General features: G+C 38.5%; 8 protein-coding genes, 1 long non-coding RNA gene and 1 pseudogene across 10 annotated transcripts in view; 2 read left to right on the top strand and 8 right to left on the bottom strand.

Annotated features, from left to right (window-relative positions):
• Nucleotides 1–8,919: 8,919 nt before the first annotated feature.
• Nucleotides 8,920–13,812, bottom strand: LOC148911682 (uncharacterized). Its single transcript, XR_016119575.1, has 3 exons — nucleotides 13,586–13,812; nucleotides 13,037–13,136; nucleotides 8,920–8,953 (listed from the first exon to the last, which is right to left on the bottom strand). It is a non-coding gene; the product is annotated as an uncharacterized LOC148911682 (long non-coding RNA).
• Nucleotides 10,507–12,481, top strand: LOC148911683 (uncharacterized). Its single transcript, XM_089029040.1, has one exon. It carries the CDS (start codon nucleotides 10,651–10,653, stop codon nucleotides 12,448–12,450), a length of 1,800 nt encoding a protein of 599 aa, XP_088885166.1. The 5' UTR covers nucleotides 10,507–10,650; the 3' UTR covers nucleotides 12,451–12,481.
• A 27,336-nt stretch (nucleotides 13,813–41,148) lies between the features above and the next one.
• LOC148911681 (uncharacterized) lies at nucleotides 41,149–44,478 on the bottom strand (annotated as a pseudogene).
• A 1,492-nt stretch (nucleotides 44,479–45,970) lies between these two features.
• On the bottom strand, nucleotides 45,971–57,766 carry LOC148911680 (uncharacterized). The gene is made up of 15 exons (XM_089028727.1): nucleotides 57,750–57,766; nucleotides 57,317–57,665; nucleotides 56,766–56,930; nucleotides 56,615–56,644; nucleotides 55,338–55,496; nucleotides 54,739–54,835; nucleotides 54,442–54,660; nucleotides 53,981–54,360; nucleotides 53,497–53,664; nucleotides 53,061–53,171; nucleotides 52,819–52,935; nucleotides 50,717–50,771; nucleotides 50,101–50,478; nucleotides 47,939–48,058; nucleotides 45,971–46,209 (listed from the first exon to the last, which is right to left on the bottom strand). The coding sequence occupies exons 1-15, from the start codon at nucleotides 57,764–57,766 to the stop codon at nucleotides 45,971–45,973; spliced, it is 2,604 nt and encodes an 867-aa protein (XP_088884853.1).
• Nucleotides 57,767–60,820: 3,054 nt separating this feature from the next.
• Nucleotides 60,821–81,800, top strand: LOC116293127 (uncharacterized). The gene is made up of 16 exons (XM_031700523.2): nucleotides 60,821–60,887; nucleotides 61,587–61,936; nucleotides 62,079–62,243; nucleotides 62,364–62,477; nucleotides 64,927–65,052; nucleotides 65,316–65,412; nucleotides 67,217–67,435; nucleotides 69,430–69,809; nucleotides 70,161–70,328; nucleotides 70,884–70,994; nucleotides 71,097–71,219; nucleotides 71,627–71,717; nucleotides 74,074–74,451; nucleotides 76,653–76,772; nucleotides 77,030–77,380; nucleotides 80,973–81,800. The coding sequence occupies exons 1-16, from the start codon at nucleotides 60,833–60,835 to the stop codon at nucleotides 81,608–81,610; spliced, it is 3,486 nt and encodes a 1,161-aa protein (XP_031556383.2). The 5' UTR covers nucleotides 60,821–60,832; the 3' UTR covers nucleotides 81,611–81,800.
• A 2,276-nt stretch (nucleotides 81,801–84,076) lies between these two features.
• On the bottom strand, nucleotides 84,077–106,491 carry LOC116293136 (uncharacterized). The gene is made up of 15 exons (XM_089028802.1): nucleotides 106,406–106,491; nucleotides 105,656–106,005; nucleotides 104,744–104,908; nucleotides 104,560–104,673; nucleotides 104,319–104,444; nucleotides 103,600–103,696; nucleotides 103,303–103,521; nucleotides 102,843–103,222; nucleotides 102,363–102,530; nucleotides 101,928–102,038; nucleotides 101,686–101,802; nucleotides 101,220–101,310; nucleotides 89,357–89,734; nucleotides 85,439–85,981; nucleotides 84,077–85,070 (listed from the first exon to the last, which is right to left on the bottom strand). Exons 1-15 carry the CDS (start codon nucleotides 106,470–106,472, stop codon nucleotides 84,724–84,726), a joined length of 3,273 nt encoding a protein of 1,090 aa, XP_088884928.1. The 5' UTR covers nucleotides 106,473–106,491; the 3' UTR covers nucleotides 84,077–84,723.
• A 720-nt stretch (nucleotides 106,492–107,211) lies between these two features.
• On the bottom strand, nucleotides 107,212–118,722 carry LOC148911679 (contactin-5-like). The gene is made up of 10 exons (XM_089028803.1): nucleotides 117,882–118,722; nucleotides 117,618–117,666; nucleotides 117,308–117,391; nucleotides 116,740–116,934; nucleotides 116,500–116,661; nucleotides 114,679–114,942; nucleotides 114,335–114,601; nucleotides 110,703–110,978; nucleotides 110,092–110,370; nucleotides 107,212–109,046 (listed from the first exon to the last, which is right to left on the bottom strand). Exons 1-10 carry the CDS (start codon nucleotides 118,713–118,715, stop codon nucleotides 108,694–108,696), a joined length of 2,763 nt encoding a protein of 920 aa, XP_088884929.1. The 5' UTR covers nucleotides 118,716–118,722; the 3' UTR covers nucleotides 107,212–108,693.
• A 1,260-nt stretch (nucleotides 118,723–119,982) lies between these two features.
• Nucleotides 119,983–125,066, bottom strand: LOC116293135 (roundabout homolog 1). Of its 2 annotated transcripts, none has more exons than XM_031700530.2 (10): nucleotides 124,322–125,066; nucleotides 124,058–124,106; nucleotides 123,778–123,864; nucleotides 123,205–123,399; nucleotides 122,967–123,128; nucleotides 122,568–122,831; nucleotides 122,227–122,493; nucleotides 121,141–121,416; nucleotides 120,603–120,860; nucleotides 119,983–120,321 (listed from the first exon to the last, which is right to left on the bottom strand). In XM_031700530.2, the coding sequence occupies exons 1-10, from the start codon at nucleotides 125,033–125,035 to the stop codon at nucleotides 120,011–120,013; spliced, it is 2,583 nt and encodes an 860-aa protein (XP_031556390.2). In that variant the 5' UTR covers nucleotides 125,036–125,066; the 3' UTR covers nucleotides 119,983–120,010. The 2 variants fall into 2 exon arrangements, with proteins under 2 accessions (XP_031556390.2, XP_088884932.1); XM_089028806.1 differs by having other exon boundaries at nucleotides 123,778–123,861.
• A 2,015-nt stretch (nucleotides 125,067–127,081) lies between these two features.
• On the bottom strand, nucleotides 127,082–133,087 carry LOC148911678 (roundabout homolog 1-like). Its single transcript, XM_089028726.1, has 10 exons — nucleotides 132,673–133,087; nucleotides 131,421–131,513; nucleotides 130,836–131,030; nucleotides 130,542–130,703; nucleotides 130,011–130,274; nucleotides 129,412–129,678; nucleotides 128,989–129,264; nucleotides 128,288–128,554; nucleotides 127,758–128,123; nucleotides 127,082–127,244 (listed from the first exon to the last, which is right to left on the bottom strand). The coding sequence occupies exons 1-10, from the start codon at nucleotides 133,085–133,087 to the stop codon at nucleotides 127,234–127,236; spliced, it is 2,316 nt and encodes a 771-aa protein (XP_088884852.1). The 3' UTR covers nucleotides 127,082–127,233.
• Nucleotides 133,088–135,061: 1,974 nt separating this feature from the next.
• LOC116293134 (uncharacterized) overlaps nucleotides 135,062–144,179 on the bottom strand; it is a 40,838-nt gene continuing 31,720 nt past the window's right edge. The window contains exons 14-15 of the mRNA XM_089028725.1: nucleotides 135,688–135,878; nucleotides 135,062–135,108 (exon numbers count right to left, since the gene is read on the bottom strand). Of these exons, the coding sequence (XP_088884851.1) occupies nucleotides 135,062–135,108; nucleotides 135,688–135,878 (238 nt within the window). The remainder of the gene's footprint in view (nucleotides 135,109–135,687; nucleotides 135,879–144,179) is intronic.

Genomic DNA, 144,179 nt, shown 5'->3' with positions numbered 1-144,179 from the left:
TGAACATGCGCAGAGGAGGGTACTTGGTTCATACTGAATATGCCGCAGATGAGGTAACTTTGTTCATTACTGAACATGCGCAGATGAGATACTACTTGGTTAACCTGAACATGCGTCAGATGAGGTCTTGGTTCGCAGAGGTTATCCAGACTCCAGGATGATAAATGAATGGTGCTGTCATGCTCTTCTTTACGAAATACCTTAAAAAATGCATATGGGAACGATTGTCTAAAGTGCACAATGGAAAACAGAGAGCGAAGTCTAGTGAAAGAAACGGTATAAAGGGAAAGCATTGCATGGAATCACTGGCAAAGAAAACGTAACCAACAGTCAGGTGATCTAGCGATACATTTGTGACAGAAAAGATTAAAGTATGAAATATACAGCATACCATGCACGTCCCCTTCCGCTATCAATGTCAAAGATGTCTATGTTAACCAGCAGCAGTTAGGGGGACTCGCGACAGGGGTACCGTATGAGTCGGGTATTACCCCTCCCCCCCCCCCCCCCCCGCCAAGTACCACCCGTCCCCCGCGGGTATTCCTCGCATTACCACTAACTGCTGCTGTGTTTGTATCGCAAACGAGGGTTAAGATATTTGTTATATATAGATGGACAACATCTCGAGCATTCGAAACAAGACGGTACGCAAATTACGAACGCAGGTCCTAGATAGGCTTGACGCTGACTTCGCCTTCACGACATTTACAGAAGGGAACGTGGAAGAAATAATGGATGAGGAGAGAGCAGAAAGAATGATAAGACTGATGCCAGAAGGCGATTACCGCTTAGAATTGACGTTCATAAAGTACTTTGACGGCGAATGGACAATAGAAAGGGGGCGTAACACAATTCGGGCGTCTGATAAGCCAAGCGTATTCGTCCTAAACAAGAATACCAGACCTGGAGCGCTGGTAGGAATTGATATGTTGTTTTACGAAGTTGCTTAACCTGTTACTGTGGTAATCTATGGAGCGTATGAGATTAAGAAACCAGACGTCAAGAAGCTTAGACTAATGCGACACCCCGGCAACTGCGTTGGTAAGTTGGTAAGAGAGTTCTTTGAAGATTCCTCCCGTGGCGGCAAGTTAACTCCAAAAAGGAGAGAAGCCATCAGGAAATGGGAGCATGCTACTCGCAAAGCTGGAGCTACCATAGAAAACGTCAAAAAGTTGGAGACCGCCTTAGAAAGGCGTAGACAGGTAAAAGATATAACACATGGTTTCATTTATCCAGGAACACATAAATATGGTGGCAGAGGTGCTCCTATTGTCATTTATCAACACAATGCGCATGCTTGGAGAGAACTAAGATTTCCTAAAAAGAAAGAGACAAAGGTCTACGAGAGTTCTCCATTGGCGGAGTTAATCCACGAGAATTCTATTTGGTTAATGGATCCGGAAGGAAGCCAGTTTATGACCCAAGATGGTACTCTATATCGTCCAGAGATAGAACATCAACGCATTCAAAGTGCCTGCGAGACTTTAGGAGAAGACTTTTCAGAAGAAGTTCTAAGCAGTCGCAGTTTGGACTTCTTAGCCGCAAAAAGAAGGAATGGGTGGAAACCGACCCCATGGAATTCAAAGAGATCTCCAAAGCATGCGTAGAACATGGACATGGCGGTTTATGGAATTTGCGTCATTCAAAGGCCTTGGAGACTGTAAAGAATATTACGCACACTACGGTCACCCGGATTCCCAGTTCTTTCGTGTTTCGTTCAACGGCCACTACGATGCGCCGGCTACAGGATTTGTTAGACTGACCTCTTGGAAGATAGCAAAGGGCTTACAACCCATAATTTACGCTTTGTATGGCAAGCATCTGCAGGAGAAAGAATGGATACCCGTACCATTCTTAAAGTTCCTTGAAGAACGCCAATTGCTAAAATGAACCGCGCACGAAGCCATACTTTGCCGCAGTAGCTTCACGAAGTGGTTACCGGAGCACAACCCAACCGCAAGAATCGTCATAGGAAAGTTCACGCAGGGTGCTAAGGAGGGTGAGAAACATATGCAAAGACGCCTAATAACGGACGAAGGCGAACTAAGCTTCCTTATCAAGCGCGCCCATGAAAAAGGAACAATGGTGTATGTGGAGAAATGGGACTATTTAGTAGGAGACCAACTGCATAAATGGAATGCTTTGTGTTACTACCAGGACCATCGACCACAGTATTACCATCTGCGCGCCAGTATGCTCGCATATGCGCATATCAATCTCTTAGCAATACTCCTACGATTTGACAAAGAGGACGTTCAGCGCGTAGCTACGGATTCCTTGTACGTGAAACCGCACGTCTTAGAGAAGATGAAAGAATTCTACACAGAAGACGAAATAGCCGATAGCGGGAAGTGGCGATCAAAGACGAGGAAATCAAAGGTGTTAACTCCAACACACCGCTTGGAAAGAGAACTCTGCGAAATGGGCCACGACGCACAAACCTACCACAGTTTCTTCCGTTGGAATGGTCAAAAGTGGGTACCTGAAGCCATCCACGACATACCACCATAAATACTTTGGGACGAAATCTGTACCGTTCCTTTGGAAATCGTACAAGAATTCGTAGACTTCCTCCGCGGAAAGAGTCAAGTCGTATTTGCTTGAGATCCATGCCAGACACCTCCTATAGCAGACATGATGCCGCACGAATGGTTAAAAGATCTAGTAGATCTACTCCGAAGAAATTAACACCCACTACCGCAGCAAAGATCAAATACGTAACTTAAAAGCAGAACTGCGGGGCCTTAGTGACCCCGAACAATGCAAGACACTGCGCAAACGCGTGCGAGCGAAGAAGTGCTAAGCAGTAAGCGCGCGGCACAGTCTCGCATACAGAAAGACCTCTTCAAGATACACCAAGAGCGCTTCCCTACGCATCCCGTACCCGTTTGCTACAATCCCCATGACACCCGCATGCAGCGCAGAGACGTCTACATACCCGGTACCAACATCCAACTGCAGAATGCGGTAACGCACGATAAAGCCTGGGTACCCATAGAAAAGGTGGAAAAAATAACCTCCCAACCGAACTGGCGCTTGAGCTATTGCAAGACAGTCCACAGCGCGCAAGGGCTTACCATAAAAGAAACCTTATGGATCATAGACCAGCGGCTGTGTTGGAGCAACCTTATCTACACCGCCGTAAGCCGTGTAGAGTACGCTAAGCAGCTAAAAAGAGCTTGGGGTCCGCAGCTACGCTACGATAAGACGCCAGAGGACGTAGCCAAAGAGAACATTGCCAAAAAAACTCCTTCGCTACAAGCGCCACGACGAAGAAAAAAGTAAGGTAGTAATTCTTAAACTGAGGTTTATTAATTTTGAAGTCGGGGTGTGTTTGCGTATAGAGCTTAAAGGCATAGACTGTATTTTCAAAGTTCTTGTCGGCCTATATCTTATCCGCGTAGTTCTTGTCCAGCCAACCCCTGTAGGCTTGCCTTTTTTCATTCCAAGCTGCCACGTCCCTTTGATACTTTTCCAGCGCTAAGTCATGTCTTTTCCTTTCAGCAGCGCCACTATGATCACCCCTGACTAATCTATCCAAATACTGACCGCCATAATTAGCCCCCGTAAACGCTAAAGCTGAAATAATTCCGCCTGCGACCAAACTAACCATGCTTATATGTTAGGAATGTACTTTTCCTTCTGTAAGTAATCCTTTAGCATTTATAGCCCCACCTACGGCAGCTATCATTTTAGCAAAACCAGCGAAGCTTTTGCTTGGATCTTAAGTAAACTCTTCTCTAAGCACTTTCGTACCTACCCAACCAATACCCGCAACGATGGAAGTAATAATAGCAGCCTCTTCAAAAGTTTTCAATAACGCGGTGGACATTATATTACAGCGTTAGAAGGTTTGTCTGTCGTGTCGAGTTCCTTGCTTAAGTAGTCCGCCAACGTCATAGCAACGCCAACGGAAACAGTCATTTTTACGAAGTTAGCAAAGCTTTTACTAGGGCCGTTTGCAAGGTCCTCGCCTATGACTTTCCTACCTATCCAACCGATAATAGCTTCTCTTAGGAGGTGTCACATGCACGGGTTCCGCCCTTGGTTTCGCGGCCTTCCATTGCAAGTAGAGGCTGCCCGCAGCTATGACGACTCCTAATGCGCCAATAACGTATCCTGGATTAATAAAGGATTCCTCCTCCACCTTTTCTTCCTTTTTCGCTTTGTTTTTCCTGTTCATCTCTGCGAGCTTCTTTCCTGCAGCAACTCTGCCTGGAGATTTAGCCTTGGTGATCTTTTGCTCCTCTTGGGGCTGCTCCTCCGTCTTTGACTCTTGTTCACTCATTTATACTAAGGACTTGAAGGACTTGATAAGTACGTAAGACGACTTGGGAAGGACTTGATAAGTACTTAAGACGACTTGGGAATGACTTGATAAGTAACTTAGGGATGACTTAACTAGGTACTTGGGGTAACCTAAGCAAGTACTTAAGAAGGACTTGAGACGACTTGATCAGGTACCTCGGCAAGTGCTGCGGTAAATATCCTTTCGACTTCTCTGTCCTTCTTGACGTCCTTCCAAGACATCGTAAGTTCTTTCAAGTCGACATGCTGAGCTACGTGAAGTGCCGCAGAGGCGACTGCCATTAACTTGCCGCACTTCAAAAACAACCAACCACAGGTTACCTTAAGTTCTTGAGCGATGACATAGTCCTCTCTTATGTCCTTCTGTAGTTGCTCCACGTCGTCTATGGGCAGTGCAAGTCCAAGCAATTTAGTTGCCAACTTAATAGCGGAGTCTGCTACGGCGTCCGTGGTCTTACTTGCAAGGGCAGCCTCCTACCTCTTATGGAACGTCTCAACTTCCTCTTCCGACAACTTATTAACCTGCTCATGGGTAGGTTCCTTGCCTATCATTTCTTTGCACTTCCCAGAAGACACCAGGATGTTAAGTTGTTCCTTAAGGTTACTTTCGTCTATTTGTGTGGGGACTTCATCTATGAGCTGCTCAATCTCCATATATGTTAGGAATCAAAGATCGGAGATCTTTACTAAATACGGAAACCTCAAGGAGAAGATCATCTTGAAATGTTGGTGCGTTTTTAGATGCCGCAGGTATTCATGCAGCTTTTCCTTGCTTATCTCGCCGCCGTAGTCGCTTAAAATGGTTTCCAGATCGCTTTTACTGGGCGTGTAGAAGACAACCAGGGAGCCTATGTTTTCCCTTAAAGGCTTAGAGACAAGCTGCGAGAGCAACCAAACGCTAATATTGTCGTGCCTACCGCTGAAAGCAAGCTTTACTAACTCGGAAGTGCGTCTTTTTAAGTCGTCCCAACAGGCAATGTCATCCAGTATGAGGAGTGTCTGAGTATCCTTAGGGAATTGTCTATGTCAAAACTTAAGATGTCCAGATAACTCATTGGGGTCTAAGATATCCACGAAGAAGTCGTCATCTTTTACTCCTATACCCGTCCAGGTTTTGTTGTTCACGTAGGTGGGACAAAGCAGCACTACGTAGTCAAATCGGTATCTAAAGGGTCCTAGTAGCTGCTCTACAACAAACTGGGTCTTTCGGCAGCCGGTAGGTCCTACTATCAGCGCATTACAGGGTATATGTTCGGGGTTCATTATATTTATTCGTATATATGGAGCCCGCGGAGTCCGTTAGAAGCATGGTGGATATGTTCAGGAAAAAGTCAGAGCTGGTAGATGAGCAAAGGGAGGAGATTGACCGTTTGAGGGAGCAAGTAAAAGACCTAAGTGATAAAATGCACAGTTTGAAGAGCGCAGAGAGGGTTGGTGCGTTAATGACAATGGCTATGTGGGCCAAGGAGTCCATGACGGACTTTATGAAATATCCGTTGTGATTCTAATGAGGCTTATTAAATTTTTGTTATATATGGAGTGCAACGAATGCGGTAGGGAGTTCAGCAGCAGCCAAAGATTAAATTACCACGTTAGAAAGGCGGTGTGCAAGAAACCCCGAGTGTATGCATGTGAACATTGCTCGCGACGCTTTAGCAGTAAGCAGATGTTAAAGTACCACGAGCAAAATAGGGTTTGCTTGAAGAATGTCTGCATTCACTACGAGGAGGACAAAGAAGACGATTGGCACTGGGAAAGGTGTATTAGCAAGTATGATTTGCAGGATGTTGTTTGCTACCAGCATGGGGATCTTGCGGAGCGCTGTTGTCCGCAGGAGACCAAAAAGAGGTTAATACAGCGTAAAAAGAAGATAGATATGCGCTTCGCACTGTTTGACAAGGCTGAAGGAGTGCGGTGGGAGAATAGGGAATACTGGGAGGTGGAGTGTGACCGCTGCGGCTGTGTCAGAGATGGCCAACATATTTGGCAGTGCTTCATAAGCGTCGGCCCAAAGTCGTTCAAAGAATAAATGGAGCAAGTAATCGAGTGGTGTAGCAGCCATTAGGAAACCTGGAAACTTAGGAAACTCCTTATTCTTATTAAGGATTTGTTAAGGCCCCGGAAACTATTTTGAGAATATCCTTATTATTCTTAAAAAATTGTTAAATCCTAAAAACTATTTTGAAAATATCTTATTTATTATTGTTATTTTGTTAAGGAACAGATATTAATAATCAATATTTTTTGAACTTTTTTGTGGTAATTAACAAATAATAAATAAGAATAAGAATACTTCTGAAATAGTTTCCGACTCCTTAGCAAATCCTTAATAAGAATAAGGATATTTTCAAAATAGTTTCAAATATATGGTAGCCTATGTAGTAGCGTTCTTTGGGGGTTTCCTAATAGGCGCCTGTGGTTACCTTAAATATATGGACTGTATTACGTGCGATCCCCCAGCGGACTGCATTAAACCACTTGAACGTAAAAAAAGATATGACTGTTCACATTGCGGCAGTACTTTCAAAGACCACCGGTGCTTAGCCGACCCAAAGGCGCACAGAACTATGGCAGACGCCTCTAACTATGCAGAGGAGACTCCGGCTCATACCTAAGCAGCAGTAAGGGGGACTCGCGGTCACCCCTCGGAATTACACGGATATTCCCCGTGCTCACGTAACAGCGTCCGAGTCGGGTATTACCCGCGCGCTGATTCCCTTACTCAGGTGTATTAAGGCCTGACTTTAGCATGGAAACGAGGCTAAAAATTTAAAAAAAAATTTCCTATCCCCTAAATAATTTTTTCTTCACCGAACTTACATATATTATTAATCATATCAAAATGAAGTCTTTTTTTTTATATTTTCGTTGCTATGGCAACCCTTGTCTGTAAAATTTCTTGAAAAATACTACATTAAAAACTCGGTGAAAAGGATTGTAAAATGGGGAAAATTTAAAGACTTTTAACTTTGCCTTATCCGGCCCTTATGTACTCATATGTAATTGAATAATTCAAATACGCTTTTTAAGGTTGACTACAATGTAGATAAATGAAGCAAAATTCCAAAGTCACGAGTAAATTGACTATTTTGAGCATCTTTTCCTTTTACTGTTTGGAAACGAAGCTTTCTGGACTAAGTTGAAAGGCGTCTTTATAAAGAACAACCATGCTACTTTTCAGAAAAATATAAATTTACATGATTTTATATGATTAAATGTTCCCCATTTTAGAAAAACTATTACTTTTTCTAACCATTTCTTGGAGCCGCCATTTTGGTTTGCATACAGAGCGGGGAATGGGCCCGAAATAGTCAAATTCCCCATCCAGGGGAGAGAGGGGATATAAAACCCCATTGGTTTTGAAGCTTTTAAAATCTTCGTCTTACCTCCCCAAGGGAAAAAATGGCACAATTTCAAAATGGCGGACGAAAACCTTCGATTCCCTCTATGTTTGATTTCAAATTGCTCATAAAATACAGATAATATTGATGATTCTACGAGCATGGTTCAATCATTTGATACCTCTTCTATTATAAAATGAGCAAAGATATTCCTTTTTGGAAGTTTTAGACAGGTAATTTTGATTTGAAAAAGGTTATGCACACCACAATGTTTGAGTGATCGTTTACTATCAAATAAAAGTTCTGCTCTATTAAAATGTTAAATATTCTTCAATATCTTCATGTTTATTTGAGTTTTAGGCGGGAAAACCTTGCAACGCTCGTCAATTTGCAAACAGAGCCTCAAATTTCTCTTCAATTCAATCGGTTTAGTCGAGGCAAAGGGATCTCCTACGAGACAGTCTGTTGAAGTCATACCCTTATTACAAGTAATTACTTGTGTTTAAACAGCTTCCGTAGAAGCTATATCAATTCTTTTCAAACTTATTTTTGTTTGAGGGGGATTAATTTAGTTGAAGACCTAAGTTTAGTTTGCATACAGCTTCTTTAGAAGCTATATGGTTTATGCACTTTACTTTTCTTCAAGGATAATTAATTCACTTGAACAATATTTAAGTTCAATATGTCTGTAAAAGTAGAATGTGCCTGGGCTAGAGTGTGCATTCGAGAAACCAAGAGCCTGTGTTCTATAAAAAAGGCCTTTAATGAGGGAAAGGCAAAGTTTGGGGCAAGGGTTTTGCATGAAAGGTATCAACTTTACAGTGAACATTTCAGTGGCCATGCAAAATTTAACCTAACGCAGTACGAATTTAACCGTGTTGCGAGGAAAATAGATGAGCAAATTGCTAACTGGAGAAACAAAAAAGACAAGGAGCTGTATTTGTCTCAATTTTCGATGACAAACTGGTCTGATCAGGGAAAGAGGATGACCAGCGAAACACGAAAAGCACACTCGATAACAAATTGCAAGGCTTGCCAACTCTATAACTCACAGTATCAAGCAGCGTATCCTTTGAAAAAAATGTCCATGTTAGGTAAAAGGGGCCCGCTTACCAGTATTGCCACAGATTCTAAAAAACATACACTGCTTTCTGAAGGGTTAAAGGCAACAAAAAAACAGCTGAAGTCTGTTGGACAAACCATTTATTCAACATACAATGAAAAATGTAAAGAAAACTTTGGAAAGACACTAAGGGAAATACTAGTTCTTGTCCCGGATGCTGGTCTTCAGAGAAAACTTTCCCCTGTGGAAAAGAAAAAAGAAAAAAGGAATAAGCTTCGACAGACCAAGAGAGATGTTGAAAACAGGGTTTTAATGGAGAATGACACTGGTGTGCACCTAAATTTAAGGGAATCCTACAATGCAAGACAACAACGCCGATTAGCACAGTCATTTGAAACACCAGAACAGGCACAAGAAAGGGCAAGTACAACACCCCCTAAAATAAAAGAGAGGTCCCACATTCCTGCATTAGAAAACATTACAGGTGATATCGATCAGCTTTTGATAGACATCAACTCATGGCCGCATGAACAAGTAAACTGGTCTGAAAAGGCTAGGGTGTACAAGATACGGTACAAAGGGCAAGACTCCACTCCTCCAAATGGTGGTCAAATATTGAAGACCTTACTGCAGAAAACTCAAGGTGTTAACCTGGCAAATTTTGATAAGCCTGAAAATAAGGATGGTCCAAAAGGTATTTAAAATCTATATATCATTGATTTTGAATTGTCATCAATGTAGTTGGGATGCCTGCGGTAAATATATTTAAGTACCGGTAAGCTCCAGTACAATAAGTTTGTTCTATTAGGGAATGGGAAATTCAAACGTTGATGAGGGAATGGATAAAACGAATATGAACTTTGTTTTTCTATCATTGCATGTGTAGTTTTTTTTTACTATCTTAAACAATAATAATGTGTGCTTAGTTATATGATGTACTGTGAGTTGAAATATAGTAATTTCTTTTATATGTGGCTTACAGAATTTCGAGTAAGACGAGCACTGAAGAAGCAGGCAGGAGGTGAGATATCAGTTCCAGTTTCTCGCACCAATGAGAAGATCCGGGCATCCATCAAGCAACTAATTGAGGATGGGACATATGATGTTGGAGTCCCAGTGGTACAAACCGAAATAGTTAAGTTAGCTATTAGTAATGAGGGTGAAGTTATCCAAAAAAAGACTAATGTCTCTGCAAGAAAAATCCCCCTACAGCAAATTAGATCTGAAGCACTCGTTAGAAACAAGGATCTACTCAGAATCAAAGATGACAGTTCATATGACAAATTAACCAGAGAAGAAATAATGAGTGAGCTGAAAAGAATTAACGAAACAACTGGAGATGACACTGAAGAAATGAGAAGTCGCTTAAAGAAATTGCAGCGCCAAAGACATTGGCTAACATGGCATGACCACTCAACAGTGGCAAATCATGGGCATATGCTGTTCTGCGTAAGAGAACTGTATGACAATGCAATTCATTTAAGCACAGAAGAGTTTGCTACTAAGACAGGCCGAAGTATAGACATCCAAGCCACAATTGAAGAGCCACAGCTGTATATACTGGGTCCCAGTAGATCAACAGTAGAGGACCAAATGCAGTTTGTGCCTACAAGACAGGAAGACTTAAAGAAATTGAAAGACAATATCACAACTGAATCTGGAATAGGAATAAAGGATGTCATGAGATTCATGAATGGGGACAATCCAGCAGCAGAAATGGAAGATGGAACTCAACATGGGGGCCACTATGGATGTCCAGGTTGCGATGGTGATATTAATTCTAGCTGTGATATGGAATACTCCTTCCAGAGGAAATATAAAACGTTAGAAGAGAAAAAGAATTTGATTACTGCTGGTCCTGCTGGGAGAAAGAATTCACTGCATCCATTCAAGGATTTGAAAGTCAATGAACTCAAAGCTGAGCTTAGAGCTAGGGGTATGTCTGATGAAGGGAAAAAGAATGAGCTACAGAAAGAGCTAGCAGAAGTACTAGGTGGAACAACTAGACTGCCTGCATTGCTACACCATAATGCCTCAGTTCAAGATCTCAATCTGGAAATGTATGAAGTGCTGTGCTTTGAACCATTACATTGTTTGATGAACCACATCAAAAACATCTTGCAAGAACTGCCTCATCACATAACAGACATTGACACATTGATCAAGCTTAAGGAAATCCTTTCTGTACAGCTAGGCAAAGAGAAACTTAGAGGTGTGGACTACAGAAAGACACTTCTTTATGTGACAATTGCCCTTTACCCACTGGCCAACCGGGAAGTTAAACTTCTACTTGTAACTTTGTGTGAAATGGCTGAGATCTATTATAGCCAGGATGAGAAGAGATGCCCCAAGATGATCCTACGCCTCCACAACCTTTGTTGGAGGCATGCTATTCAATGCCGAAGAGTACTGACTCCTCCAAAGTCCCTGAGCTACAGAAAACGTTTTGGATTGTACTTCCACAGCTGCATCACACACTCCTCACAGCTTCTTAGAATAACATCCCACAGGTCCATTAATGCTGAAATGTTTGAAAGATTTTTTGAGAAGATATCAGATATCACTTCCAAGACTTGGAGCAGGAGAATACAAGATCTGCCAAAGAATGCCATTCTTCATGTCAAACAAGATCCATCCAAACCTGGTCTAAACTATGTTCTCAAAGAAGAAAGGGAGATCAGCAAACTAGCTAAGTCTCTTCCAAGGATGGGAAACACCTTTGTGCCCACAACTGATCTGATGAAATATGCAGGGGACTGGGAGGCACACCTGAAGCTCATTGCAGACTATTTGGAGCCAGGAGAAGGAGTATGGTGGAAAGAAGTTGTTGGTGGAATAGAATTCCTTGATGGTCATGATGAAACAAGCTTCAGAGAAGAGGGACCACAGCTTCATCATTTTCGATCAAGTACAATAAAGAAGGAGCAACAACATCTAGACACTTCCTGGAACAAATGCCTAGAGAGCAAGGTCAAGATTCCAGCAACAAAGCTGAGAGATGCCAAGGATAAGTGGCATGTCCCTGAAACATGCTATTGCTCTGGAACTGTGCCTGATGATGAGGATGACAATGCCATTTCTACAGAGCAAATGATTCAGCTAATAACAGAAGACAGTGATGTTGGTAATGCCTTGGCTGATGATGAGGACAACATGGATGGAGAAGCCTTTACAACTACATGTGACATAGAATCAGAAGAAGAACAAATGGCTGCACATCAAGAGATGACTGAAGAAATGCATGGAAGTGTCTTGGGTGATGACAAGACCAGAGGGACAGAGAATGTATTGACTGCTGTAAATAAAACACCAACAACTGCTGAAGAAGGAAACAAACTACATGGTAAAAGGCCATACTCATTTCCTGAGGTCAATGAATGTACACCAGAAACCAAAAAGAAAAAGAATTCAGATGAAACAAACAATCAACAACTCAACTCCAAGACAGCAAAAGCCTTATGTACAGTGCTAGGCCCCTGTGAGGAAGTTTTGAAGTATGACAAACTAAGAGAGAATTTAAGACATAATTCCAAATCAAGGTTTCACATTGAAAGATATGAAACTCACCTTGTGAAAATCCAAATTGCAGTTCTCAAAGCTTTCAAACATCTGAGCTCATTCCCTGACGATGCTGAAGAGCCTGTAGTACAAGTAGATGAGTTCAAAACAAAGAAAGTACAATTAAAAACAGCTTCAGAACTTCTTAAATTATGGAAAATAACTGTACACCTCCAATAGGTAGTATGATGTTTACATGTCTCAAGAAATATAAAAGGGCCATTATATGTATACATCATGTATATCAAATTAATAATTTTTTTGTATGAGATTAATAAGATAGTATTTCTAGATAAAGCTGCTGTTAGAACTATTCACACCAATGACTAAATACAGATGTTAAGAAGCATTCACAAACACAACTACCTACTGCAGTGAATATGTTTGAAAACAACTTTGTATATAGAGAAAGCATCCATTACTGCTATTTTTGTATTTAATTGTATAAATATTTAAATAACTTTGTATATAGATGAAGCATGTATTGTTATTTTTGCATTCGAGTGTATAATATTTTAAATAACTTTGTATATAGATGAAACATGATTTGCTATTTTCACATTTTTAAACGATTTTGTATATACATCAAGCATGTATTATTAATTTTTTACATACTTTTGAGGGCACAAACAATTTCTAAATAAATTATTTATTTATAAAGTTAGAATCATCATGTTATGGGTTGTATATAGGGAATAATCCAGCTATAGATTGGGACATCAAACTAAAACAAAGATCAATTAAATTGATAATGTATGAAACTTACCATGAGAAACGACAACTTTTGTCCACCAATTATGATGACAAGCTAATGTATTATAAGCCTATCAAATAGCTTATAAATACACCCAGCAATATTACATTGTCTAGAAGCAAATACAAAATTAGTGTTGTAGCAAATTTCTGGAGTCAATCACTGATAAAAATACAACGCAACAACAATTCCTAGGTTAGAAGAACTCGGTATTGTGACCTGTTTCATCCGCAAAACATATAAGATTAAGATTTATGAGTTCAACTTGTAAACAAGCAGCAAAACAAACCCGGGCAAAAAAAAAAAAAACAAATTAAAAAAACAATGGAAAATTTGAAAAACATTCTTACAAAGCTTGGTAATAAGATTTGCATCGCTTTGGATAAGCCTTATTGTGTTTAACCTTCAACGGCTCTAATGTTTCTCAATTCGACTCGTAGCAGAGTCAAACAAAAATGCAAACTTCGTGATAATACGGTTTTATTACCGTTGCGTTCGAATCTTTAAAATTTTAATTGACCTTAAAAGGTCACGTTAAAACAACAACTTGGTATCACTCACCTTCATTCATCATATCTCATGAACTTCTGTTGTTCCAATCTTCAAACATACAAACTCAGCTTTGTACAACCAAGAAAGAAAAATACCTTTCATAGCAAACAACGCTTCCAATCTCATTTTGAATCTTCGGCGGCGTGTATCCCTAAGCATCCGCCATCTTGGATTTGCAAGCAAAGGAAAAAGCTTCGCGGGGGATATTTTGAAACTATTTACCAGGCCTTAATACACCTGAGTACTGCTGATGGGTACCGTAAATGGAGGTTAAGATATCCTTTACATATAGATGGACGCCATCACGAGCATTAGAAATAAAACTGTGCGCAAACTGAGAACTCAGGTGTTGGATCGCCTGGATGCTGACTTTGCCTTTACAACGTTTATGGAGGGCGATACGGACGAGACAATGACATATGAAAGAGCAGAAAGGATAATCAATTTGATGCCTGAAGGTGAATACCGTTTGGAGTTAACATTTATAAAGTATTTAGACGGTGAGTGGATGATAGAGAAGGGGCGCAATCCAATACGGGCGTCAGGTAAGCAAAACCTGTTTGTGCTGAATAAAGACACCAGGCCCGGAGCACTTGAAGGAATAGACATACTGTTCTACGAGGTCGCATACCCGGTTACTGTAGTAATTTACGGCGCGTACGAGATTAAGAAACCAGACGTTAAGAAGCTTAAACCAATGCGACATCCCGGCAACTGCGTAGGGAAGTTAGTAAGAGAGTTCTTCGAAGATTCCTCTCGGGGCGGTAAACTTACCCTAAAAAGAAGAGAAGCCATCCAGAGATGGGAAGATGCTACTCGTAGGGCTGGAGCAACTATTGACAACATCAAGAAGTTAGAAACTGCGTTAGAAAGGCGCATACACGTGAAAGACATTACCGACGGCTTTATTTACCCAGGAACGCACAAATACGGAGGCAGAGGTGCTCCTATAGTCATTTATCAGCACAACGCACACGCATGGAGAGAGTTAAGGTTTCCTAAAAAGAAGGAGACAAAGGTCTATAAGAAGTCACCATTGACAGAATTAGTTCATGAGAATTCCATATGGTTAATGGACGCGGAGGGAAGTCAGTTTATGACCCAAGATGGTACTTTATACCGACCGGAAATGGAACACCTGCGCATACAAAGTGCATGTGAATCCCTTGGTGAGGACTTCTCAGACGAGGTCCTCAGCTCTCGTAGTTTGGACTTCTTGGCGGCCAAGAAGAGGAATGGGTGGAAACCTACCCCAAAAGAGTTCGGAGACATAGCCAAAGCCTGTGTAGAGCATGGTCACGGTGGTCTTTGGAACATGGAGTTCGACGAAGACGAGTACGTGTCTCTGGATATGAAACACTGTTACCCTGCAAGTTTTAAAGGTCTAGGGGATTGTAAGGAATATTACGACCGTTACGGACATCCAGACTCCCAATTCTTCCGCGTTTCGTTAGACGGTCACTACGACGCCCCAGCAACTGGATTCGTACGATTAACGTCTTGGAAGTTGGCTAAAGACTTACATCCCATAATTTACGCGTGGTACGGGAAGCATCTACAAGAGAAAGAATGGATACCCATACCCCTATTGAAGTTCTTTGAAGAGCGCAAGCTTTTAAAATACACAGCGCATGAAGCCATACTTTGTCACAGCGCCTTTACCAAATGGTTACCAGAGCATAACCCTACGGCCCGAATTGTCATAGGTAAATTCACCCAGGGCGCTAAGGAGGGAGAAAAACACATGCAACGGCGCTTAATAACAGACGAAGGTGAGTTGAGTTTCCTCATAAAACGTGCCCATGACCAAGGAACCATGGTGTCCGTGGAGAAGTGGGACTATTTCATAGAAGCCGAGCAAAAAGAACGCAAATGGAATGCTTTGTGTTACTACCAGGACCATCGACCGCAGTATTACCATCTGCGTGCCAGCATGTTAGCCTACGCGCACATTAACCTTCTCGCGATGCTGCTGCGGTTCGACAAAGAAGACATTCCGCGTGTAGCCACGGATTCTTTGTACGTGAAACCGCACGTCTTAGAAAAGATGAAAGAATTCTACACAGAAGACGAGTTAGCGGAAAGTGGCCAATGGCGCGTCAAAGACGAAGAGATCAAAGCTTGGAGAGGCCGCGTAGAATATCACGGCGAGCACACCCAGGGTTCCGTAACGCCTACCAAAGAGCCTCTACCTTCAGTTGCCGACCCTATTTCCTACCAACGCTTCTCTTACCTCTACGGTACGGGAGGTAGCGGTAAGACGAAGCGCGTGTTAGAACTCTTTCCTAAGATAAAGGTGCTAACGCCAACGCACCGTTTGGAACGAGAACTCTGCGAAATGGGTCACGACGCGCAGACCTACCACAGCTTCTTCCGTTGGAATGGACAAAAATGGGTACCAGAGGCCATCCATGACATACCTCCGGTGATACTTTGGGATGAAATTTGCACCGTACCTTTGGAAATCATGCAGGAGTTCGTAGAGTTCCTTCGCGGGAAATGTCAAGTAATATTCGCCGGAGATCCCTGCCAGCCTCCTCCAATATCCGGAGAAATGCCCCACGAATGGCTAAAGGGGTTCGTAGACTACTCTGAAGAAATTAACACCGACTACCGCAGCAAGGATCAAGTAAGGAACCTGAAAGCGGAATGAAGGGGCCTTAGTGACGCCGAGCAATGCAAGACACTGCGCAAACGCGTACGAGCGAAGAAATACGAGGACTTCCTTTACACATGGCATCCAAAGGATCTGGTGCTGAGCAGCAAACGCGCAGCACAGTCTCGCATACAAAAGGATTTCCTAAATATACACCGAGAGCGCTTCCCTACGCATCCCGTACCTGTTTGCTACAAACCCCACGACACCCGCATGCAAAAAAGAGACGTCTGGGTACCTGGTACCGACATCCAACTGCAGAACGCAGTTACCCACGATAAAGCCTGGGTACCCATAGAAAAGGTGGAAAGAATTACCTCCCATCCAGACTGGCGCTTGGGTTATTGCATGACAGTCCATAGTGCGCAGGGGCTTACCATAAAAGAAACCTTATGGATCATAGACCAGCGGCTGTGTTGGAGCAACCTTATCTACACCGCCGTAAGCCGCGTAGAATATGCCAAGCAGTTGAAAAGAGCCTGGGGGCCGCAACTGCGCTACGATAAGACGCCAGAGGACGTAGCCAAAGAAAACATTGCTAAGAAACTCCTTCGCTACAAGCGGCACGACGAAGAAAAAGATATGACGTTCGACCTATGCGTGGACGACGTCTATAAGAAAGGGGCGCGGTGTGCCAAATGTAACATACCTCTACTATGGAGGTTTGACCCAAATGACGATCAGCAGTTCTCCGTGGATCGCATAAATAATAAACGCGGGCATTGCAGAGGCAACGTAAGACTGACATGCCTAGAGTGTAATCGGGCGCGCGGAGCAGCACTACTCTGAGTCTTTGGGGACTATGAGCAGCTCTTCCTTGACGAATCCGCGACTTGGGCCATTTAGGTAATACAACACGGGTTGCCCTTCCTTGGTGACGGACTTCGAAATCTCATACGTTTCCAGGGACCAGTTAAGATCCGTGGCTCTCTTACTGCCACCTTCGAGTTCCCCCGGCTGATAGAGGTATCTGACCACTATGTTGCGGGGGAGCTTTTTTTCCTTCAGTCCGACCGCCCTCGAACTTCTGACGTAGGACTTGTGTTCCACGTGTTTCTTTTTTATGGCATCCTTGGGTTTCATTCCCGTAGCCCTGGCCGCCTCGTTGTTCAAAGCCGCGACGACCTGGGGGAGCCTCTGAGTCCATTCCCTGTTGCGTTTGGAGGGATCTTCCACCTCTTTCCAATACTGGTACCCAAAGAGGCGCTCAGCCAGGGTCTTATTGAATCTTTCGACGATGCTCTGACCCCTGTGGTACTCTGCTTCGGCTCTCCTAATCTTAGTGTCGTGGTCTTTCAGGGTCTTGGCAACCACGCCCATGAACTCTGTCCCCGCATCCACTTGCAGCAGCTTGGGCCATTTCAAAACGCGCTTATAAATCCTACCTAGGGCTTCTGCTACTTCCCCAGAATCCTTGCTGGTTATGGGTTCGGCGTCCTTGTATCTGCTTGCGATATCAACTACGGTCAAAGCGTACCTATAGGTCTTTTTTCTCACCTTGTCATGTGGTAAGAAAAGCAAATCTGACTGATGAACTTCATTGGGGGCATTTACGGTGAAGCTGGGCCTGGGAATGTACTTAGGCACGGGAAGATAAACCTGCCAGAGGGTTTGTTTTCTTAGCCAGTTCGTAACCGTTTCTTCTGATGCCCTTGCCGCGGTCGCGAGTTTCTTGATGGCCGACGCTCCTTTCCAATAGCCTTCAGGCCCATAGTAAATCCTTTTAAGTTTGTCCTGTACGCGGCCCATTATATGAATTCCAAAACAAGATTGATCTTTCGCCCGTTGAAATCCACCGTCTTTTCGTCCACCTTAATGGTGATGTTTATGCTTTCTACCAAATTGGACAAGTCATAGCTCAAAAAAATGGGGGTGTATTCTACCAGGTCAAATGGATTACCTTTGGGCAGAAACTTGGACATAAGAGAAGACTTTTCTCCATTGTTGTAACTATGGACCAAGTCGCAATAGACTTCGTAAGAGGATGCGACTTTCCATTTCACGGGTATGGCCGCGTCGGTAATTGTCTTGCCTGAGGCACATAATAATGACCCCAATGGGTCAGACTTTCCAAAAGTTACTGAATAGTTTGGCATATTATGTTTGAGGGTCATTTCGTGCGGCAATCCCGTGGTGAGAGTATAACCGCGCTTGGCGAGCTCCTTAGCAAGGGTGATTGGTGTGTAATGTCCATCGGGCAGCATTACGCCTTGATAATTGCCGCCGCCTTTATGCTCAGTGACCAAGGCATTGACTAAATTATACCAAGAATTGTACAAAGAGCAACTAACCAGCCTAACCTTAAGGGCTTTAATGGGGGATTCAAATAAGTGGTAAAGTTATTTTTATCGCTTTCCAAAAAGACGATCATATATTTCAGGAAACACAGTTTCCTTCGTTAGAGCAGATACGCCAAAGCTACGCCTCCTGCCAGCCCTGCGACTCATACGAAGACCAACTCGCTATCTTTTTGTTTCTTAGAAGGCTGGTAGTAATCCTTAAACTGGGGCTTTCTCAATCCCATCGATGCCGCGGGGTGTGTTTGCGCATAGAGCTTAAAGGCGTAGTCCGTGTTTTCGAAGTTCTTATCCGCCTGCATCTTGTCTTGGTAGTTCTTGTCCAACCAATCCCTGTAAGCTTGTCTTTTTTCATTCCAAGCCGCCACGTCTCGCTGATATTTCTCCAGCGCTAAGTCGTATCTCTTCCTTTCGGCGGCCAAATCTCCGCTGCGATCACCTCTAACTAATCTATCCAAATATTGACCACCATAATTAGCTCCAGTGAATGCTAAAGCTGCAATAACTCCACCTGCGACCACGCTAGCCATTATATATTAGAAAATCACAGGGAGTTTCACGAGTTACGTCGTAGGTAGGTACTTTTCCTTCCGTAGGTAATCCTTTACCATGATAGCCCCGCCTACGGCAGCGGTCATCTTAGCAAAGTTAGCGAAGCTCTTGCTTGGGTCTTCAGTAAAGTCTTCTTTGAGCACTTTCTTACCTACCCAACCAATACCCGCAACGATGGAAGTAATGATAGCTGCTTCTTCAACAGTTTTCAATAACGCGGTTGACATTATATTACAAAGCGAGAAGGTTATTACTCCATTTCAGGGATCTTACTTTTTCTAACAGCCGGCTCCACAGGTGCGTGCACGGGCGCGTGATATGTTGGTGGTTCTACCTTTTTCGTTGCCCGCCATTGTAAGTAAAGGCTGCCTGCAGCTATGATGACTCCTAACGCGCCGATGACGTACCCAGGATTAATAAAGGATTCCTCTTCTTTTTCCTCCACCTTTTCTTCTTTCTTTGCTTTGTTCTTCCTGTTCATCTCCGCTAGCTTCTTACCGGCAGCGACTCTGCCTGGAGATTTAACCTTGGTAATCCTTTGCTCCTCTTGGGGCTGCTCTACCTTCGACTCTGGTTCCATTTATATCTAAGGACTTGAAGGACTTGATAAGTACTTGACTAAATACTTAAGGACGACTTGGAAATAACCTGGGCGCGACCTGACCAAGTACTTAAGGACGACTTGACTAAGTACTTGAGGCGACTTGATCAGGTACCTCAGCAAGTGCTGCCTGGAAGACCTTTTCGACTTCTCTGTCCTTCTTGAAGTCCTTCCAAGACACCAGTACCTCCTTCAAGTCGACGTGCTGAGCTACGTGCAAAGCCGCAGAGGCGACTGCCATTAACTTACCACACTTCAACGACAACCACCCGCAGGTTATCTTAAGTTCTTGGGCGATGACATAGTCCTCGCTTATGTCCTTCCGCAGTTGCTCCACGTCGTCTATGGGCAGCGCAAGTCCGAGAAGCTTGGTGGCCAGCTTAATGGCTGAGTCTGCTACGGCGTCCGTGGTCTTACTTGCAAGGGCGGCCTCGTACCTCTTATGGAACTTCTTAACTTCCTCTTCTGACAACTTATTAACCTGCTCATGGGTAAGTTCCTTGCCTATCATTTCGTTACACTTCCCAGATGACACAAGGATGTTGAGTTGTTCCTTAAGGTTACTTTCGTGTAACTGCGCGGGGACTTCATCTAAGAGCTGCTCAATGTCCATATACATTAGGAATCAAAGACTTTAAAGATCGCAGATCTTTATGGAATACGGAAACCTCAAAGAGAAGATCATCTTGGAATGTTGGTGCGTTTTTAGGTGCCGCATGTATTCGTGTAACTGTTCCTTGGATATCTCACCGCCGTAGTCGCTTAAGATGGTTTCCAGGTCAGACTTACTTGGAGTATAAAATACTACGAGAGAGCCTATGTTTTCCCTGAAGGGCTTAGAGACGCTGGTAAGCTGCTGCGAGAGCAACCAAACGCTAATATTGTCGTGTCTGCCGCTGAAAGCAAGCTTCACCAACTCGGAGGTGCGTCTTTTTACGTCGTCCCCGCAGGCGATGTCATCCAATATGAGGAGGGCTTGCGCATCCTTGGGGAATTGCTTGTGCCAGAACTTCAAATGGCTGGATAACTCGTTAGGGGCTAAGATATCCACAAAGAAGTCGTCATCTTTCACTCCTATGCCCGTCCAGGTGCGGTTATTCACGTAGGTGTGGCAAAGCAGCACGATGTAGTCGAAACGGTATCTAAAGGGTCCTAATAGCTGCTCTACCACGAACTGGGTCTTTCCGCAGCCGGTGGGTCCTACTATCAGAGCGTTACAAGGCATGTGATCTGGGTTCATATATAGATGGAGCCAGTGGAAGCAGTGCAAAGAATTGTCGCCGACGCAAAAGATAAAAGAGACACCATAGAAATGCAAAGGGAGGAGATAGACCGGTTAAAAGAGCGCGTGCAGGAGTTGTACGATGAAATGTGCGGTCTGAAGCGTGCAGAACGGTTTGGCGCGCTGATAACGATGGCAACGTGGGCTAAGGAGTCCGTTAAGGACTTCATGCGATATCCCCTGTAGAATGTTGACGTTTAGGTTAAATCTTTGTTAAGGATGCCTGGAAACTATTTCAAAGAGTGTCTCAGAATGTTGACGTTTAGGTTAAATCTTTGTTAAGGATGTTAAATGGAGGCTAAGATATTGTTAAATATATATGGACTGCTTGTTGTGTAAGAAGGTGTTCAGCACCAAACAAAGACTTCAATACCACGTTCGTCGCGGCGTTTGTACAAAGAAACCCCTTAGCCGCGCTTGTAAGGATTGCGGTAAGGAATTCAGCACCGTTCAAAAGATGCAACAACATCAGGATAAACGCATTTGTGGGCTTTGTAAGGACTGTAATAAGGAATTCCACAACCCCTTCGAAATGCAGCAGCATCTGAAAAGGGGCGTCTGTAATCGAACCAGGCAGTGTAATTTCTGTGATAAGATACTTAGTAGTCGTCAACGTTTACAGACGCACCGGAGAACGCATGAAGTGAATTATAGGTTTCTTTCCCGCGCCTACGACTTGGAAGGCGTGGATTGCTACCAATGTGCGGATTTGATGTGTCGCTGCCCGCATAAAGAGGATTACTTAAGGAATCGCATAGATTACCATGAGAAGATAGTTCGTACTTTCCCCTCTTTTGAACGCGCCGAAGGCGTTCCGTGGACTAAAAGGGAGTATTGGAGGCAGGAGTGCGATCGTTGTGGTTGTGTTAGAGAAGAGGAACATATCTTCAACTGTCTTAACAAAGATTTAACCTAAACGTCAACATTCTGAGACACTCTTTGAAATAGTTTCCAGGCATCCTTAACAAAGATTTAACCTAAACGTCAACATTCTGAGACACTTTTGAAATAGTTTCCGGGGTGTCTTAACAAAGATTTAACCTAAACGTCAACATTCTGAGACACTTTTGAAATAGTTTCCGGGGGCCTTTAATAGTAAAGCAGGGTTTGCGCAAAGAGTCTCAAATCCTAATCTTATTTTTCTTGTTGTTTGTTAAGTATCATCAACATTTAACTAAAAAACAAGAATAATAGGAACCCCTTTTAAGGAAGGTTGTAGGATATATGCTAGCCTACGCGGCTGCCTTTCTGGGAGGCATTCTAATTACCCTTTCAATATATGGACTGTATTACTTGCGAACTACCTGCCGACTGCATTACCCCTCGTAAGCCACCGATACCCAAACCGCGTAAAAAATACACCTGCCTTCATTGCGACAGGGTATTCTCCGAAGGATCCTTTCTGGGGCATTGGTGCTCCGCGGATCCTAAAGCGCAGCGGACTTTAGCAGACGCGCTTAACTACAAAGAGGAGATGGAGTGACTGTTCTTTCAATGTCAAACTTCCATCGGCCATTTACCTTACCATAGCTGCGTAAGTGGGTGAATTCCTCGCCCTGAATTACGTACCGCACGCAATCCGGCGCACAAAGGGAATATTCCTTGCCTTCTAAGTCTTTGAGGACTAACCGTAAACGGTCGATGTCTTCGAAGACGACGTAATTTTTTATTTCGTATGCTTTACCGCAAATCAGGTCACGCCAGTGTATTTGGTTGACGATCATTATATCTATGAAATATTCTTAAATGCGTTGCCCTTGTCTCCGTAGTCTTGAAGCGTTTGCAGCACCACCGACAGGGAATACGGATGCCTTCCGCGTAGTTGCTAAGGGCACGACAGATGACGTCATAATCGTTGCTAACCATGGTCAGGTAACCATTCGCGTCATACTGCGAAATTATCTTGCGTTGGTCTGCGGAGAGTATGCCATTTCCTTTCGGCGTCTTTAATTCGATGCAAAGCCCTTCATACCTTAAATGCGCGTTCAGTATTAAGAGGTCGGGTTGACCCCTTTGATAACCCTTCTGCCAGCATTTTATGCGTTTGCTGTCAGAATCCTGCAATTCCCCTAAGCCGGGCGCTATGAGCATCTGTGGGTAGAAGCGGCGTATGTAGTCCACGACTTTCTTATGCAGGTCAAACTCATTTTCCATTTTGAAGACTAAATTGTTAGGACTATCGAACCGCCTTTCTATTTCATACTTACCTGTCTTTCTCAATGCGGGAAGAACGTCCTCGAGGACCCAATCCTGGAATGTCTCTGCCGTTGGCATCTTAGAGCTAAATATTAGTTGATACAACCCAGATTCGGTTACGTACAGGGAATTAGGCTGTGAATACGAGGGGAGGCGATTCACCTCCACTCTAAGTTCGCTAACCTTTACCTTATACTTTTCATGAACATGCACCTTAATTGCATCTTTTGGGCGTTCGTAACCCAACGCCAGCGCCACTTCCTTTGCTTTGAAGTATAGTTTATCGCCTTGCACTATGCATTGCAGTTTGGTTTCGTTGTTTTCGAATACGCGAAGCATTATATACCAACGATATTTTTTATCAAAAGGATGAGCGAGTGGATCAATAGGCAACGCTCTTTAGCTGATTCATTTCTACGCTCAGTTGCGCGTCAGACACGACGAAGACGTAGCAGTTTATCTTATCGCCGTCGCCCGCACTGGCGTTTTTGGTGCGTTTGATATCCAATGTTATGCCATCCTGCGTATTTACTAGACGTAAACCCTGACCATGTAGGTCTTCGTCGTTAATGGTGCGCATGTCAATCCACAGCGCATACTTATCCTTAAAGAATTCCTCGGGGCTAATTTGGTCGCCAAACTTGCGCATGGCCTCTCTGTACACGTCTGCGGGCTTTCTCCCCTGGGAGTAGACCTTGTTTGGAACGCCGTTTATGTTGACCCCTACGTTAGTAATGTTGGGGTTGTGAAAGTCTTCGGAGTCGCGCTTGCCGGCCTCGTAGGGTTTGGCAAACACCAACATCAACCCCGTAAGACTTCTTCGGGGGAGGTTAATGCTTTGGTTGATAACCTTATCCGTCTTATCCAAGAAGCTAAACGTCTTATACATTACTACGTGGTCGTATAAGAATGCCTTCCCGGAGCTGTATTCCATGCCAGCGCTACGGGGCAGCTCTTCGCTGTACACCGTTTCGTACTGTAGCTCTAAGTTGGTAATAGAGTATGGGGTTGTTGTGGTAAGTGCAGTGCTTAGCCCACCAATGATGTTATTAGCATCTGCTAAAGTTACTTCAAACTGTAGCTCGGATAACTGTCTTGGGTAATACACACCGTGATTCGTAATCACTTCAAAGTCTAATGGTATGACATACTTGCTACCATAGGCGGTCTTTATTCGCTTTGCGTCTGCCACTGCGGTTTCTCCGCTGCCGTCAGTAGGTTGCGTTTTCGTAGGTGTGCGAACCTTACGTAGAATGACACTACCAATTCCTTGTTCTATCCTTTGCGCGCGGTCAAAGGCTGTCAACCATAAGTCTTTGTACGTGGTATACAGATCGTACCTATTTAAGTCCAGCAAGGATTCCCCGGCGAACTTTACGCGCATCTTAGAAACAGTGTTGCGACCCACGTTGTTAACGATAATCCTTTCATCTGTGGGGCTTGACTGTACCGCTAGGTCAAACCTCAAAGCCAAGGTGCCAGGAACTAAGACTAGGTTATCCGTTAGGCGGGGCACGCCTACGTACAGGGTTTCCCCTGGCTTAGCGCTGCTGGGGGTAAAGGTGACCCGGTGAAAAGTGCGTTCTGCTTTCAGTCCGCCAACCTGCTTAGGTAATACGTTGGGGTTTAACTTTGAGCTTATCATATATAATGGAAGTAGAAGGAACGGATTTTGATCCCCTTACCGAAGAAGGTCAAGTTGACATTAACGACGACGAATTCGACGCATGGACTAAAGGCGCGGAAACCGACCCCCTAGTTTACGACGCAGCCTTAGAAAACAAGTATGGTAGCAGATGGGAACGCGCCAAAGCCACCTTAAGAGACATGTGGTCATCTAAAAAGCCTAACGAACCCATCCCCGAGTACTTGGAGCTTCAAAACGTGGAGCAGCCAGAGGCAACCGCGCGGGAAACCGTAGAGTGGGCAACGCAAGAGCTAAGGCAACGTTATTCCCACTTTGATGCTGACGACGTAAAACTCACAGAACGCGGAAACAAAGTTCTCATAAGCGTTCAAGACCTGAGATTTCCTGACAAAGACCGCTGGACGAAACCACAACCCCTCTTTGATGAGAATGGTGACGTTAGGGGCGACGTCTTAAGATTAAAAGGCTTTCAACAGGCTACTAGAAGCATGCTAGAAAGGTTGAGAGCCCTAACCGAAAGGGTCGAAATTGAAAAGCGTGCCGAGGAGCTGCAAAGGGAGTTAGAAAAAAGAGACGCAGAGTACGCAAAGCAAGGTCAACTACTCGCTGATGCTGAGAAGAAGTCCGCCCATCAAGATGAAAGAATGAAAGAAATGAGAAACCAGTTGGATAAAACCCTGCGCGAAAGAGATAAAGCACAAAGGGACTTAGAAGAAGCTCAAAGCTCTGGCACCTCAACGGAAGCGCTGCGGGAAACGCTGGAAGAAAGGGAGGAAGAATACATGAAGCAAAACCAGCGGCTCGCCGAGGCACACAAAAGGGAGGTCGAATTCAAAGATCAAGAAATAAGGGAGTTGGTAGACCAAAGAACCAAAATTCGTCGCGAAAGAAACCAAACCCAAAGGGCTCTTAACCTTGCCCTGCAGGAGTTGGACTTACCACGAGACGACGCTAAGGACCTACAAACCACCATAGCTGGCTCTTTGGTGGAAAGGCGGCGGTTAATGGCTGAAATCAATACTAAGGAGGAGCAAATCCGGCAAAGAGATCAGGCCATCGAAGACCTGGAGGGGCAAATAGAGCGGCAGCAAGAAGTAATCGAGGACCAAACTCGTACCGAAGAGGAAAGGGAAGCAGCTCAAAAGGAAACGGAAAATCTAGAGGTACGCCTTGCGGAATTGCGGGCTCAAAAGGAAAACCTGGAAAAAGAGCTGGGGCTTACCACCAAGGAAAAGGTAAAAAGAGCCCTTTTGAAGTATGGCGTTCCGCTGGCATTTGCGGTTGCTATTAGCACCGTAGTAGGAGTTATCCTATCCGCGCTTAAGGCTACGGGCGCAGGCGTAAGCAAGTTAGGTAAGGGACTAACGGACTTGGGAAAAAAGATGGCAGCCGGTCTTCCTGGGCTGCTGGGTTCGGTTGTTTCCTTGGCACTTAGGGCCGGCGGAGAACTGCTGAAGTTCGTGGGGAATAACATTTGGATCTTGGTTGTCGCTATTGGGGTGGTCTTCCTGAAGAAGATGAGGGGTTGATCTTATCCTCGTGTATTACTGGGGGCTTATCGTCGTCGGGTACCCGAGGTGTTCTCGACTGGGGATAAGTAAAGATAGTATTCGCGCCGCCTTGGTAATTTGGCACCAGGGATAGGGCAGTCATAGTAGAAATGGGTTTATGGCACCAGGCAGCATTAGGGGAACTAGGACCAAAGCCATTTATTCGAAGGTAGGCAACGTCATTGGGAAGAACCTGAAGCTTCGCATACTGGCAATTAGCTATCATATGAAAAGTTATCGACGTTATGTCCTCTGAGCTTTGCGGTGGGGGCTCCGACGAGAAATGGACTGGTTTCCTATTGTTATCTTTTTTTCTGTAAGGCAGTAATGGATGGTTATTCTCATCAACGATCCTAAACCCAGCATTGCACGAATACCCCGTGTTAATGCTAATAGTACACACGATCAATCCCAGGCCCCCAACCTTCGCCCACAATCCCGTGTCATACCAATGCTGTTCTAAGTATTCCTTCTCCTCCAAATAATGAAGAAACCAATCTTCCTTTGCGTGTGGATTCATATATTTAAAGACTAATCACCGTAAGAGTGCTAATGGTCTTATGATTATAAATAGTATCCCTTTGATTTTCTATGCTATTTACCGTAACGTTTCCCGTATCGTCTACTCTTATTTGCAACTTTATCTTCCCATGGCAATCGGCCACCATGTGGAAAGTCCAAACGGAATGATTTTCGGCACTGCTGGGGTTGGGCTCTACGGAGAAATGCGTAGGCTCCCTGTTATTCGTTTTCGTACGCATAGGCTGCAGTACGCCATTCTCATCTAGGAACCTAAAGCCGACGTTGGCATGGCTGCTTGTGCCAATGCAAATACTACAAAGAATCAATTTCTTTCCTGAGTAATTCAAATTCACGGACATGCCCGTGACATCAACCCAAGATGCCTTGTTGTATTTTTTCTCGCCTGTGTAAGTTGTATAGACACAATCTACTCCAGCTACGTAGGGGTTGTTCATCGCCATATATAATAGCTCAGACCAATGCTTGCAGCTGCTAGGCCGGCTTTTAAGAAGTCATGGTCACATTCCTCACGTATCGCAGGCAGGACCTTCTTCGATGGTTTCGTAACTACGGGTAGCTTCGTTTCATGCGACTTTTTTGGCTTCTCCACGAAGTGAGGAATGTTCCTAAGAGTGTCAGAGTTCACGTCGTTCACCCCAAACTTCATATCCTTAGTAGCTCGTTGAAGTTTGTTGTTGTATCCTACTACAGAACCAGTATTTATAGATAAATTACTAGGCATTAACCAACAACCCGGGGCTACTGCATAGTCCAACCTCGCCTTAGAATTTTGTATAGCCAGTTGGTAACGCTGTACGCCCTTGCTAATGTCGCCCTCCAAGATCGAACTTTCGAATAAGATCAAGGCTTCGGCTCGCGTCTCTTCTGCGGCGCCAGTATTTCCAATTATACTTGATCGGGTATTTACCTGAGCTCCAAGGATAGAATACACGTAAGCTTCTATGCTGCGGTTCAAACGGGCAAGGCCGGCTTTGGTTAGTCCTTTACCTTCTGGGGGTATGAAATTAAAGTATTGCTTCGTTTGCTCGTCGTTGGTAATCTTGATAATCAGCGGGTTAGCCCCGGCATACTTACCACCCTCGTCTTTGAACAAAGGTCCGTCTCTAACTTCCTTAGTGGTCTTAGCATTTGGTTCAAAGAAGGTGCTACTGTCGTGAGTTTCTTTATGATACCCAGTGTTCCACCGTAGCCGCAATGCATGAACTTCCTTATCACTTAGCTCGTGTCCACCAATCCCCCAATAAGCCCAAATATGCCCCAAGCCATTGTTAGCACCGACAGTGCATCTAAAATCCTTCCCTACAACACCGAACGCCTTACAAAGCCTGTTATAGGCTGGAACGTTGTATTTATTATCTCTTGGATAAAACGTGGCATCTCCCGGTAATGCAGTAACGCTCATCTCATGCAGTATTCTTCTAACCGTGAAGTGAAAATGAAACATAAATATTGAATTCTTCATTAAGTTTGCACTTACACCACAGCCGCTAGTGGCACACCAAACCGCAAAGTTTAGTTGCTGCGGCCAATAACGCATGTTAGGACCACTTAACCATTCATGAGATTCCTTAGCGGTGGTATGAACAATGGGAACTTCTTTGAAGATATCTCGCACCTTTAACGGAAAGGAATGGTTGTTAGAGATACGCATGTTCAACGTTAGGTCCAAGCTTGGATGTTCATTAAACGTAACTGCGGGTATCGGATAAGTACTGGTACCAAGCAATAATTCCTTTGACCAACCTTGCACGGGTTTAGGCTTAGGATGCTTCAGCTGAGAGTCTATCTGATCGACCAGCGTAGGTTTCAAATCCTCCTTGCTGTACATCCTAGAGCCGTTATAGTAAATCCCATCGGGTCTTCTTTCGAACTTACTAGGGTCTGCATGCGGAAACATCTTCCTAAAGGCCCTCCAGTTCCAGTAATCCCGGTTGTCGTGATGTGGCTGCTCCTCAATATCATTCCCAAAAGCGTCGTACATTAGTATATATAATGGATGTTATACCATCAGCACCTCAGTTGTACCCAGATGTTCCCAATTATCACACTACGGCACCAATAACGGAACCTAACGAAATGAATACCGAAAACTTCAGGCTCAATAAAGCAAATTTAATCCTGGCTTACTTGGAAGGGCAGGCAAAACACTACGAAAAAGTTAGGAAGAAATACGTCAGAGCCCGGAGTACGCTACAAAAGATTGCGATAACTTCAGGGTCCATATCTGTTGTGTTAACGGGCTCCGGCGTTGCTGCTTCGCTTACTGGGCCGGGAATAATCGTTGGAGTTCCTTTGGCCAACGTTGGGGCAGCCTGTGGTATTATTTCGGCTGTTGCTACGGGCATTATGAAACAGTTGTCAAGCAAAATATCCAAGCATGACACGACAATAGCTCTGTCAAGGGCTAAAGTAAATACAATTACCGATCTTGTCTCAAAGGCTTTGCGTGACAGAAAGATAGACGACGTAGAATTCTCGCTTATTCTGGCCGAAGAAGACAAATACGAGAAATTAAAGACGGACATAAGGAATAAAAAAACAGTCGTAAAAGATCTTTCCGAGGAATCTCGCAAAAAGATCTACCAGGAGGCAAAAGAAGAGCTTCAAAGAAAGCTTGCTCAGTAAATATCGTGACAGGATTCTATTTACATATCGAACGTCAGTCTAGAAATTATGCAAATTAAATATAATAATTTTCACATACATAAGCGTCCAGATGTGTCTGGCGTTCGCTCGTGATCGTGGACTTTGGAGCTGGGGAGGCCTAAAGTCCCGAGTTCGAGCCTCGCTGTAGACGCATTTGGACCGGTTGCTGTGAGTGAAAAAAAAGCCTCCCCCACTCACAGCAACCGTGGGGGGAGGGGTAGAAAGTGCGATTCAACCCCGCGATGGGGGGTTTCGCGATTGGAAAAGTCAGGGGGTGTCTCGGGACGCTGTCCGGAGTTCACCCTCTGGTGGAAAGAAAGATATATGTGTATGTACTAGAGGGCCTCTGGCGCGGGATGAAATAAGCCCCGTAAGCCCAAAATGCAAAAAACCCCACTGGGGATAGCTTGGTGTTCTGCGCGATGCATTCCCCAGTGGGGTTTCTGGCAAAATAAACGCCAGTTTTGCATTTTTATTTTCTCGGAATCCATCCTAAGAGGGGGTGGTTGGGGTCTATTTTGTAAAATATTTCGTAAATTACGTCAGGGTAATAAGGAATATCCTTATTCAGCCGACAAAACATCCACTCGGCTCTGCTCATATCAGGAACCTCAGGAATAGACTTACCGGTAATTTCAGACAAAAGATAAGGAATAGCTTTGTAATATTTCCCTAGCTTTAATTTTTTCAGCGTTTTCCGTAGACTTTGTGGGGTTGGCTCTTCTAAATGGTCTATGATTTTCTTCCTTACTTCGTTGTTTAAATATACCGGTCGATAACCTTGGATATGACTTATCCAGTCCCTAAAGTATTTTATTCTTTTGTATGGGGTCTTCTTACGACCTCCATTGGCATAATACTGCTCTCTGGTAGCATTTGGTACGGCATTACGAATATTCTTACCACACTCGTAACACTGTGCTGACGTGTCGTCTTCTATTTGCATTTTCTTACCACAACACCAGAAACCCCTGGGCTTGGGTATGTTAACTTTGGATCTTAGGCAAATTATACAGAAGTCATTGGTGAACTTTTTACATTCATGCATCGTATATCCAACAAAATATCTTAACCTCCATTTACGGTACCCAGCAGCAGTAAGGGAATCAGCGCGCGGGTAATACTCGGACGCTGTTACGTGAGCACGGGGAATATCCGTGTAATTCCGAGGGGTGACCGCGAGTCCCCCTTACTGCTGCTTGCCTAGCTACGTCGAAAGCGCGCCTACCGTCCTTTTTACCATGGCTCATAACATGGGTAACATCCTGCCCTTCAATGGCGTACCTTATCCTATCAGGAGCCCAAAGGGTGTATGGCCTTTTTTTATTTTTTAACACCAAACGCAGACGGTCGATGTCTTCACAGACCACGTAATTCTTTATCTCGTAGATTTCCCCTACCGTCAGCTCCCTCCAGTGCGTTTGTATGAACAATTTGTCCTTATCCATTATATATTCTATGGAATCTTTTATGGTGTACGTCCAAAGTGTCTGCGGACTTAAACTCCTTGCAACAGTAACGGCAAGGCAGACTAATCCCTTGGGAATACTCGCGATGCTTCTACAGATATCATCGTAATCGTTACTGATGAGCACCTTGTAACCATTTTGCTCATAGCTGTTCAACAGGCGACGTTGATCCTCAGATAATACCCCGATGCCTTTGGGAGTCTTCAGCTCGACGCAGAAACCACGGTATCGCGTGTGTGCATAAAGGAATAATAAGTCGGGTTGGCCGCGTTGATATCCTTTCTGCCAGCACTTTATGCGTTTACCGTCGGAGTCCTGCAGTTCACCTAGAACAGGGGTCACGAGCATTTGGGGGTAATACTTACGGATGTAGTCTACGAATTCATTTTCAATTTTAAACACCAACTTGTTTGGACCATTGAAACGTTTAACTTTGAGCTTATCATATATAATGGAAGTAGAAGGAACGGGTTTTGACCCCACCACGGAAGAAGGAGCTGACTTTGACCCCCTTACCGAAGAAGGTCAAGTAGACATTAACGATGAAGAATTAGACGCATGGACCCAAGGCGCGGAAACCGACCCCCTAATCTACGACGTGGCCCTAGAAAACAAGTATGGCAGTAGGTGGAAAAGCTTCAAGGCTGCCCTAAAACGCAAGTGGCAATCAAGAAACCGCGGCAGGCCCGTCCCTGAGTATTTGGAACTTCGAAATATGGATGAGCAGGAAGCCCCCACACGGGAAACCGTAGAACGCGAAAACAAAGTTCTCATAAGCGTCAGAGACATGAGGCATGCTGGGGCCGACCGTTGGACCAAACCACAAGTCCTCTTCGATGAAAATGGCGCTGTCAAGGTTAACGTGGTAAGATTAAGGGGCTTCCAAGAGGCTACCAGAAGTGCGTTAGAAAGGTTGGAAACCTTGAACGAAAGGGTTGCGTTAGAAAGACATGTCGAGGGGCTACAAGAAACGTTGGAAGAAAGGGAAACAGATTACATGAGACAAAACCGACTACTTGTCGATGCTCAAAAGAGAGAACTTGACCATAAGGATGTGCGATTAATAGAAATGAGAAATCAAATGGACAAAGCCCTACGCGAAAGAGACCAAACCCAAAAAGCCTTCGATCTTGCCCTGCAAGACCTGAACATGAGTAAGGAAGAAGCAAAAAACTTACAGGTTACCATAGCTAACTCTTTGGAGGAACGGCTGCATTTGGTTGCCGAAATCAACGCCAAAGAAGAGCAATTCAAACAAAGGGAACAGGCTATAGAAGACTTGGAAAGACAAGTAGGGCAACAACAGGAAATAATTACCGACCAAACTCGCCCCGAAGAGGGAAAGGGGGCTGCCCAAAGGGAAGTAGAAACCCTTCAGGTGGACGTTGCGACATTACAGGCGCAAAAGGACAACCTGGAGCGGGAGCTGGGGCTTACCACCAAGGAAAAGATAAAAAAAAGCCTTGGTAAAGTATGGCGTTCCCCTTGCATTTGCGGTTGCTGTTTCAAGCGTAGTAGGAGTTATCCTATCCGAGCTTAAAGCTACGGGCGCAGGCGTAAGTAAGTTAGGCAAAGGATTGACCTTCTCGCCTGTGTACGTCGTATAGACACAATCTACTCCAGCCACGTAGGGGTTGTTCATCGCCATATATAATAGCTCAGACCCATACTTGCGGCGGCTAAACTGGCCTTTAGTAAGTCATGGTCATATTCCTCAGGCATGGTTAGTAACGTGGGAACATGCTTCGGCTTGGACACAGGCTTGTCAACATGTTCTTTTTTCGGCGGGGATGCAAAGCGTGGAGTCCCTTCAAAAGTGTCAGAGTTCACGTCATTCACCCCAAACTTCATATCCTTAGTAGCTCGTTGAAGCTTGTTGTTGTATCCTACTACAGAGCCGGCATTCATAGATAAATTACTTGGCATTAACCAACACCCTGGGGCTACTGCATAGTCCAACCTTGCCTTAGAATTTTGTATAGCTAGTTGGTAACGCTGTACGCCCTTGCTAATGTCACCCTCCAAGATCGAACTTTCGAATAAGATCAAGGCTTCGGCTCGAGTCTCTTCTGCGGCGCCAGCATTTCCAATTATGTTAGATCGGGTATTTACCTGAGCTCCAAGAACACAATACACGTAAGCTTCTATGCTGCGATTCAACCTAGCTAGACCAGCTCTAGTTAGTCCTTTACCTACTTTCAAGTATAAAATTAAGATATTCCTTTGTTTGCTCGTCGTTGGTAATCTTAATAACCAATGGATTAGCTCCAGCATACTTACCCCCTTCATCCTTCAGCAAAGGCCCCTTCCTAACTACCTGATATCCCGTGTCCCATTTTAAATTTAACGCGTGTACTTCCTTATCAGTCCGCTCGTGTCCACCAATCCCCCAATAAGCCCAAACATGTCCCAAGCCATTGTTAGCACCTGCAGTACATCTAAAGTCTTTTCCCACAACACCAAACTCCTTGCAAAGCCTGTCGTAGGCAGCAACATCGTATCTGTTATCTCTAGGATAAAACGCAGCATCTCCTGGCAATGCAGTAACGCCCATCTCATGTAGTATTCTTCTAACCGTGAAGTGAAAATGAAACATGAATATCGAATTCTTCATCAAGTTCGCACTCACACCGCAGACGCTAGTGGCACACCAAACCGCAAAGTTTAGTTGCTGTGGCCAGTATCGCATGTTAGGACCTCTTAACCATTCGTGAGATTCTTTAACGGTGGTATGAACAATGGGAACGTCTTTGAAAATGTCTCGCACCTTAGCAACAAAAGAATGGTCGTTAGAAATCCGCATGTTCAACGTTAGGTCCAAGCTTGGGTGTTTATTAAATGGACCCGCAGGTGTATATGATGAAATTCATTGTTCATTACAAATGTGGCATGTAGAAGCACTCTGCGCATGCGCACGCTCGCACTTAGGTTGGTTTTCGTTTCTTTTACTCACGACACTTACAAGCACGTTGTTCTTACACTGTATAGATGGATTTCAATATATGTATGATGAAATTCATTGATCATTACACATGTGGGATGTTTCTAGCACTTTAGATCCACTCTTCGCACGTGCACGCTCGCACTTATTTTGATTTTCGCTTCTTTTACTCACGACACTTACAGGCACGTTCTTCTTGCTCAGTATAGATGAATTTCAATATTTATATAATGAAATTCATAGTTCATTACACATGTGGGATGTTTCTAGCACTGTAGAACAAGTCTGCGTATGCGCCCACTTGCAATTAGCTTGAATTTCGGATGTATTGCTTATTACTTCACTCAAGAATGGATAAGTAAGCATTGATCGATGGTCCTACGTCATCTCAATACGAGCGACACTTACAACCACATTGCTCTTACTCAGTATACATTCCTTTCAATATTTATGAGGAAATGCTTTATTGATGCAACATGTGGGATGTTTATAGCACTATAGAACACAATCTCGTACCCAGAGCTTGCGTTTCTTTCGGCCTGGGGCGAAAAACGAGGGCTCTAGCATAATCCATTTTTGGTGCATGCGCAACTTTCCGCAAGCGAAACATAATCAATGAAAATCATGCTTTCAAACCTGTTTTCAAAAAGAGTTCTGTGTGTAATTGTGCGTGTAAGTGTGTGTAAGCTTGCGTAAATGTGTGTAAGTGTGAATATAATTGTGTGTAATTGTGTGTATGTGTGATTAATAGATTGAAAGTGTGTGTGTAAGTGTGTGTAAATGTTTGTAAGGGTGTGTAAGTGTGTGTAAGTGTGTGTAAAGGTGTGTGTAAGTATCTTTGAGTGAGTGTAAATTAGTGTAAATGTGTGTAAGTGTGTTTGTAAGTTTGCGTAAGTGTGTGCAAATGTATGTAAGTATGTGTAAATGTTTGTAAGTGTGTGTATGTGTGTGTAGGAGTGTGTAAGTGTGTGCAAGTGTGTGTAAATGCGTGCCAAGGTGTGTGTACGTGTGTGTGAGTTGGTGTAAATGTGTGTCAGTGTCTGCAAGTTTGTGTAAAGGTGTGTGTAAGTGTCTTTGAGTGTGTGTAAAAGTGTGTAAATGTGTGTGTGTTTGTAAGTGTGTGTAAATGTTTCTAAGTGTATGTAACTGTGTGTAAATGTTTGTAAGTGTGCGTAGGTGTGTGTAAGTGTGTGAAAGCGTGTGTAATTGTGTGTAAGTTTCTGTGTGTGTAATTGTGTGTAAGTGTGTGTAAGTTTCTGTGTGTGTAAGTGTGTGTAAGTGTGTGTAATTGTGTGTAAGTGTGTGTAAGTGTGTGTAAGTGTTTGTGCAACTGTGTGTAAGTGTTTGTGCAACTGTGTGAAGTGTGTGTAAGTGTGTGTAAGTGTGTGTAAGTGTGTGTATGTGTGTGTAAGTGTGTGTAAGTGTGTGTAAGTGTGTGTAAATGTGTGTTAAGTGTATGTAAGTATGTGTACGTGCTTGTAAGTGTGGTGAGTAAAAGAAGCGAAAACCAACGTAAGAGAGAGCGTGCACATGCGTAGAGTTGTTCTACATCCCACATGTGTAATGAACAATGAATTTCATCATACATATATTGAAATCCATCTATACAGTGTAAGAACAACGTGCTTGTAAGTGTGGTGAGTAAAAGAAGCGAAAACCAACGAAAGTGAGAGCGTGCGCATAGGCAGAGTGGTTCTACATCCCACATCTGTAATGAACGATGAATTTCATCATATATATATTGAAATCCATCTATACAGTTTAAGAACAACGTGCTTGTAAGTGTGGTGAGTAAAAGAAGTGAAAACCAACGTAAGTGAGACAGTGCGCATGCGCAGAGTGGTTCTACATCCCACATGTGTAATGAACAACGCATTTCATCATATATATATTGAAATCCATCTATACAGTGTAAGAACAACGTGCTTGTAAGTGTTGTGAGTAAAAGAAGCGAAAACCAACGTAATTGAGAGTGTCCGCATGCGCAGAGTGGTTCTACATCCCACATGTGTAATGAACAATGAATTTCATCATATATATATTAAAATCCATCTATACAGTGTAAGAACAACGAGATTGTAAGTGTTTGGAGTAAAAGAAGCGAAAAACAACGTAAGTGAGTGCGTGCACATGCGCAGAGTGGTTTTAAAGTGCTAGAATCATCTCACATTTGTAATGAACAATGAATTTCATCATATATATATTGAAATCCATCTATACAGCGTAAGAACAACGTGCTTGTAAGTGTGGTGAGTAAAAGAAGCGAAAACCAACGCAAGTGAGAGCGTGAGCATGCGCAGAGTGGTTCAAAATAGCTAGAATCATCCCACATGTGTAATGAACAATGAATTTCATCATATATATATTGAAATCCATCTATACAGTGTAGGAACAACGAGCTTGTAAGTGTGGTGAGTAAAACAAGCGAAAACCAACGTAAGAGAGAGCGTGCACATGCGCAGAGTTGTTCTACATCCCAGATGTGTAATGAACAATGAATTTCATCATACATATATTGAAATCCATCTATACAGTGTAAGAACAACGTGCTTGTAAGTGTGGTGAGTAAAAGAAGCGAAAACCAACGAAAGTGAGAGCGTGCGCATAGGCAGAGTGGTTCTACATCCCACATGTGTAATGAACGATGAATTTCATCATATATATATTGAAATCCATCTATACAGTTTAAGAACAACGTGCTTGTAAGTGTGGTGAGTAAAAGAAGTGAAAACCAACGTAAGTGAGACAGTGCGCATGCGCAGAGTGGTTCTACATCCCACATGTGTAATGAACAACGAATTTCATCATATATATATTGAAATCCATCTATACAGTGTAAGAACAACGTGCTTGTAAGTGTTGTGAGTAAAAGAAGCGAAAACCAACGTAATTGAGAGTGTCCGCATGCGCAGAGTGGTTCTACATCCCACATGTGTAATGAACAATGAATTTCATCATATATATATTAAAATCCATCTATACAGTGTAAGAACAACGAGATTGTAAGTGTTTGGAGTAAAAGAAGCGAAAAACAACGTAAGTGAGTGCGTGCACATGCGCAGAGTGGTTTTAAAGTGCTAGAATCATCTCACATTTGTAATGAACAATGAATTTCATCATATATATATTGAAATCCATCTATACAGTGTAAGAACAACGTGCTTGTAAGTGTGGTGAGTAAAAGAAGCGAAAACCAACGAAAGTGAGAGCGTGAGCATGCGCAGAGTGGTTCAAAATAGCTAGAATCATCCCACATGTGTAATGAACAATGAATTTCATCATATATATATTGAAATCCATCTATACAGTGTAGGAACAACGAGCTTGTAAGTGTGGTGAGTAAAAGAAGCGAAAACCAACGTAAGTAAGAGCGTGCGCATGCGCAGAGTGGTTCTACATGCCACATGTGTGATGAACAATGAATTTCATCATATAAATATTGAAATCCATCTATACAGTGTAAGAACAACATGCTTGTAAGTGTGAAGAGTAAAAGAAGGGAAAACCAGCCTAAGTACGAGCGTGCAGATGCGCAGAATGTTTCTACATACCACATGTCTAATGAACAATGAATTTCGTCATATATATATTAAAATCCATCTATACAGTGTAAGAAAAACATGCTTGTAAGTGTGCAGAGTAAAAGAAGCGAAAAGGTGACTTAGTGCGAGCGTGCGCATGCGCAGAGTGGTTCTACATCCCACATGTGTAATGAACAATGAATTTCATCATATATATATTGAAATCCATCTATACAGTGTAAGAACAACGAGATTGTAAGTGTTGTGAGTAAAAGAAGCGAAAACCAACGTAATTGAGAGTGTCTGCATGCGCAGAGTGGTTCTACATCCCACATGTGTAATGAACAATGAATTTCATCATATATATATTGAAATCCATCTATACAGTGTAAGAACAACGTGCTTGTAAGTGTGGTGAGTAAAAGAAGCGAAAACCAACGAAAGTACGAGCGTGAGCATGCGCAGAGTGGTTCAAAATAGCTAGAATCATCCCACATGTGTAATGAACAATGCATTTCATCATATATATATTAAAATCCATCTATACAGTGTAAGAACAACATGCTTGTAAGTGTGCAGAGTAAAAGAAGCGAAAACCAGACTAATTGCGAGCGTGCGCATGCGCAGATTGGTTCTACATCCCACATGTGTAATGAACAATGAATTTCGTGACATAAATATTGAAAAACATATATGATGTGTAAGAACTACGTGTTCGTAAGTGTCGTGAATAAAAAAAGCGCACATCAGCCTAATTGCGATTTTGAGCATGCGCAGAGTTGTTCTACATTGTTAGAAAAAACACCATATGTGTAATAACAAGTGTACTTCATCATATTAATATTGAAATCATTCTATACTGAGTGTAATTGTTTTTCTAAAGTAACGCTCACTTAAGTCGGCAATAATTGATTTTTTCCTTCAAGGTAGAAAGTAATTCAATCGATTTGAAGATTAAACTATAAAATGTTATAATAATTAACAATTCGTAATTCTAATTCGTATTTGTTCTATATAAAAGCTTTCTTACTAAGTGTAATCAATAGTTTTAAGGACGAAAAAACTTGAAGTTTGTTCTATCAAAATCGTTGCAGTCAAAGCAAAATTACAAAATCTTTTAAGCTTAGAAATATTACGATTAATAAATGTTTTTTTAATTTTGAGTAAGTCGGATGAAATCTTGACTTCTTTAATCGATTTTTTATAGAAGTGTTCATAATATTTAGAATATAAATTCCCATAGATTTATGGGTAAAAGAGATATCTCTTATCAAATCATTTAAAATTACTGATTTATAAAAATTTAAACTTTCAATCTCTCAATGAATTCATTTTGCTTTACAAAATTAAAATTCAATTTCAATTTTTTAAAAGCCAAATCAATGTCAAATTTTTAATAAGTGATTAGTGATTAGCTATTTTATATGATTTTATAAAACATGTGTTTTTACAATATATATCTACTGATCTTTAGATTCTAAATATTGTGTTTAATTTCCAGTGTTCTTTTACTATGAAATTCGTTGGACTATTGAAAAAGTATTTTTACTAAAATTTGAAGTGTTTATAAATACTTTAAAAGGATTTTCGTAGTTTGATAAACGAACTAATCAATCTCTCTCTAGAAAATATAATCATAATTTTATTCGCTTAATTTTTTATTCTATACCTAATACTTTGAAGTTAGAGTCGTTAAGGAAATTAAACTGATTTTCTAACATTTTAAAGTGAAAGTTTTACTTTTTTTCTCTAAATTCTCAAACGTTTTGATTAGAAAATTGTGTGCGAGAAATTGAAAAGGAATATTAATTTTATAACTTTTAAATTCATCATTGTCATCATTGTTTCGTGATATCGTTTTTAAAGAATGATAAAAACTTTAAAAACAAAAATTAATTGTAAGATTGAGCTTCACCTAAATTGTGTTTGTTAAACAAAATCATAAAATACCAAGCGTTTAACAGGGTTATTGTTTTGTTTGAAACGGTTTTTGTCTTTTGATTTTCTTATCATTATTTTAGCAGCATTCTTTAGCATAAAGTTTTACGAACATTCTAAAAAGTTTAAATCAGTCATTTATTTGCGTTTCTTCATGAAATTTATAAAATTATTTATTTGTATCGCTTTAATGATGGTCGTAAGACTTTTTCAGCATCTAACATTTTATAAACTACTAGAATTTAATTAACAACAATTTCTCTAAGATGTAAAGTTTTGTTGATAGATCAATATTTTTACCAAATTAGATTATTTTTGTTCATTTTAATTAATCTTTATTTTAACCTTTTCATCATATTTGATCGTTGTTCGGAATAAAAGGTAGTAGATTAATTATAGCTTTTCCTCGTATCAAATTATTTAAAATTACTGATTTATCAAAATTTAAAATTTCAATCTCTCAATGAATTCATTTTGCTTTACAAAATTAAAATTCAATTTCACTTTTTTAAAAGCAAAATCATTATCAAACTTTTGATAATTTAGATTTTTTTGATAAATTAGTGATTTTATATGATTTTATAAAACATATCTTTTTACAATATATATCTACTGATCTTTAGATTCTAAATATAGCGTTTAATTTCCAGTATTTGCTTTTACTATTTAATTCGCTGGACTATTAAAAATATATCTTTAACTCAAATTTCATGTGTTTATAAATATCTTAAAAGGATTTTCGTAGTTTGATAAACAAACTAATCAATCTCTTTCTAAAATATATAATCATAATTTTATTCGCTTATTTTATTATTCTCTACTTAAGAGGGCTAGTCCCTAAAAGCCAAACAACGTGAGCAGACCTTGAAAAATCAAAATTCTTCAAACTTTGCCAGATCATAGCATTTGGGCTACTATTAAACACAAAATAACTCAAAGGCTTATTGGGACGTTATTTTTTATGAACGGAGGCAATTTTGATTTTCGCCGTTTTAGGGCGACTTTTGGGGTTGGAATACTACCTCTCAACCCAAGCTCATTTCTATATCAATCTCAAACGCTATGCACTTTTAAAGTTGATACATAGAAAGTATAGGCATTTTTCTACATTTTATTAGTTTTCTTGATAAATATGTAATACGTGGAATATTTTACAGATTTTTGAGTTTTTTCGATTTTGAAGCAAATTCAAGAAGAGCAAAAATAAGCCAACTTCACACTAAAATATCTCCACTGGTATGTCGATCCAGGACAAAAAGATACTTCTGGAACAACGAAGGGCATGTCTTCTTTCGAAATGTAAAATAAAATTTTGGGGCCAGTTGAAAACAGGATTCAGAGAGTCGAAAATTGAAAGGCTCATAATCTCAAACATCCACGCGTTACGGTATTGTTATGTCACGCAAACTCGCGTCTTCAGCGTAGTGAAAAAATCCCTTTGCCCGTAGAATGACTTAGATCATCAAAACTGACTAGCAAAATCATTTCTTATAACCTTTAACACATTCGAGTTGCATTTTGTGAGAAATTAAAAATTATATTTTAAACTGGAGCAACTCATTTCACACTGGAAATAGTAAAATTTTCTAACAAAGTTAAACGAACGAAACTCATTTGATTTTCCATCTCGCTACACGCAAATCTTAGGAATTTAAACATTAATTTTATAATTATTTAGCAGTTAATTAGAACTTACCAAAAATACGAGATAGATTCCATTCATTTGGCGCGCGATTTTCGATAGCGAGAGTTTATATATTTGCCGCGATCGGAACTACAAACAAATAACACGATATTGCGTTACACACAGGAAACCCAAGCGCAAGATCTATAAAATAATAATAGCGGTCTTGGCTGTATACTGATTTTCTTTATGATTCTGACCATGAATCAATCAAACGGATCCCAGTACACAAGAACACGACTGTAAAGTTGTCCTTAAAAGATCGATATAAGGGGCCTTTCGACGACTGGTGATGTTATCCGTATCTATATCAAAATACTCACAAATGCTAGCAAGCACGTTAATACTTAATTGTTTAAGCCCATTAGACTTGTTAAGCCGACAAAGATTGTAGGTCTCGTATGTAATGGGATGTAGAAGCCCACATTGCTGGATGACTTCCTCTCGCGTCGATTGATAGCCTTCTTCCTCTGTAGCTGCAGCGAATTGCTCTTCCGCTGCATCAGTAGCTAGGGTATCTACTGGTACGCCCTTCAGCTTTGCAGCTATTCTACTGAAATACGATTGTATTTGCTGTTGTGTTAAGAACTCATCAATCGTGAACAGCCTTTTGCCATTGATGTCTTTAGCATATCTCATGTCGCGCGATACAGTCCCTGCGTCAATGTTGTGGCCAGTTGCCTGTCCTATTAAAAACTTGTCGTTAAGATAAAGTTTCTGTCGGTCACTGAATCGCGATGTCTTTTTAGATCTTTTCAAAGCCCAGCCCATTGGTAGACAGTCATCTGCAGGTGAGGTGTAGAGCATCGAGCTGGACATATCTGGGACACTATCAGCACTATAAAGTAATTTTTCTCGGTAAATAATCTTTGCCTTATCCATTAAGCTCTCTCTCTCTTGAACACGCTTCATTCACCATATTGGATGTGGTTTTCAAGAGAACTATATCTCTTGTACTCTTTAACGCAGCCATCTTTAGGGCAGGCGAAAAGTTTTGCGGTTGATCCTTCACTGTCTTCCACGTCGTCTTCCACTTTATCTTTTTCGTTATCTCTACTTTATTGGGCGTCCACACTCTCCGGTCGTTGAATGATTTCAACAAAATACCCTTCTGAATAAGATTCGATAAACTTTGCAAAGGAAGGGCTTCGAAGATCTAACAAAAAAAAAAAAAAAAAAAGATATATTGATTAGTTCTTATTTATTAATTCTCTCTCTCTCTCTCTTCATGTTCTTGTTTTTTCTTACATTCTTTTTTTCGTAATTTGTTTCCTCCCCTTTTCACTACCAGTTTATCATTTTCGTTGTGGGAAAAAACAAAAACGATAACATATATAATGATCGTAATATTAAAAACAATAAATAAGGAGGGCTTAAATAAAAATTCATTAATTACCTTATTGTGTAGCCCAGTCAAGAGATTTCCCTTTACCAATGTCATAGGCTTTCCACATCGTAAGCTTATCTTTGCTGTACTTGAAATTATTAAAGGAGTTAATCCCAACTAGTTTAATTCCCTGGATTGTTTGTAAGCCAGCAGCGTCAATCACAGCAACTCTAACACCACGCACACCACCATGGGAGAGAATGGCTTCCTTTAAGGCTTCTGCATTGCAAACATCGTGTCCTTCGTTAATGTAACGACGAACGTGTGCTTTGATCGTTGCGGCCTTACGATCACAAGAGCCTTTCCCTCCTTGAGGATCGCTAAAATCAATACGCTTAACTCTAATTCCGGTCTCTTTCTGCATGAAGTGACAGGCAGTTATCATAGCTGCACTGTGATAACACCCCGCGTTGTCTTGCTTGTACACAGCACCAGTGATTTCAGGATGCTCACTTTTGAGTTGCCTCTGGGTGTGTTCCATGATAGACACCAGGTCATCGCTGTCTTGGCTACAGTTTTTTGCAATGTGTACAAATGCTTGGTGCTGGAGCTGTCCTACTGCTGTTCTTCTGACCACTACAGATATGTGCCAACTAATCCCTCTCTTTCCGAACCAATCGGTCTGAGTTTCTCGATACTTCTGGGGAAGAAATTTCATCGCCCAGTCTTGGGTGATCAACACTGTACTCTCATCTAATTCATTTATCATGTCGATTCGTGATTTGTCTTGTCTCAATGATCGAAGTTGGTGGGAATTCCAAGTATCTATAGCCTGTATTGCCTGTTGACAAGAAAACATCATATCATCGCCCTTTTCGTTTCCTAGACGCTTTGAAACGTTTGCCACTGCGTTCTTGATTGAAGAAAGGACAGTTTTTAGTTCCTCACAAGAAGAGCAACTAAGGTCATGTTGGTGATCGCTACATGATGAACACAACTTCTTTTCATTTGGGTCGTTGAGTGCGTAAACAGTACAGTGATCTTTCACTTGAGATTTCTCTGATATGTGAACCTATAATAAATTCATATCGTTTAATAATAAAATCACACATTTCACGTTCTTTTGGTCGTTTTGTGTGGTTTTGGGTTCTTGCCCTTTCTCCTTTTGCAAGAAAACGTTTTTTTTTTTTTAAATCTAAAAATGAGCTTGAATAAAGAGATAAAAAAGATCTTAATTTTTTCAATGCGCTGTGGTACTGAATACGGTTTTGTTTTGTTATGATTACGAACCTTGTAGTCGTTTTTTATATACTGCTTTCCTATTTTTAGCATTCCTTCGCAGTTTTTGATCCAGGCTTTGTCTTGGCCATAATCAGCAAGTTGATTGATAAGGATAGTCAAGTCATCAAAGCCTTTTGCTCCATCTGCTGAAAGGTAATCTAGACCTTGGAGGGATTTTCGCACTGTGGCAGTGCAAACCGAGAGTATTCGGTACATGGTAGATGGACTTAGAACTTTCACATTACTTTCATTACAGAACTGGGTATACTGATTTATGATCCTCTGAGGAATCATAAGTCGTATGACATTGGGAGTCTCTAAAACCTGACCATTCGATAAGTGCAAGTAACGTTGACCGAAGGGAAGATCCTGTACGACATGGCTGCTTGTTATAAAGGACAGGAAATGATCAAGCTGGTTTGGATCGATTCTAATTCGAGGACTTTTCTCTTTAAGAACAGGGGTACCCCGACCATGCTTCAGAATGTGCATTCTTGCTGCCTGAAAACGATACTTAGTCAGGACGGGAATAAACTTTTGAATCTGACAAAATGTCACCAGGTCACTCATGATTGCAAGAATGTTGCGTTTGGTATCCCAGCTTCCTGCATTTTGGTACGCTTCAGCCAAAGCTTCAAGATACTGTCTCTCGGTTGGTTGTAAAACGCCAAGAACTTTATCGACAGAGTGAGAGGACTGCACAGCTTCCCAAAGATTATTCGCATCACCCGGAGTTAAGACATCCAATACAGAAACAATGGCTTCGGTGGCTCTATTGACGTAGACGTTCTTGCTACGCTGGCTCATATTTTCCCATGGTTTATTGGGCTGTCCAATCGAACCAAACTCTGCGTTACCTTTGCACACTCGTAGAAATTCGTTTAACTTCTGGAGTTTCTGTTTTGAAAGGTCTATGGAGCCATTACTACTCTCTGTTGAGTCTGAAAAGATCACTGCTGGGTCCTCCTCTAAGTTCAGCTTCTCTAATGCGTATTGCAAATCATCTAATAGCTGCAAAAGAATTTGAATCATGTTACCCCACTAGCATTATTTACTCGATATCATCTTGAACGATGATTTACTGTTTTTTGTTGCACACTCACTTGAAGCCACGTTTTGTTCATCATCTGACGTTTGAATGACCGGATCTTCTTCATTCTCGGGTAGGGATCGATATTGCAGTAAATCAACTTCAGACTTTAATTGCATTCGACATTGTTTGCAGATTGCTAGAAAACAAAACATTTCTGACTCAGTTGTAGTAGGCTTACATACGTAATTACCAACAGTAGGGACATATGGTTCCGCAGCGTAAGAGTGTTACTTCCATATATGGACTATACGGGGATGATCCGCTGAACAGGGTAGGGTTTTTCGAGCTGCTTGTCGTAAACAGGGTATGCAATTTCACTCAAGTTCCAATTTCTTCTTGAGTTTCCTGTCATATTCAGGGTTTCTACTTTCGTATTGACCGAAACTGGTTATTATGGTCGTAAACAAAAAAAAACAAAAAACAAAAAACGATACGCGAGATGACATGACAATTGAAACAGGAACTCAGTGCAATAAATTATTTATTTTTTCATAAACAGGGTCTACAATTTTGAGTTTTTATATCATAAACAGGGTACCCCTTTCAGAATCCCAGTGGAACACCCCTACCAAAATTCTGGCGGAGTACCCAACCCGGGGTTTGTGTGTTGTGTAAAAGGGGTAGCTGGGAGTGGAAGTGGGCGATGAATGCAGAACCAAGGTAATAAAAAATGTATCCATTGAGTAGCAGATTCTCTATTTGTCTTTGTTCATTTTGATCTGTGATGGCAAGATATGTCATAACATTATTATCAAAACTACCTTTATTGGCAGATACAAAATTATAAAAAAATACTCACGTGTCCCAACTGGAGTCAAGTTATTTGTTAATTGATAAAGCCCCTTTGACTGTTGGCTCGTAAGACCACCATCGCCTCTGTACTGTTTAGTTTGTGTTGGGCCCAACTCACTGGCATTGAGCAAGTTTTTTTAAAGCAGCGCCACCTTATTCCATGCTGGGCTCGGTGACGCGGACACACTGTTAGCATCAGCTTATCGGATGGATTTTCAAATATGCCTGCCAATTTAAATAACGTTTGAACTAAGTATGATTTGTTTCAGGGTAACGACAAACCACATAATTCTTATGTCTAACGGATCCAGCTTTGACCGTTTCCCCTCGATTGATGCGAGTACATAACCATCTATAGAAATTCATGAGGCTAATATTCACAAACATCCAGTCGTCCTACCTGCCCTTGCCAGAAGTAACTGTGATTCAGTTGCCAAAGCTGAATCTCTAACATTGAGAAACTTCAAATGTCCTTTGATGGGTCTTTCACAATTTTCGAGAGTTACGCATAGCACATCTTCTTTTCTGTCCTGACTAGAGCCACAAGGGCCTTTAACATAAGCTGAATAGCTACATACAGCCATTCGCTGTTGAGAGGACTCAATAATATGAAATACTTATTCAAATAACGAAGAACACGATTGTTTACTTTGAAGTAAATGCCTGGTATTGTGAAACGAGACCAGGATTGTTTGTTTTGGAAGTAAATTGAAAACAGGTGTCCCCAGTCCAGTCCCCCTTGACAATCAAGGACCAAGGACGTGAAAAAAAAAAATTGGACACAAAAAGTAAATCCCCCAAAAAATTAAACCCAAACTAATATAATTGCAAATTTCAAAATAATAGGAGTTTCCTTAAAAAACAAAGAAGGAAAATCGGTAGGAAAGATTGATAAACCCCGATGCGCTTGGGTTTCCTGTGTGTAACGCAATATCTTGTTATTTGTTTGTAGTTCCGATCGCAGGCAAATATATAAACTCTCGCTATCGAAAATCGCGCGCCAAATGAATGGAATCTATCTTGTATTTTTGGTAAGTTCTAATTAACTGCTAAATAATTATAAAATTAATGTTTAAATTCCTAAGAATTGCGTGTAGCGAGATGGAAAATCAAATGAGTTTCGTTCGTTTAACTTTGTTAGAAAATTTTACTATTTCCAGTGTGAAATGAGTTGCTCCAGTTTAAAATATAATTTTTAATTTCTCACAAAATGCAACTCGAATGTGTTAAAGGTTATAAGAAATGATTTTGCTAGTCAGTTTTGATGATCTAAGTCATTCTACGGGCAAAGGGATTTTTTCACTACGCTGAAGACGCGAGTTTGCGTGACATAACAATACCGTAACGCGTGGATGTTTGAGATTATGAGCCTTTCCATTTTCGACTCTCTGAATCCTGTTTTCAACTGGCCCCAAAATTTTATTTTACATTTCGAAAGAAGACATGCCCTTCGTTGTTCCAGAAGTATTTTTTTGTCCTGGATCGACATACCAGTGGAGATATTTTAGTGTGAAGTTGGCTTATTTTTGCTCTTCTTGAATTTGCTTCAAAATCGAAAAAACTCAAAAATCTGTAAAATATTCCACGTATTACATATTTATCAAGAAAACTAATAAAATGTAGAAAAATGCCTATACTTTCTATGTATCAACTTTAAAAGTGCATAGCGTTTGAGATTGATATAGAAATGAGCTTGGGTTGAGAGGTAGTATTACAACCCCAAAAGTCGCCCTAAAACGGCGAAAATCAAAATTGCCTCCGTTCATAAAAAATAACGTCCCAATAAGCCTTTGAGTTATTTTGTGTTTAATAGTAGCCCAAATGCTATGATCTGGCAAAGTTTGAAGAATTTTGATTTTTCAAGGTCTGCTCACGTTGTTTGATTTTTAGGGACTAGCCCTCTTAAACAATTGATGAACTAAGCCAAGTTTTAGCAAATTTTCCAAATGTCTTTATTAAAATATTGATTCAACTTTATTCAGTGAACTGGTTCAGTATACAATTTGTATACAAATAATTCAAAAGGAAATTACAGGTTTTTTGTATGTTTTTGTTTCATGTTCAATAATAAGGAATTAATGTAAGCTTTGTATAAAATAGACATTTGATTGGTCGAGAACGGTTGTACGAGCCGTTTTTACTAGTAGCAAAATCAGCAACAGGGCTGCAAATGTATTTGCGGCCCGCCAAAATCCATTTACGCCCGCTGGCCGCGCGCTTTCAAGAGGGCAGTTCTCTATTTGGCTTAGTTTATTGATGATAATGAAGCGTAACAATGCGAGAATCAAGAACGTGTTGCCATGATATCGGCATCGATCAAACTACAATTAGCGTCCAGAACGTACCACATGTTTGTCCATTTCCATAGTAACCAGGATCACACTGACAAGTGAACGAACCAATAGTGTTTGTGCAACGAGCATTGGTATGACAGGTATGAGCACCAGTAGAGCACTCGTCCAATTCTGATGAAAGGACCACAAACAAACTGACATTTGTAGCTTCTCCACAGGTAAGGAAATGGCTGACTAGACCAGCCTGATATTGATGGATTGCAAGCATTCCCAAGAGAGTTAAAAGACAAAAAACATGGCGGCCATTGTGGTACCGTTAACAATGGATACCAATGAGAAATCTTTTGTTAAATCGTACCAACATGGCCGCGAGGACGTAACGTGCAAACGAAGAATTACATATGAGCAGAGTTTTTAGGATCTCTCCTTTGATTTTTTCTCCGATGTTCTTTCAAAGATTTCACGGGTGGCGTAGTGGTGATAGCGCTCGCACCTCACCAATGCGACCCGGGTCGAATCTCGGATTCGGTGCTATTTGTGAGTGGGTTTTTCTCTGGGTTCTCTGGTTTTCCGAGTCTTTCTTGGTGTTGTAAGCTGTATTGTATTCTGAGTTAGGGTTTTTGTATTGCAAGGTATTGTTTAGTTGCAAACTCATTGTTCTCGGCTATTGTTTTATTGTCTTCATGGCTCAGGTGCCCTGCAACAACAAGAAAGAGCCAGTTTTCTTCCCTCCCAAAAAATCAACTTCTAAATTCCTTTTCCATCATGGAACAAGGGTCACAGGTTTGTTAGCCATATAAGTCACAAAAGTAATAATCAGATGCGAAATCTATTTCAGATTTTCCAAAGTAAACGTTACTTGAAACAGGAATATATCCAACGTTTTTGAAAGATAGGGTAATCTTTTTATCTATCTTCCCTCACAAATGGTACCCCCTTTTACTAAAGCCATAAGTTGCTTCTGTCGGACACCTTTGTGTACCTAAATGACAGTTTTCCTACTCTTTTCTATGCCTATGCCTCATGCCTTTCATGGAGTTCATACCACTTTTTAATTACATCAAGGCCCTGAAAAATTGATTTGTTGTACATGACGTCATAGCCGCTCTCTTGGTTCAATTTATCAAAAGACTTGTCAATTATATATATATTTTAATATATCAACCAACAAAGACGCCGTGTCTTTTATCATTTCACTGCTTTGGATATTGCAGAGGTATAGTTACATAGCTGAAAGGTTCATCAGACTAATCTAATAAAATCTACTCCTTTAAACGTACAGCGCGACGCCCAAAAGTAAGAAGTTAAAATATTGTTAAAGAAAAAGCCTACTCAGAGCCGGTACGGTAAGGCTGCGTTCATAATGTATTGGGGGGGGGGGGGGGGGGGGGAGCAGGGAAAATTTAGAGGGGATCGGGAAAATTGTTACCAGTAAAATGGGGGGGTTTAGAAAATTTTTTCAGAAAATTGGGGGGTATGCAAATTTTTTAGAAGAAGCTACGAGAAATTGCCGGGGGGATAGTTATTTTTTGGGGAACTTCAAGGGGGAGTCTTAAATAGTTTTTTTGTCATTTAGGGGATTGGGGATTGTCTCCCGGTTTAACAGCCTATCCCGATCTGGAGGCATTAATACTAACATACTATCAAATCACTCATGATTGTAAGCTGCACGGCTGCTACTAGCGCCTAAATACGCAGCCCGTAAAGTCCTCCACTGATCACGATTGTGAAGCGCATTGAGACTACGTGAAATTGCGCTATATAAGAACCCCGTTATTATTATTATTATTATTATTATTATTATTATTATTATTTAAAGACATACATTATGAACGCAGCCTAATAATCGGTCATAGATTAATTGATTATCAAATTGATTTGTTTCCCCAGATTTTTTTTATCATTGATATTAATCATAGATTTTTGTAATTTATTACATTTGAGGTTTTTGCAACTGTTCATTACACTTGTGTTCATCTATTAAATTTGTGACCACTGTATGACTATGAAGTTAGCGTCATAGAACTAAGGCCGAAAATTTTAGATCTCCAGACCCCGAGAAGTGCAGTTTAATCCTTAATTTAGCCGTGCCTTAACGTACATCATCCCATTAATTATTTTGCCTTTCAATGAAATTGTTGTTTGGTTTGAGGCCGAGATGCTTTCTGTAATATTTCCGAATCATTATTTTTATGATGAAGTAAAGTACAAACCTCGTTTACAAGTATAAGTGTTACAGGAAGAACATGTGACGTCAACCCATTTGTACCCATGTCTCGGCCCTCGAGTTTGGACACAGTGTTGGTCCCTTTTGAGTTTGTCTGGTCGGTTTGGTGCCCAGTAAGTAAAATTCACTTCAGTTCCATCGATCCATGTAAAGTTTCCATTGCTCCGAAGATCCTGCAGTCCAATCCATCCAGTTTCTCCACCATGCCTGTGTTGAACGTAAATGTTGTCTTCCTGGCTTGTGATGCTTGCTAGGCTAGCGTTACGACTGAGACAGCTTGACTGTGCTGCCTGCCACGTGGCACAGGACGAGTTGGTCAAGTAACAGAAACCATTAAAGTACCTCCATCCTTCACCACAGATGTCTAGTAAAATAAAAATATTTGAAACTTGTATCTTCCTCATCATCGATAATCTTCATTCAGTATCACCACCACCTTCACTACCACCTTCACTACCACCACCACCATCATCATCGTCATCATCTTCATCATTGTTATCATTATCACCTTCAATACCACCAACAACATCATTAAATCAACATCACCGTCTTCACCAGCATTATCATCTGATATTTTTGTTTAGACCTAACGAATCAAATACCTGATACTACGACAAACTGCATTGTCACCGGATCATACTGATTAGCGTACAACTCCTTCATGCAAATACGGAAGTTTTGAGACGTGATACTCCGTTGAAGAGAAAATAAATATAATCTTAGATAAAGCTGTCTTGTTTCAAAGTTATTATCCTCTTGCTTGCAGCAAGTTTCTATTATGATTACTGCACCTGGCGTTGGACCTTGACATACTGTACATGGTCACTAGGGTACGGTATTTTCACTATTGAGAAATAAGATAAACCCTGCAATTCCATCTCCCAATTTCTACACTGAAAATCGTTGCTAATGCACATGTACACTTGGGATATATTGTTGCATTAAATTCACCAAAGCCGTTGAAATCGCCACAAAAATGATTCAAAATGTGTCTATAATATATATATTTAGGCACTGCCTAAAAGCGGAGCTCCCGATACGGAAGTCACGGGGAGAACAATTTGAATGAAATTGAAAGGTAAAATTAAGATCGGGAAAGAAATCTTTTTATTCGAGATGAAGATACTTTCTCCCATAATAAAAACCATGCAGTGAAATCGAATCGTAATGCACTACATTGTTTTCTTTGCGCGAGTATGCTCTCCCACTTAGGAATTTTGTACACGATTCACCCCCACCCCCAGGGGCTAGTTTTATTCTTGGAAGATTCTTCGACAAAGTTTTCCATCGCCGACATTTTGAGGCTTTGAATCTCTTTTACTTAAAAAAACGAAAGATAATTACAGATAATACAATTCAATATCAGGTTTAGTGAAATTTACCTCGGATGTCTTTCACTGAATTAAAAAATCTGGAGATTTAGGACAAATCAAGACTAAAAAACAGACTTGAAAACTGGTTCAGGAGGTAAGCAAAAAATAAGCTTACTTAATTACAGAACGATGTTTGGTTTTCCATAGCTTTCTTATATTAATTCTTTATTAATATTTTTTAATATATTTCATATAAGCCTTAACTACTTTTCAAGAAGGTTGAAAACTTAAGCTTACTTGATTTTGAGATTCGATTTTACCAGTTTTAATCGGTTTTCATGTGTGAGAAAGATACGGAAATCACGAACGACAAAAGTTTTCCAAAAACAAAGTTTACATTCAGTTAAACTTGACAAGAACCGACTGAGACAAAATAGAAAATAAAGCAAAATGCAATGCAAAATACAAAATGACGAATTTCTTTATCAGTAAATTGGCATTTGTAAATGTTTTTGAACATTTTTTAGCTTTTTAAGTCTAGGTCTTTATACAATAACACCTCTCAACAACACAAATTTAAGCTCATTTGTATAATTATACTTGCTCGAACAACTTAATAAACAGTTGAATATTGGGTGTAAATTTATATTTCATTTAAGAATTTAATAAATTATCTATAGAAAGATATAAAATTATTGAATGAAAGTCTTCTTTGCTTTGGGACCCCGTGATAGGAGGCGAACAAAGCCGCACTTGAACGAAAAACATACGACAGTTGGTTAAAATCAACCGAGCTGTTAGATATTTACAATGCTAAATAAAGGACGAATATTTGTTGTAATAATATGCTCTCCGTGTTATATTTCCTCCAGCATTAAAATAAATTAAGCTTATCTATAGAAATATAAAAAGTTTTAAGAGAAAGTCTTTGATTTGTCGATTCGTCGAGAAAAATGCTTGTCAAAAAAAAAAAAAAAAAAAAAAAGAAAGATATATATATATATATATACGATTGCTTGCTAAAAAACACACACCTGAATTCTTGAAGAACACTTCTTGATCTTTGACTACATGAAAGTTTTTCTTTAAATTGCTTTTGGTCTATCGTCCTAAAGCGATTTTTTCTGTGCAATTGAGAACCGCATTTGTGAGTAGTTTTGATTTCACATCAAGCGGGATCCCTGTGTTGTGTGCACGGACCGACGGACGGACGGACGGAAGTGACGTCAGCCAAGCCATGAAAAATCAACTCGATGATTTACCATTTTTTCTTAAGTATGGTGCTCCGCGCGGGAGCTCCGCTATAAACAGCCCTGTTATCAGGAGGACCATAGTCAGGATAAAATGAAAAACATTGACAAACACACAAAAGTTTTGCACAAATACTTTACCTCAATCCAGGCAGATACTCCATTGCATTGTGGGTTCTTCCGTCCACCACCTGTACGGTGTGTTGGTGTTACCATGACTAAAGGTTGCTTGGTGTAGTTGCGTACCATTTCAACAGTCTAACAAAAATCATGCAAATATACTTCATTACTAGACAGATATAAAGATAAAAACTTGGCAAGAAGTGCAATGTTTTAATTTCATAAATTGCTTCAGCTGTAAGTTAGTTTCGAAAATACAGTACCTTGCAAAATGCGTAATTATCAGATTGCTGAGGTGTGTAGTCATTAGGGAAGTCAATGCTACCGTGTTCAGTGAACAATGGACGGTGTAGAATCTCAAATGCCATCCAGTACTGTTTGAAATATGAAGAAAAGCAATGTTTTAATCTCTTTCTTTTTTTTTTAGTGAAAACCTTCGTAAAACAACAATTATAAATGTTTCAAGAAATGCAATTGCAGCTTTCGGGAAATAAGGATAATGTGTGTTGTATATTGCGCTGCCTATTTTTGTCGTGGTAGTTGGCCATATTTGGTTCTAGCTACAATACTTTGTTCCTTTTCCTAAAAATCAGTTTTTCAGATTCCAATTTGATCATGGATGGAGGATAAGTGCACACTTACTTCATTTTGCACACAACTAATCCAAAACTTCCTTCTCACATTAGATAATTAGCTTACCACATTGATATCTTCATGTACGCCGTCAAAGTTCTGCAGTTCTCTTAAACAAACTTTGATCGACGAGGAACTAATATCCTCTATCCAAACGCTCGCAGCATCATGTTTCAGGCCTCTTCTTTCATGTTGTAGCGTAGCTAACACTGTGGGAGAGCTAGAAAATTTGCCCTGTATGCACATGATATTAATTTTATCAAAATGTCTGATTTACTCTAAATAAATACAACTTTATTTGCACTTTTGATATATTTACAAAAAGAAAGAAAGAAAAAAATAAATAAATAAAATAAATATATAAGAAAAATTAAGGGTAAAAAAACTACAAAAAATAGCTAGAACAGCTAAACGAATTAAACGTAACATTTTTAAACAATTCATTTTTATCAGAGGCTCAGTCAATCGTTCTCTCATTAGTTCAGAAATAGGTAATAAATATTTTGAATGTTCCACTGATTTTAATTTTATGCCAAAATACGATACATACCCCAGGAAACGAAATAGTCCTACATGTCGTACCAGTCCACCATCGTGTGAACCGTTCTCTTCCGGTAACTCCACCGTTAGGTGCTCCTTGATAGGCTATCCAATCAACTGATTCCAATTCATATGACGGATTGTCATTCCTACCTGTCCTGGAAATACACGCAGTAAAATTGTCCATATTCACGTTCTCTGTCCAAGTTACTGTAGCTTCGTGTACCTTGGAAGTCGGTAAAGCATTGACGTAGTTCACCGTCAGTTGGACATGTAAGGGTTTGTCGGGATAAAAAGTGTAGGGCTTGAGCGACACGATCTCGCAATGAGTATCTGACCATGGAAAGTCTTGCTGACGAAGAAAGTGTCTCCCTTTGTCCAATGGAAATCCTTTTGAAAAACATGCCAAAAATATTTATAAGATAAAAAATATATTTTCTGAGAAAAGTTTTTTTATGACATCAATGTTACCTTGGCAGCCTCCAGGGTGATAGTAAGTGAAGTTTCCTCTGGTTCTACATATCTCTCTCTTCATGATGCACATGTTGTCAAATGTCTGTCCATTGTTCGCACAAACAAGATATTGATATGTGGGGCATTCAGCAATACACACACACTGGGCAACACCTGGTGACAATGCTTGGCAGATTCCAAAGTACTCACACGTTTTGTTGATGCATGGATCAAGGTCTAAACATATTATTTAAAGATTATGTTAAGGTAGATATCTTTTTCAATGTATGAGTGCAAAAGACAAGCAGTGCTTACCACCAAATATCAAGTAATCAACAGTCACTGGATGATGCTTGCGATTCAATCCAACCAAGTCCTTCACACAAGCTCTAAAGTAAGTTCTCGTTATTTCCTATGCGAAAATGACAAATTTACCATAAATCATTATTAACCCTGATCATGTATTTGATATGCACTTAAAGCTTAGTTGGTGTTGTGGTATTTCATTTCTTGTTGCTGCATTTCTTAGCAAGAGTTCTGAACTGAGAGTATTCGCGAAGATTTTGACGCGAAAACCATAGTCAAACTCCAAGACAGCATCAATGTAAGCCACTGAGGGAACCTTTTAGTCACAGAGGGCTAGTTTGTTATCCTAATATAGAATTGAAATGATTTACATTATGCTCTTACCTTAAAAACTATTAAACCTACGGTTTCGTATAACTGTTATGAATACTTAGTGATTTGGTATACTTATATTTTTTCTTATTCTCAATTGCTTTTATTTTGTTAACCTCGTGTTGCTTGTCTCGTTCTTATTTTGTTGTTTCCTTTCTTCTTTTTTATTTCATCTTATATATATACGCAGATGTAATTTATGATATTTTTGGAATTAAGATTTGATTAAGTACTACCTCGTTCCAGGCTACAATGGAGTTGTGTTCTGGTGGCACCGCGTTCACATTACTGCTGTAGTACTCATGACATTGGAGTGAGTGGACAATCGATGGAGGTGAAAAGTAGGGGATCCCGGTAAAGGGGACGAGCGGGTGAAAAAAGTAGAAGATACACAGCTGGGGAAGAGGGGCAAGGGTCCGAAGGAGGGGGGAAGGCGGGAGGGGAGGGGAGGGAGGGAGGGGAGGGGAGGGGAGGGGAGGGGAGGGGAGGGGAGGTGGAGGGGAGGGGAGGGGAGGGGGAGGGATGGGGAGGGGAGGGGGAGGGGAAGGGGAGGGGAGGGGAGGGTGAGGGAGGGGAGGGGAGTGGAGGGGAGGGGAGGGAGTTGGGGGAGGTGAGGGGAGGGGAGGGGAGTGGGAGGGAGGGGAGGGGAGGGGAGGGAGGGGAGGGGAGGGAGGGAGGGGAGGGGAGGGGAGGGAGGGGAGGGGAGGGAGGGGAGGGAGGGGAGGGGAGGGGAGGGGAGGGGAGGGGAGGGAGGGGAGGGAGGGAGGGGAGGGGAGGGAGGGGAGGGGAGGTGGAGGGGAGGGGAGGGGAGGGGAGGTGAGGGGAGGGGAGGGGAGGGGAGGGGAGTGGAGGGAGGGAGGGGAGGGGAGGGGAGGGGAGGGGAGGGGAGGGGAGGGGAGGGAGGGGATGGGAGGGGAGGGGAGGGGAGGGGAGGGAGGGGAGGGGAGGGGAGGGAGGGAGGGAGGGGAGGGAGGGAGGGGAGGGAGGGGAGGGGAGGGGAGGGAGGGGAGGGAGGGAGGGGAGGGGAGGGAGGGGGAGGGGAGGGGAGGGGGGAGTGGAGGGGAGGGGATGGAGGGAGGGAGGGGAGGGGAGGGAGGGAGGGGAGGGGAGGTGAGGGGAGGGGAGGGGAGGGAGGGGAGGGGGAGGGGAGGGAGTAGAGTTTTTGTTATTGATTGGGATAGTGTATTTTATTTTGATTATGTGTTGTTATTTTATTTTTATTTATCTGTATTGTATTTTATTTTATTTATTTTATTTATTTTATTTTTTTATTTATTTTACTTTTTTTTATGTATTTTTTTTATTTGTATTGTTATTTATTTTTTTTTTTATTTTATTTTCTTTATTGTATTTTATTTATTTTATTTTTATTTTTATTTCTTCCACATATCACTCTCACTCGTTGGAGTTTTGTCTCCACAATACCTGGCAAAATGCGTTCGTTGTACTTCTTCACTCGGTTGAAGAGAATTTGGAAGAATTGACAGAGTAATGATCTCGTTATGAGTCAAGAGAGTGGAACCTCAGTGAAAGCCATCCATACCTAAGAAGAAAAGCAGAACCCATCTTTGCATAATAATAAACAACTTAAGGGACGGGAAGGAGAAAAGCGGTGAATTAAATAAGACAATAGGGAATCAAAAAAGCATGATGCAATAACATACCACTTCAATATCCTTGTGACGTCCATCAAACGTTCTTGCTTCTCTCAAACAAATCGTAAATTCATCTCTAGCGATGTGTTCTACCCAAACAGCAGAAGCATCTTGCCTTTTGTTCTGTACGTTGTGACGAGCTGTGTTGAAAACTTTGGGCTTGTTTGTGAACCCCTTTGGATTGATTTAAAATAGTTTAAATAAGGTGAAGCTTCAAATGCACAAATCATGTAGTATTGGAATATAATTAATGATCAAGGATAAGTGTTTGAAGACGTTCTAAACTAGGTGAATCATGGGTGTTGTATCGGACAGTGGCTTTCTCCTCAATCTGGAGCTTTAGTTTTGATTTCTTTACTCGGCATGACATGTGAGTAGAGTTTGTTAGGACTTTTTTTTCTTCAAGGGGTTTTCTATGGATTTTTCTGTTTGGCTTCCTACACAAAACCAAAAGCCAATGTTCAAACTTTCAGTTCAAACGGTAAGTTAGCTGTGCCCTGAGGTTGTTTTAGTTTATTGAACCAATTCAATTCATTATAAAAACAAATCACTAAGCTAACCTGTGATAGTGGTACTCGGTTACAATGTGTTCCTGTCGTCCAGTCGTTGAATCTGGTACTTCCCTCAGCCACACCTGATTCAGTCACTTGATAAGCAACCCAGTTCACTCGTACAGTCCCCTCGAACCCAGTCCCGCTCTCAACCACGCACACCCTAAACCCACTCGTAGTTACAGACTCGGTCCACGTGAATCCTACGTCATGAACACGCGACGAGTTTGTTCCCAAGCTTAATGATGTAAAGACTATTATTGTATCACTCCCAGTGAAGGATGATGGGAAGGTTACTATGTCACAGTAAAATCCATCGACAGCTGAGCGTCCGATCTGTATTTTCCTTGCTGTAACCCTTTAACGATAAATGAAAATAAGAAAAATTCACATTAAGGTCTCTGATTTTTTTAAAATGTTAGCATCATATTTTACATTTTACATATTCTGTGCTGACATAACTTTAAGAAGTTTACATTAGTGGGTCACTTGTGATCTGTGAGTTTGCTCAAAGTAAAAAGAAATTATTAATTACTCGCTTTATTTCCCTGGGGTTATTTCTTCAAGATATTGAATTTTCTGCATTTAGTATTAATTTTGAAATCAGTCTACTATTTTAATAGAAAGCTATATATTTCATCTCAAAAAAGTAGGGTTCTATTTAATACTTTGTGTCCACTTTGTTTCACTTTGAAGAGTGACTGCTGACATTTCAGTGCCCGCGCTTCAGAGAGCCTCCCCCCCCCCCTCCCCTAAACTCAATTAGCCCCCCATAAACTCAATTAGCTCCCCTAAACTCAATTAGCCCCCCATAAACTCAATTAGCCCCCCCTAAACTCAATTAGCCCCCCATAAACTCAATTAGCCCCCCATAAACTCAATTAGCCCCCCTAAACTCAATTAGCCCCCCATAAACTCCATTAGCCCCCCTAAACTCAATTAGCTCCCCTAAACTCAATTAGTCCCCCCCCCCCCCCCCCCCATTAAAATTTGGCTGGATCCGCCCTTGATAATGCTGATCAAATTTAATTTTCTCCTCTCTTAACAAATAATTTTGTAATTTCTTTTGAAGAACAAGTTCTATTTTCATGAGACACAAGTTTTGTGTTGTTTGTTACTTGAAGTAAATTGTAAATTTGACCAAGTAAGAGTTTTGTCCAATAAACAGAAAACAATCTACTTTCTAATTCATCAAAACTGAAACGTCGTGTCAAAAAAGTAGTGCTTTCACTAAGTTACTAGAAAGTTTTAGAAAATATGTCAATAGAACGTCGTTTTTTCTCGGTAATCTGCACCAAGCTGAAGTTTTCCCTTTATTTTCATTGGGTGCTCATTACGCCTTTTATCATCAGGGTTATTTCTCAAATCTAAAAGAGACATATAATGCAGTTTTTCCTAAGATACCTAAAAGTTTTTAAGAAACATGTAAATAAAAATTCAACTTAAATTTTCTTCATCATAAGCTGAAGCATAGCATTGCAATACGAGTGATTCCTAAGTTACCCAGTGAGACCGCACCATTCGATCCGAAAATGATTTTTGGTTGTTCCATCATAGTAAAGTACTGTTAAAAAGGTTTAGTTTAATTGATTGGAAGATCTATCTATTCTCATTTTAATCCTATGTTTTGTTTTTTAAATCAAATGAATCATGAATTAAACTAACTTGTCGTAAACGGTGCGGAATACCTCAAGATACCGGTGATATGGATATGATATGGCGCTAATCTGCCGCGCGGAGACTGTGCAAAGAATTTGCGTAGACAGGAATTGCTTACATTACCTCGGATTACTAGCAAGAACAATAAAGTTCTTTATCTAGCCAAGAAAAATATTTTAAAAAAGGAATAAAAGATCGGCTGTGCACAAGGTTTAGGGCACTCATCCCAGTTAATAAACCCGACTCAACCAAGCCTCACTCGCTTTCTCAAGAAGCCAAATACGATTTCATGGAATCAGCACAAAAATAGCTGTGGAAAAACGCACAACATCGACTAGAGTATGCTGTTTTTAAACTCGATATATGTCGATGTAATCGTCACATTACTCTTAGTGAAGTTTGCAATTTCTAGCTCATCGGGACTCGATCGCCATTTTTACAAATAAAACTAATCAAACGAACATTGAGGTCTGGTCATTTGATATATATATATATATATATATATATATTTTTTCCTTCTTCTTCTTCTTCCAGAGTTATTGCAATAACTTCTTATTCAGTATTCATTTTGAGACCCCTGCTGTTTTTGCCGCCAGGGCTCGAGCCCACGATATCAGCCATCCGAATATAGGGTAAACTACTAACATATTTTGCGTAGTCATGTCTCATTCAAAATCCTGAATAGATCAGGAGAATAAGCAAGCCAAGCAATAGACCATTTCACAGATCCCGCGGCTCAACCTCAGCCTCGTCAGCGTGTAATATATTCCTTAGAAATTGCCTACAACCTGTGAAATTTTTAAGTGTTTCAATTGTTCGTTGATGTGTAAATTCCTTTCATTACTGCGGACTGTAGTCAAATTCTAAAGAATAATTACACGCTGACGAGGCTGAGGTTAAGTAACGGGATCCGTGAAATGGCCTATTGAAACAAAACAGGTCCATTGATTATTACAAGACGCTATCCTAGCTAGATCCTAGCGAAAGAGAGTATCAGATAGTATCAGAAATTATTGACATCAAAGTAAAAATAGCTTTGCAATTGGATGGGTGTAGACTATTGCAAGGATCGAGAATGTGCAGTGTTAAGATTTATAGCACAAAATAATTTCAGTAAAAAAGTTCATTATATTATTAAATCAAAGTGTTGAAGTATTTTTAAGTTAAGCTTTTATTTACATGTTTCTCAAAAAACTTTAAGGTAACTTAGGAAAAACTGCATTATATGACTCTGTTGGATTTGAGAAAAATCACTTGTGACGAAGTTTATCATGAGTACCCAATCAGAAAACAATGACTTCATCTTGGTGTAGAATACTGCGAGAAAAATGAGCTTCTATTTACATATTTTCTAAAAACTTTTAAGTTACTTAGGAAAACGCTGCTTTTTTGACAGGACGTTTCGGTTTTGCATGAATTATAAAGTAGATTATAAAGTAGCCTTATTACTTATATTACTATTACTTGGTAAAAATTTACTTCTTGCCGTAAACAAACAACACGAAGCTAGTATCCAATCAAGATAGAACTTCTCCATCAAAAGAAGAAAGCACGACCCCACAAGCTTTTACTAGCTTTAAATACTATCGTGTTTAAATAAAGGTATTATATTATTTTCCATTTCCTAAAGGAATCGCATATTTGACATTTAGAGGGGAGAAACACACTTTGATCAACATCGTAAACATTGGAATGTTTGGAATGTGATTTATCGTGGACTTACAAGGCTTGAATCAAGTTTTAAGGTTTTGAGAATATTGTTGTTGATCAAAGACATTGTAAGTTACGTCATTCTTACTGCCATTACGATAAGTAAGGCTGCCTCAAGCATCCATAACTCATTACGGTGAAGGACCATTATCAGCTATGGCAAAAATTGCTGCTGTAGTGCTCTTCGTGCTTGCTGCTGGCGCTGTTAGCGGTAAGAAACCTCTTTTATCGTATTAGGGAGATTTGGGAAAAAACCCGCTATAAACGATCTAAAGAGTGAAAAAGATAGAAAACTTCAATTGTCTTTTTCACAAGATATAAGGATGCTTAATTATGGCTGTACAATACACGGATCAATTTTTCCCCCCAAAACTTAGGAGTAAAAACTATCATTCAGAAAAATACGCTTAAAATAAAAGTAATTTTGAACTTTTGCATTCGTTTCGAAAATTCATTTAGGAAAAGATATAGTTCGAAAATGACCTACTGCTAGTTGATTTTTCAAGCTATTTTTGGGTAAAACCAGGATTCTGATGCTTGCAACGAAAAAAACCGGGAGGATGCCAAATCTACATTTTTCACTTGCAACTATTTTTATGTGAAGCCTACGGTATCCGAAGAATCTGATGCCAACATATAAAATAATCACTAATACGTAAAGTTTATTATTATGTTTTTTTTAATGTATCATATAATTTGAAGGTTACTATTTAAGTAGTTTTGTCGAACGTTTTCGAACTTAACAGTTCATCTTCAGGACTAAACTAAATGATCCTGAAGATAAACTGTTAAGTTCGAAAATGTTCGACAAAACTACCTAAATAGTAACCTTCAAATTATATGATATGACATAGGTGATTAAGTCTCTTTTTTAATGTACAGTTTTCATTATTTGAATTTCTTGTTAAAGGGTTACAGCACGGAAAAATACAGATCGGACGCTCAGCTGTCGATGGATTTTACTGTGACACAGTAACCTTCCCATCATCCTTCACTGGGAGTGATACAATAAAAGTCTTAATATCTTTAAGCTTGGGAACAAACTCGTCGCGTGTGCATGATGTAGCATTCACGTGGACCGAGTCCGTAACTACGAGTGGGTTTAGGGTGTGTGTGGTTGAGAGCGGGACTGGGTTCGAGGGGACTGTACGAGTGAACTGGGTTGCTTATCAAGTGACTGAATCAGGTGTGGCTGAAGGAAGTACCAGGTTCAACGACTGGACGACAGGAACACAATGTAACCGAGTACCTCTATCACAGGTTGGTTCGGTGACGAAGCAATTTATATTTAATAATGGCTTGAATCCTCTTAGAACGTCTATTCCAATCCCATTCCAATACTTTATGATTTGTACATTTGACGCTTCACCTTATTTAACCTATTTTAATTTAATCCAAAAAGGGGTTCCCAAACAAGCCCAAAGTTTTCATCACAGCTCGTCACAACGTACTGAACAAAAGGCAAGATGCTGCTGCTGTTTGGGTAGAACACATCGCTAGAGATGAATTTACGATTTGTTTGAGAGAAGCAAGAACATTTGATGGACGTCACAAGGATATTGAAGTGGTATGTTACTGCATCATGCTTTTTAATTTCCTATCGTCTTATCTACTTCAACTCTTTTCTCCTTCCCGTCCCTTAAATTGTTTATTATTACAAAAAGATGGGCTCTTCTTTTCTTCTTAGATATGGATGGCTTTCATTGAGGTTCCACTCTCTTGGCCTCATAACGAGATCATTACTCTACAATTTCCAAATTCTCTTCAACCGAGTGAAGAAGACAACGACGCATTTTGCCAGGTATTAGAGACAAAACTAAAAACGAGTGAAAGTTATAATTCTTGGGAGAAAATACAGCCTTAAAACCTAATTCGCAAATGACAGCTTACACATAGTGTCTTATAGTAGATATGAAATGAGATTTCTACGCCCGGTGCCACCAGTGCGAAACGGTGCTCTCCTCCAGACCCTACTCCGGGCCCGTAATAACGTCGACGTCATAGCTATTCTATAGGTGAGGTGCCGTGAGGTTCCGTAGATGGAGGGGTGGTCAGCCATATCTATTTTTTAGTTTGCTGGATTGCACCATACCAAAGCAATCGGGACGATCTATTTTTGAGATTTTACGTCAAAGTTTAATCCTAATAAAAGTTTCTAATTATTCATAAAAATTAGTTTTTCTGTCTCAAAGCCTATTGTTAACGGTATAGACTCTTTTTACTTTATGCTTTTGTTTCACCCTAATTGAGTTCTACGAAGTGGACTCATCAAAAAACAAACAATTAGATGACTTGCCCAAGGAACAACTTTTATTCATAAAACGCCCCCCCCCCCCCCCCCCCCTCCATCAGGGTCCTTACAGAGGTGACGTCATGGCTATTCTTACTACCCCGTGTTTTAAGTCATGTCTGTTTTTAGTTTGCTGGATTGTATTTTAGTTCTTGCGGCATCTGCTTCGATATTGTCCTTTTTATTGTTGAACAAAACAACAAGATATTTTTCAAACAATCAGTGCCCTCTTACTACCCCGTGTTCTTAGTCATGTCTGTTTTTAGTTTGCTGGATTGTATTTTAGGTCATGCGGCACCTGCTTGGATATTTTCCTTTTTATTGTTGAACAAAACAACAAGATATTTTTCAAACAATCAGTGCTCTCTTGCTACCCCGTGTTTTTAGTCATGTCTGTTTTTAGTTTGCTGGATTGTATTTTAGGTCATGCGGCACCTGCTTGGATATTTTCCTTTTTATTGTTGAACAAAACAACAAGATATTTTACGAACAATTGATGCTCTTCTAACCAAATCCCTATTTTGACTACTGATGGTCTAAGTATTTTCCTCTAGATTGATCATTTATAATATAGAGGGCCTCAATGGGAATCGAGCCCATAACTTCTGATCTGGAGTCATATGTGATACCATTACACCATAAGGTCTTCTATGAATTCCTACGATTAAAATTTTAATTTATTTTTAATACATCATCTTTTCCAAACAAGTATAATGTTTTGATTGTCAGTATATACTCGTTCAATAGAAACACCCGTCACTTGAAACAATAGAGGACCGTGTTCTGCATAATTGTCGAGTCAATCACGCGAATCTCCTACTAGATATCAAGACCACGATCTACTCTTTCTCAGTTTTACAAAACAAACCGTCCAATTTAAAATAATAATTAGTGCAAATTTCTTATTCATTAACGAGTTCAGCCAGGTGTGGATTTTCAGGCCAGGTACATGCCAATAGCCGATAGCTTGATAGCTGATAGCCTAGCTCTATATATAGTGTAGATTCTAGTGTAGATAGTAGATCTAGTATAGGTTCTAGTGTAGATTCTAGTGTAGATAGTAGATCTAGTATATATTCTAGTGTAGATTCTAGTGTAGATTGACATCCACCCCACATCCACCCCACATCGACCTCTCATCGACCCCACATCGACCTTTCATTGACCCCACATCGACCTCTCATCGACCCCACATAGACCCAACCTCGACCTCTCATCGACCCCACATCGACCCCACATCGAACCTACATCGTCCTTGCACCGACCCCACATCGCCCAACACACGTCGTCCAAAGATCTTTAAATTAGTTAAACACTATATACTCCACCATTTACGATTGAACCTTCGAAGTGTCAACATGCCCTACAAGCATAAAAGAGACTGTCCTGTCTGTAACAAGTTTATGAGTGATCATTTACGTCAAGTACATAACCTATATGGGGAAGAGAGGAAAAAGTGGTTAGGAAGGGCAAGGTTCTCACTACTACAAAACCACATCTCGAGTTTGCTACCGGCACGAGCAGCACGTAGTCTAAAAGAAATCAGATGCATTCGAAAGAAAACAAGTGCCAGTCCTATACTAAAATATACGAAAACACCAAAAGTATCGCTGTCTTTGACTACTGCACCCTGTCCAGATTTCAACTTCCGTCATAAATTTCCCAGAAAAACGAATTTTTATGAATAATTAGAAACTTTTATTAGGATTAAACTTTGAAGTAAAATCTCAAAAATAGATCGTCCCGATTGCGTTGGTATGGTGCAATCCAGCAAACTAAAAAATAGATATGGCTGACCACCCCTCCATCTACGGAACCTCACGGCACCTCACCTATAGAATAGCTATGACGTCGACGTTATTACGGGCCCGGAGTAGGGTCTGGAGGAGAGCACCGATTCGCACCGGTGGCACCGGGCGTAGAACTCTCATTTCATATCTACTTCTTATCGATTTTTCAGATCGTCAACTTTACCGATCCCTACTTTTCACCTCCATCGATTGTCCTCACTCCAAGTCATGAATACGACAGCAGTAATGTGAACGCTGTGCCACCAGAACACAACTCCATTGTAGCCTGGAACGAGGTACTAAGAATTCAGTTGCCGAAGGCTAAGTGAATATCAGTGAATATTTGCCGATAATCAATTCGCCTTCGGTGAAAAATTGTTACATATTCCTTACTTAAAATATAATAGCCCTGTGCGACGAATGTTCATTTTCATAGCTTATTAATGATGGAGGTCCTGTTGAATGGGTGGAAAAGATCATAAGTATAAAGTATGATGTGTTATTTTTCAAAACATATAGGTCAGAAATCATTTAATGTATTCACTTCCTTATTTCATAGGAAATAACGAGGACTTACTTTAGAGCTTGCGTGAAGGATTTGGTTGGTTTGAATACCAAGCATCATCCAATTACTGTTGACTACCTGGTATTTGGTGGTAATAACTGCTTTTTTTTTTTTGCACTCGTAATAGTGAAAATTTATTTTTGCACTCTTAATAATGCTAATGGCTTAATGCTAATTAATGCTAATGCTATGCTATGCACTGCTAATGCTAATGCTAATGCTAATGCCTAAATGCTAGGCTATAATGCTAATGTCTAATGCTATGCTAATGCTAAATGCTAATGCTCCAGGCTAATGCTAATGCAATGCTAAGCGAATCGAATGCTAAATGCTATGCTAATGCTAATGGGCTAATGCTTTGCGAATGCTAATGCTAATGCTAATGCTAATGGCTAATGCTAAATGCTAGCTAAATGCTAAATGCTAATTTGCTAATGCTAATGCTTAATGCTAATGCTAATGCTAATGCTAATGCTAATGCTAATGCAATGCAATGCTAATGCCTAATTGCAATGCTAATGCTAATGCTAATGCTAATGCTAATGCTAATGCTAATGCTAATGCTAATGCTTAATGCTAATGCTAATGACTAATGCTAATGCTAATGCTAATGCTATGCCTAATGCTAAGCTAATGCTCAGTGCCTAATGCTAATGCTAAATGCTATTCTAAATACCTAAATGCTAATGCCTAATGCTAATGCTAATGCTAAATGCTTAGCTAATGCTAATAATGCTTAATGCTGGTTGCTGGTGTCGCTAGTGCTAGTGCTGGTGCTGGTGCTAGTGCAGTGCTAGTGCTGGTCTGGTGCTATTGCTGGTGCGAAGTGCTATGTTGCTAGTGCTGGTGCTAGTGCGAGTGCTGGGTGCTGTGCTAGTGCTAGTGCTAGTGCGAGTGCTAGTTCTAGTGCTAGTGCTAGTGCTAGTTGCTAGTGCTAGTGCTAGTTCTAGTGCTAGTGCCTAGTGCTAGTGCTAGTGCTAGTGCTAGTGCTAGTGCTAGTGCTAGTGCTAGTGCTAGTGCTAGTGCTAGCTAGTGCTAGTGCTAGTGTGCTAGTGATAATCAATTTTAAATTTTATTTTAATCACATTTTACATTTACACTACATTAAGGCAATTTATGGTTTTGCTCCATTGTGTTTAAGTAATTTGTTAAGTATTAAGTAATTTACCTATAGTCTTATAACTTCAAATGCCGTTATTCTTAATGTGATAGGGCCTTTGCGTAAATTACACCAAAACTTTAGAATAATTTACCGAAATTTAAATCCCATCTTAAGACCTAACTTTTAGCTTGAAACGTTTTTTTTTCCCATACGAAATTCAAACAAAGACAAAATAAGATTCCTATCTCGTAAAAAAGTGTATGTTGGAAGGGATTGGGGCAGGGCAAAAGCCCTCCGTCCATGGCTCCGCCATCCCTGTAGTACTGAGGGGATATTTACTTCTTATTTAGCTCTCAGCAGATGGAAAAATAATTTGTAGCGTGCTCTTTTCTAGACTGACTCAATCTTATCTGGTAAAAAACCTGGAATTGATTTGGAAACAGGGACTTCGATTCGTATTTTAAAACCGGATGTTTCCTTGCTCAATGACAGTACTACGTAGACTCGTAAGGAGTATAGTTTCTTGCATGTCTTTTCATATATTTTTACGACTGTTCGAAAAAACGGGTGAGATTGGACTTGATAAAATACAGTAAATGTATACATCAAGTCCAGCACCGACTTTGTGGTGGTCTCTCAGCCGAATTCGGAAAAGTATTTTTAAAGAAATAAATGGCGAATTGAATATGCTCGCTCATCGATAACTGAAACAAATAAGCAGGTAGCCGCTCTTTAGATACATTGAAACAGGATTTCTAATTATGATTAACCATATCATGTTTCTTAATTACAGAATTTAATCCATGTATCAACAAAACGTGTGACTATTTTGCAAATTGTCAAGCATTGTCACCAGGTGTTGCCCAGTGTGTGTGTATTGCTGAATGCCCCACATATCAAGATCTAGTTTGTGCAACCAATGGACAGACATTTGACAACATGTGCATCATGAAGAGAGAGATATGTAGAACCAGAGGAAACTTCACTTACTATCACCCTGGAGGCTGCCAAGGTAACTTTGACAACGACTTCTTTCTCCAAAAGATATTTCTTAAGGATGGTGCCTACTATTGTCATAGCGCACACTTACTGCGCATCTGCATCGAGGGATTCCCGCGGGTTTCAAAAGCAAAACACTCAAGGGTACGGAAAACGTCGGCCTTGGAAAAAATTAATACCAAGAACAACAGCAATAACTATTATTTATTTAGTCAAGGATGGATCACAGAGTAATCTTCAATAATTCAGGTGTTTTTGGCAAAAAATCATATGTTTTTACTTTCTAGAAAAAGCAGTTTCGATCGCCTTGGATCGGTGAATAATAGAAGAACTTTTTCAATATTTCCATACAGATAAGCTTAGTTTGTTTTAAAGTTAAATGAAAATTGAAAAGGAATCACACATTACCCCAAATATCAGCCATTCATTTAGCTTTTCCTGCGAGTACAATTACATGAAATAAACTTTTGTCGTTGGAAGGCCTGGTATTTACATAAACTGTCTTTCACTCACTAAAAAGTATATTCAAAAACGGTCACGCAAAGGGCATACTGACAAAGAAAATCATTATTTTGATTTATTAAATCTGTCTCTTGCACTTGTGAAGTTAAACTAAATGTAGGTTTGTATTTTACGAAAGTTTTTGCCTGGTTCTTGTTTTGCATGCACGACTGCCGTGAAACATTCATGAAAAGGAGTCCTTTTTCCGACTTCAAAAAAAAAAAATTACATACCATTGGCTTAAGAAAATCTTTTCTTCTACACAGGAAATAATTATTTGTTATTGCTTTCGAATTGGATAAGTTTTCTGGTACTTTGATGGCTTGAAATATCGCTTTTTTTCAGTTTTCCTCCTGCTTGTAATAATAATAATAATAATAATAATAATAATAATAATAATAATGGGGTTCTTATATAGCGCATTTCAAAATGTCTCAATGCGCTTTACAATGCAGTGGAGGACTTTACGGGCTGCATATTAAGGCGCTATTAGCAGCCGTGCAGCTTACAATCATGAGTGATTTAATAGTACATTAGTGTTATGCCTCCAAATTGGGATAGGCTGTTGAACCGGGAGACAGTCCCCTACTCTTACACGAATAATTCAACAGGTTCTTTTATGTCCCCCATTTACTGTAGGTTAGGAAGGGTTGGGAGACAGGGCCTACGGTTTTAAGTCCTTGTCCGAGAAGACTTGGAGGTCTAACCATTTGCAGATATAATTACAAAGGCAGCACCTTCTCCTCAGTTATTTTAAGACCCTGAGTGTTGGTCCGGCCGAGGCTTGAACCACGACCTCCCGCACAACAGACCGAAGCTCTTACCAACTGAGCTAACCGGGTGGCTCGTAAAACCACGAAGAGATGAAGGAGCTGCTGCAAACACGCCAAAAACAGAGCTGGTCACGCTGTTTCGTAACGCCGCGTCACCCTTGTCACGCTTTTAGCACCCGATTTATCCTCAAAAAAAAATTTTTTTTTAATCATAACTTTTTAAAACGCGTAGGTACCCCCAATTTTATTCGTCCAAAATGTAACAGAAATAGTTAAATTATTTTTTATAATAGAGTTTTTAATATAAAAATGGTTTTGGATGCAAATGTAAGCAAAAATGTAGCATCCCTTTAGAACAATATTTTACACTTTTGAAGACAAAATTTGGTTTAAAAAAATGGTTTCTTATATGATACATAAAAGTTTATAAATTTGATATAAAGAGCACAAATAGTCGTTTATTTGAAACAAGTTTCAGATAAAATCGATGAAAACAACTTCGTAATATGATTTTTTTCCCTTGCGTAAAAAGTGCTTACGTCATCGGTGTTATAACGTCAATTATCTTACTTAGATGCGTGGGTATACCCAATTTTTTTTCTTTGATTCCAGTGGCCTCTTGGGTGATTTAAATGACTGGCATAATTTGAAAAAAATAAAAATGGTTCGCAATTAGTAGGCACCATCCTTAATATCTTATACATATAATTATTTTTGGCATGTTTTTCAAAAGGATTCCCATTGGACAAAGGGAGACACTTTCTTCGTCAGAAAGACTTTCCATGGTCAGATACTCAATGTGAGATCGTGTCGCTCAAGCCCTACACTTTTTATCCCGACAAACCCTTACATATCCAACTGACGGTGAACTACGTCAATGCTTTACCGACTGCCAAGGTACACGAAGCTACAGTAACTTGGACCGAGAACGTGAATAAGGCCAATTTTACTGCGTGTATTTCCAGGACAGGTAGGAATGACAATCCGTCATATGACATGGAATCAGTTGATTGGATAGCCTATCAAGGAGCACCTAACGGTGGAGTTACCGGAAGGGAACGGTTCACACGATGGTGGACTGGTACGACGTGTAGGACTGTTCTGTTTCCTGGGGTATGTATCGTATTTTAACATTAAATGAAAGTCAATGGAACATTCAAAATATCTATGATCTATTTCAACTAATGCGAACGATTAATTGAGCTCTATTAAAAATGACGCCTGTTCCAACTGCATTTCATCGTCAGAAGGTTCTTGCTCTTTAAGCTGATTCGATCCCAATTTGTTGTTTAATTCATTTAGCTGTCCTAGCTATTTTGAGTAGTTGTTTGCCCTTCTGGAAATTTCTCTTTTTTTCCGTTTTGTTGTTTGGTTGTAAATACATTGAGAGTGCAAATTAAGTTGTAGTTGTAGTTGTTGTAAGAGGAAGAAATCAGCTATTTTTGATATAATTATCACACACAGGGCAAGTTCTCTAGCTCTCCCACAGTGTTAGCTACACTGCAACATCAACGAAGAGGCATGAAACACGATGCTGCGAGTGTTTGGGTAGAAGATGTTGGTTCTTCGTCGTTCAAAATTTGCTTAAGAGAACTGCAGAACTTTGACGGTGTACATGAAGATATCAGTGTGGTAAGCCAGTTTTTGGACATGTATGTGTGAAGAAATATTTTGATTGGTTAGCGAACAGTTAGCTGACATATAGGTGCATAGAAGCGATAAGAACGTCATTCATTTGCTACAGCTTACTAAATATTTGGCATCATGCAGTTAGTTTCGACAATGAGTACAAGAACGAGTATGAGCTAGCGCGTTATTTCGCAATCGCACTCACGCTATAACGATCATAAAACATTTAGGTCAACATGAATAACGATCTGATCTCTACTGACTGCAAGGTGAGCAAGAAACCAAGGTGGAACCACTGGAAAATAAAATGTTTTAAGCTTGATGACAGCTCCAATGAAGTATACAGCGAAAAATCTGAAACAAACCCTTTTATTGCACTTCTTTTTACCACTACAAAGCTTCTACAACGCTTCCAAAAAAATTCGTAGTGAAACGAGACTATGGCTGCGCACGAGCTATCGAGCAACGCAACTAACAAATATAAGTGTCTCTAATAATGAAGAAGGAGCAGCAGGAGGAGAAAGAAAATAACAATAAACACCTTTATATCTCATACAGGACTGGATGGCATTTGAGATTCTACACCGTCCATTGTTCTCTGAATACGGTAGCATTGACTTCCCTAATGACTACACACCTCAACAATCTGATAATTACGCATTTTGCAAGGTAATGTGCTGAAAACAAAATTTCATTATTGCATGACATGGGGTGTTCACTTCTAAGTATACATTTGCTTAACCACACAACAAAAATATTATCTTTTTGCAGACCGTTAACCTGACGATAAGATACAATTACACCAAGCAGCCTTTAGTCATGGTAACACCAACACACCGTACAGGTGGTGGACGGAAGAACCCACAGTGCAATGGAATATCTGCCTGGATTGAGGTATGACAAAAAAAGGACACGTACAACCGAACGTCGTTGATATCATTATTCGCTGGATCTTATTACAGAATGTTAAGCAGGTTTGGGAAAGAGAATAATGATGGACAACTGGGGTCCAAAATGATGGACAAAATAGGAATAGAAGTAGTAGATATAAAATGAAAAAAATGTAGGCTGCTTAACAAAAGAAGAGGATCTAAAAAAGTTGAATGCACAACACTTTTTGACGGCTCATTCTCAAAAAAAAAAAAAAGTTAAAAAGTTAATTAATTATTTAGATCATTATTTGTTTATACTTGGTTTGGAATTTCAAAACCATATGTCATCAAACAATGATTTGCTCCAAGTCAACTCTTTTTTTCGAGCAGTTAAATGTATCAAACTAAAACTTATTTTCTCATTAATAGAAAATCACATCTCGATACTTCCGTGTTTGTATGAAGGAGCTGTATGCTAATACGTACGATCCGGTGATAATGCATTATGTCGTGGTATCAGGTATTTGATTCGTTAGCTGAAAAATTACCAAATTATTAGTATTACATTTGTACTCAATAGAAGATGTCAGCAAAAATCAAACAAAATCGAAATTTGCCGGCAACAACCAAAAAAATCGATTTTGCTCATATTCTAGTATAAGGTGACCTATAGCGAAATCAAATCGTGGTATACTTCGTTTTTCGAGATATCGCTTTATTTCCGACAAAATTGAGAAGAAAAAAATTGTCAATAAATGACCCTCTGAGAGAGGCAAAATACCCTCCAAATTCGAGGTCTTAGCCGGTGTGGCTTTGCAAAACAAAATGTGTATGGGCTTCATTGTTCAAAAACTGTTTTTAACATTGTCTTTGTTTTAAATCTATGAAATATAAAGAACTTTCAAAAAATATTTTAACCATGTGCTAAATAAAATAAAAGGTCGATATTTAGAAATTTGGAAGTTAAAACAATGTTCTAATCGTGAGTAAAGTGATATTTTGGGGTTTTTATTCTGTAACGAGTAATTGAGATATGGAGAAATTGAAGAAATTTCGAAGAAAAATCGGCCTTTGGGTACAATCAAATGAATTTCAAATCATTTTCTAAATAGCAAAATATTTAAAAAAAAAGAAAACTACTAGCTCGAACTACTATAATAATAGAGAGAATAAGAGAAAAATATCAAAATATCAAATTTATTACTACTATACTATAATAATACGTAGTTTGAAAAGATAGATTAATAAAATTAAAATTATCCTCAAGAAATTATCATTTTTTCGGAGTCAAGTGGTTTTCTAACAATAGCGGCGTTGCGTTACCCAAAGTTCGTGACCCCGCGGCATTCTATAAGAATTGGGTTTGGCTTTTGATGCTACCGCGTCACACCTTTACATGTCACGTTCGTATTTACAAAGACGACTTCTACTGAAAATATCCTTATACGTTTTAGCTTCTTTAGGAGTAGGCTTTATTGGACCATTAAGGATATTTACATACAGTTATTATCAATCATTACGCTTTTAGAAAAAAGATAATATGAAGGGAAAATCCTTATACCACGGGCTGATAAATGAATTTTAAAAAAGTCATTCAGTATTAAAAGTATTGTAAATACTTTTACTTTAAATCTTAATTACTCGTCGCAGAATAAAAACCCCAAAAAATCCCTTTACATTGGAAAAAATTGCCCATACATTTGGAATATTTGCTCTTTTCGGTCTTTTTCCTCTCTTTCCAAAGCAAAAGGTTGTTCTTAAAAGTAAAGTTATATAGCACAAGTAAACTGCGTGACACAACGTTCTAAATGACACGTAAAGCTTCTGTTCTTCGCGAACTACTGTAGTTAGCGTGTTTTCGAGGCTACGAAACCTAAGAAACCATAAGAGGGGAATGTATAGGCCAACAGATAGTATGAGCTTGTGAAATCAGCAAAAATACGGTTCTAAATTTTAGCAAATTCCTATGAATTATATACCAAAATGTTCATGAAAGCCCGGGGTTTTCAAATCCACTTCTGTTTTTTGATAGGTTCTGTATTATTAAAAGGAGAGACGATTTTCTGGGGTTTTTTTTTCAATAGAATTCAATCTAAACCATATAATACAGTCCGTGAATAGTTGAATTAACTGAATCCACTTCTGTTTTTTGCCTAGGTAGTCATTATTTTGAAAAAAGATTCAAAAACCGTGTTTTTGAGACATAATTTGTATAGGCTCACGAGGGGGCGTGAGCTTGAAATCGTAGCTGAACATTTTTTTTCTGATGTCACGAATAGTACATTATTTCAACTTTTCGATTTCTTAATATCAACCATTTATTTTAGGCGTACCCTGGTAATTATTATTATTATTATTATTATTATTATTATTACTATTATTATTATTATTATTATTATTGTTATTATTATTATTCGTAACCATTAACTTATTCAAAGATTAATTACAGCTTTTTAAAGCTTAAACATTAATTAATACAATTTTTAAAGAATTCATTCCGTACATGCTTTTACAAAAGCAGCATATTTTGGTTCTCTCATCAGAGGGTTACCGCCGTTTGCATTACTACGCGGCCACCCCAGACACAAATCGCGTCGTGTAGTTTGCAATAGACTATTGCCTCAGGGTCTTACTTCCTAAGACCAACAAAATATGAGCGAATTTGATTTTTCGACTGTTGCCGGCGTATGTTCGATTTTTGCTGACATCCTCTCTTAAATTTATTGAATTCATTGTGGATATTGATGCATTCTTTTGCAAAATACAGCACGGCCTGAAGCAAATAGAGCATATATTCAAGAAAAGGAGTTGGGATTTGCCATACCTTTCTTTCATGTATGTAAGCATTGATTTGAAATCTCTCTCTATTTTACTAGATATTTGTGGTAAAGGATGGACGTACTTCGATGGTTTCTGTTACTTGACCAACTCGTCCTGTGCCACGTGGCAGGCAGCACAGTCAAGCTGTCTCAGTCGTAACGCTAGCCTAGCAAGCATCACAAGCCAGGAAGACAACATTTACGTTCAACACAGGCATGGTGGAGAAACTGGATGGATTGGACTGCAGGATCTTCGGAGCAATGGAAACTTTACATGGATCGATGGAACTGAAGTGAATTTTACTTACTGGGCACCAAACCGGCCAGACAAACTCAAAAGTGACCAAAACTGTGTTCATACTCTAGGGCCGAGACATGGCTATTGGTGGAATGACATCACTTGTTCTGCGTGTCACCCTTATACCTGTAAAAGAGGTATTTAATAGTTGTTTTACAGTTGAGCCTGCTAAGCGATATTCTTTTGTTTTAAGAATCATACAAGTGAGGCTATCGGGTCGATAAAATACTTCTTGTCTCATTGGTATCTCACTTGCGTGCTTCCAAAATATCTGCTATTAAAGAAGGAATAAAAATATTTTAAAAGAAATTAATGTGAAGTGGTAGGTGTTCATCATATCAGTTACCTAATACCTAGGCAAGAGAGCAGATCCAGCTAGAATTGTCTAGCATTTGACTTCTAAACCGCGCTCAAGTAATAGTCCAAGCATTTTTTTTTTTTAATGGGAAAAGCGCTGAGCATTGCTTATTGAGAAGAGTGTGAAGTCAGCGGTATCGCATAACCAACTGGGCATAGGATGACACGAAGCAACAATGCGCTAGCAAGTGAATCCTGAAGGACAGTCATGATCATCAAAATCTGCCGGTATAAATAAAGAAAATACGATGGCAATCATGATGTTTTTTTTGGCTCGGCGTTTCGAGGGCTCAAACAAAATGGCGGATTTTTGAATTTGCACCCCCCCCCCCCCCCGGGCCCTTTGGGAAACGCCTGGCTATGCTGATGATCTAATTTTATTCAGTAAAAACTATACAGATCTTCAAGCCCTTTTAAATAAACTTGAACTATAGATTCTCTAACGCAAATTGTCTAGATGTAAATATTGAGAAAACTAAAATTCTCATTTTCAATAATTCAGGGAGGCGGTTAAGTAATTATGTTTTTTATTATCAAAACAAAATTTTAGAAAATGTTAAACTTTACAAATACCTCGGCCTCACATTTAGTGCTTTCGGAAATTTCACAATTGCAAAACAGGAACTCAAGAAATCTGCTCTGAAAGCCTTATTTAAGCTGAAAAAGGAGATGGGTCACTCTTTTCACTATGACCCTCACCTCACCATGAAACTTTTTGACACACTAGTAAAACCTATTCTGTTATACGGCAGTGAAGTCTGGGGTTCGGAGGTTTCTAAAAATTATCCTATAGAACTTGTTCATACCAAATTTTGCAAAATGTTACTCGGAGTGGGAAAATATGCAACCAATTCTGCTTGTTATGCAGAACTAGGTCGACTCCGTCTGCATGTAGCTGCAAACTTAAGATGCATAAGATACTGGCTCAATCTAGTTACACATACATCGAGCCATAAAATTACATTCTTAGCATATAAAGAAATGATAAGCTCCAGGCGTAAAATTTGCTGGAGCCAAAAAGTAAAAGAGTAATTATTAAAAAATGGGCTGGGTGATATATGGCTAGAAGTAAATTCCAATACCTCTCGCCACCCATACGTCTTTGTTACTATCAAAACGAGATTTGAAGACATAGAGAAACAAAACTGGCTCGGGGAGATCTTTAATGATAAAAGGGACACCCCTGGCCAAAAGAACAAATTAAGAACGTATCGCCTCTTCAAAGTTAGTTATATGTTAGAAGGTTACCTAATAAATGTAAAAAATTTCAATCACAGAAGAGCCTTAACTAAGCTAAGAATAAGTAACCATGACCTAGAAATTGAAAGAGGCAGATACTCTAGTTACAAGAAGGTAGAGGAAAGGAAGTGCTTTCATTGTACTGATATAATAGAAGATGAAAGACACTTCCTAATTAAATGTCCTCTATACTCTAAACTTAGAGAAGAATTTCTTATGCAAAATAACATAAGTAACACCCTTACGGAGGACCAATTGTTCCTGAAGTTAATAGATCCTCCCCATATTTTACAATCAGTTGCAGCAAAATACGTTTATGATTGTTTTGCTCTGCGTAGTGAAAAAAAGCAACAACAACAAAACAAATAAAAATCAATACTTGTACAATATTGCATAAAGATGATTAGGATTAGTAACGCATCTTATCGAAATAATTATATGAACATTTATATATACAGAATATATATGTACGTATGACGTATATGTGTAGAATATGTGAATATAGATATTCTGCACATACATAAACATACGTATATATTCGTAACTTATTTGGATCTAAGTTGATGTGTAACTTTGTACAAAACGCCAAATAAAATATGTCTGTCTGTCTGTCTGTCTGTCCGCCCTTGTATGTTCTTCATTCATCTTTCGAATCGAATTCACTTGGCTATTGTTGTAAGGTATTATTATTATTATTATTATTATTATTATTACTTTATTTTATTTTTATTTTTTTGTATAGATGCCAAAGAGTGTCTTGGGTTACATGGTTGCCATATTAACGCGCGTTGTGTAAATACTCGTGGATCTTACAAGTGCCTGTGTAATAACGGATATGTTGGTGATGGTCGCACCTGCAATGGTATTTTTAATAAAATCAACCCATATTCAGCCACAATGAAGTTCTGATGAAAACAGCCACCATTGCAGCAGGAATATCATTTTCTTATTATTATATATACGCAAAAAATACTTTAGAATGTCAGGTTATCATAATTTTTTGTTTTCCCGTAACGATAATTATGGCCACATATTAATAATAGAACATTGTCTGGCGGTTATTTTAGTTGCGTGAAGTTCATTGAATTCATTATTTCCATTATTTTCTATCAATTTCAGCGATTTCAATGTCCGCTTCCCACAATTGTGGTAACCTTCACCAGTCTACTATTCCCCAAGGCGGTGAGATCATGTCACCAGGCTACCCAGGATCTTACAGCGATAATCAGAACTGCTATTGGACTATCTCGTCGAATACTAATATCGGTCTTTACTTTAAGACATTCAATACAGAAAGTTGCTGTGACCACATTAGAGTCTATGATGGTAGTTCCACTTCGTCTCCTCGAATTGGTTCTTACAGTGGAAGCACATTACCTTCCTATATAACAAGTTCCTCAAATCAACTGTATATAACTTTCAGTACCGACGGGTCAGTGAGAAAAAATGGGTTTTCGGCAAAATACGACGGTAAGGAAGAGCATATCAATTATTATTGTTATCATTATTATCATCATCATCACTATTAGTATTATTATTTGATTGATAACTTTGTAAGGCCTAAAACATTTAGGCATCGATATTTTCGGTATTTCTCTCTCTCCTTTTCTTGAATTTTACCCTCTTGACGGCATTCAAAGTCTATTAGCCAAAGTCTATTAGCCATGCTTCTCTTTGGAATATCTTCTAGTGTCAAGTCTGGTATTCTTGCCGTGGTATATTTTCTGAGGTTGTATTCGAAATCCCACATAAGGTTTTTCCCGTTTCCTTCCAGGATCTGTCCCCTATTCCATGCCTCCTTATACCATATCGCCTCTTCTAATACAAGGCTCGCTTGTTTAACCCATGCAATAGCAAGCACCATCAGCGCTTTATTATGTCTCTGAGTATACTCCGTTCCTGCTAACACTTTGCACCCAGCGAGTAGATGGCGTACTGTCTCTCTATGACCACGGGCACAGCCTGCACATATCTGTTGCTACTGCAATTCCTCTCAAGCGTTTCCAGCCTCTAGTCTCAACCATCTGTTCTTGAATGTTGATAATTTCAGCTGTTTTCCTAGGGTCCAGGTTACATTTATAACCAAGTACTGCACTCGTTTTCCTGCTCCTTGTAAATGTTGCTCTTTTTCTTCAGATATTTGTTTTTCCTCGTTGTTGTAATTCCAATCTTGATCCGGTAACTTCCATTCTCTTCCAACATTTTTTCCACGATCCAAAAAATTTCTCGCCATTGACTTTCAAAATTTCTAACTTGAATTTTGTCTCCACACCAACAAATCTGAATGCTTCTTCTTCTTATTATTATTATTATTTTATGATTTCGATGCAAGCTGCATCGAAACGTTGTTCGTTTCTTATACTAAATTTGTATTTATCATTATTATTATTATTATTATTATTATTATTATTATTACTTTATTGCACAGCAAAATAAGAATATTACAGCTCTTTTGCTGGTATGCATTAACCTTCAGCTCGAGATTCTACCCGGCTCCTGAGAGCTGAAGTACTCTTCTTAAGATGTGTGCCGTGCCTAAAAGTACAGATTTCTTAAGGTGTAACAAGCTTATAATATCAAGTTCTAGTCTCTGAACATGATCCTTAAATTGTTTTGATATTGTTCCGAGCGATCCAATGACTATCGGAACTACCATGGTCTTCATCCTCCACAATCTTTCTATTTCTATTCTTAGGTTTTGGTACTTGTCAATCTTTTCCATTTCCTATTGATCAATTCTATGGTCCATAGGCACTGAGATGTCAATCAGTTTCGCCTTCTTCTTGCTCTTATCTACTATGATGTCCGGTCTTCTTGCTTCAATTTTCTTATCCGTGTAAACATTAAAATCCCATAGGATCTTGACCTTTTCGTTTTCCTCTACTTTCTCTGGTTCGTGATCCCACCAATTATCTGCAGTGCACTGTATTTGGTGTTTCCTACATAGGTGCCAATGTATTGTTCTTGCCACTTTATCATGTCTGTCTTTGTACTCTCTCCCTGCCAGTACTTTGCATCCAGCTACAAGTTGGACCACAGTTTCCGTCTTTTCATTACATAACCGGCACAGCGATGAATAACAACTGTTGTACTTACTTCTCAAGTAGTTGGTAGGTAGTGCTTGGTCCTGTGCAGCAGTGAGTAGTCCTTCCGTCTCCATTTTAATGTCTCCTTTCTTTAGCCAGAACCAAGTGCTCTCCTTATCCATCTTGTCCTCGCACGTCTTGATGTATCTTTATTATTATTACTATTATTGTCATTATTATTGTTATTGTTATTGTTATCGATAACGATAACGATAACGATAACGATAACGATAACGATAACGATAACGATAACGATAACGATAACGATAACGATAACGATAACGATAACGATAACGATAACGATAACCATAACCATAACCATAACCATAACCATAACCATAACCATAACCATAACCATAACCATAACCATAACCATAACCATAACCATAACCATAACCATAACCATAACCATAACCATAACCATAACCATAACCATAACCATAACCATAACCATAACCATAACCATAACCATAACTATAACCATAACCATAACCATAACCATAACCATAACCATAACCATAACCATAACCATAACCATAACGATATGGTTATGGTTATGGTTATGGTTATGGTTATGGTTATGGTTATGGTTATGGTTATGGTTATGGTTATGGTTATGGTTATGGTTATGGTTATGGTTATGGTTATGGTTATGGTTATGGTTATGGTTATGGTTATGGTTATGGTTATGGTTATGGTTATACGAAAAAACAATCTCTTGGATTCGTGCCAGAACATCATTTGCTCTTCTGCGGTCTGCCCTTGTATGTTTGAGAGGTTCAAGAACAAAAAGGCGAACTCCTTATGATGTACATAACGGTGATATTGACATTGACACTGTCCAAGGAGCCATTAAGTCTTCTACTTAGATTAACTTTTAAATATATATATATATATATATTTTAAACTTTAATTGTTTTTTATATTTTACATATATGTTTTTATCGATAAATAAGTAATTTGTACATATATTTGTTATTTTATATTCATAATCTCTTTATTAACGTTATTAACGTTATTATTATTATTATTATTATTATTATTATTATTATTATCATTGTGCCTTGACCTTGACCATCGTTGTATAAACAATGATCTCGTGTCCCGTGACTAGTCAACGGATTAAAATTGCGATCTATCGAAGGTGGTAAGTTTGGAGTACAGAAGTGCTGTGTGCCGTGACATTTCATAGTCATACATATTCCACTCTACGTTTACGAAAAGTAACGATCGATATTGAATATCGGCATTTCCTTCGGCTACTATTATTAGACGTCGACGGTGCGATAGTCCACAGGGATGTAGGATCCAGGGGAGCTAGGTGAACACTTTTTTTTTCAAATTTCCTTTTGTATACTAAAATTGACGTATTACTACTTAAGATAAGGTAAGGTTCACTTTTTACCGGCATATCCATGTGGATGACTAGATTGAATTTTTGACTGTAATCGCATATTACGGTTCATGCTATTGAATATACTTATTGAACTAGTTGTCTTTTACATTCACCCTTAAAGCTAGATAAACTATAATTCAATACCGTAGCCCTTGTGTCTCTTCATGTGATAACTGGCTCTGTAATTCTTAAGTAGTAATTTAATTCTAAGTTTCGTATAAATATGAATATTTCAATTTAAATACGAAAAAATGATGCCTTAATGAACAGAAAAATTTCTATCATTTCAAAGCTTACAAAATATGTCGTATAATTACTTCTAAGATAGATAATGAACGCTCGTGTTCGGAGCATTAGAAGAAAGTCACGCGGGCTCAGCTTTCTATCTAATGCGAGGGGCTCTATACTCCCATAGAACACTGGCTTTCACTATGTAACCTTTACTTAAGTTACGATGCTCTCACGTCCACGATGCTCTCACGTCCCTGTCAAGTAATGGCAATTGTTAAACACCGTCTCCCTATATTCCTGCATTAACTGTGTTCAACCTAATCGCCGTTTCCTTTCCTTTATCTGACAGCACTGACACCAGGATCCCTTCGTCTTGCTCGAGGCTCGAATTTCTCTCGCGTGGGAAGAGTTGAAGTATTCCTCAACAGTCAGTGGGGAACAATTTGTGATCACAGTTGGGACATGAACGATGCAAATGTAGTGTGTAAACAACTTGGATTCCCAGGGGCAATTGCATCACATTCCAGCGCTACGCATGGTCAAGGAACTGGGCAGATTTGGTTAGATGAGTTAGCGTGCACGGGCTCCGAGTCTAACATTCTCGACTGTCCTAGTGCGCGATGGGGCACCCACAACTGCGCCCATACTGAAGACGCCTCTGTGGAGTGCCAGAAAAGAGTGAGACTTGTTAACGGTGCATCTAATTCCGGTCGTGTGGAGGTGTATCATGATGGCCAATGGGGTACAGTGTGCGATGATGCGTGGGATATGAATGACGCTAATGTAGTTTGCCGTGAGCTTGGATATTCAAGTGCTTCTTCGGCTCCACGAAGTGCAACCTATGGTCAGGGAACTGGACCAATATGGATTGATGACACTCATTGTATTGGCAGTGAAGACTCCTTACTATCGTGTGGGTATCGTGGATGGATTAGTGGCAATGGTGGCTGTAGTCATAGTAAAGATTCTGGCGTCGTTTGCCAGTAACATATTAAATCATTGTAGAATCCAGATAGGAAAGTCAGTAGTTATGTAGCTTGACATGATAGGCTTTTACTTTTGCTTATTGCAATAGTTCAATAACTCAAGTATGTGATTGTACCTCTGATATTGTAAAGGGAAATGTACAATTAGCCATCGTTTAAAGAAATAGAATAAAATGGTGCATGGCAGACAAGGTTGGACATATTCTCCTTGTATCTGGGCAAGTACAGTTGAAATCATTTATCAAAAAAAGAGTATATTTCAGGTCATTATTGCTTATTAATATAGACAAGCGTGACAAACAAGTTGGGTGTGGCCCTATGGTGTCAACGAGTTCTTTTGAATGTCACGCTCTTATTTGAAAAGAAGATATCAAGGTTTCAGCTTTTCAGGAAGTAGGCTATAATGGGCTATCAGCGATATTTTAACACAGTTATTAAGTATGAACCCTTTACATGCTTTAAGCAAAAGAAAATATAAGAAAACGTTTTATAACATAGGGTGATAATTTAAAAAAGTAAACATTTCAAAGATTTGCAAAGTTCATAGCACATCCCCTCCATATTTTAGCTTCACCACAAAAAGCGTGGCATAATAGAAGGTCACATTACAAGTGGAAAAAAATTCGGTCTCAAAAAACATATAGGTCAAGCGTTTGCTACTTTTGAGCGCTGAGTATATTGTTCTAATGATATCGATATTGATAATATATGATTCTCCCAGTCCGCTTCAAAGTGCTATTTGATGTTCATTATAACTTTTCAAGCTTGGATTTTTCAAATGATTTTCAATGTTTTGAAATGAAAAACTAATGTTTTATTTTAGGCAAAGTTCATGTACCAAGCTGGATTCGATAACTTTAATAGGTAAAATTTACACTCTCGCGTCATAGCTTCCACAGCATCCGGCAAAATGTTCTCTAAAAAAAATACTAAAAACCCAAATATCTTGATATTTTTAACGTTTTGGTAAGAAGAAATATCAAATTTTACTTGTGGGTAAAAGTCGGTGTTATTCATGTTTTGGGTTTTGTAAACGAACGCAACAAATGTGCAGGATTTTCGCTTGGTCACAGTGCCTGTTTGATGCTCAATTTACTAGAACATTTCAACAACCTTTGAAGGAAATTAAATTCTGCTGGAAGTTTCGATGCTATTTTTGAAAATAGTTCACCAAATGGATTTGATTGATGAAATAAATAAAAAAAATTCGCGACTGTCTGGCGATTCTCGGTATTCACAGACAACGGCTCTTAAAAGAGTGATAATTGCGTTGATCGTCCAATGTTCTGTTAGCCAAAGGATGAGCAGTCTTTGAATCAGCTTTGTCTTTTGTCAGACCGCTGCTATGTTCAAACGACTTGCTCACTTGCCTCACGTCGTCCTTCCTTTGTGTTTTCTCACTGTGCTTTATTTGCAATCGTTTCTATCAATTAAGTCTCTCAAATCTCGATGTATTATTATGACGAAGCTAGTTACGAACGACTACGATTACGAGTCCAATAGAAATACAGACATGGAGGATGTGGAAAATAGTCAAGAAAGGAAAACGAGGGCGCATTTGCTTGTCTTCCATCGTGATGTCAAAGTGATAACAAACGGTTGGACATTTATGGTGTTTAGACAAACAATCAAGGAATGGTATGATTTTTGTAAGGGAGATCGTAAGATAAGAAAAGCTAGGGAACAGGGAAAGGAAGGTGACTTTCAATTTGGAACGAAGACGCTGGTTACGTAAGGAGAAGAGAGTGGACTGGTTAAAAAGGGGTGTCTTTTAAAGAGGAACGTTCACCTAATTAAAGAGATAAGAGGGAAGAAGACAGGAAAGATCAAAATTGGTTTTCGTAGGGGGTGACAAGTACTCTTCATGTCCTGAAAAAATGGACACTCAGTCTGCGCATGCTCTAGAATCCGCTTGCAATGCGTCAGCGGTTTTACCCAATTTTGATACCTTAGAGAAGATGGCGAGGCAAAGCATGGCTAATTTGTTTACCATGGAAATTTGTATTTTTTGGTCTTATTTTGTTCTAATTGTTCTTATTGTTTTACATTTGCGGATGGGAAACCTTTTAAGTCATTCAAGGTTAGATAGAAAGATAAGAAGCAAAAACAAAATAAAGAAATTTGGCCGCTACAATAGAGGAAGATGATTCTTCGTGTACTGTTAGTATTTTGATTTACATTGTGTAATTTAATCGATTATTGTACAGCAAATCTATTGTTAATATAATGTTGTAATAAGTTAGACAGCGTTAATTGAGCAGGAGTACAATGGCGCGTTTTTCACAACTTCGAAACGTTAGAACGTTTGACGTCCGTCAATCCAATATTTGGTAACAGCTGGAAATTTTGATAATTGGCAGCAACAAAAATGAAAATGTGTCGAATTAAGTGTCGAATCAAAAATGATTCACCCACTGCGATTATCATAAACTATAAAGTCAAGTGAGTCACTTTTTGGGACACTAACTTTTCGTTTCAGTACAATTTATTAACAATAAATTCAAGCATCCCGTGGAAAGAATAAAAGATCCATGTGTACCACCCGTTGTAACTCTTCAAGACAGAACATTATTCCACCTTTTTTTCCTTTAAATTGCTTATCCTGAGTATGATTTTACAACCTTTATGTGTTTTTATAATCCCACTTAATCTCCATGAAGTTTGCCTCTTTATTTAAATCAGTTTCATAACAGTACACTCAATTATGATAATCTTGCTTCATCTCCGTTACTATTGTATGTCCCACTTTTATAGAATATTTTTGCTTAAATATATTTACTACAGCTACAATATTAACAGAGCCCTGAAGGGCTAAAATCAGCGCCCTTGCTGCATAATGATGCAACTAAATGGCAATATGTTACTTAGTTTCCTTTCATCTCATTTGTCCAAACTAATCTCGTAAAGTGCTTACCACTCTATCTCAATAACTCTTTCTAGTCTTTTTACAAACAACCATATTCAAGAAGCTAATACCATTTTGAAGCGAGTTATGAACATAACATAACAAAACCTAAATATCAGAAGTGGTAGAGGATAATTGAATCCGACCAATTAAAAACAGAGGAAAACATGTTCTTCAATTCTAAAACTATGAAAACATGGAAGGCATTTTCAAACACTTGTAACAATGACATATCCATGTCCCATGTCGTTATAGCAACAACTATTACTTTGATCTATTCCAATGTTAAACGACCCTCCACCACCCCCAGAGGAATCAACGTCATTGTCCCCACTAGCACCCCCAGAGTATCCTCCTCCTCCCCCTGCTCCACCACCTGTTGTGCTGCCATAAGCACCACCACCTCCACCAAAGCCACCAGGTACTGAGTTCACATAAGATCTCCCTCCAGCTCCTCCTTGAAGAAATCCTTTGCCTCCCTCTCCGCCTCTACCTTGAGATCCCCCGAAGTTAGTACTGCTGCGGCCAGACGAGTAAAAACCACCACCACCACCTCCTAGAAATAATCAGAAAATAGTTGTAAACCACCACCGCCACCACCTCTTAGAAAAAAATTAAGAGAAAAATCAAGTTACAAGCCAACACCACCACCACCGCCCTTTGGAAATAATCAACTGATATTTACAAACCATCACCACACCACAGAAATAATCAGCAGATACAGATTATCCTTTAACTAATCATGCAAACAATAAAGGTACATTGACATGCATGCTTTGCTACGGCTGACCTAGTATTTTGTACAGTAAGGTTATCAGACAAGAGGTTGTTTCAGGGTATCGATAATATTTGTATTTTCTAGTTTCTTTTTGTGTACACGTATCAATTGGAATGTTATAGACTTTAGTCGTCTTTGGGAGGTACCTGAATTTCCGCTGTCAGCCGCTGTTGCTCCATTACCATTACGTCCTCCTTCCCAATGAGTCCCTCCGGCATTAGCATTACCATTTGTGTATACACTAGCATCAGCATTGGAGTATCGAAGAGTAGCGCTTTCGATACCAGCTCCTCCACCAGCAATGATCAGGGGGGTGTTGTGGTTTCTAACAACAAAGCTACCTCCTCCTCCACCGGCGGAACCCCCCTTAGCGTTTATGCTACCACCTTCTTGCCCAACCAGTATTTTGATTAATTCTCCTTTGAATAATTTAAATGTTCCAATTATTTGAGCACCCCGTCCTCGGTAAATACGAGTATTTATTTCTGTATCAAAACCGCCGCTTGCACCAACAGCTTCTATTCTATAAGAACCAGTATGTGGAACCCTCCATATTTGTATTCCAGATGATAAAGTAACCTGACCTTTATTACTTTGGCCATCATAATGACTACCAATAGATGTTGGACCAAAACGACCTGTTGCGCCAAGATTGGTGAACCGCGCCGAAAAGGATATAAATGGGAAACCTGAATTGAAACGAATAAAATTAAAAACAAGGTATGATATGGTATATAATATATATATTTAAGCACTGCCTAAAAGCGGAGCCCCCGATACGGAAGTCACAGGGAGAACAATTTGAATGAAACTGAAAGGTAAAAATAAGATCGGGGAAAAAATCTTATATTTTTTTAAAATAGAGATGAAGATAATTTCTCCCATAATAAAAACCATGCAGTGAAATTGAATCGAAATGCAGTAAATTGTGTTGTTTTTTTTTGTTTTTTTGTTTTTTTTGTTTTTGTTTTTTTTGTTTGTTTGTTTGTTTGTTTTGTTTTGTTTTGTTTTGTTTTACTTTTTCTTTTTCTTTTTCTTTTTCTTTTTCTTTTTCTTTTTCTTTTTCTTTTTCTTTTTCTTTTTCTTTTTCTTTTTCTTTTTCTTTTTCTTTTTCTTTTTCTTTTTCTTTTTCTTTTTTCTTTTTCTTTTTCTTTTTCTTTTTCTTTTTCTTTTTCTTTTTCTTTTTCTTTTTCTTTTTCCTTTCTTTTCTATTTTTTTTAAATTTTTTTGGCGCGATTATACTCTCCCACTTAGGAATTTTGTACACAACTCACTACCACCCCCAGGCGCTAGTTTTGTTCTTGGAAGATTCTTCGACAAAGTTTTCCAAGGCCGACATTTTGAGGCTTTGAATCTCTTTTACTTAAAGAAAAACGAAAGATAACTACAGATAATCCAATACAATATCAAGTTTAGTGAAATTTACCTCGGATGTCTTTCACTGAAATCGAAAATCTGGAGATTTAGGACAAATCAAGACTAAAAACAGACTTGAAAAGTGAGATGGGCAGAATATAAGCTTACATCTTAATTACGTCTTTTACAGAACGAGACGAAGTTTACATTCAGTTAAACTTGACAAGAACAACTGAGACAAAATAGAAAATAATGCAAAAGGCAATGCAAAATATAAAATGACGAATTTCTTGTCAGTAAATTGGCGTTTGTAAATTTTTTTGAATATTTTTTAGCTTTTTAAAGTGAAAGTCTAAGTCTTTATACAATATCGTCTCTCAACAACACAAATTTAAGCTAATTTTTAAAATCATACTTGCTCGAACAGCTTAATGAACAGTTGAACATTTGGTGTAAATTTATATTTCATTCAATAATTAAATAAATAATCTGTGGAAAGATATAAAATTTGTGAATGGATGTCTTCTTTGTTTTGCCGATGGGACCCCGCGATAGGAGGCAAACAAAGCTGCATTTTTCTTGAACGAAAACGATTTACAAAGCTAAATAAAGGACGAATATTTGCTGTCGTAATATGCTCTTCGTGTTATTTTTTCCTCCAGCATTAAAATAAATTAAGCTCATCTAGTTATATAAATATAAAAAGTTTTGAGAGAAAGTCTTTGATTTCGGTCGATTCGTCGAGAAATATGCTTGTCAAAAAAAAAATATATATATATATAACAAAGTATGTAATGTGGTCTATACTGTTGAAACAGTGCTCGATGCGTAGGGATGCAGAGCAATAGATATGTAGTAAAGATTGGATTAAAGACGAGACATGTTCACTGTAACTCCGAGTTTCGTGCTTACGCACTCATCAGACAGACTTTAATGAAACATATTCCTATTACTGTGATATTTATATACAAGAGGTGTAATGATTATTTACAAAAGAAGTATTGTTCGGAAAGGAGTTAATTAGCTAGGCCTGGATTTCTATTGTTCATCAGATAGAACTTGTTTTCATGTCGGCATTTGGAGATCAATTCGGATCGCTTGTTTAAAAGAGTGTCGCTGTTTGCTTTGATGATAAGTAGCTTTTCTGTTAAGCACAGGTCACACCCCTTAGAAATGTTGCTGTATGGTCTGGCTGAAGTGATGATTGTCCATTCTATGTTGTAGTCTTTGTTGTTATCTTTAAGGTCCCAGATGTATTTAGAAAGTTCGGTGCTGTTAGCGTATTTTCTATTTCGCAGAGATAGTTTGTGCTGAGTGTATCGTTGTTTGAATGTTCCTTCTGTCAGGCCAATGTAGTTTTTCCCAGTAGTGTCCTCGTTTGTTGTGACATGAGCGTTGTAGATGATGCTGGAGGAGAGGCAGTTGTTGTTTAGAGGGCATTGATCTTTTTTACGGCAGTTGCATGTTTTCTCAGAGGTGGTGGCGGGATCGGTATCGGTGTTGAAGATTTTCTTGTTGTGTTTGGTAATGGTGGTTTTCATGTTTTCCATGCAGCTGTAGCTCACTTTGATATTATTCTTATTGAAGATCCGCTGAAATCTGTGGTGCTTGGGAAAGTGTTTGTGTATGAGCTTCAGGAAGATGCTTCCGACGTTGGTTTGTACATTCTTGCTGTATGGAGGGTTGTACCAGATGATGTTCCGTTGTCTGTTTCTTTTTGAATGTGTAGATGGTTTATGGTTGTTGTAGGTCAGGGTTTTGGTATATGGTTGTTGTAGGTCAGGGTTTTGGTATAACAGAAAAGCTACTTATCATCAAAGCAAACAGCGACACTCTTTTAAACAAGCGATCCGAATTGATCTCCAAATGCCGACATGAAAACAAGTTCTATCTGATGAACAATAGAAATCCAGGTCTAGCTAATTAACTCCTTTCCGAACAATACTTCTTTTGTAAATAATCATTACACCTCTTGTATATATATATCACAGTAATAGGAATATGTTTCATTAAAGTCTGTCTGATGAGCGCGTAAGCACGAAACTCGGAGTTACAGTGAACATGTCTCGTCTTTAATCCAATCTTTACTATATATCTATTGCTCTGCATCCCTACGCATCGAGCACTGTTTCAACAGTATAGACCACATTACATACTTTGTTATATATATATGTATATATATATATATATATATATATATATACGATTGTTTGCTAATAAACACACATCTGGATTCTTGAAGAGCACTTCTTGATCCATCTTTCACTACATGAAAGTTTTTTTAAAACTGTTTTTGGTCTATAACTTGTGCTAAAGCGATTTTTTCTGTGCATTTGAGAGTCGCATTTGTGAGTAGTTTTTGCTTTGACATCAAGCGGGATTCTTGTGTTGTGTACACGGACGGACGGAAGTGACGTCAGCCAAGCCATGAAAAATCAACTCGATAGTTTACCATTTTTTCTTAAGTATGGTGCTCCGCTCGCGCGGGCCTTGGGCCCGCGCGCGAGCTCCGCTACTAATAATTTTCTTACTTCATGTTGGCCGAGGTGGTAAAGTACGAAAGTGGTAAAATTTAGCTATTTCGTGTCAACACCTCTAAACAAGAAGCAACATGTTCTGAAGTAACGACAAAACCAGAGCGCTTTTAACTTGCATTAACTTTTCTAAGCCAAAGGTTTTTAACTAAGATATATAAATCACTGAATTACCTCGTTTACAGGTAAAAGTGTGACAGGCAGTACAAGTGACGTCTTTCCACAAATAACCAAGACTCGGCCCTAGAGTATGAACACAATTTTGATCGCTGCTGAATTTGTTTGTACGGATTTGTGCCCAGTAAGTAAAATTCACTTCAGTTCCATCGATCCATGTAAAGTTTCCATTGCTCCGACGATCCTGCAGTCCAATCCATCCAGTTTCTCCACCGTGTTTGTGTTGAACGTAAATGTTTTCTTCCTGGCTTGTGATGCTTGCTAGGCTAGCGTTACTACTGAGACAGCTTGACAGTGCTGCTTCCCACGTGGCACATGACGAGTTGGTAAAGTAACAGAAACCATTGAAGTACGTCCATCCTTCACCACAGATGTCTAGTAAAATAAAAAAATATTTGAAAACAATATAGTTCCTCACCATCATCATCTCTCAAACATTATTATTATAACCACCACCACCACCACCACCACCACCAAGTTCAAGAATCTTGTGAATAAATTGATCAAGTCTTCCAAATCCAACTATTATTGTAATTTAATAGAACAGAAAAAAGGTGATTGCCGTGTAATCTGGAATGCTGTTAATGAAGATTTACATCGTGGCAAAAACAAAGAGATCGGTCCACAATGTATCATCGCTGATGGAATGAAGTATACAGATTGTAAGTCCATAGCAACTGCCCTAAACGTTTATTTTTCTTCAGTTGGTAGAGTGCTCGCTGAAAAAATTGCCTCTTGCCTGTCTCTATGCTCTATTAATATTTTTGCAGTCAACAATGGGAATATTGTGAACTTTCAGCTGAGCGAAGTGCGTGAATCTTTTGTCATATATGGAACAGCTTCTTGCTCAACCAGAACTCAAACATTTCCTAAATCTAATTTGTTGGAAATCAGCAAAGGCCACTTCACGTTTTAAGACAGGAAAACGTACTGATGCCTACAGGCCTATATCAATCCTGCCAACTTTAAGCAAAATCATCGAAAGAGCAATTCACATGCAACTCTATGGTTATTTAATTGACAACAGCCTCTTTACAGACAAGCAGTTTGGTTTTCGGTCAAATAACTCTACAGTTACCGCCCTTACAAGTTTTGCTGACGAAGTACTAGTAAAAATGGTGCAGGGTAATGTTTGTGGATATGTATTTTTAGACCTGTTCAAAGCGTTCGACACCGTTGACCACAAGATCTTATTGTCCAAATTAAAATTTATTGGTGTCCCACAGGATGCGCTTTGTTGGTTCCAGTCTTATCTTAGCAACAGAACGCAAAGAACATCATGCGGAAGTGAACTGTCTGATGCTCTGCCTGTAAGACATGGGGTACCGCAAGGAAGTATTTTGGGCCCTCTGTTCTTCGTTATCTATTTCAATTTGACATTCAGTGAACATATAACACAAAAAACAGGGTCATCTTTTATGGCACGCTTGGGACAAATTAATAGAGTGAAACATTGTTTTGATAGGCAATTGAAATAAGATTCAGGCTGTGCCAAATTTCGCTTGTAGGATTGTTTCAGGGGCCAAAAAATATGATCACATCTCACTTATACTAAAAGAACTTAGAGGGTTGCCAATTAGAAAGCAACTATATCTTATGAAAGCTACTCTAGTTTTTAAGTGCATGAACGATATGGCACCAGGTTACTTAGGAGATAGTTTTGTCAAAAGATCTAGCCTTTCAGGCCATCAAACTAGGAGTTCTCAGTTGTTAAATATTCAGCAGGTCAACGTTTCTTTCATTATCAAGGAGTTAAGCATTGGAACGATTTAAAAGATAGGCTTAAACTTTGTAAAAATGTGCAGCCTTTTAATCATGCAATGCGAAAAAAGCTTTTAAAGGAATTTCTTAATAATTAAATTTGTACTTATGATAATTATACTCACAATAATTAGATTTTTTTTCCGAATTATAGTTTAGGTCTTTGAAATGCATTTGCGTATCTAGATACTATATCTTTTATCTTTCCTATTATATATAATAATATAATTTGTATATAAACCTGTTTTTAAAGAGGGTTGATTTGAGATTTGCGTGCATGAGCACATATGCTATTGTTTTTACCTATTGTCAGTACTTTGTTACCAAAGGTGCTGCAGTGGCACGTGTGTTTATGTATGTGTGTTTCTTGTCTCGGGCCTCTTTTGAAGGCAGGCGTATATATAGTATTTTTATCTTAGATTTATTCTCATATCTGCATTAATATTTAGCTGTTATATATATCATATTGTCATTTTTATTTGTTAATGCTTCGGAAAAGCCCTGTAAAGGGATGAAGTGATAAAGTATGTATGAGTGTACCTGAACACTGCAAGATGTCAATTTGTGCTGATGATACGACTGTGCTGTACTGTTTTTCTTCAAACGTTAGCGATATACAGAACAGCCTTAAGAGGCAATGTCCACAAGAATCGAACAAATTTAAGATTTCGTGGCAAGGGTCAAAAAATCAAATTCGCTCTTCTTTTAAAGTTAGATAGGCCATTATTAGATATGAATCCCTGGGTAGTTGGTTTTCGAAAATATTATTTTATTTTCGAGAAAACGGCCACAGAAGAGGTTCGACCGAAACCCAAGCAAGAGACGCACAAGAGGAGTGAAAATGGACAAACTTTGAACAGAGCGCGCGTAAAAAATAAACCATCTATGACAATTTTTGAACTTTCTTCTTAATATATCACCCTTTTTCGTTCATTGGACTGGATTTCAAGCTTATTGGGAAAGGGACGAATTTTTGGAGAGGGAAAATAGGAGGCCTGTGTTTACATATGCTAATTAGTTGCCTCAAAAGAAAAAAAGATTTAACTATGGGCAAGTTATCTGATTGAAATAATATTTATGCTGCAAGTTGAGGAAGAATAGATCTTTTCAAAACTTTAAAGATTGATTTGGGGAAATTAATTCTGACTGCATAGAAACCTGTTGCATTTGGTTGAAATACATGCGAAAATCACGCTTCTCGAATCAACGCAGGACTAAGGATTTTTGTAAAGATTGCCATGAAATTTACCCTGAAAACTAAGAAATTAATACGTTTGTGCCGTTGTTTGAAAGTTCAGTGTGGTTTGGTAAATTTAAGTTTAAAATTTAAATTTCCATTGGAAAGGTTTTGGGATTGTCGGTACTGATGAGCAAAAAACGCGATCTTTGGTGATTGCGTGACCGAGGTTCCATTTTACGTTTAGAAGTTTGATTACTGTAAAATTCACGCTAAAAATTACGATAGAAACGTTCTTTAAATAGCTTTATAATCTTATTTTTCCCAAATAAGATTTGGGTCGATAAAAAAGCGGTTTCAACAGTTAGTTTATATATTTATAAATTACACCGCCTAATGATTACTTGACCCAAGGTCAATGATTTTTAGAGCGACTGATTGCAAATGTTGTTGATTTTGGTTGTGCCGTACATACTAAAACCATGATGTTTAAAAACAAGCATGTAAGAGATTTTCATACAGATTTTCATACGGCGTTACTCGTTGGCAAAATTGAAGTTGGTACAGAGAAGAGTAAGTGAATTCGCAAAGTAATACCAAATATAGCCAAGAAAGATATATGGGGAGATGTTTCCGGGTAACAAAACAAGTAAGCAGATTGCAGGTGTCAAGATTCTTAATTTAAATAAATAATACAAGGAATTTTATTGCTATTTGAACTCGACATCTTAGGAATCTTTATATTGACGATATTGACATACATTGTCCTTTAAAATTTTGAAAAAACTGGTCAAATGAAATCGAAATAAACGGGCCAGTGGGACCAGCCCAAGGCCGGGTGCCTTCGTCACAAAATTCAGCTCTAATTTGGCTTTGCTTCATGCGGGACTGACTTAAAGAACATTTCTATTCGTAAATCTAGTACACAAACATTTTGATAGATGGAAAAACTATGTAAATATCCTACTCGAGTTAATGAAGGAATCATTGACCAAACAAATTAAACGTGGCAGTGAATCAATGTCACATTTAACCAGGAAACATTTCTAACTTCTAAACATCGCGATAAGCTATGGTTTTTCTTTCGACTTTTTCATCGACCCAAATCTTATTTGGGAAAAATAAGATTATAAAGCTATTTAAAGAACGTTTCTATCGTAATTTTTAGCGTGAATTTTACAGTAATCAAACTTCTAAACGTAAAGTGGAACCTCGGTCACGCAATCACCAAAGATCGCGTTTTTTGCTCATATACCGACAATCCCAAAACCTTTCCAATGGAGCTTAAATTTACCAAACCACACTGAACTTTCAAACAACGGCACAAACGTATTAATTTCTTAGTTTTCAGGGTAAATTTCATGGCAATCTTTACAAAAATCCTTAGTCCTGCGTTGATTCGAGAAGCGTGATTTTCGCATGTATTTCAACCAAATGCAACAGGTTTCTATGCAGTCAGAATTAATTTCCCCAAATCAATCTTTAAAGTTTTGAAAAGATCTATTCTTCCTCAACTTGCAGCATAAATATTATTTCAATCAGATAACTTGCCCATAGTTAAATCTTTTTTTCTTTTGAGGCAACTAATTAGCATATGTAAACACAGGCCTCCTATTTTCCCTCTCCAAAAATTCGTCCCTTTCCCAATAAGCTTGAAATCCAGTCCAATGAACGAAAAAGGGTGATATATTAAGAAGAAAGTTCAAAAATTGTCATAGAGGGTTTATTTTTTACGCGCGCTCTGTTCAAAGTTTGTCCATTTTCACTCCTCTTGTGCGTCTCTTGCTTGGGTTTCGGTCGAACCTCTTCTGTGGCCGTTTTCTCGAAAATAGAAAAATATTTTCGAAAACCAACTACCCAGGGATTCATATCTAATAATGGCCTATCTAACTTTAAAAGAAGAGCGAATTTGATTTTTTGACCCTTGCCACCATTTGTTCGATTCTTGTGGACATTGCCTCTTAATACTGATTTAATTAAAATAGCAAATTGGCTTAATTCCAACAAGGGCACTAGGACACCGAATGTGCTTGGATTTCTATAGGTTTTTTCCCCTTTCGATTATTTGAATTAAATTAACGTTATATACTTGTTTACTTATCTTGTGTTCGTGTTCCTTCGTTGTCTTCGTTCGCTGTTGTAGTGCAGACGTTTTCATTCCAAAGGTCAAACGGTTTGAATAGCCTATAAGCGTTACTTCTTTAACGGCCGTTCCGTACTTGACTCTGTTTGTACTATACCAACAACAACGCAACCGCGCGATGCTCCTTACGTCAGTAATATTCAACCGTCCAGTTAATATGGTTAATCAAATTCACCTTAAGTTCTATATAGAGCACCGGGGTAGGCTACTAGCCTGCTTGCCATTGTTCTCTCGTCTGCTCGCTTAATCCAATTATTTTGAAAGGTGGGGTGGCAGTGTGTTTACACAGCGATGACAGATGCAGCACCAACGCTACTGTACGAACCACTGCCGAGCCTAGACTGGGGTAACACGATCTCCCTCGGCATTAGTAATATTTTCGGTATCAGTAACATTTTCGCTTCAATTGCAAAGAAAGTTACTAACTCTCCTTAGAATATTAGAGTCCAATTAGAGGGAAGCATATCTTAAACCCAGGGTACTGTTTACGAAATGAAATGTAACTTTTCTATACCTCAACGATCAGACAGTTACAGTTCAAAAATATTAATATCGACCAGTAGGTCATTGTAGGTGACGCTCACGTTGACTGGACATGTACAAGTAAGTAAACAAATAAAGATTAGACGAAATATCGTAAGAAATTCCTTTATTGTAGTTGATGATGCAAAAGGGGGAAGTTTCTTTGAGTAAAAAGTGTGTGGTAATAGCGTGCTGTCGTTGATCTATGCTACTTAAATCTCTAGTATCCTGTAGTGCGTTAAGTTATAGAGGCCGTAATCTGGTAGTCACGTCTTAGGGTTCGAATTACTAGCGTTCGGGTCCGAGTGTGGGCCGAGGGAGATCGTGTTACCCCAGTCTAGGCTCGGCAGTGGTTCGTACAGTAGCGTTGGTGCTGCATCTGTCATCGCTGTGTAAACACACTGCCACCCCACCTTTCAAAATAATTGGATTAAGCGAGCAGACGAGAGAACGATGGCAAGCAGGCTAGTAGCCTACCCCGATGCTCTATATAGAACTTAAGGTGAATTTGATTAACCATATTAACTAGACGGTTGAATATTACTGACGTAAGGAGCATCGCGCGGTTGCGTTGTTGTTGGTGTAGTACAGACAGAGTCAAGTACGGAACGGCCGTTAAAGAAGTAACGCTCATAGGCTATTCAAACCGTTTGACTTTTGGAATGAAAACGTCTGCATTACAACAGCGAACGAAGGAACACGAACACAAGATAAGTAAACAAGTATATAACGTTAATTTAATTCAAATAATCGAAAGGGGAAAAAACCTATAGAAATCCAAGCACATTCGGTGTCCTAGTGCCCTTGATTCCAACAAATTATCGCATAATCTAGATAAAAGTAAATGTATGCTTATTGGTACTGGCAAGAAAACTAATATATATATTTAGGCACTGCCTAAAAGCGGAGTTCCCGATACGCAAGACACAGGGAGCCCAACTTGAATGAATCTGAAGGTAAAAATAAAATCGGGGGAAAAATCTAATTTTTTTTTTTTAATTGGAGATAAAGATAATGTTTCCCATATTGAATATCTTGCAGTGAAATCGAATTGAAATGCACTACATCGTTTTCTTTGCGCGAGTACATTCCCCCACCAAGGGCACTAGGACACCGAATGTGGTTGGATTTCTAGGATGTTGGATGCCGAGGGAGATCGTGTTACCCCTGTGTAGGCTCGGCAGTGGTTCGTACACTAGCGTTGGTGCTGCATCTGTCATCGTTGTGTAAACACACTGCCACCCCACCTTTCAAAATAATTGGATTAAGCGAGCAGACGAGAGAACAATGGCAAGCAGGCTAGTAGCCTACCCCTGGGCTCTATATGGAACTTAAGGTGGATTTGATTAACCATATTAGCTCTGTACGGTTGAATATTACTGACGTAAGGAGCATCGCGCGGTCGCGTTGTTGTTGGTATAGTACAAACAGAGTCAAGTACGGAACGGCCGTTAAAGAAGTAACGCTTATAGGCTATTCAAACCGTTTGACCTTTGGAATGAAAACGTCTGCATTACAACAGCGAACGAAGGAACACGGACACAAGATAAGTAAACAAGTATAACGTTAGTTTAATTCAAATAATCGAAAGGGGAAAACAAACCTATAGAAATCCAAGCACATTCGGTGTCCTAGTGCCCTTGCCCCCCATTTTGGGATTCTATCTACCAGTTTTCATCCGATTTCATGTGTGAGAAAGAAAAAAATTTGAAAAAAATTGAAAAAAATTCTGGTGGAAGGTATGTTTCTTGTTATCATTTGCCCACGGCAATGCTCAAACTTTTTGAGCACTCTGGTGGAAGGTATGCTTCTTGTCATCATTTGTCCACAGCACTGAATGCTCAAACATTTTGAATACCCGGGCCATGGAAAAGAATGAGCAATTATGAAGCATTTTAAAATAAAAGGTTTAGAAAGTAAGCTTTTATATGGATAAACTATTATTGATGTGACAAATAGACCCTTCCACGGCTTTTTCAACTTTTAACATTGACTAGTTAAAATTCCACCGGGTAATGCTGGAAAAACCACCTCAATTATCAATTTAAAATTTAAATCAAATGCTAATCAGGTAAATCTCCAGGTTAAATCGACAGTAAGCTAAATTAAACTAAAAAACGTTTCTCACAAGAACTTGTACATTTCCGAAGTGCAGCACTACTGCTCAACTAAATTCTTTTATTCAAAAAAGGATATCTTTAAAAGAATTCCCTCTTATTTAACCATTTTTGTGAGAAAAACACACCTTTGTTTACTTTATTATGTATGCATGGATCTCCCTTTTCAAATGATTATATTTCACTGGTATTCCATTCAATTTGCATTACGATTAAAGTAGCTTTCAAGTATTGAAAAACGCTGCATTTTGCAGTTGATTTTCAACGATTCAGTCATCACTTACTTTGCAGATGATGCAAGGTCGATCAGAGGTCGATCACGAATTCAAGGAAAACCAGTTTTACTAGAATTTGTCTGTTAGCCAATCTAAAGCTGCGACAGGCTAACGAAATCAAACAACTGATAAAAACTGTTTTTTGAGTTGAAGACTGGAAAGTTTTGGTTTAAAAATCATAATTATCGATAGAAGGAAGCCCTGTCTATTAATATGAAGGAGTTCAAGTGGCAAAGTCATAACAAAAAAGCTGGGTTGTGCTACATTTGGGGATGTAAACAAAGCGAAAATCATTGAACTTAAAACAAGTAATGCACCAGTCATTTGACATCCCCCAACACCCCCCCCCCCCCCCCCCCCCCCCCCCCCCTAGACATACCCGGGGACTTCACTTTTTACCTCAGTGAAAGGTAATGCCGTGAAAGCCCCGCCCCACGGGGAAGAAAAGAAAAGTGAAGTCCCCGCGTCATCGTTTGAGCAGTCTATTTTAATGTCAACTGGATATTTCATATCTTTTGCAGCAGAAATATGTTCGCCGACAAAGAAATATATTTTCAATTCTATTTCTTAAAAGTGTTCTAGTGTTGAAAGCTTTTGATTCTGTGGATCATCGTATCCTTACTCTAAAACTATCAGCCCTTGGTGTTTGCGACAAAGCTCTAGACTTCTTCACATCTTATTTGGGGATAGACAGCAGCAATGTGCAGTTAATAATTTCATCACCTCACCAACTAAATTAAAATATGGCGTTCCTCAGTGGTCTGTTTTGGGACCCATTTTGTTTTTAATATACATTAATGATCTTCCAAAGTGCCTTCGTCATACAAATCCAAGTTTGTATGCCGATGACACCCAATTATGCACTACAAGTGAGAATGTTGATGACTTAAATGATAAGTTAAATGATGATCTTTCATCTCTGAATAATTGGTTGATAGCAAATAGATTAAATCTACACTCAGATAAGACCAAATGTAATAGTGCCTCATTACTGCTCTGAGGTTTGGGGTGATCTAAATAAGGGTTTAGCAGATAAGTTACAAAGGCTACAAAACAGAGCTGCTCGTATCATCACTGGTGCCACTTATGACATCAAATATACAGATGTTCTGAAGTCTCTAGGTTGGTACCCACTCCATATTAGAAGAGCCTTACTGTTGGCAAATTTAATGCATAAATGCATGAACAACCAAGCCCCCCAAATTTGTTTAATTTTCAATCGGAATCGACATCACACAATCTTAGAGGCTCAACATCGAAACTTTTTATCAAAAGATTTAATGCTGAATATGGAAAGAGGAGTTTAACTTACAGGGGTGCTAAACTATGGAACAATCTTCCTCATACTGCTAGAAATCAAGCAAGTTTTACATCTTTCAAAAATGCTGCTTTAGCAGATTTCATCTCAACTAGCAAGCTCTGACCTTAACTCTGAATTTTTTGATATTATTGTTCTATTAATATTCGATATTATACATTAATATTATATCTTAGTTACTTGTCTTAGTTATGTATATTCATCACGACCGTCATGTAAACCAATTTTTCTGTTGGTATTATCGTGTATAAATACAGGATGATTGATTGATTGATTGATTGATTGATTGATTGATTGATTGATATTTATTCCATGTAGTACCAGCTTATTTGCTTCCCTTTTTGTTTGTCTTTTTCTTTTTCTGTCTTTTTCTCTATCAAAGAATAGAATGAAAAGCCATTTTCCGATCGATGGCTTAGAAAAACATAATTATTAAATGCGATGAAAATCTTCGGTTGGGCTTCACGAATTTGCAACGTCCCCTGTGATTGGTTAGGTTTAGGGGCGGGGTTGGGGAAAGGTCATTGTTTTCTATTGTTCTACACATGTGTGTCCTCCAATAGGATCACATCTTGCAAATCCGTGAAGGACGACCCAAAATTTTACCGTCTTCGTCTCATCCATTATGACTACGTAAACTCACACGAGGAGCTCACTCTGTCCCAGTCCCCAAGTCCCCCAGTCGCAGTCAGTCCCTGGGATGCAGCCGAAGCTGTGAATTGAAGCGCTTTCCCCGACCACCAGGGAACCAAATACATGTGAAAATGCGGTGAAATCCCCGCTATGCCCCCGGGTATGCGTCGGGGGCGGGTTAGGGGATGTCAAATGACTGGTGCATAACTTCCAGATCACAACTCAACTTTTATCGGAGAGAGTTTCGGAGGAATTTCATTTCAGGGACATTTCTTTTTTTCTATTTTCATTGCGGTAAAAATACGGTCCATGTAAAAACAAGACTCTTCATATAGATAACCAAATATCATTATGTAAAAAAAGAAGTAAAAGTAAGAATATATTTTGTTTACCATTTTTTTAACCAGTTTCAAGTCTGTTTTGCAATGTTGATTTGTCCATAAAAAGTTCGAAAATCTTCAAAATTTGGATTTTAATGAAAGACATCCAAGGTAAATTTCACTAAACCTGATATTCTATTGGATTATTTGTAATTATCTTTCGTTTTTCAAGTAAAAATAACCAGGAATTCAAAGCGTAAAATGTATTTTTCGTAAACATCCAAATACATAAGTAATGTTCAAAACAATATAACCTGCCACAAGTAATTTGTTTGCCTTGAGCATGCTCAAAAATTTTGAGCACTCCCATGGACATACATTGTATTTCTGTCTTAATTTTATGGTGCCTTGAGCCTGCTCAAAACTTTTGAGCATTCCCATGGACATACATTGTATTTCTGTCTTAATTTTATGGTGCCTTGAGCCTGCTCAAAAATTTTGAGCATTCCCATGGACATTATATTTCTATCTTAATTTTATGGTGCATTGAGCATGCTCAAAACCTTTGAGCCATCTGGTGGTAAAATTTATCATATAATGCCAAATAGCTTGTATAGGAGGATTTATACAGCTTGTTTAATAATAAAAAAGGATACAGATGGACGTGAAGGATTAAAAGTGTTAAATTTAAGCTGGTTGTAACATTGCATTTACAAAAAACACTGAACCGTGTCTTCTCACAATGTTTTGTAGTAATAACCATGGCAAGCGATCACTGAAAAACCCTTCATTTTGTTTATCCTTAGCTTTCTGGCTGTCAAATTGAGCAAAACCACGTTTCTTTCAACCGAGAATTCCAGTCACAGTGACACTCAGTTATCTACTTTTGATCACTTTCGTAAAGATAATCAATTCTGAAATCTTCTATTAATATTTCTATTCAATCTTTGGACATTTCTTTGTTTTTTGTTTTAAAGTTTTAGAAGTGATAAATGTTGAAAATAACTAGCGATTCTTTCTCGCTTCACATTTGCCTCCTTGGCGTTTATTACACGAAATTTGATTGGCTAACGATCGAAGTTCGTGATGTATGGAGAATTTGTATTTTGTTATGAGAATTAAATTCAAATAAAGATTTATTTTCTAGCAAGTGGTAACGTTTTCCCTTAGTAATTATTTTATAAAAGCAATAGAAAACTTTTTTCTCTCTAAGCAATAGAAAACTTTTTCCGTGTTTACATAGCATGATAGCAACACGAGGGGAGGTTGGGAGAATTCGAGGAAGTTATGCAAACCCGAGACGTAGTCGTGCTTAAATAATATTAGGAGTAAAGATAACTTGACGCTTCCTAGTTATAAAAGAAAACTCAGTGGAGAAAACAAAGGTTTGAATATCAGGCTATTAAAGAATAGAATGATCTAAGTCAAGAATTAAGGAACTCTCCTAGTGTTCAAGTCTTCAAATGCAATTTTTTAAGTTAGCTTCACAAATTCATCATCATCATTATCATCATCATCATTATTATTATTATTATTATTGTTATTATTATTATTATTATTATTATTATTATTATTATTATTATGAGTCAAATACCTGATACTACTACATAATGCATTGTCACCGGATCATATTGATTATCATACAGCTCCTTCATGCAAACACGGAAGTTTTGAGACGTGATACTCTGTTGAAGAGAAAACAAATATAATCTTAGACAAAGCTGTCTCGTTTCAAAGTTATTATTTTCTTGCTTGCAGCAAGTTTCTATTATGATTACTTTACTTGGCGTTGGACCTTGTCATAAGGCTACTTCCGTATCGCGATTTCCACATTGAAAATCGTCGCTGATGTATACAAACGTGGGGTTTATAGAGTTGCATCAAAGTCACCGCAGCCGCATCGCCACAAAAATGGATTAAAATGTGTCTATATAAACGGCCCTTTGTTTATAAGTGTCTAACGACGAACATGTTATCAGAAGGACCATATAGCCAGGTTGAAATGAAAAAAAAAGAAGACAAACACACAAGCACACAAGCTTTTTTCACAAATACTGTACCTCAATCCAGGCAGATATTCCATTGCATTGTGGGTTCTTCCGTCCACCACCTGTACGGTGTGTTGGTGTTACCATGACTAAAGGTTGCTTGGTGTAGTTGCGTACCATTTCAACAGTCTAACAAAAATCATGCAAATATACTTCATTACTAGACAGATATAAAGATAAAAACTTGGCAAGAAGTGCAATGTTTTAATTTCATAAATTGCTTCAGCTGTAAGTTAGTTTCGAAAATACAGTACCTTGCAAAATGCGTAATTATCAGATTGCTGAGGTGTGTAGTCATTAGGGAAGTCAATGCTACCGTGTTCAGTGAACAATGGACGGTGTAGAATCTCAAATGCCATCCAGTACTGTTTGAAATATGAAGAAAAGCAATGTTTTAATCTCTTTCTTTTTTTTTAGTGAAAACCTTCGTAAAACAACAATTATAAATGTTTCAAGGAATGCAATTGCAGCTTTCGGGAAATAAGGATAATGTGTGTTGTATATTGCGCTGCCTATTTTTGTCGTGGTAGTTGGCCATATTTGGTTCTAGCTACAATACTTTGTTCCTTTTCCTAAAAATCAGTTTTTCAGATTCCAATTTGATCATGGATGGAGGATAAGTGCACACTTACTTCATTTTGCACACAACTAATCCAAAACTTCCTTCTCACATTAGATAATTAGCTTACCACATTGATATCTTCATGTACGCCGTCAAAGTTCTGCAGTTCTCTTAAACAAACTTTGATCGACGAAGAACTAATATCCTCTATCCAAACGCTCGCAGCATCATGTTTCAGGCCTCTTCTTTCATGTTGTAGCGTAGCTAACACTGTGGGAGAGCTAGAAAATTTGCCCTGTATGCACATGATATTAATTTTATCAAAATGTCTGATTTACTCTAAATAAATACAACTTTATTTGCACTTTTGATATATTTACAAAAAGAAAGAAAAAAATAAATAAATAAAATAAATATATAAGAAAAATTAAGGGTAAAAAAACTACAAAAAATAGCTAGAACAGCTAAACGAATTAAACGTAACATTTTTAAACAATTCATTTTTATCAGAGGCTCAGTCAATCGTTCTCTCATTAGTTCAGAAATAGGTAATAAATATTTTGAATGTTCCACTGATTTTAATTTTATGCCAAAATACGATACATACCCCAGGAAACGAAATAGTCCTACATGTCGTACCAGTCCACCATCGTGTGAACCGTTCTCTTCCGGTAACTCCACCGTTAGGTGCTCCTTGATAGGCTATCCAATCAACTGATTCCAATTCATATGACGGATTGTCATTCCTACCTGTCCTGGAAATACACGCAGTAAAATTGTCCATATTCACGTTCTCTGTCCAAGTTACTGTAGCTTCGTGTACCTTGGAAGTCGGTAAAGCATTGACGTAGTTCACCGTCAGTTGGATATGTAAGGGTTTGTCGGGATAAAAAGTGTAGGGCTTGAGCGAAACGATCTCGCAATGAGTATCTGACCATGGAAAGTCTTGCTGGCGAAGAAAGTGTCTCCCCTTGTCCAATGGGAATCCTTTTGAAAAACATGCCAAAAATATTTATAAGATAAAAAATATATTTTCTGAGAAACGTTTTTTATGACATCAATGTTACCTTGGCAGCCTCCAGGGTGATAGTAGGTGAAATTTCCTCTGGTCCTACATATCTCTCTCTTCATGATGCACATGTTGTCAAAGGTTTGTCCATTGGTTGCACAAACTAGATCTTGATATGTGGGGCATTCAGCAATACACACACACTGGGCAACACCTGCTGACAATGCTTGGCAGATTCCAGAGTACTCACACGTTTTGTTGATGCATGGATCAAGGTCTAAACATATTATTTGAAGATTATGTTAAGGTAGATATCTTTTTTAATGTATGAGTGCAAAAGATAAGCAGTACTTACCACCAAATATCAAGTAATCAACAGTCACTGGATGATGCTTGCGATTCAATCCAACCAAGTCCTTCACACAAGCTCTAAAGTAAGTCCTCGTTATTTCCTATGCGAAAATGACAAATTTACCATTATTATTAACTCCGAAGAAGGACTAGCGTTCGGACCGTCAGTAAGTTTTTTTCATCTTTTCACGGTGTATAATTTACCTTTTTATCATTACTGTTTCATTAGAAACACCGAAGCAGCTCATACTAGTTTTTAGCTAGTTATCTCTTCTTATTAACCCTGATCATGTATTTGATATGCACTTAAAGCTTAGTGTCGTGGTATTTCATTTCTTGTTGCTGCATGGCATATTAGCAAGAGTTCTGAACTGAGAGCATGCACGCAGATCTTGACGCAAAAACCATAATCAAACTCAAGCAGTAATATAAGCCACTGAGTCATAGAGGGGTAATTCGTTATCCTAATATAGGATTTAAATGATTTGCATTATGCTCTTACCTTAAAAAAACAATTAAAACTACGGTTTCGAATAACTGTTATGAATACTTAGTGAGTTGGTCTACTTATATTGTTTCCGTATTTTCAATTGCTTTTATTTTGTTAACCTTTTGTTGCTTGTTTCGTTCTTATTTTGTTGTTTCCTTTCTCTTCTTTTTTATTTTATCTTATCTACGCGACGTAATTTATGATATTTTTGGAATTTAAGATTTGATTGATACCTCGTTCCAGGCTACAATGGAGTTGTGTTCTGGTGGCACCGCGTTCACATTACTGCTGTCGTACTCATGACTTGGAGTGAGGACAATCGATGGAGGTGAAAAGTAGAGACCGGTAAAGTTGACGATCTGAAAAATTATAAGACACACTGTGTAAGCTGTCAATTGCGAATTAGGTTTTAAGGCTGTATTTTCTCCCAAGAATTATCAGTCTCACTCGTTTTTAGATTTGTCTCCAATATACCTGGCAAAATGCGTCGTTGTCTTCTTCACTCGGTTGAAGAGAATTTGGAAATTGAAGAGCAATGATCTCGTTATGAGGCCAAGAGAGTGGAACCTCAGTGAAAGCCATCCATACCTAAGAAGAAAAGAAGAAACCAAGTAAATAAGACAATAGGGAATTAAAAAAGCATGATGCAATAACATACCACTTCAATATCCTTGTGACGTCCATCAAACGTTCTTGCTTCTCTCAAACAAATCGTAAATTCATCTCTAGCGATGTGTTCTACCCAAACAGCAACAGCATCTTGCCTTTTGTTCAGTACGTTGTGACGGACCGTGATGAAAACTTTGGGCTTGTTTGTGAACCCCTTTGGATGGATTTAAAATAGCTTAAATAAGATGAAGCTTCAAATGCACAAATAATGTAGTATTGGAATATAATTCATGATCAAAGATAAGTGTTTGAAGACGTTCTAAGCTACGTGAATCACGGGTGTTGTATCGGACAGTGGCTTTCTCCCCAATCTGCTGGAGGTTTAGTTTTGATTTCTTGACTCGGCATGACATGTCAGTAGAGTTTGTTAGGGCTTTTTTTTCTTCAAGGGGTTTTCTATGGATTTTACATTTACCAAATTACAAGCACGCCCTCTCTTCGAGGCTTAAGTGCTCGGGTAGGTCAGGATCAAAGTTAGTGTTCTAATTTACAGACTCCACTTTTAAATGCATTAACATTTGGGGCTGTGACTAATTCAGCGGGTAGATTGTTCCATTGTTTTATTGTCCATGGTAGAAAGCTGTATTGTATATATGTTTTTTTCTCGAGAGGAATTTTAAAGGATCTGTTGTGATTATTTCTTGAGTTTCTTGTCAAGGGTATCAGTTCATTACAGAGATCTACATCAACTAAGTTGTTTATATTAATTTTGTACAGCATATATAACTAATCTCTGATCAGCTCTGCGCTGCTTAAGACTGCGCCAACCAAGCTCTTCCAACACAAAACCAAAAGCCAATGCTCAAACTTCCAGTTGAAACTGTAAGTTAGGTGTGCCCTGGGGTTGTTTTAGTTTATTGAACCAATTTAATTCATTATAAAAACAAAGCACTAAACTAACCTGTGATAGAGGTACGCGGTTACATTGAGTTCCTGTCGTCCAGTCGTTGAACCTGGTACTTCCTTCAGCCACACCTGATTCAGTCAGTTGATAAGCAACCCAGTTCACTCGTACAGTCTCCTCGAACCCATTCCCGCTCTCAACCACACACACCCTAAATCCACTCGTAGTTACAGACTCGGTCCACGTGAATCCTACGTCATGCACACGTGACGAGTTTGTTCCCAGGCTTAATGATGTGAAGACTTTCATTGGATCATTCCCAGTAAAGGATGATGGGAAGGTTATGTTCTCACAGGAGAATCCATCGACAGCTGAGTGTCCGATCGGTATTCTTCCTTGCTGTAACCCTTTAACAATAAATGAAAATAAGAAAAATTCACATTAAGATCTCTGACTTTTGTCTAAATGTAACCATCATATTTTATATTTGACATATTCTGTGCTGACATAACTTTAAGAAGTATACGTTAGTGGGTCAGTTGTGATCTAAATCTAATGCTTTTAGCACTCCTGCGTGGACGGCTTAATCTATAAGATCGACATTAAATGTATAATAGTTATTCTTAGGCGCATTTTTATAAGTTATTACTCTTAACTTTACGTTTTTGAACAAGGTATTTAACAGACATGGCCATATTTTAATCTTGTGGAAAAAAGCAGATTAATGTTTTCTTTCTTATTCACCACTCTATAGATATCTCGTTTTGTAGGTATTTCCCCCTTTACATGATAAGAGAGATGGCTTACCGCTCACAGCGCCAACAGAAAATACGAAAAGCAATATAGCAGCTATTCTTGCCATAGCTGATATCATAGTAAGGACCTTCACCCAAATGAATTATGGACGCTTGAGGCAACCTTACTTATAGTAATGACATTCAGTATGACGTACTTTTTCAATGTTTTGATCAACAGCAATATTCACAAAACCATACAACTTGCTTTAAGTCTGATAAACTCATGAGGAATCATATTCCAATCATTCAAATGTTTATAATGCTGATCGAATTTAATTTTCCCCTCTCTTAACCCATAATTTTGTAATTTCTTTCGAAGAAATAGTTTTATTTTCATCAGACACAAGTTTTGTTTTGTTTGTTGCCATGTGGAAGTATATTTGACCAAGTAAGAGTTTTTAAGTTCTAATTTATCAAAACTGAAACGTCGTGTCAAAAAATTAGTGCTTTCACTAAGTTACTAGAAAGTTTTAGAAAATTTGTCAATAGAACGTCGTTTTTTCTCGGTAAGTTTTCCCTTTATTTTCATTGGGTGCTCATTACGCCTTTTATCATCAGGGTTAAATTTCTCAAATCTAAAAGAGACATATAATGCAGTTTTTCCTAAGATACCTGAAAGTTTTTAAGAAACATGTAAATAGAAATTCAACTTAAATTGTTTCATTTTAAGCTGAAGCATAACATTGCAATACGAGAGATTCCTAAGATACCCAATAAGACCGCACCATTCGATCGGAAAATGATTTTTGATTGTTCCATAGTAAAGCACTGTCTTATTTTGTTAGCTTTAGTTTAATTGACTGGAAGACCAATCTATTCTCATTTTAATCTTATGTTTTATTTTTTTAAATCAAAAACCATAAATTAAACTATGAAACTTGTTGCAAACGGTGCAGAATGCCTCAAGATACCGAAGAGAAATTACCAGAAATGAATGGGAGACGATGTTAATCTGCAGTTCGAAGACTGTGACTTTGCAACGGGCAACCCAGTAATAAGCTTAAACTTCAGGGGTATGTTTCTTTATTATATGACATTTAAAACGATATATAGTTTTATCGGGTTTTATTTAAAGTGTTGCGAAGAGAGAGTCTTAAACGAAACATACCCCTGAAGGTCTCCAGTAACCTTAATGTCTGGTCATTTGATACATACAATACATCATGAAACAATTCATAAGCAACTCCAGTCATCATCATTGATATTTCTCAAATCTAAAAGAGCCATATGCTGGTTTTCCGTTTAAGAAACATGTCAATAAAATTTAACTTGTTTCGCCATAGAATGAAGCATAACATCGTAAAACGAGTGATTCCTAAGATACCGTTGAAAAATTGACCTTGGCAGAAATTAATCATAGCGAGAGCAGAGCATGGATACCAATCTGTCGCTCATAGACTGGTCAAGGCATTCATTGCTTATGCAGCCTTTAACCTAAAAGCAAAAACAACAAACTTCTATATCTCTTTTTCCAGAAAAACAAAAGGATAAAGGTCAAGTGTGCATAAGGTTTGGGTTGCCCTCCAGTTACTCACCCCGCTCAAAAATAACCTTGAAATAGCCTCTGCGTTCGTTGAGCAAGGGATTAGTCGTAGGTACGGCCTGGGGTTCGACGGCGACTGATCTATCTACTGATGCTTTCTTGCTGGGATATTATCCTACGTAATCCATAAATTAAGGGTGGGTAGCCAAAAAAATGGGCTTCCAAGCGCGCGTCAAGCGTGGTAGGATAGAGTTAGTAGCTAGGTGCCTTTTCAAGCAATTATTCTGCAGTAGAAGCGGGTTAATTAGTGGAAAGGCTAATATTCAATACAATAAAGAGCAAAAATGTTTCAGCCCCACCAATTATGCAATTTAATCGAAGTATTTTAGATTACCAGTAAGATATTTTTAATGATGCTTATTACTGTTATTTTAATTTTAATTTATTTTTTTTATTTTATTTTTTTTACACAGAATTTAAATGCAAAGAGTGTAGTGATCAATCATGCGATGGCAGCCATGGCAGGAGGCATAACAACTGATTATTTTTGTAAATTATGAAATTGATGAAATAGTGAAATTGATTGATGTCAGCGAAAACCAAATTTCAGCGCGCAGCTCGCAACTATCGAGTTCGCAGAATATGGAAAACTGCAGTAAATTATACCAGATTTAATTGTTTCTGCCTCCTGTCATGGCTGTCATCGCATAATGGTGCGAAGCCTCTATGACTATTAATAGATATATTATGTTTCATCTGCAGCTATGTTCCAGTGATTTAGTGAGAAAATCATACTTTCTTAAAAAAACTTTCGTTCAGTTGCACTTAACGTATGCATCTACGTTTTGTGTACAGATGTATTTTCGGCGTCTGCGATAATTATAATTATAGTTGTAATTGTATGTACTAGTGTATGTAGGACCGGTAGAACATTCTTGAAGCCTCTTTTCGCTTCCTCCACAAATAAAGCGGTACACTTTCCCAGGTGCTCGGCCGACCCGTGCTCTCGTGAATGCTGATAAGGCATTTCTAAAGCCCAGCTGCTTACATGCAATATGTGCATGTTTCATGTTCCAGTTATAGTTGCACAAAGTCCCCCATCCACTTCCCGAGTTCACTTCAATACGTCCTTGGAAAGGACTAGATGAAAGATCAGCCAGTCTAATGTCTACAAATAAAAGAAAAATACGTATATGTATATATGTTAACGTTACATGATATTCAAATCAAACTAATAGATAGACAAACCTATTGAAAAATTTATGTTTTTCGTAAAAATCATTTTAGTGTAAAAGTTCCGTAAAGCTTTCCACCTCTTAGTAATTCATAGTGTTTTTTTATAATTATAGTACACTCAACAAAATTACTCGACTCTGATTGGTCGAGAGGAGTACAATTATAGCGTTAATTGTACTCAGTAGGAGTACCGAATTAAGTCGCTATGGCAACACGGCCAAAACAATGTCAAAACAATTGTTTTCTATCATTTTGTACTTAAAAAACATATAAATAAAGTTTTAAAGCTGTAAGAACTAATCTTTTTTATGCATTTCAGTTGCGCGATGGACTGAAAATCGGCCGCCAAATAGACAAAGATGAACGGCGTCGCTTCGCATTTTTTACTGAAATTTTGTTGAGTGAACTATAAACAAAAAATCGCACGATCTTCTCGTACAATTTGGAATTAATAGACGCTCGTAATGTTTTGAAAGTTCTTCTTGTGCGATTTCCTATACTAATTGTTGTTTCTAATACTCATGAGAATTTTTTTTTTCTTTTTTTACTTTTTTTTTTTTTTTTTTAATTTTTTTGAAAAAAAAGTACAACAGATTTTGCTTTACGGGAAACTTCCAATAGACCATAGACCTTTAAATCGATAGAGGTTTACACCAAAACCATGCTCAATGAGGTTTGCACGTCACTGCCATGCGCATTGATTCCAAAAAAAGCTCCCATAAGTTGAAGATTCTAGATTTCGTGGGTCGTCGCTGATCGTACGTGAGACTGACCTTGATGAGGCTATCAAGTCTTCATCTAAACTAGGATGCACCTTTATCTCTAATATACTCGTCCTCGTTAGTATTCTTCATATTTTTTTAGGATTTTATAGGATAAAAACGTCCATGTACGTGACACGTTTGGTTGCTCCAACTGTATCAAAGACTTGTGGATTATCAATAAATGAGTTTTTGAAGGAATATCAATTTACTGACCTGAGTTTATGATGAGGTAGACATGAGCTTCAGCTACTCCAAAGTCATTCTCAGCTGTACATGTGTAGCGTCCACGTTTTTGGGTTGTAAAGTAATCAATACTAAATGTCCTGCTGCTGTCTGGTCCTGTTATACCGGATGTTAGGATACTGCCGGAAGAATTTCTCCACGTGACTTTTGGACTAGGTACACCAATTGCAGTACATGTTAAGGAAATGGTTTGCCCGATGCTGAAGGTCATAATCTCTTTGGGGGGCTTGGTTGTTAGAAAGGGAATGACTATAAGTATAATTAATAGTGGGGGTTAATGCATGAATGGATTATGGTCACATGATAGAATGAAGAATGGAAAGATGAATGGATCGATGGATTGACCAATGGATGATCGCCTTGATATTAGTTGATGGAGACAATTTGAAAGGACAAATGGATGGATGAAGGATAAGTGCATAGATTACTGAACAAATGCATTGATGGACGAGTCCGAGAACTCGGATAGGAAAATAACGGCGTGTGCGAGTTAAAAGATCTTAAGAATGATGGAAGGAAAATGCAGAGTAATTAAACTACTTGGCTGAATGGACATAGCTCTTTAATATTACAGAACCTACCAGCATCTCTTACTAACAAGAATGTCGTCACCTTCACTTCACCAAGAATATTCCTGGCTGTTGCCTGGTAACGACCAGAGTCTGTGTACTGGATATTCTCCACAATTAGGTCTCCGTTTTCCTGTCGAAATCGTCCATCACGTTTTTGATCCCAGTAAGGCATTTTCCACGTAACATTTGCCTTCGGAAAAGAAAACACCTGAAAAGAGAGCCTCTTTTTTCTCTCCCTATAACCAAATTCTGTGGCGTTAGGTATCTTAATAATCTTAGGTCCAACTGAAACAAGAGAACACAGGCAGTATGAATGAAATTCCCGAAAGCCTGGCTAGAAATCTAATGGAACTAAGGATGTCGACGTAGCAGTAGCAAAAGTGCACTTGCCTTCGTCTCATGTGAGTATAATTTGTTTGGTCTCTAACTTGGGTTTTTAATTTCTCCGGGTTCACTTTTATTGTTGTTGTTGTTGTTGTTTTTTGTTTCGATTTGTTTTGATTTGTTTTGTTTTGTTTTGATTTGATTTGTTTTGATTTGTTTTGATTTGATTTGTTTTGATTTGTTTTTTTTGTTTTGGGTTTTGGATTTTTGATGTTTTGATTTGTTTTGGATTTGTTTTGATTTGTTTTGATTTGTTTGATTGTTTTGATTGTTTTGATTGTTGATTTGTTTGATTTGTTTGATTTGTTTTGATTGTTCTGCTTTGTTCTGCTTTCGTTTGAATTTTTTGTTGTTTTGATTTGTTATTGATTTTATTTTTGATTTGTTTTGCTTTGTTTTGATTTGTTTTTGATTTGTTTTGATTTGTTTTGATTTGTTTTGATTTGTTTTGATCTTGTTTGAATTTGTTTGATTTGTTTTGATTTGTTTTGATTTGTTTTGATTTGTTTTGATTTGTTTTGATTTGTTTTTGATTTGTTTTGGATTTGTTTTGATTGTTTTGATTTGTTTTGATTTGTTTTGATGTTTGATTTGTTTGATTTTTGATTTTTGTTGTTTTGATTTGTTTTGATTTGTTTTGATTTGTTTTGATTTTGTTTTGATTTGTTTTGATTTGTTTTGATTTGTTTTGATTTGTTTTGATTTGTTTTGATTTGTTTTTTGATTTGTTTTGATTTGTTTTGATTTGTTTTGATTTGTTTTGATTTGTTTTGATTTGTTTTGATTTGTTTTGATTTGTTTTGATTTGTTTTGATTTGTTTTGATTTGTTTGATTTGTTTTGATTTGTTTTGATTTGTTTTGATTTGTTTTGATTTTGTTTTGATTTGTTTTGATTTGTTTTGATTTGTTTTGATTTGTTTTGATTTGTTTTGATTGTTTGATTTGATTTGTTTTGATTTGTTTTGATTTGTTTTGATTTGTTTTGATTTGTTTTGATTTGTTTTGATTTGTTTTGATTTGTTTTGATTTGTTTTGATTTTTTTGATTTGTTTTGATTTGTTTTTTGATTTGTGTGATTTGTTTTGATTTGATTTTTTGATTTGTTGTTGATTTGATTTTTTTTGATTTGTTTTGATTTGTTTTGATTTTGTTTGATTTGTTTTGATTTGTTTGATTTGTTTTTGATTTGTTTGCTTTGTTTTGATTTGTTTTTGATTTGTTTTGATTTGTTTTGATTTGTTTTGATTTGTATTTGATTGTTTTTGATTTGTTTTGATTTGTTTTGATTTGTTCTTGATTCTGTTTTTGATTGTTTTGATTTGTTCTTGATTTGTTTTGATTGTTTTGATTTGTTTGATTTGTTTTGATTTGTTTATTGATTTGCTTTTGATTTGTTTTGATTTGTTTGTGATTTGTTTTGATTTGTTTTGATTTTGTTTTGATTTGTTTTGATTTGTTTTGATTTGTTTGATTGTTATTTGTTTTGATTTGTTTGATTTGTTTTGATTTTGTTATGTTTTTGATTTGTTTTGATTTGTTTTTGAATTTGTTTTGATTTGATTTGTTTTGATTTGTTTGATTTGTTTTGATTTGTTTTGATCTGTTGTGAATCTTGTCTTTGCTTTGTTTGATTTGTTTTGATTGTTTTGATTTTGTTTTGCATTTTTGATGTTTTGAATTTGTTTTGATTGTTTTGATTTGTTTTGCTTTGTTTTGATTGTTTTGATTTTGTTTTGATTGTTTGATTTGTTATTTTGATTTGTTTTGATTTGTTTTGATTTGTTTTGATTTGTTTTGAATTTGTTTGATTTGGTTTTGATTTGTTTTGATTTGTTTTGATTTGTTTTGATTTGTTTTGATTTGTTTTGATTGTTTTGATTTGTTTTGATTTGTTTTTTGATTTGTTCTTGATTTGTTTTGATTCTGTTTTGATTTGTCTTTGATTTGTTTTGATTTGTTTTGATTTGTTTTGATTTGTTTGATTTGTTTTGATTTGTTTGATTGTTTGATTTGTTTTGATTTGTTTGACTTTGGTTTTGATTTGTTTTGATTGTTTTGATTTGTTTTGATTTGTTTTGATTTGTTTTGATTTGTTTTGATTTGTTTTTGATTGTTTTGATTTGTTTTGATTTGTTTTGATTGTTTTGATTTGTTTTGATTTGTTTTGATTTGTTTTGATTTGTTTTTGATTTGTTTTGATTTGTTTTGATTTGTTTTGATTTGTTTTGATTTGTTTTGATTTGTTTTGATTTGTTTTGATTGTTTGATTTGTTTTGATTTGTTTTGATTTGTTTTGATTTGTTTTGCTTTGTTTTGATTTGTTTTGATTGTTTTGATTTGTTTTGATTTGTTTTGATTTGTTTTGATTTGTTTTGATTTGTTTTGATTTGTTTTGATTTGTTTGATTTGTTTTTGATTTGTCTTTGATTTGTTTTGATTTGTTTTGATTTGTTTTGATTTGTTTTGATTTGTTTTGATTTGTTTTGATTTGTTTTGATTGTTTTGATGTTTTGATTTGTTTTGATTTGTTTGATTTGTTTTTTGATTTGATGTTTGATTTGTTTGATTTGTTTGATTTGGTTTGAGTTTGAGTTTGATTTGGTTTGAGTTTGAGTTTGAGTTTGAGTTTGAGTTTGAGTTTGAGTTTGAGTTTGAGTTTGAGTTTGAGTTTGAGTTTGAGTTTGAGTTTGAGTTTGAGTTTGAGTTTGAGTTTGAGTTTGAGTTTGAGTTTGAGTTTGAGTTTGAGTTTGAGTTTGAGTTTGAGTTTTGGTTTTGGTTTTGGTTTTGGTTTTGGTTTTGGTTTTGGTTTTGGTTTTGGTTTTGGTTTTGGTTTTGGTTTTGGTTTTGGTTTTGGTTTTGGTTTTGGTTTTGGTTTTGGTTTTGGTTTGGTTTTGGTTTTGGTTTTGGTTTTGGTTTTGGTTTTGGTTTTGGTTTTGGTTTTGGTTTTGGTTTTGGTTTGGTTTTGGTTTTGGTTTTGGTTTTGGTTTTGGTTTTGGTTTTGGTTTTGGTTTGGTTTTGGTTTTGGTTTTGGTTTTGGTTTTGGTTTTGGTTTTGGTTTTGGTTTTGGTTTGGTTTTTCGAAAAACCTAACAAGCTAAATTCTAAGTTGTTCTTTAACATTGATCAGCTTAAAGGTTGTTTCAGGTTTCGATAAAATATTTGAAGATTTGAGAAACCAGTCAAATATTTTATTAGCTTGAGATAAGAGGGCTGGCTCAACTTTTTTGTGTGTTTGTGAGTGTGGCCTACGCACCAACCTTGGACGATAACTTTCACTTTCTTGACAGTCATGCCTACGGTGTTATTGACAGTGCATACGTATTCACCTCGATCCTCGTACTTAACACGTGATATATTCAACATCCGAGAGTCGTACACGTATCGACCTTCTGGTAATGAATCATAGACTTTAGACCAACGAATCTCAGGGCTCGGGTACCCTGTGGCGTTGCATGGTAAGACCAAGGTCTGACTTTCGTTGATCGTTATTGGTTGATCTAGAAATGACGTAATCTTGGGAAACACTGTAAAACAAAACAAGCGTAAGGTTCAATTGATATTTTTTATTTGATTTGTTTGAGAACAGCATCGAGACCCTTACCATTGACGGTAATTGTAGCTTCAGTTGTCTTGGATCCAAGGACATTTGTTGCCAAACACACATAGGTCCCTTCTTCTTCTTTACTTATATTATAAATATGTAGATATCCTCTAGTTATATTGTACTGACTGGGCATAGAATTTCCGTCCTTCCTGTACCACGTGATCACTGGAGTAGGAACACCAGAGGCGCGGCAACTAAGCTGTACGTTATTATCTTGTACGACTGTGCGGTTTGTTGGTGTTTTAGTGAACTGTGCATAAACTGCAAAGTTAAATAAGTCAAATTTAGCATTATATCCTTGGCGCCTGTAATGTTATGCTAGTAACAGCCAGTCCAGCTGCCTGACCTGTATTCCTAGATTATATATAAATCCCTAAAACTCTGACAATTTGGCGATATATATACATATATATGTATCCCCCTTTTTGCATTGTCTTTCCTCGAAAATCCAGGTAAGACAATAGGAAAATGGGAATATGTATATATGTATATATTTCTCAAACATGTCATAGTATTAGGGATTCGGTGTATATTTAGCAATTATTCGCCGAAGGCTTAGTAAATATTCTCCATATTCACTGAGCCTGAGGCGAATAATTGTTTTAAGCCGAATCTACAAGAGCAAGTTTTCCTTAACAAGGAAAACTTGCTCGTGTTGATGGAGTAAAATGAACAATTTTTCCTTGACAAGCCTGAAAAATGTGGCAATGAATACTAATCAGTTTAGTTCTCCGTCTTTCCGCACAAAACATCCTAAATGACCCGTAAATCTTCTGTTATTCGCGAACTACTGCATGTAGTTAGCGTGTTTTCGAGGCTACGAAAAATAAGAAACCATAAGAGGCGAATGTATAAGCCAACAGATAGTATACTTATGAGCTTATAAAATCAGCAAAAATACGGTTCTAAATTTTAACAAATTCCTATGAATTATATACCAAAATGTTCAGGAAAGCCCGGGGATTTCAAATCCACTTCTGTTTTTTTGACAGTTTCTGTTGTATATCAAGGAGAGACGATTTTCTTGCTTGACCCCGTTTATGTCATGCATTTTCTCTTGTAAAATACATCCAATAGCGAACATTCAACTCAAAAAGTACGGTGGTTTTTTTCAATAGGATTCAATCTAAACCATATAATACAGTCCGTGAATAGTTGAATTAACTGAATCTACTTCTGTTTTTTTTTTGCCTAGATAGTCATTATTTTGAGAAATGATCCAAAAACCGTGTTTTTGAGACATAATTTGTATGGGATTACATGAGGGGGCGTGAGCTTGAAATTGTAGCTGACCAAATGTTAACAGATTTTTTCTGATGCAAATATCTAATGGGATGCATAATGCAAAATAACCATTTTCGGCGCTTAAAAACAACTGATTTATAATCTGTACGATCTAATAGACAAGTAAAAAATATTTTGACAGTCATTGAATGAAACAAACAAGAAATAAAGCGATTTTTCTGTTTTGCATATCATTAAATATACTGATTAAATTAGATATATGTATAAATGTATACTACAACGTTCCTACAATCGAGTGTGTATATATATGATTTTTGCAAATGGCTGTATATATATATATATATATATACAGCCATTTGCAAAAATTATGGCCGTTTCAAATATACATACAGGTATATCAAAAGTATATCAGGCACGGCGAGATATCTTTCTTGATATTTTTTCGGAGAGCACAAGTGATAGACAACTTGATATAGTTTGACATACTTGTATATATATTGGAAGCGGCCATAATTTTTGCAAACGGCTGTGTACATATATATATATATAATTATTGAACACGTACTCAATTACCTTGCACTAGGATCCGTATCTCGTAGTTGTAAACACCCAAGATATTACGTGCCTTACAGACGTAAGTCCCTGAGTCTGAACCACGTGACTGCTTAATAACCAAGGTACTTTGTGCTACTGGATGTGGGATTTCACCGGGACATATTTTTTCTCTGGCAGAAGCTGGAAAATAAGAAAATTAGAAATACAATATAAAATGAGTGAATATCGTTGTTATTACTAGCAGTATGTTACTTTTACCTGGATCTGTCACGACGTCACGATGTTTGACAAAGTAACGATGAGAACCATTGTCAAGTTCTCCAACAAGCATGACATTATCACGGTACCACGTGATCTGTGCAGGTGGATTGGCCGTTGCATTACAGGACAGGATAGCATGATCTCCTTCGTTGAACACTAAGTATCGAGGACTTGGTTCGAAAGTAGGATAGGCTGAAATATTAATGAATACGTTATTCAGTTGCAATAGGTAAATAAATCTGACATCAAGAAGCAACCAAACACATTCAAAAAAAAATAGACGAAAATATTACGATTATTTAAGGAAGGTTTGATTATAGGGTGAATGAGCACTAGTGGCTAATGTGAGTAGTTTCCTTTAACTAGTGATTATCCATAGTGGAATTTAAAAAAAAAACAAACAACACTACAATAGTTTCATCTCATAATTTATAATCTGCGGTAGTTAGTGACTTGTTGTATTTTTCATCCAGCACCAGGCAAAGTATCATTGGTATACTAGCTGTGGTTATGATGAATATTTCTTCGGCCTCACTGTGCAAACTTAATCGGATCAATGACTCACCAAATGAGGTACCGGAACATCCTTTAGGTCCCATAGCTCCTTTTTGCCCTGGTTCACCTTTCTCACCAGGATCTCCTTTAAGACCTGCTAACAAGCAGATACAACACATTATCCAAAGGAAAGACAAGTCTTACAGTATTTCATAATCATATTCTTGGTCTGGCTAGGATTATTATTATTATTATTATTATTATTATTTTTTTTTTTTTTTTTTTTGATTCTCCATGTTCTTTTTTAATTGTCTAATTTATTTTTGTTTTTGTTATTTTTTGGGGGGGAGGGGGGTATAAAAGTGGGGGACCTATCATACCTTGCAATATTCCACAACCATCCTTTTTGTTACCAGTTGTCATTTGACTCTGTAGAGTAAGAAACACAATCCAGTGACCTTGACATAATACAGAGCATATTTGTGAACATACGGTTGCATGTAATTCGACTTTTAAAAAATATAACTTTTGAAATAGTTTCCGTTTTATTTGTAAAAGAAACATGACTTAGTTAGCATTCTTGTCTTCCCTACAGCAGAGGAAGATCGCTTGCTTTGCTGCCAATACTGATTTCTGATACTTACTTCGATAATAACTTTAAACTTGTCGAGACAGGAAAACAGCTGACGAGCCTCCTTTCCTAAGATGTCTGATATCGTCCTGTCCTTAGTGGACTCTTTGTTAAGTTTCGATTGACTAGCCTTATTGTCTTCATTTGAATTATTCAGGATTTCGAATTCAGTAGAAACACTTGAACTCGCATTAACTTTGGCTTCCTTGAGGATCGTGTTGTTGTCCAATGAATTCGTGGAACTGTTTTGTTTCCATCCTTCATCTGAAATATTCAGGATTTTGATTCCAATAGAAACAGTCGTATCCACAGGAGCTTCTCTTTCCTTGAGGATCGTGCTGTTGTCCAATGACTTCGTGGAACTGTTTTGTTTCGATTTTTCATCTGAATTATTCAGGATTTTGATTCCAGCAAAAGCAGTCGTATCCACAGGAGCTTCTCCTTCTTTCAGGATCGTGTTGTTGGCCAGTGACTTGCTCTTAGGACCAAGCTTTCGTATGTCTGTGCCATTGTGTGAATGATACTCATTTTGAAAGCGATGATTGAGTTGATCGTCCAGTGTTCTTTTAGACATATAATGAGCAGTCGTGATGTCACTTTTATCTTTTGTCAGACTGCCTGTGCTCTGTTCAGAAAAAGAGTCAAACGACTTGCTAACTTCGTCATTCTTTTGTTTGTCCTCACTAGTGGAACATTTGCAATCGTTTTTCTCAAGTTTCTCAATTCTTAATTCGTTGACAAGTTGGTTACGAACGACTGCGATTACGAGTCCAATAGAAATACAGACATGGAGAATGTTGAAAATAGTCAAGAAAGGAAAACGAAGGCGTCTTTGCTTAGCCTCCATTGTGATGTCAAAGTGCAAATGCGTCAAATTTTTAGGCAACTGGAATATAGGAATATACCTGGCTGGCATGTGATATGGGTTCATTTTTCGTGTCACGTAATGACTGTGTTAAATGCGAGGGTGATGGGTTATTTCAACGAAAATTTTTTTTTTGTAAGAAAGAAGACCGTAAGATAATAATAGGTAGGGAAGAGGTCAGAAGAAGGTGTCTTAATTTTTAAATTTGTAATGAAGATGCTGGTCCTGTATAAATGGGTAGACAAGGGAAGAGTGGAGAAGAGAGGGGGAGAGAGGGGAAGAGTATGTTGACTCCTGGTTTTAGGTAGCCTGTGTTATTTCTCTCAATACATTTTTGTTTCTCGTTGGCACAAAAATCATCGATTTTGATAAAAATTGATACATTGATGGATCTCGGATTGGTGATGAACTTTAAAATATAATTTTGACTTAAGAGTGATCACGTGACTAGTTTAAATGTTTAAGGGATTTTTTTTTTTTTTTCTTTTTAAAATGTGGTCGCGAGTTTATACCCTACATAGACTTTACTTAAAGGCTTTAACTAAGTATCGCTTGAAAAACACTTGGTTATCTCTTAATGTTAAGGAGAAATTTTGTCAAATAAGTCACGTGACAATAGATTTCGTTTAATACCCCCTTGATATCTCCCTTCTAAGCAATCCATTTCAAGTTTTCCATACGTGAAGTTGACCTCATAAAAATTAGCGCTACGAATTGATATCGACATCCACGATCATTTTAAGTGAAAACTAGCAAATGTATTAAAAGGACGCAGCCTTTTTATCTTAAGAATCTCAAATCTTTGCGGGGGTCTTTTCACTAGGATAAAAACATGCCTTAAAATACTTGGGAGGAATTCATTCAAAGGGGAACGTTCACTTAGTTTAAAAGATAAGATGGGTTTAGTAGGGGAAAAGGATGTTTACGATGGAAAGCCGATGTAGATGAGGCTAAATAAAGTTAAACATTAAAAACAAAAGTCTAGCCGCATCACGAACGTAACCATAACGGGAAAAGACCTAAAACAAAACCACCCGTTTAACTTTTTTCTAATTGACTGCTAAACATTAACAAGCAACTTTTTACTAAAATAACATTCAATGTTACCCAGTAATCTCTCCTTCAAGATTGTTTCAAGATCTAATTTTATTTATATTTTTAAATATAAAATGCGAGTATATAGCATGCACTGATTCATATTTGGTATCATGGCCTAAAACATTGAAAACTAATACTATGGAAATAAAGGTAAATCTTTACTAAAACTTTTATTACGGTTAAGAGACACAAACAACACTGGCGTCTTCGCTATGTTGGCAATTCTCTACTCCCCATCCCGCGTGACGACAGTCTTGAAGTCTACCTTCGCTTCCGGTACAGCTCACGTTGTCCAGCCATATTGGACCAGACCCTTGGCCAAACTTAGCTTTAATCGGAGCCCTTTGAGCATCTTTGAGCCCAAGCTGTCTGCAAACAACACGTGCATTGTTCATGTCCCATTCATCATCACACACTGTTCCCCACTGACCATTGTGATATATCTCTACACGTCCTTCGTAAACGTTTGCAGATCCATGCAGCCGTATGTCTACGCCAGTAAAGAGACCATAGCCATTATAAGTCAATTGGTTTACGAATGTAAAAATAACAGCGCGGATTCTAACATACATTCTCATTTCTTTAAAGCTTTTCCCTCTTACATATCTCTTCTCTTCTCATTCCTTTTCGTTTATTATGATGGATGATAATCATAGAAAAATGTAACACTCCTTATAAACCATGATCAGAGTTTAGAGAAAGCAAAAGAAGCTCTTCACATATAAGATAGGAGCTTTGCAAAACAAAAAATATGTTTGGCCAGTAACTTACCTTTAACTAGACCACTTATTACAAGATGCTGTTTTATAATTCCAAACCCATTTTCTGCAGTACAAGTGTAATTTCCTCTATGTAGATAATTTGCACGGATTATCTTTAGCGTCTTATTTTCTGTACTGTAGTTTGACAATGAATGTTTCCATACGATTCTGGGCGTGGGAACACCAGTTACGCTGCACACTATCGAAAAATTCTGTCCATTCTTCAAGGTGATAAGTGCTGGAAGATTTTTTCTTATAAATGGTGGCACTGCAACATGGGGGGAAAAACAATTGCGATTTTACTCACAACGGTGATTTTCTTAATCGCACTTTTACTGCGATGATATAAAATAAACGTCCGTATTCCAATTCGATCATAGAATGATCGAGTACGACATGTGCTGTTAGCCCTTTATTTCACTCAGGGCCAAGCTAAAAAAAAAAAAAAAAGCTTTTAAAACCGTCAGGCTATTTTACTGCTAAGACTATATATTTTAGCACCCTTCTCAACTTGCTTTTTCATTTCAGAAAATAATGGTGTCACAAACCTGCATCTTGAACCGCTAGAAATGTCGTCACCTTAACTTCACCGAGAATATTCCTGGCTGTTGCCTGGTAACGACCAGAGTCTGTGTACTTGACATTCTTTATAATTAGGTCTCCGTTTTCCTGCCGAAATCGTCCATCGCGTTTTTGATCCCAGTAAGGCACTTTCCAAGTTATTTTCGGGATTGGCCATGCAAATACTTCAAAGTGGATTTTTTTTGTGTGTGTTCGATAACCAAACTCTGTAACATCTGGCCTTTTGATGATCTTTGGTCCGACTAAAAATGGGAAGAGCAATCATCATTCTCTATTTATCTCGGTTGTTATGTTAATGTCGTAGGTATTTCTAGATTTCAATCAATGATCAGCTCCAGAAACTGACCACCATTACCCGATGTTCTGATTTCGGAAAATAGCATACCTTGTGGCTAACTGTGCAAAAACAACTATATATAGATTTATAAAACAACTGTTATGAATGTCGCGTTCTGATTGGTTTGGAGCGAGTGCTTTATGAGAGCACATTGCACGCGCGCGCACTTTCCGTTGCTACATTCCTATCTATTATTTTAATTTGTATTTTATAAAAGAAATAAAAAACTTGCTTGCTGTGCTGTGTGCAGTCATAAAGCACTTGGGGATTGGCAGACACTCGAGAAGTGTCCAGAAGCACTCCGCTACGCGTCGTGCTTCTCCTAACACTTCTCTCGTGTTCTGCCAACACCCGCTTGCTTCATGACTGCACACAGCACGTGCACGCGTTTTCTATTTCTTCAATAGATGAGGCATGGTGAACAAATCATATTTGTACTGAAGCTAGATTGCAATAATGAACCTTGTTCGATATCTCAGAAAAAGTACATTCAGGCGTTATTTGTTAACTTGTGAATAAGCTTATAAACAAAACTGGAAGGGAATAACGTCACATTAAACCAACAAATAACCATCTGATTCAAGTGAATTAAAATTTTACACTTTATATCTAATCTCAGGGCATAATAAGTAAGAGACGTCGGCATTGTTTAAAACAAATTTGAACATTTGCAAAATTCCTTTAAAAAAATCGTTAGTATTTAATAGTAACCAACCTTGGACGATAACTTTCACTTTCTTGACAGTCATGCCTACGGTGTTATTGACAGTGCATACGTATTCACCTCGATCCTCATACTTAGTACGTGATATATTCAACATCTGAGAGTCATACACGTATCGACCTTCTGGTAATAAATCATTGACTTTAGACCAACAAATTTCAGGGCTCGGATACCCTGTGGCGTTGCATGGTAAGACCAAAGTCTGACTTTCGTTGATCGTCATTGGTTGATCTAGAAATGACGTTATCTTGGGGAACACTGTAAAACGAAACAAACATAAGGTTCGACTGGCATTTTTTATTTGAATTCAAGAGCATGAAAACTCATTTTACCATTGACGGTAATTGTAGCCTCAGTTATCTTGGATCCGAGAACATTTGTTGCCAAACACACATAGGTCCCTTCTTCTTCTTTACTGATCTTATAAATATGTAGATCTCCTCCAGTTATATTGTACTGACTGGGCATAGGACCTCCGTCCTTCCTGTACCACGTGATCACTGGAGTAGGAACACCAGAGGCGCGGCAACTAAGCTGTACGTCTTTACCTTGTACGATTGTGCGGTTTGCTGGTGTCTTAGTGAACTGTGCATTGACTGCAAAGTATAAAATAAGCTAAGACTAGCATTGCCTTACAGGCGCATGTAATGTAATGCTCATTACAGCTAATTCAGCCGCGACTGACAATATATTTCTATGTATAAATGCAATAATTGATCACATACTCTTACCTTGCACTAGGATCCGTATCCCGTAGTTGTAAACACCCAAGATATTACGTGCCTTACAGAGGTAAGTCCCTGAGTCTGAACCACGTGACTGTTTAATAACCAAGATACTTTGGGTTACTGGATGTGGGATTTCACTGGGACACATCTGGTCTCTGGCAGAAGCTGGAAAATATCAAAACAAGAAATACAAAATTAAAAATAAATATCATTGTTATTACTAGTAGTGTGTTACTTTTACCTGGATTTGTCACGACGTCACGATGTTTGATAATGTAACGATGAGAACCATTGTCACGTTTTCCAACAAGCATGACATTATCACGGTACCACGTGATCTGTGCAGGTGGATTGGCCGTTACGTTACAGGACAGGACAGCATGATCTCCTTCGTTGAACACTAAGTATCGAGGACTTGGTTCGAAAGTAGGATAGGCTGAAATATTAATGAATACGTTATTCAGTTGCAATAGGTAAATAAATCTGACATCAAGAAGCAACCAAACACATTCAAAAAAAAAAAAAATTAGACGAAAATATTACGCTTATTTAAGGAAGGTTTGATTATAGCGTGAATGAGCACTAGTGGCTAATGTGAGTAGTTTCCTTTAACTAGTGATTATCCATAGTGGAATTTAAAAAAAAGACAACACTACAATAGTTTCATCTCACAATTTATAATCCGCGGTAATTGTTAGTGACTTGTTGTATTTTTCATCCAGCACCAGGCAAAGTATCATTGGTATACTAGCTGTGGTTATGATGAATATTTCTTCGGCCTCACTGTGCAAACTTAATCGGATCAATGACTCACCAAATGAGGTACCGGAACATCCTTTAGGTCCCATAGCTCCTTTTTGCCCTGGTTCACCTTTCTCACCAGGATCTCCTTTAAGACCTGCTAACAAGCAGACACAACACATTATCCAAAGGAAAGACAAGTCTTACAGTATTTCATAATCATATTCTTGGTCTGGCTAGGATTTTTTTTTTTTTTTTTGATTCTCCATGTTCTTTTTTAATTGTCTAATTTATTTTTGTTTTTGTTATTTTTTGGGGGGGAGGGGGGTATAAAAGTGGGGGACCTATCATACCTTGCAATATTCCACAACCATCCTTTTTGTTACCAGTTGTCATTTGACTCTGTAGAGTAAGAAACACAATCCAGTGACCTTGACATAATACAGAGCATATTTGTGAACATACGGTTGCATGTAATTCGACTTTTAAAAAATATAACTTTTGAAATAGTTTCCGTTTTATTTGTAAAAGAAACATGACTTAGTTAGCATTCTTGTCTTCCCTACAGCAGAGGAAGATCGCTCGCTTTGCTGCCAATACTGATTTCTGATACTTACTTCGATAATAACTTTAAACTTGTCGAGACAGGAAAACAGCTGACGAGCCTCCTTTCCTAAGATGTCTGATATCGTCCTGTCCTTAGTGGACTCTTTGTTAAGTTTCGATTGACTAGCCTTATTGTCTTCATTTGAATTATTCAGGATTTCGAATTCAGTAGAAACACTCGAACTCGCATTAACTTCGGTTTCCTTTAGAATCGTGCTGTTGTCCAATGACTTCGTGGAACCGTTTTGTTTCCATCCTTCATCTGAACTATTCAGGATTTTGATTCCAGTAGAAACAGTCGTATCCACAGAGGCTTCTCCTTCTTTGAGGATCGTGTTGTTGGCCAATGATTTGCTCTTAGGACCAAGCTTTCGTATGTCTTTGCCATTGTGTGAATGATACTCATTTTGAAAGCGATGATTGAGTTGATCGTCCAGTGTTCTTTTAGACATATAATGAGCAGTCGTGATGTCACTTTTATCTGTTGCCAGACTGCCTGTGCTCTGTTTGGAAAAAGAGTCAAACGACTTGCTAACTTCGTCATCCTTTTGTTTGTCCTCACTAGTGGAACATTTGCAATCGTTTCTCTCAAGTTTCTCAATTCTTGATTCGTTGACAAGTTGGTTACGAACGACTGCGATTACGAGTCCAATAGAAATACAGACATGGAGAATGTTGAAAATAGTCAAGAAAGGAAAACGAAGGCGTCTTTGCTTAGCCTCCATTGTGATGTCAAAGTGCAAATTCGGCAATTTTAGAGGCAACTGTGAATATATACCTGGCTGGTATGTGATATGGGTTCATTTTTCATGTCAGGTAATGACTGTGTTAACTGCGAGGGCGATGGGTTATGTCAACGAAAGATAACAAAAAGCTAACATTTGTTGTGTTTAGACTAGTGTAGAGGGAAAATCATCAAGGGAAATTTTTCTTGGCGGCTTCCATCCCATTTAAAAAAATATACCTATTTCATGATATCGGATACTGATAGGGCTATGTATACTTAATTAACTAGTGATTAGAAACAGTGGGATACATATAGGTCACTCGGACGTCAATTCCATCGGGCTGCGTTACTTGTTTAAGGTTCTTCATAGACGTCAGATAAAGTGTCGCTTAGTTCATGTCTCCATGCATATTCTTAGTGAATGTGCCCGTTTGAATGCCTGTCTCGTTTGAATCCCTGTACTCTAGGAGGCTTTCAACCCGCTGTACTGTCCCCCATGTCTTTTTATTCTGTTTTCATTTATATGTTTTTGATTAGACGAAATCTTTAACTTTATAATCGAACCCTGAAACAACCTCTGGGCTGTTCAAAGTCAGAGCGCGGCTAAATCGCAGATCGATACTCTGAAACAGCCTCTGGACTGATCTAAGTCAGGGCACGGCTAACTCACATATTGAACCCTTAAACAACCTCTGGACTGATCTAAGTCATGGCACGGCTAACCCAGATCGAACCCTGAAACAATTGCAACCTCTGGACTGATCTTAGTCAGAGCACTGCTAACTCACAGATCGTACCCTGAAACAACATCTGGGCTGATCTATAAGTCAGGGCACGGCTAAATCACAGATTGTTGAACCCTGAAACAACCTGTTATGCCACTGTTTGCTACATTTAGATTACAATTTAATTACATTTTGATGGTTTACGATAATGATTCACATTAGTAGTCAAGGAGATGCGGGACCACTAGATTTGAAAAGTTGAGTGTTTAATCACTGTGATATCGAATTGTGGACTTCCTGAACTCGGAAATAATTGTCGCACTAACTGTCCTAAGTTACTTGTACTAGGTATTATTATAGTTAAAAACCAAAGTGATTAGGAGTTTTGTTTGGGACAGCATCTCTCTTCGAAATAGTTAAAAGGAATCCGAGAATTATTTTGTAAGACAGTTGAGTTGAGCCGAGTAACTGATAGCACAAGCATTCGACAGAAGCCCTACAATAAAAAGTTAAAGGTATTTCCCTGCCTTGGAGATCCTAGGTACCGTAGTCTTACATTGGTGGAGAAGCCTCAGCGCTTAGAGATAACAATAACAATCTTTCACCACATACCTTGGAACATGGAAAACAATATTAATCTTCAGCTACACTATGATTTATTGCAAGTACCTAAACCAACGACTATAATCAAAGATAACTTTACTGATCAACTCAACAAATTATGCAACTTGTATGACAAACAATTACTTTACAATATTGACCACGGAAGCAAGAAAATCGAAGAGATTGAAGAAAATGGTACAACATTTCTCGAAATATTGTTATACACCGTGGCTACCATTACAATAGTTCACACATTCTTGTGATCATCGTACTGCTTGCCATCTCATGCAGAAGGCTGGGGTGGACCAATTCAAATCCAAGTTAAAGCTTGGTTAACTCACCGTTTGAATAAGAATGATAAAAGGTAAATTATATACCATGAAAAGATGAAAAAAAATACTTTTTTACTTTTTTCATCTTTTCACAGTGTATAATTTACCTTTTATCATTACTGTTTCATTAGAAACACCGACGCAGCTCATACTAGTTTTTATCTAGTTATCTCTTCGTTTGAATAAGAATTTAGTATACGTTAGGTCTTGTGGAAGGAGAAAGAACTGGAGAATTACCTGAAGAAAATTAAACGCATTGCATCGAAGAGACAAAAAAGAAAAAAAACTCTACCCAGATTGTGAGCTCGTTTTTTTATTGATCATCGTTTATTATCTATTTTTGAAAATTTAAAAGACAATTATATTATAGTTAACATTGGAAAGTGTTCAGTCTAGCTAATGAGTAACAAACATTGTGGGTCGGGTTGGACAGATCACAACATTTAATGTTTTTTATATCGTTAGTCCACGGCCAACAGCAGTTGATGTAGTGACATGGCCAAGCGGAAGACCTCTTTCTTATTGCTTTGCCTTCCCTAATCGACCGCTACAAAACAATTTTCCAAATGACATTTATTAGCATAGTATAGCACTAACACATTCTAGCTAGTTTTAGGGGGGGAGGGGTATGTTAAGTATACCGGAAATAATAGTTTTCCCCTGTTAAAGCCAATGGTGATAATTAAGATTTTATTAAGTAATATTTGATTAAACACAGGGTTTATGAGTTTATACAAGACAATTCAAGCCGCACAGGGTTTATGTGTAATGCAAAATCTGGGTAGGTCACAGGTACCGATTGCAAAATCAAGTTCTTCGTAAATTTCGAAATTAACAAAAAATAATATTGTAACGAAAAAAGTTGAACGTTATAGAATTTTTCAACCGATATGCTTGCTATGCAACGTAAGGTTTAAACCAGAAAATTGATGTCGGTAATGTAAAATAAGAGTAAAATATTGACACTTTTGTGAAAGTGACAAACTCGTGACTTTTTCAGTCTTTTAATGCAAAAAAAAAAATATATATATATATATATATATACTAATCCACGACCTACCTTTGTACTTAACAAGAAATCCTGTTTTTTGTTTGGAACGATCTGAGATGAATTGCAGGTACAGTGCGTTTGATGAACTAGTGATGTTCGGTGGTAAAGCATTCCCGCTGAATTCACCAAAGAGATGATTGGATGTAGAATTGCCGTTGTATATTCTCAGTCTGTCACAACAAGATTCAGTGTCGAAGCTCGTGAAATATAAACTGATTTTAGCATTGGATGTTAACTTCCAGTCGTATTTGAAATTTCCTGGGTAGTTACTCGGGTAATTATACGAGAATAGTGTCCCAGTCGATCGGCTCGTCGTTGAGTAAGACTTGTATCTGTAGCTATAATAGTCCCTACGTCCTTCTACCTTAACCCATCCTAAATACAAAATTAAAAAATCAAAAAAGGCGCAAATTAAAACTATTTGTTGCAAATACATTTATAACCGGCTGAATATTACTAATTTATAGACTATTACAGACACATTACATTATGAATCAAATGTCAAGTTTTAACGGCAGATATTTGCAATGGGTCCTTACTTTCTATTATTGTCACATTAAGGGTTTGCTGATCAGACCCAAATGCATTTGTAGCCGTGCAGGTATAGCGTCCAGCATGTCGACTTCCAACATTAACGATATTCAGAGGTAGGCTCAGTGTTGTTTCAGATATTATCGTGTTATCCTTGAGTGTCCAAACTATCTCAGGTGTTGGTACCCCTACTGCATGGCACATCTCGGTTAGGTTTCTTCCCTCTTTCACCGAAATGCGCTTTCGAAACTCTTTCGATATAATCAATGCTTGAACTAGAAAAGTAAACAATTCGTAGGTAGCACAATCACAATACGTCAGGTTCTGTTTACACAGAACCGGATCACTATGATAATGTTAGTGATTTTCCATATATCTCATTTTGCTTAAAGCATACTGTTTACTGCTTGGCGTACCAAAAGCTTTCCGGAGAAGCCAGGTGTTCACACGGTACCGAACAATTCGACCTCGAATTTTTAGGCCTCAAATTTGCACAGCTAGGAGTACGAATCCCTAAACGTGCAACTTTTTAACCTGTTAAAAATCTGTCCGGTACCGTGTAAACGTAACCTCAGTCACTCCTTCCATTGTTTATTCGTTTTTATCTTCTTCCTTTCTTCCTTCCTTCTTCGCTTTCCTTTCTTTCCTTCTTCCTTCCTAAACAAAAATACCGTGAAGAAAACCATAAACACAAAACTTCATTTCTTACCAGCATCTCTAACTATCAGTAAAGTTGTCACTTTCACTTCACCGAGAATATTCCTGGCTGTTGCCTGGTAACGACCAGAGTCTTCGTACTTGGTATTCTCAATGAAAAGAGAGCCATTTCTCTGTCGAAATCGTCCCTCGTTGACATCCTTGCGGTTTGTTTTTTTCCAAGTTATTTTGGCTTCTGGAAAAGCAAAAACCTCAAACAAAAAAGTATGGGATTTTCCACGATAACCATATTCTCTGGCGTTAGGTATTTTCGTGATTTTAGGGCCAACTGGAAAACGAATAAAAACAAAACGGAAAAAATGAATTGAAATAATAATGTTATTCACATCACTTTCTTAATTTTCTGTGGGGCCCGGCCCTACAAGCATCGAAAAAAGCATCAAAAAAAGAGGATAAGATTTCCATGGATAAATACCTTGAACAATTACTGTAACCTTATTGACAGTTGTGCCTACGGTGTTATTGACAGTACATACATACTCTCCTCGATCCTCGTACTTAACACGTGATATATTCAACATCTGAAAGTCGTACAAGTAACGACCTTCTGGTAATGAATCATTGACTTTAGACCAACGAATCTCAGGGCTCGGGAACCCTGTGGCGTTACATGGCAAGACCAAGGTCTGACTTTCGTTGAGCGTCATTGGTTGATCTAGAAATGACGTAATCTTGGGGAACACTGTAAAAAAGAACAAGCCGCAAAACCTAATCTTAATTCGACTTTTTTTCTTTACTAAAATTTCAGAACAACACAAAAGCAGGTGTCTGTCTCCATTGGTTAGTGCGCGACCTTCAGAGCTAGAGGTCCACGATTCGATACTCAGAATCTCCATGTCTTTTTCGATTTCTCCCTGCTTTGTCTGGCTCTAGATTTGGATAGCCATAATAAGGAGCAATGGTAGTCTGAGGGGGTAAAGGGCAAACCTTGGGTGGCTTTATACATAAGCCTTTAACCACTCCCCGCGCGTTATTGAAGTAAAATAATTGCCATCACCTTTTTAAGAACCTTACCATTGACGGTAATTGTAGCCTCAGTTGTCTTGGATCCGAGGACATTTGTTGCCAAACACACAAAAGTCCCTTCTTCTTCTTTACTGATCTTATAAATATGTAGATCTCCTCCACTTATATTGTACTGACTGGGCATGGGACCTCCGTCCTTCCTGTACCACGTGATCACTGGAGTAGGAACACCAGAGGCGCGGCAACTAAGCTGTATGTCATTACCTTTTACGACTGTGGTGGAGGATGGGTAAGCAGAACACCTAACATACACTAAAATAAATCAAAACGTAGGTTTTTGAGTAGAGTTTGGTTTCTCTATAGATTTGAAGTTTCAATTGGTTTCTTTTCAGCCCCTTCCGGTCTAGATCTGTGAATTTGTTGGGCCCTGACTTAGCTAGTCCAGAGGTTGCTTCAGGGTTCGATATTGATGTTCATATTATATAGCTTTTCTTTGATTGGTGCGCATTTGGAGAGACTTGAAAACCTCAGCTCTATTCACAAGCGTCATATAATCCAGTTCGTAAATGTATAATTCACCTCGTACGAGAACTGGTATTTCATATGAGACAGCACCCATCATATTATATGCCTTACAGACGTAAGTCCCTGAGTCTGAACCACGTGACTGCTTAATAACCAATGTACTTTGGGTTACTGGATGTGTGATTTCACTGGGACACATATAGAGTCTGGCAGAAGCTGGGAAACAATGTAAAATCTTTATTTAAAGAGAATTAAGGTTTTCTACATGTGATAGAAATGACTCAGAACAGCAAACGTTCGATAAGATAGCATTGTCTGGTATCGCTATTCACAAAAAAAACAGCCTACCTTTCTTAATGTGGATGTTGCGATTCTCAATGATGTAACGTTGGGTTACATTATTTCCTTTTTGAAACAGCACTCTGTTGTTACGGTGCCACGTGATCTGTGCAGGGGGACTGGCGGTTGCGTTACAGGACAGGACAGCATGATCTCCTTCGTTTAACACCAAGTATCGAGGACTTGGTTCGAAAGTAGGATAGGCTGGGAAAAATTAAGTAAGTACAAAGCACAATGCAATGGCATTTAGAAAAAATTCTTATTATTATGACTAGCAATATTAACGCAAACATTGCATTGCACATTCGTTGGCACCAGTACTGGCAGATGACATCCACATTGTTTATGAGATATCAACATGTGGAGGGTGAAGATGCTGGATTCGTTGAGGTTAATAGGGGTGCTTCTACCAACAATAACAAAATATCAGACAAAAACCAAATTATATTTTATGTATACAGGACTCCAGTTATACCCAGCCAGTGACTTTACTGTATTTCCTTGTAAAATATCGAAGTATAAATCAAAAATAAATAAAAAAATTACAAAATAAAGTCAAATTATATTCAAACGTGCAAATATATTTGCTCCTACCAAATGAAGTCCCGGAACATCCCTTTGCTCCTAAGGCTCCTTTTTCTCCTTTTTCTCCTTGTTTGCCTTTCTCACCAGGCTCGCCTTTAGGACCTGAAAAGTTTATTTATTCAAATTACGGTTGGCTATCTCAAAGTGACCACATTGGAACAAGGTTGCAAGCAGAAATTAAGAAAACAGGCTTGAGGGAAGTTATCTGGTCAGGTGTCACTTTACCTCTCAAACGTTGGCATCCTTTTGCCAAGTTTTTGTCCACTTCACCGGATTTAAATTGATTCTGACAAGAAAAAAATAGAACGTTGTCAATACAGGTGGTCATACATTGTGAGGTCATGTAAGGGATATGAGGTGGGTTGGTTTCTTTATTTTTTACAAAATTTGTATGTATTTAATTATCTCAGCATGATATACTGAGAGAATTTTGAAATTTCAAATTCAATTTTTTTTATATATACTTGAATTGCTTGGAAACTGTTGCATATGACTGGTTTTCTTTTCTCTTACATTACTACTCTTCCCAGTAGGCCGTTAAACCCCACGTTTTTTCAACCCATCCGGAGGAGCTTTTAAACCCTCCCGCGGCTGAGAAAAATTGATCGCCTGATCGCATTTTGTGTACCACGTGATGAGCTTTTGGATGTACCACGTGATCAAATTTTTTTGGCGTTGTCAAATTTTGATCACGCGGTACATCCAAAAGCTCATCACGTGGTACACAAAATGCGATCACGCGATTAATTTTTCTCAGCCTCGGGAGGGTTTAAAAGCTCCTCCGGATGGGTTGAAAAAACGTGGGGTGTAACGGGCTACTGGGAAGAGTAGTATGACTCGATAGAGCGATTATATTTAATTCGTGAAACAAAGTTGTACTATTAGTAGCTAACACTTCGTTAAACTAAATAAAAACAAATCACAATAGTCTACTAAAGTCTACTAACTATGTATTATGCGTACTATTTTTTCACGGGTTAAACTTAATCACTCTAAAGATCAAAAGAAAATAATAGAATTCATAAAGAGCATTTTACTCACAATTTGAGTCTTTCTTATATTTAGATGAAGTGTGCTGAAAATCGTACACATTACCTCTATAAAATATTTTAACTCTTTGAAGCAGGAAATTAGGTAACGTTCTTTGCTCAAAAGGTTTTTAAGGGTCTTAGGCTCTGGAGACTTTGTCTTATTTTCTTGATTCCCTTTTTGATTCCTTTAGCCAATGTCGTAGACGACACGGGAATTTCAGTCGTCGTACCAGTTGATGGTCTGGTATCATTTAAAGAGCCTTCTTCTATGATCCTGGTGGTGCTCGATTGGTTGGCAAGGAATGGTTCAGCACTAGCTGCGGCTTTATACGATTCTTCCTTGTATCCAGAAACCAATTGCTCGTCTAATGTCCTTCTAGCCAATGAATGAGCAGTCGTTACATCATGGGACTTAATAATATTCTCGTCAGTGATGGAGTCAAGTGACTTATTCGCTTCATTTTTCCTTTTTGTTTCCTCACTGATGGGACATTTGCAATCGTTTCTCTCGAGTTTCTCAAACCTCGATTCGTTGACAAGTTGGTTACGAACGACGGCGATTACGAGGCCAATAGAAATACAAACATGGAGAATGTGGAACACAGTCAAGAAAGAAAAACGAGGTCGCCTTTGCTTGGTTTCCATGGTATTCTGCATTCCTCAGGGACTCAGGACTTGCAATGGAATGAACGTTAATGCTCACTGGTGTCGAGAGATAACAGAGAAATAGGAAAACAAGAGTTCGATCCTCTGAGTTCGATCGGACCTTTTGACTCCTTCACTGAGTTAGTAATATGAGCCAGTAACTGTAGGGGGGCTACTAAGTCTGGAATTATAAGTTTCAAATTATAAATCACTGCGGACAAAAGCCTACGTATCGATTTCCGGTGTTGTGACCTCCGGTATTTTACTCAAAAACACGACCATTTTGGAGGCTGTTTTGACTATTTTACAATAATAATAGATTATAACCTCAATTTACCTCCACAAATGAGTTAAGTGATGTCTTACCATTTACCGTTAACGGTTTGAACTCATTGTGATCTGATTTCGGTGGGGGAAATTTTAATTTTTGAATGCTGACTGGAGACATTTTTAACTAGGCGTTTCTACATTTGAGTCAACCAAGTCGCGAAAAACTGTGTATGACTTGAATACGCATGACCCCAATTCGATTTTACCGCCAGAATATATACTTGGAATAAATTTCCCGCATTTTGATACCAAGATCGGCTATATTAATTGAGTTGTGCGTGGGGCTGAAATGGCTTCTAAATGTCCATATCTCGTCTGTTTGATTCTGTTGGCTGTCTGTATGACTGTAGCTGCAGTTGAAGATCGAAGATTTTAACGATACAAATGTCAATGCAAACTCTGAATTCGGACAGAATTCTGCTTCGTTTACTTACAGAATCAATACGTAAGTCCCTAAGTTTCTTATTACTGAAATTTCTCTCTCTCTCTCATGTAAAATCGGAATGTTAAGCCTGAATAGTCTGTTATTTTTTGCAATAAATGTGTAAGCTTGACAATGTTGTGATTTATATACGTGCAGCCTATTTATTTTGCCACTTTTCGTTTTTTAATCTACTTGTACATACATTCATATATATGCAATCTATTTTGTAGTACCTTACAGTCTATACATGAGATAGTTTAGACAGGGACAGCTCACCATGTTCGTTAGGTTCGCGTTAGTTAGATTTTCCTCTTTCATCAAATACTGTGTACTTATTTACTGAGTGAGAGGGCCGTACGGGAAAATATTTGGCTGAGGTGATGACGTACAAATGACCGAGAGCCAAATATTTTCCCGTACGGCCCGACCTAACTCAGTCAATAAGCATTTTATCATATGACCCTGAATAAAAAGATATTTTAAAAGTTGCAAATTATGTCAATATGGTCGCATGTTTCGAGCAGGGCCATACGGATTCGTACAGCCCTGCTCGCTCAAAGCCGTACGGCCCTGCTCACGCCATTTTCCCAAAGGTTTTTTTAAGAGCGCGCGTCCGGACAGATACGGGTCATATGATAAATACGTTAACGATCTGTTTTTCAATATTTTTCCTTTACGATCGAATTCTGAATGCTGTAACTTTCTGCTAACCTGCTGAGCGTTGAACTCGGCGCGCAAAGCATGAATGGACAAAATGACTGATCCTAAGCATTTTTGAAGCTTGGAATTACGAAGCAAAGGCGGCGGTATAGCTTATTGATTTGTAGACACGTATATTCTGTTTCAGTAAAAAAAAAAAAACAGAAAAATACGCAAAAATTGGATTACAGTAGCCTGGGAATGACTGCCAGCGCGAAACAGCTAAACGCTCTGTGATTGGGTGAAATAAATTTCACCGCTCAGCTGGATCGGAATAGTGGACCATGGCACAGAGAGGCTTGGAAGGGGGGAGGGAGGGGGAGGGGAGTATGTTCATTTATTCGTAAAATTATATATCACCGACGTTTTCATTCAAATTGCCTATTTCGGATCATGCATGACATTCCCTAGGGAATTGTTCCTAATAAGGCAATAAAGATAAAGATACGCATGCGCAGGAGTGCTAGTTATCTACTGCCATTTACCAAGTCAGAGATATATTGGGTCCGGCCTTGTACGCATCAGATAACTTCCCGCAGACCAGCATATACTGCTGCAGACAATCCACCTAAAATGATGACACAACGAAATTTGCAAGACGATTTATAATTTATTATTAGTATTGAGATTGCTAGGTTTCTCCCTTGAATCGACAGCTTTTCAACGGATTTTCTCGCTCCGTAAACCCTACGTGACACGCTAACTATGATTAGCAGAGGTCGTTTCAGGGTATTTTTTAAGTTAATTGGTAATAAAACTATAACTCTTCTACTTGTAGTCGTTTGTTGGCTATATTAAGATCCTTTAAATCTTAAAATCTGAGTTAAAAAACATATTTGTCGCAGTAGACAAGACGTTATTAGAGTACCTACGAATCCGAATCGAGGACAACTGAAGGTCGCATGCTCCTGTTTGTATACGTAATCCTTATATAAAAAAACTTTCTGGATTCGTTCCAGCTCACAAAACAATGACTTGAAGTTTCAACTTGGAGGTGCATTTACAGTGATTTTATCAAGTCTATCCTCCATCCTCTATTAGGGGTCATTACTTTGTGGTCCCTCAACCGGGAAAAAGTCTATAAAATTTAAAACCATTAGGGGATCATCACTTGAAAATTATAGGTGCTCAAGTAAATGCATAGTACCTGCAACAGGCATAGTAACGATCCATGCGAACACCACATTCTTGAAGATCGACCAGTCTACGACTATTTTGGACCTGACACGTCCGACCATGACGACCGAGCCCACTTTACAGTGAGTTGTACTGATTGGAATACCCAGGTTAGATGCGATAAGAACAGTGATGGCAGACCCGATCTCGATGCAGAAACCACTGAAAAAGAGTATTAATATTAGTTTGTTATAAATGAAAAAAATTCTGCAAATATAACAATTGGTAATACATGAACAAAAATGATTACGCCCCAAAAATATAATAATTACCAGAAAGAGTGAAATGTAATTAACGAAATAGGGAAAATTGCTTTGCAGGTAAAAAAAAAAAAAAAGCATGTGCGGACCGTGTGGACACAACTCGTATCCGCAGAAAAAAATTTGCGGATACAAAAATTTCCGGATACTTGTGGACGGGGCCCTAGTGTCAATGCTAAGATCGTTCTATCTTTTAGTTGCTCTGTAAAAGAAGCCGCGTCGCTGTCCGGCATTTTGGCACATTAAGGTCCTCGCTATTAGGTAGATTGTAAGCGTGAGCATCGGACCGCTTCCCTATCTTACAGCTAATATATACTGGCACTAAATTATAATAATATAAGGAGTACAATACTTGTCTCTACAGCGATACTCGAGCCATATTCTCGATACCTTCGTCGTATTAGTGGTCTCCATTCATAGTTACATGACAGATACACTATTTTAAGAAATAAACAAAGGAAAGAAGGAGGGAATGGAAAAAGGAGTTACAGCACGACGCACAAACGTATGGCCACATTTAATGCATTGGCATACTCTCTATGCACAGGCATTTTACTATCAAATGACCTTTTACACGCCTTTTTGGAAACCAGCCAGCTTCGCGGCATCGGAATGTGTTGGTTTAACGTACATGCATTAACCGTTGCATAGCCGTTGGGAAAACATTTACCGTAATTTTTGTAAGCCGCGCTGTAAGGAATTCCAAGGAAAGAGAAAAAGAACAACAAACGAACGAAGATTGAACGCTATAGTGAACGATGTATGAATGTAAAAAGGGAAGAAATGCGATGTGTTAAAGATGTATAAGAACTCGCAGTTACGTCAAATTTATGAAAGTTTTCCCACTTTATATAGCAAGTTCAATTCTTTCCTAGTATTTTTTATAGTAATGAATGAGGACATTTTATATGCTATTTGCACCCCATCCCCAACACTTTTTTCCCATCCGCACCTTTTAAATAAACGTAATAATATAACGTTTTTCAAATATATGTGGTATTTTACATGCACCTAACTTCTATGAATTAATAAAAGGAGGGGGGTAGCAAAGTATATTGGGGAAAAGGTGTGAAAACAAACCGCATCTTTTATTCTTCCGCTTTCACTCTCTCTCTATCTCTTTCTTTCTTTGGTTGAAAATGTACGTTCTAAGAGTATTCGCTCATAATAAAGTTTAATGTACGTTACTTACCTTTTGCTATATTGCTTAATCAATCTTGTCAGCTATTAAGTCATATAAATATGAATTCCCATTATTATCGCCATTTGCATTGCTACGCGGCCACCCCAGACAAAAATCGCGACGTGCACTTTGCAATAGACTGCTGTCAATCAAACACGTTGACGTCATTTACACGCATTTGGATCGGCACGGATAGACCCGGTGAGTGTAGCTCATAATACTTGTAAACAATCGACAAGTTTTGGCGCCTTTTGAATCACACACGCGTGTAAATGACGTCAACGTGTTTGATTGACGGCAGGCTTTCGGCAAAGTGCACGTCGCGATTTTTGTCTGGGGTGGCCGTGTAGCTTTACAAATGGCGGTAATAACCTTTCTATTATTCACTTTCCTTAGTAAATGAAATTGCGAAGGTAGAAACTCAAAGAAATACCTAAATCTGCTATCGAAAATAGGCATAGGTAATGATGACTCTTTGAGCAGTTGTTTTCAATAGACCACTTTAGCTTCGGTCTAATGGTTTTCCATTTCAGATCAATTGTCATGCTCTTGAAAAAAAAGATGGTTTGCCTGAGTCGTCGTGTCCATATTCATTTGTCTTCTCAAGCGCAAGCGCTAACCAAAGAAATTACACTATATAGGGAATGACAGTTAATCTTAAATGGAAAGCCATTACACCTACGTACTAGCTAAAAAGGTCTAGCTATCATACCAGTTATTGAAAAGAATGTAAACTTCACATAACGACACTTTAATTTCAGCTATGTATCTTGAGCGTGAAAGTCGAGAGTTTCAGAAAAATGCTTTTAAGAAAAGATATTTGTTTCCTTTTGGTTTTTTAATCAAAAAGCTTTGGGTCTCAAGGCTATTCAGAAATCATTTTTCAAAATATTTAGAAAATAAGCGTTGAAAGTGGGCATGTAAGTTGTTTTTCTCAATCTTTAAAGTATTCCAACAACATCTTTAATACTATTCGTTTCTTCTTCTCAGCTTTGGGAATTAAGGTTATCGAGACAGGGCAGAAAAACGACAAGCCCGCTACTTTCTCGATCTTTTTTATTTAACTGAGTTTAATACTCCAAATTTTTAAGCGTTCCATTTGTGTCACTGCTGCTCGAAAGTTGTGACGAAATTTTGTCGAATTAGAGAAAATCTACTTATTAGTATTCCGGAAAATGTCAATTTTTCTGCTGATCAAAGTATCGTCTCTCCCAAAGTACACGGCTTAATATCTCAAATACGCATTCAATGAATTTTGGTCGCATTTGGCTCCAAAAGAACGTGTTTACAAAATATTGAGCTTGAATTTGTAAAGCTGTCCTTATGGCGAAAGGCCAACAACCGTTTTTCTGCCCTGTCGGCTATTGAGGTATTAGAACGGTATGAGGAAACTAATGATAAAGGGAGTTTTGTTTTGTTCTCCTTCCACACTAATACGGCTAGCCGGCGTTTTCATATTTTGGTGCGTGCCTTTATGAATTTTACAATCTTTTACAGTTTGTCTGGGCTGACAAGGCTAACTATACTAGCGAAAACCGGAAAGCCTCCAACCTCGAACCAAGTGGAGAGGCCAAGAAACTTAACTCAAATGTTATATCCCGAATTGAAACCGAAAATCCGCAGAGGCCGACACTATACGCATTACATTTTTCCTTGATTTCTAGGCCGTGTTCGGTAGAATTTTGTCATTTTCATAGCGTGACCATGCAGTGTGGCGTGACTCATCACATGGTCTATTCACAGCGCATAATCTAGAAATGCTCCTGTGATCGATAGAGTTTTGTCATTTTCATACCGTGACCATGCCGTGATCCGTGACTCACCGCCAGGGCCTATTCACACCGTATAATTTTAGAATACTCCTGCCTAAATTACGGGTTCGTTATACCGTATATAATCGGATTGATTGCACTGCTGGCAGTTCCTGCGTATGTTACAATCATCTGTGTTTCACGTGACAGATGATGGGGACTTATATTTGATATGAGCATCACGATCAACACAGGAACCCATGTCGAGACATATCCCAATAAAACCGCAAATAATGTCCACGTGATCTTGATTTCTCTTGGGCTAGTACCTAGTCCTCCCGTGTTGGATGAAGGAGCGACAGAGTTAGTGTGCTTTTTTATTGTCTTGAAAACGTTAAAGTAGCAAAATATTATGATAAACATCTGAAATACGATGTTTGCTACAATAAAAATGATAGTGGAAATGTTTATGACTGTGTCCTCTCTGCTGTAGAAATTATGGCACATGGCTCGGCTGGGATCAAACTTGCTGTAAAATAATGAATTGGGAATACCGCTGGCAATTGAAACAATTCCAAAACTCAACACCCAAACTAGACATATCACTACCAAGGACGTTGTATGGTTAAACATGGAATTGTATTTAGAAGATTTACAGACTCGAACGAAGCGGTTAATGGCCATGATGGATATTGTGTACATTGATATATAAGTGAGGCTCTGTGTCCATATAGATTGAAAATGGCATGTTACGGTTCCAAAGATCCACCGTCCTTCTGCCAAAGAAACTAATGTAAACGACAGCCCGAACAAACAATACATTATGTCTGTCATAGCGAGTGAAAACACAAAGTAGTTTGTTATTTTACGAAGTATTGGGTTACGATAGATCGAGATTACTACAAGTAGGTTTCCTCCTAAAGCAATCAGTCCTATCAGAAGTAACGTGCTTGTCGCTATGGCAACCTGGGCTGTAGTACGATTTGATAACGCCATCTGGTAGGTCATCTTTAAAAAAGAATGACAAGAGTGTAGCTTTAATTTCATGTAGGTGGTTTAAGTTTATTATTATTCAGCAACAGCCACAGCAACAGCAACAGCAACAGCAACAGCAACAGCAACAGCAACAGCAACAGCAACAGCAACAGCAACAGCAACAGCAACAGCAACAGCAACAGCAACAGCAACAGCAACAGCAACAGCAACAGCAACAGCAACAGCAACAGCAACAGCAACAGCAACAGCAACAGCAACAGCAACAGCAACAGCAACAGCAACAGCAACAGCAACAGCAACAGCAACAGCAACAGCAACAGCAACAGCAACAGCAACAGCAACAGCAACAGCAGCAACAGCAACAGCAACAGCAACAGCAACAGCAACAGCAACAGCAACAGCAACAGCAACAGCAACAGCAACAGCAACAGCAACAGCAACAGCAACAGCAACAGCAACAGCAACAGCAACAGCAACAGCAACAGCAACAGCAACAGCAACAGCAAAAGCAAAAGCAGCAGCAACGAACAGCAGCAACAACAACAGCAGTAGCTACAACAGCCGAAACAGTAGCAGCAACAGTAGCAACAGTAGCAACAGTAGCAACAGTAGCAACAGTAGCAACAGTAGCAACAGTAGCAACAGTAGTAACAACAACAACATCAGCAGCAGCAGCAACAACAACAACAAAAAAACCAGCAACAAAAATGCAATAGAATAGTAATATACCCACCCATACATCACCTTAAATAATTATTATAATAATAAGGTAATAGAAAAAAATATGCTGATAAATATTGAATAGAATAAAAGACAAGCATCGTATGTTTCTAAGATTAAAAATAAATAAATACGCATTTGAATAGTGTTGTTTATTGAAAATATATTCATAAAAGTACGTCATTGCTTGTAGATTAAATTTCGAAGTATAACTTAACCAATTTCTGTATGGAAAGTATGGCCGATGTTTTTGTCTTTGCTTGGTTTTTCAATTTCTTTTCCCTAAATATTTAATTTGGTCTTGAACGGTTTTGGGTGAATGAAAACAATTATCATATGTTCATTAAAAACTGCGTTTCATAAGTCATGGAACCATTCCATGTTTTCTTATTTTGTTAAGTGTTCATTGGATCTATTGTCAACTGTTGTAAACTGTTGTAAACTGTTTATCCTGCAAACTTTGCATGGAATGCCATACAAATCAGTTAGCATTCCAGTAAGGTAGTTGGGTTATAAAAGGAATAAGCTCCGTCTTGGGCGCAATGGAATATCGGCTGATGATGTCCTCGGATGAAACATATTCCTGCATGTCCTCGAAAAGATATCACATATAATTTCCAATCCTCAGACATTATCAGCCAATATCTCAGCCACCATAGGAGGTTTATTTACTAAGTATACATCTGCTTATTATGTACATTATGTATATTGATTGATAGTTCGGCCTCGGATACAATACTTTTTCATTTTAATTGTTAATAGTGAATAGAAAGTCTACCCTCTATCTTTGACGCATCGAAATTTAATTAACTATGCTAACACCTGATCTTGATAAACTAAAGCTTTTTCAGTTAATTTAAGGTCATCAATTCAACACGAATCTCTTCTTTCGTGATACTTAGTGGATATATTTTGCGCTAGCACCTATGGATCCAACACGTGGATCGAGGGAGATATTTTCAGAATTGATTTTCTGTTTATTAAGGATAATTGTGGATCTACTTGGCATAGCCTGCGTGCAGCCGGACGTACGTTCATCTGCACATAGGCCACTTTCGCATGGACTGAAAGAATAACTTCAGATTTTTGCGATGTAACGCAAAAGAAGAAGAAAAAAAACATCAAAATATAAAAGAGGCTAAATATTAAGGTTTGCTACCATGAAGTGCGACAAGAGAAGATTGAAGAGATTTCTCATTTACCAACTAGCATATTTCAACATATTTCAAACATTTCTTGAGGGAGATTTTAGATTGATTTTCAGGCTGATTTTTGGCCGCCGTTCAAATGCTTTTCGGCGAGCGAGACATCAAGCTTCGCGGGTTGCACCTCAAAGAGTAGTAAATTAAACTCACCTTGATAATTAAATTTACGACTTCTGTTCCTTGTTGGCGTGTTCTCTCTCTTTCTTCCTCTTTCTAGCTTCAAGATGAGAGATAACCGAGTTTAAACCGCAAATTATAACGCATCTAATTTCTGTCACGTATTTCTTATCGCTGCAATATCATTGGACAGCAGATACAACGGCGCGTTGACAACCATTTTTTCAATACAAGAAAACAGTTGTTTCACTCGGAATCAAACTAAATATTTAGAATATCAAGAAAAATGGCAAAACCTAATCAGTTAAATGAAAATTTGATCTTTGAGATTGTTTCAGGTTTAATGAATAGAAATTGAAAGTACTAGTTATCAGTAGCACTGAGACGATAATCACTACAGCTTCAAAGGTGATTATGAGATTTTATAATGTCCAAAGGTTGCCAGATCGGAAGTAATGTCTGAAAACTATATTTTTTTAATCCTGAATTTTGTCTTTTCCTTGATATCCAAGTCAGATTAAAACAAAAAAGCAAAAATTAACAAAGTAAGCAATATATATATATATGCTGTTGAATGGAAACAAAAAACCAGCGAACTAACAAAAGAGACAATCAATCAAAAAACAATACAAAACAAATATAAGAATATACTCTTCCTACGCGGATTATCAATATTAAGAACTCTATTCTAGAATTTAAATAAATTCGCTTTGTGGAGTTCACTGCAGTAGTCAGCAATGGGGAAAAGTTGATGCCCACTAATTTTTTGTCAAGGGAATGATGTATTTTCTCTAAAGCTTCCTATCTTATTCCATTCATTTGTATGACTGCCAACTTCACGTGCACTGTTTATGTTGGCACTGCGCGTCCCATACTTGATTTTTATTCCCAAGTCATACGCTTAGCGTACGGTAAAGACTAGACAAATATATTAAATAGATAAATAACTTAGTAAATATGATTTTAACAAATAGGAAAAACTACGAAACATTAAACTGCAAAACGATAAGAAATATATGGAAACGAATAACTTACATTTGTGTATGAAGGGACGAACTGCGAGCACCAGCTAAGTATTTACATAAAGGGCGTATATTTAAGGCGTACAAAAGCTCCTAAGGGACAAGACTAACAATGACGAAAATACTTAGACTGAAACGAGTGAAACAAAAGCTATAGAACACTTATAAACAAACCTAAGACAAAGAAAACTACACTAAAAACTCATTATAGGCTTTTCAGATCTCACAGTTTATATTGCCCTATTAAACACTTATATGGCCAATCATACCAATATACTTTAAGGTAGCTCATTGCTAATCCCTAGAAAAGTACATTTAGGTCTTTCTTCAATACTTCAAAATTGTTTGCTCCGTATAGAAAGCAATATCTGAGATCTGCCTAAACTATGAACTTCTGAACTATGACTGTTTCTCACAAATAGCTGACTTACAGAGAAGCTAGTAACAATGGGCAATATTGGAAATAACTTTGGGTGCTGTGCTATGGATAAACTCTCTCTAAAACGCGAATTAAAAACTTTCAGAGATCTATCTTGCATGTGATGGGAATGATATTGCAGTCCTTTTTAGCACGGCATTGTCATCTATAGCCTGACGCTTCCCCTTTAGGAATAAAAATACATCTTGAATCGATACAACGAGTTAATGAGTTAATTGCTAGTTTTAAATAAAGTCGTGAATCTTTAGAATAAGAATGCATTCAAAAATAGGCGGAACGAAAATGATGATACTTAGTACTTTATTAAGAAAAAAGTTCGAAAAAAAAAGTTCGAAAGAAATATGCTATCGAATACATGAAAATGGGTGCATGCTTATCTTTTGCTCACAGGCTTTCCAAAGCATTCTGGGAAGACAAAGCACCAGATAGACTAGATTATTTTCCACTTTAAATCAACGTGCCAGTGCGTGGCAGAGTGCAAGGGATTAGCTGTAGATATGGTCTGGGGGCGGGCTAGTCTCTCCCCTGATGCTTCGGCTAGAACACTATCCTGCGTAATCCGTACACCCAAGGGCAGAGGGCCTTAATCGCCGTCATGTCCGAAGTCCATACGATGACCCAGCTGATGTCTCGGGGTATGGCATGAAGGCACTATTTTTTTCTTCTGTATTTTGGTATTAATTATCCAATCACTGAGTCGGTGGACGTGGGTTCGATTCCCACCTTTTATTAAGAGTGCTTTTTTTCGCCTTCTTATTTTCATCCGAACT

The sequence above is a fragment of the Actinia tenebrosa genome, unplaced genomic scaffold (genome assembly GCF_029948245.1).
Source record: "Actinia tenebrosa isolate PJP-AT-01 unplaced genomic scaffold, QUT_ActTen_1.0 PGA_scaffold13__45_contigs__length_12533684, whole genome shotgun sequence".
In the NCBI taxonomy this organism is placed as follows: Eukaryota; Metazoa; Cnidaria; class Anthozoa; order Actiniaria; family Actiniidae; genus Actinia; species Actinia tenebrosa.
The sequence above is the reverse complement of the archived record's forward strand: the minus strand, read 5'-3'. Positions and strand labels throughout refer to the sequence as shown.

Excerpts from the sequence above, each read along its gene's own strand:
- LOC148911680 (XM_089028727.1), bottom strand. Across the intron at positions 54,361-54,441 it reads TCACCCTGGAGGCTGCCAAG|GATTTCCATTGGACAAAGGG; the intron begins GTAACATTGATG and ends GTTTTTCAAAAG. Across the intron at positions 48,059-50,100 it reads CACTTATACTTGTAAACGAG|AATTGGACGAGTGCTCTACT; the intron begins GTTTGTACTTTA and ends TCCTTTCATCAG.
- LOC116293135 (XM_031700530.2), bottom strand. The coding sequence starts at position 125,035 with ATGGAGGCTAAGCAAAGACGCCTTCGTTTTCCTTTCTTGACTATTTTC. Across the intron at positions 123,129-123,204 it reads TGACGTCGTGACAAATCCAG|CTTCTGCCAGAGACCAGATG; the intron begins GTAAAAGTAACA and ends GATATTTTCCAG. Across the intron at positions 120,322-120,602 it reads AATAAGTGGTCTAGTTAAAG|ACATACGGCTGCATGGATCT; the intron begins GTAAGTTACTGG and ends TTACTGGCGTAG.
- LOC148911678 (XM_089028726.1), bottom strand. The coding sequence starts at position 133,087 with ATGGAAACCAAGCAAAGGCGACCTCGTTTTTCTTTCTTGACTGTGTTC. Across the intron at positions 130,275-130,541 it reads AATACCAGTTCTCGTACGAG|TGTATGTTAGGTGTTCTGCT; the intron begins GTGAATTATACA and ends GATTTATTTTAG. Across the intron at positions 129,679-130,010 it reads GGCTACAATTACCGTCAATG|TGTTCCCCAAGATTACGTCA; the intron begins GTAAGGTTCTTA and ends TCTTTTTTACAG.
- LOC116293136 (XM_089028802.1), bottom strand. The coding sequence starts at position 106,472 with ATGATATCAGCTATGGCAAGAATAGCTGCTATATTGCTTTTCGTATTT. Across the intron at positions 104,445-104,559 it reads ACAACGACGCATTTTGCCAG|ATCGTCAACTTTACCGGTCT; the intron begins GTATATTGGAGA and ends ATAATTTTTCAG. Across the intron at positions 103,697-104,318 it reads CCATTGTAGCCTGGAACGAG|GAAATAACGAGGACTTACTT; the intron begins GTATCAATCAAA and ends ATTTTCGCATAG.
- LOC148911679 (XM_089028803.1), bottom strand. The coding sequence starts at position 118,715 with ATGGAGGCTAAGCAAAGACGCCTTCGTTTTCCTTTCTTGACTATTTTC. Across the intron at positions 114,943-116,499 it reads GATACGGATCCTAGTGCAAG|TTTATGCACAGTTCACTAAA; the intron begins GTAATTGAGTAC and ends TTAACTTTGCAG. Across the intron at positions 114,602-114,678 it reads AGCTACAATTACCGTCAATG|TGTTTCCCAAGATTACGTCA; the intron begins GTAAGGGTCTCG and ends TTTGTTTTACAG.
- LOC148911683 (XM_089029040.1), top strand. The coding sequence starts at position 10,651 with ATGTCTGATGAAGGGAAAAAGAATGAGCTACAGAAAGAGCTAGCAGAA.
- LOC116293127 (XM_031700523.2), top strand. The coding sequence starts at position 60,833 with ATGGCAAAAATTGCTGCTGTAGTGCTCTTCGTGCTTGCTGCTGGCGCT. Across the intron at positions 62,244-62,363 it reads GTCACAAGGATATTGAAGTG|ATATGGATGGCTTTCATTGA; the intron begins GTATGTTACTGC and ends TTTTCTTCTTAG. Across the intron at positions 74,452-76,652 it reads CCCTTATACCTGTAAAAGAG|ATGCCAAAGAGTGTCTTGGG; the intron begins GTATTTAATAGT and ends TTTTTTGTATAG.